Source organism: Triturus cristatus, chromosome 5_2, assembly GCF_964204655.1.
Source record: "Triturus cristatus chromosome 5_2, aTriCri1.1, whole genome shotgun sequence".
Taxonomy (NCBI): domain Eukaryota; kingdom Metazoa; phylum Chordata; class Amphibia; order Caudata; family Salamandridae; genus Triturus; species Triturus cristatus.
Genome location: NC_140588.1, coordinates 1,121,354,766 through 1,121,498,645, shown reverse-complemented (window position 1 = coordinate 1,121,498,645; position 143,880 = coordinate 1,121,354,766). Strand labels below are relative to the sequence as shown.

General features: G+C 51.2%; 1 protein-coding gene across 1 annotated transcript; it reads left to right on the top strand.

The window, feature by feature from the left end:
• Window positions 1–28,584: 28,584 nt before the first annotated feature.
• Window positions 28,585–119,215, top strand: LOC146829866 (uncharacterized). The gene is made up of 4 exons (XM_085608526.1): window positions 28,585–28,704; window positions 69,505–70,427; window positions 93,995–94,510; window positions 115,374–119,215. Exons 2-4 carry the CDS (start codon window positions 69,776–69,778, stop codon window positions 116,312–116,314), a joined length of 2,109 nt encoding a protein of 702 aa, XP_085464652.1. The 5' UTR covers window positions 28,585–28,704; window positions 69,505–69,775; the 3' UTR covers window positions 116,315–119,215.
• Window positions 119,216–143,880: the final 24,665 nt, after the last annotated feature.

Genomic DNA, 143,880 nt, shown 5'->3' with positions numbered 1-143,880 from the left:
CCTAAACTGTGAGTGGGGTCAGAGTCACTCTTCAAGCTCCTTTCAGGAGTGACCCCAGAGAAGGGACTAAACTGTGAGTGGGGTCAGAGTCACTTTGTAAGCTCCTATCAGGAGTGACCTCAGAGAAGGGACTAAACTGTGAGTGGGGTCAGAGTCACTCTTCAAGCTCCTATCAGGAGTGACCCCAGAGAAGGGCCAAAACTGTGAGTGGGATCAGAGTCACTCTGTAAGCTCCTATCAGGAGTGATCTCAGAGAAGGGACTAAACTGTGAGTGGGGTTGCTGGAGCAGAGTTTTGTGTTGAAAATTTATCGAGTTTTAAGCTTCAGTTTTGTCTATATGTTATGATTAAAATTACTAATTTAAAAACATTAATTAATAGTTTGTTTTGTCCGGATTAACCAACATTACTAATGAGAGAAACTACACGTGGGATGCATATATGTTGCTTAATAATAATGTGAAGTTTTATTAAATAAGTGTCGCAAAAGTGCTATTTGTTTTGTGTTTGTGCGTTTAAAATAACGTGTGCTAATGCTTTATTGTGTTGCAGAAGGCTAGATAATTACATACACATAAGGGTATTAGTGGGGTTTAACACTGTACAATCATTATGCTGTGGCAACGTTGTTTTGTGTTTCTTTTAATTAAGATGGTCCGTTTTGGCCTAAATAAAGATGGCTGCCATTTACAGCCTGCGCTCGAGTGATTGAATTTTGACGAGAGGCCTTGCTGAACATGGTTGAAAGTCACCTGACCACAGCCTCTGCCTGAGTAGAAAATTACCGTGTGGACAGCAGCTCTGGGAATGATTCCAATTGTCCTTGGAGAAGGATAAAGCCACAATGAACAATGACCAGTCTGCGGTGGCTCTGCTATGATACCAAGGAAGAGCATTCACAAAAGTAACATTTGCAAGCTCGAGTTTCCTTTTTCCGTGTTTTTTTATTTTTGTGATTTTTCCTGAGCGGAGGTTTCCTAAATGTAACCGAGTGACATCCTTTCCTGCTCGCTCTGCTCAGCGGCTCAACGGATATTCAACATTTGTTTGTAACTTTTTATTTGTCATTTTCCTTATAAATATGTTAGACTAGAGAGGGTCCGTGTTCCATTGCGCTCATTACATTCATTGCGTTCCTTGCGGTCATCGCGTTTTGGACTTCTTCCTGAACTTATGCTGAGGACGGCAGCTCGAGAGACTTTACCGAGAGACCTGTCCTGACCCTTTTAGCTAGAATAGGTAACTATGAGAATAACGATTTTGCTAATGATTGACTTTCATTTGAATTAATTTAGATAAACAAGCATCTGTTTGAATTCTAGTGTCTGGTGTTTATTCCTTGTCATTTATTGAGTTTTCAAATGTATTTCCTATGTTTTAAATCATGACTCAGGACAATGTCATTAAGTTCGCATTGACCTCATTGTAGATGCAGATTGGCTTAGGTTTTCTCTCCTATATACAGTGTGGATAGAGTAATAGTGTGAATTTAGTGTGATGGGCCCTAGTGTATGATGTGTGTATGTGCGTGTGACTGTAGGTTTACTCTGTCCGTGGAAGCAGGGAGAATTTATATGCGCCGATCTGCAGCAGTTTCCTGGTAGCAGTATGATGGTTTGATTATTGTCTTGATCAGATTAGATTGCTTGTATATAGGCTTTTTGATTTATTGATTTATTGATTGATGTTGGTATTTGTACTAATACTATATGTTGAAGTCGTGTTGAGTTCTATGTAGTGTGTACGGCTTCTGGAACTTGGGAGCTGGTGACGGTTCCGTAGTAGGGCAGAGGGAAGTGAGTGCTGCTCTCGGGAAAAACGGGATTGTTGGCCCTGTACGTATGCGGGGAAAAACGTGTGACAATTGAAGTTGCACGTCCCATTGTCTGGGTTCGGAATCAGTGACATCGTCGTGTGTTACTACTAGAGACATATTTTCGGTGTAAAAGGAGTGTGTATGGTAGCGAGGGTTATCTGTGAAACTCTGGTCTTAAGTCCCAGGGATCCGTAAGGTTCGCCGTTAAAGCTTATCGCGGGAGGAGTAATAGGTATTCTCTGAGCTTGTCTGAAGGACTGGGCAGAGGTAAGCGCTGCTTGGTTAACGTGTGTTATAATTCTGTAGTGGGACAGACTGTTCGCTGTTCTCGGGAAGGGCAGGATTCTGTGTGGTTGTGCTATATTTTTCTGGTGTGAAAGTGCGTGAATGTATGAGCATTTAATTGATTGTAAGACTCTTTGGAGCAGTCCTAGAGGAAACAGTTAAAGGATGCATGTTAGAAGGGCAGAGTAGAGGGATGTGCTACTGTGTCAACGAAAGTAATAGTTCCGTAGTGGAGCAGAGGTAAGCGCTGTTCTAGAGAGAAGCGGGATTCTTGTGAGTAAGACTTTCTTTACTATTCTGGGGTTAGCGAAGCAGACAATGGAGATGTTTATATGTTGTAACTAACAGATTTTGTAGAATCTGAAACGAAGTCTACTAAGAAGGCTTTGTAAAGGAGGGGTAGACGAGTGACAGGAGACAGAGCAGAAGCAACTGCAGCGACTGCTGACGTCATACAGACCGCGCTCTGATTGGGTAGTGGATCAGAACAGTGCTCGCGCTGGGATTGGTGCGTTGGTGTGAGCCGCGCAGGGATTGGAAGGAGTACAGGGTGACGTAGACGCTCCAGGATTGGTGCGTTGGTGTGAGTCGCGCTGTTATTGGACAAAAGATCGTACAGTTGCGGAAGGGACTAGAGAATATTGGTAAACGTTAAAATGTATTACCAACCGGAGGAAAAGAAGAATAAATCCTTGTTCGGTAAAATAAAAAGGTGGTTTGACAAGGATAAAAACATAATAACTAGAGAAGGTGAATTGCTACCTCCGACGAGAACTCCTGCATCCTTCATGGTTGCGAAATATGGGTATCATACCTGTATTTGGTTAGATAACTGGGCTAAGTATACTAAGGACGATGGTGTCTTAGCGTTCCCGGAACATGGTTCATTTAATCTGGCCGTGTTGAGAAATTTACGGGAGAAAATGATGTGTCTAGAGCCTAGACCAAGGCCGACACAGTTCGAGGCGTTGGTGGAATGGGAAGATGAGGTTCATGAGCGAGAAAAGCAGAGAAGTGGAGGCAACTATAGATACTTTTTTGGGAGGAAATATGATCGTGAAACTCATCATGATCGAATGAGGAGATGGCGAGATGCTAGTATGTCAGAGGGATTATATCCTATGAGAACAGTTGAGGAAGCGGAAGGGAGGAAGGGTACAGAAAAGGTGCCTGATACAGAAGTGAGAAGGTATGGAGCTAATGATTACGAGGATGAGGTCTTGGATGACATGATTTACAAGAGACCACCTCCATATAGACCAGAACCAGAAGAGAGCACGCCAGTTGCTACTCCTGTAAGAGATACTTTGCGAATTATTAAAACTGAGGTTGTGACACCTGATCTGAAAAGTGGTAGCTCTTTCACGGAAAGGGAGAGAGAGAGAGAGCGAGAGAGAGAGAATCGAGTCAGTGACGAGAAAACAAGAGAATTAGCCAGAACCACATCTGAGCTGACTGAGAAAATTAGAGAGCTGACGAAAAATCTTGAAGCTGTTACAGTGCCTGTAACAATAGGTCCGGTTGTGCCTATTTTTGATAAGCAAAGAATGGGTGAAAATAGTTTGACAGTTCCTTATGTTGGAAATGGTTTGGTTGGTTCTTGCACTTTGGAGGAATCAAGAATAAGAACGGGTGAAAATAATTTGAGGCAGTCGAGACATGACATGTGTAGTGGAGGATCAGATGTACAGCCTAATTCAGGATTGAATACTGGTTGTTTGGGAGGAACGATTTTGGAACCACAGAGGATGACAGAACAAGTGGGTGTAGTGAAAAAGTCTACTGAAATAACAGCTGAAGATTTGAATGTTTGGTTGAAAGTTCTTCAAAAAAAGGATAAAGATTCACAGGCAATTGATGTAGCCAGGTTGCGCATAGAATTGGAGGAGCTTATTGCAGGAACAATTCCTACGGATATACTCAAAAACCATCATGATGGGGAGTTGTTATTTATGTGTAAAAGTATTATCTGGAGGGCTAAGAGTACACATGACAGGTTAAGAGCAATAGCGAGTGAACAAGGAGTTGACATGGATAAGGTGAAAGCTTTGCAGAAGTCTTATAGGATGGATAAGGATATTGAAAATCTAAATGGTGCTGGCAGAACAGGGCAGATTAAGGAAATGATTGCCTTATTGCGAAAATGGGGTGATGTGGAAAAGTGGAAGGATAGATGGTACAAGAAAAGGGAAGATTGAGTGGATAGGACTTACTCAGCTTTTCCCATGAGAAAAAAAGAGAAAACAGTGGATGCTTATCCTATGAGAGAGATTTCTGGAGGAGGATATGTACATGTCCCATGGACTAGACAGGATATTTTGTCATTTACGAATGATTTCCCTCGACTGAGAGAAAAGCCCGTCGAGTGGTATAGGCAGGTAGACAGGTTTGTGAAATTGTCAAAAGTGCTGTGGATTGACCTGAATAGTCTGTTTGATATAATTGTTCCAGCAGACTTGTGGGCAGAGTGTAAAATAGTTGTATATTGGCCTGCTAAGGAGTATCCAAGGGATCAGAAAACAGGAGCACCAGATCCAGAGGTAATGAAGAAATATGAGCAGGTAATTGTGTTTCTGAAAAATAAAGTACCCCCAAAAGAGACAGACTGGGTTAAGATAGATCGAACACATCAGGAAGCGAAAGAATCAGTTCATGCTTTTTACGAAAGGCTGATACTGGCTTTTAAACAGTTCAGTGGAGATGAACACCTGGGTGATAAGGATTTGAGTCATTTTGTATACAGATTTGTATATGGCTTGAGACCTGAAATCAGTGAAAGAATACGTGAGCATACAGTTGATTGGCAGAGTAAAAAGATTGATGAAATCTTGAGACATGCAAAGTACTTCAGTGATGAGATTGAAGCAAAACAGAGAAAGCTGAAAGAAAAAGCAATGTGGGCACAGGTGAAAGTTGCTGAGAGACAAGAAGCACAGTTGATGGAACAGGCAAATAATCCAGGAAATAGACCCAGATATGCAGGAAAAGGAAAGGGGAATTTAGAGGAGGCCAAAAAGAAGTTCCCTTGTCACAACTGTGGACAATTGGGGCATTGGAGATCCGAGTGTACCAATCCACCATTAGTGAGTAATGAAAATAAACCCTTAAATCAACAGGTGCAGAACGAGGGGTGTAATCAACAGCAACAACAGCAGAAGGTTGTCAGACAGCAGAGCCAAGAGCCCAAACCGCCCTTGCCGCAGAATAGAGGGTCCCAAAAGTATAATCAGGACTCAGGATTCTACAATGATGAGCAGGTAAACAAACCGAGACGTTCAAACCCTGTACAGCAGTACTAGTTAAAGAATGAGGGGAGTGAGTCTGAAGGGGACTATTGACGGTGCCGAAGAGAGGAGGAAGAGTGCATACTTGGTGCAACTCTAGAAATAGACCAGGCAGGACCATTTGTAGATGGGAAAATAAATGGGGAGAGTGTTACTTTTTTGGTAGACACAGGAGCGATGAGATCAACTGTCAGGTCAGCAGATATTAGAAATCTTCCTCTCTCGGACGAAGCAATCCAAGTGGTTGGTGTAGCTAATACACAGATTAAGACTCGTCTTACCGAACCAGTAAGGGTAAGAATAGGGAAATTTTCAGACATGCACAGATTCGTAGTCTGTGACACTAGTTCAGTGAACTTGTTAGGTAGGGACCTATTGTGCAAGATGAATTGCACAATTTTCTGTACTCCGGATGGAATAGCTTTTGAGACACCAGATGAGGATGTTTTGTACAGGATGACTTTAGATAATAGAGAGAGTGAGATTATTGGTACATATGCTGTGTTTAATCCAGGTGATTTGCCTCAGGAGTTGAGACACACAGTGAAAACAGCAGTTTGGGATTTTACTGGAGAAGATGTGGGATTGATGAATAATGTTGATCCAGTGAAGATTTCAGTGAAAGAGGGGATTGTTTATCCTAATATTCCTCAGTACAGATTGACACCAGAAATAATTGAGGGAATAACTCCTATAATTGAAAAGATGATTCAACAGGGTGTTTTGAGAGAGATACTGAGTAGCCCGTGTAATTCACCGATAATGGGGCTAAAGAAACCTAATGGAAAGTTCAGGATTGTACAAGATTTGAGAAAAGTTAACAAAATTGTGGTGGCATGTTGTCCCATTGTGCCAAATCCGTCAGTGATTTTGTATCAGATTCCTCATGATGCTGAGTGGTACACGGTAATTGATTTGTGTCATGCTTTCTTCTCGATACCATTGCATCATGACAGCCAGCCGATTTTTGCATTCCGGTTTGGCCAGCGTATTTTAGCATGGTGTCGTATCCCACAGGGGTATACAGAGAGTCCTTCAATATTCAATCAGTTATTGAAGAAATCATTGGAGAGTTTGATCATGCCTGAAAGCTCAGTGCTAGTGCAGTATATTGATGACCTACTTGTGGCATCGAAGACACGTGAAGCTTGTGAAGTAGATACCGTAGCTTTACTGAATCATCTGGCAGATGGAGGGTTAAAGGTATCTCCAGCCAAATTGCAATTTTGCAAGAAAGAGGTGCATTATCTTGGACACAATATTGAAAAAGGTCTGAGAAAGGTGACTGATGACAGGATCAAAATTATCAGAGGAATGAGAGCCCCAATGACCCAGAGAGAAGTGAGGATGTTTCTGGGGATGGTGGGTTATTGTCGTCAGTGGATAAGTAATTTCTCCCTGATAGCAAAGCCACTGATTAAGTTGACTAATAGTGAGGTGAGAGACCCATTGGAACTGGATGGTGAGCAAATGGCAGCATTTGAAGAGCTGAAGAGCAGAATGTGTGAAGCCCCTGCTTTGGGAATGCCAGACTATGAGAAAGAGTTGTACTGCAGTTTGAGTTGTACTGCAGTGAGAGAAATGGGTGTGCACTTTCAGTGTTAATTCAGAAGCATGGACAACTGAGAAGGCCGATTGCGTACTTCTCATCGACACTTGACCCCGTAGCTGTGGGTTTGCCAGGTTGCCTGAAAGCAGTAGCTACTACATGCAGAAGCTTGGAACAGAGTGAGGGTATAATAATGGGATATCCTGTACGGGTATTCGTACCTCATGATGTGGCAATTCTTTTGACAAGAAGCAGGACTCAGTACATGTCACATAGTCGGCTGACTAAATATGAGAAAATCATTCTGGGAGCATCAAATGTGACTCTTGAGAGATGTGTAAATGTGAATCCAGCAACGTTGTTACCAGATGCTGACAATGTGAATGTTGGAGATGATGTTGATCATGATTGTTTGGATGTGCTTGATTACTGCACGAAACCAAGACCAGACATAAGAGATTTGCCGTTGCCTGAGAGTGATCATGTGCTGTTTGTGGATGGATCATGTTTGAGAATTGATGATGGTGTGCTAAGTGCAGCATATGCAGTGTGCAAAGTTTCAGAAGTTATGGAAGCTTCGCCTTTGAAAGGAGTAAGATCTGCTCAAGTGGCTGAATTGGTGGCATTGACGAAAGCTTGCAAGATTGGGAAGAATCTGAGAGTGACTGTGATGACTGATAGTCAGTACGGATTTGGAGTCGTTCATGACTTTGGCCAGCTTTGGCTACAGAGAGGTTTCTTGACGTCGAGTGGGACTCCAATAAAGAATGCTGAAGTGATTGGAAAGTTGCTTGAGGCGATACAGCTGCCTAAAGAGCTAGCAGTTGTGAAGTGTGCTGCTCATGGACAAGGAGATGATTTTGTTACTCTTGGTAATCGTTTTGCCAACGACATAGCACAGTATTGTGCAAAGAACAATCATTCGATTAATAGGGCACGAGAAAGGGAGATGTCTTTTTTTTTTTTTTTTTTTTTTTTTGAAACCGTTTATTGCAGGTTGTAAAAGTTACAGGTATGGGCCTACAACCACCCGGCCGGCCGCTAGAATGACAAAAGCATATTGCATACATACAGCAAAAGTCTCTCGGCAGTGCAGAGCAGTGAAACAGGAGTAATCAATGGTGCAGGCCACACAGCTCCAAGCCCACAGTACGGTTCCCTTTTCTTGAAACAAGACAACACCAAAAAACCACACCCGCAAGGCAACCCGCGATCCAAAGTAACAGCACGTGCTCCATAAGTGGGGGATCCAAACCAGCAGCAGAACTCTGAGGAGGGGAATGGGAGTAGGCCAGGGACTGGGGGACCACGCGCCCGCGGCCGAGGGAGGGGGGCCGTCTAGGGAGACGGAGCAGGCGAGGCAGCCGGTAGCAGTGGTGGCTCACAAATACCCCCGCGGTAGGCGTTCCAGGGGCCCCAGAGTTTCACCCACGCCCCAGGCTTACCCCTCGCCACATACACCACCTTTTCACGAAACATACACCAATCCATATGCTCTTTCCAGGCCGACACCGCAGGGGGCCTCTGGGATCCCCACAATTGAGCAATGTCACGCTTAGCTATCATGTATCCCAGAGTCACCCACCGCGTCTGCGGGACCGAATAGTCATTCGGTTCCCATACATTCAGCAAACATCTCCTCGCTTCAGGCAGCAGCGCGACACGCGTAACCACACGCAGGACCTCATGCACACCACGCCAGAATCGCTCCACCTTCGGGCACTCCCACAGTATATGCATGAAAGTCGCCAGCGCACCACAGCCACGCTTACACAGTCCGTCACCAGCAAAACCCATACGCAGAAGCCTTGGCCCCGTCACGTAAACCCGGTGAAGGATCTTAAGCTGGACGAAACGAAGGCGAGCCGGGATGGCCACCTCTTTCGGAGAGGCCACCGCGGAGATCCAATCCTCGTCGTCCAGCTCCAGCCCGTCGGCAACCCAGGCCTCGCGGAGACTAGTCAGCAGGCACGATCTATCGTTGATCAGTTTTTTGTATATGAGGGAGATCGTGCTGTCCGGTACATGGCCGTCCAGCACTCTGTCCTCCAGGGGGGAAGACTCCGGAATGGATGCGACGTCCGGGAAGACGGAGCCCAGCGCATGGCGGACTTGTAGGTACCGAAAGTACTCACTGCCCTGCAGCTGAAACTCCGCCTGCAGCGTCTCAAAAGTTTTGAATCCCCCCCTCGTCCAGAGATCTCCCACCGTGCTGATTCCGATCGTGTCCCACTTCTCGAAGCCCTTCGACGTCCATAGGGAGCCCAACCTCTCAGACGCATACAGCGGTGACGCCCGGGTCAAACGGTCCTTCCACCCCATAGCTGCATTAGCCGCGTGCCAGACACGCACCATAACACGCGTCGGTCCCGTCAAACGGGAGTCGGGCGCGCCAGAGTAGAGCGCGCGATTGTAATCGCCACCGGGTAGGAGCATTTTATCCATCTCAAATGCCGGGTTCAAGGCGGGCCCATAAAGGCCATGATTAATTGCAGCTAGTTGGGAGGCCCAGTAATACCGTTTAATGTCCGGGAGGGCGACCCCCCCATCGTACCACGGGAGCGTCAATTTAGCCAGAGCAATGCGCGGCCTCCCGTCCCAGAACAGGCGCCGCTGGAGGCCCTCCACCTCACGGAAATAGCGTGCCGGGACCAAGTCCATAGTATTCTGGAGGGCGTAGAGGAATCGCGGCAGGGACATCATTTTGAACAAAGCCGCTCGGCCGAGCGGCGAGAGCGGCAGACGCCGCCAGCGCACCACGTCCTCCCTCAAGCGCTGGAGGGGGGGCAGCAAATTCCGCTCATAGCGGGCCTCCGGGTCAAGTGTGATATAGATACCCAGGTACCGAAAACCTTGGGAGGCAATCTGGATCGGACAGTCCCGTGGTAGGGCCGGAGCCTCCCCGGAAAGCACATAGACACAGGATTTCGCCCAGTTGATGACCAGGCCTGAGTTGCGACCGAATGAGCGCAAAACATCAACCAGGACGATCAGTGAGTTACGCGGGGAGGCGAGATACAGAAGGATGTCGTCAGCGTAGAGGGACACACGGTCCTCATGCTCGGGGGTCCAGCGGAGACCACGGATAGAAGGGTGCCACCGCAGCCACTCCGCCAGGGGCTCCAGGGCCAGGGCAAACAGGAGAGGCGACAGGGGGCAACCCTGTCGCGTACCCCTCCCCAGCGCGAATGGGGCCGAGACTCGCCCATTCACTACCACCTGCGCCAATGGGCCCGAATATAGCAATTTGACCCAGCTAATGAAACCCGGGCCGAACCCGAATTTCGCCAGCATCGCCCAGATGTATGGCCATTCAAGCGTATCAAACGCCATGGTGGCGTCCAAGGACGCCAAGATGGCCGGCTCCCGCACAAACGGGACACGCGCGAGCACCCCGTGCAAGCGCCGCAGATTGAGCGCCGTGTTGCGGTGCGGTATAAAGCCAGATTGGTCTTGGTGGACCAGGTCGCCCACCACGCCAACCAACCGGTTGGCCAACACCTTGGCCAGGATTTTGGGCTCCGCGTTCAAAAGCGAAATCGGCCTATAGGATGTGACCCGTTCACGGGGCTTCCCCTCCTTGTGGATCACCACAATTGTGGCCAGGCGCTGGTCCGGCGGGAGGGAACCCTGCGAGTGGGCCGCCAGGAACATCACGCGCAGGTGGGGCGCCAACACATCCGGGCGTAGCTTGTAGAGCTCGATGGGAATACCATTGGGGCCCATGGCCTTGCCGGATGCAACCGAGCGAATAGCCAAGGCAATTTCGTCCGAGGTGGGAGGGGCGTCCAGCGAATCCCTGTCCTCCACCGTTAGGGAGGGCAGTGCGATGTCCCGAAGCAGGGCATGGGAATCTTCCTCCGAGCAGGGGGAAACCGGGGAGTAGACTTCGCGGAAATAATCCGCGAAGCAGGAGACAATGGCTTCCGGCTCGGTGACACACGCACCATCAACACTCTCAATCAAAGGCACCACGCGGCTCGCTCTCTCCCTCTTATCCAACCACGCAATCAATTTGCCAGCCTTATCACCCACATCATACAATCGCCCCTGCTGCTCTCTACTGAGGCCCCTGGCCGCCTCCGTGACGAGGGCCCGATAGGCCGCCTGCTTTAGGTGTAGAACATGCAACTTGGCGTCTGTTACCCCGCTCCCCAGGTCACCCTCCAGTTCTGCAATCTCGGCCTCTACCCGGGTCACCTCCTCCCGCTCGAGCCGCCGGGCATGGGAGATAAAGGAGAGGGCCTCCCCTCTAAGGACTACCTTGAAAGCCTCCCACAGGGAGATGGCGGAGGAGACCGACCCCACATTCTCGTCGAAATATCGCTGTAAGGATTTGATCAAGTCGGCACGAATGGTGGGGTTGCGCAAATACCATGCGTTGATTGGGGCCACCCTGCCATCCCCCCTCGGGAAGACATCGAAATGCAACAACAATGGGGAGTGGTCTGAGATACCCCGCGCTAGATGGCGCACCTCCCCCACCCTCCCTGCATGGGCCGCCGGGACAAGGATGTAATCAAGCCGCGAGAGGCTACCATGGGCACCCGAGTGGAAGGTGTACTGTCGCAATGCGGGATGCTTTAATCGCCAGCAATCCACCAGGCCCAGCGTGTCCAGAAGGCCGGGCAGCCACGCCTGTGCCCGGGGGAGGTCCCTAGGGGGATGGCGATCCATAGACCCAGAGGCTACCGCATTAAAGTCCCCTCCAACCACCAGCAGGCCACTCGGAAGGTCCAGAAGGAGGCGCCCCAGGTCCGCGAATGTGGTGGCTTGTAACCCAGGCGGGACGTACACTGATATAAAGATAAACACTCTACCCTCCATTCTTCCCACCAGAACCGTGTAGCGTCCCCTCTCATCATGGCGCACCTCATCAATCTCCAACGGGAGCGAGTTCTTGATCATAATACCCACCCCCCGCGAGCCCGAGGTGAAGCCGGAATGTGCCACCAAACGATATCCCCGCCGATTCATTGCATGAAAGGAGTTACCTATAAGGTGCGTCTCCTGCAGGAAGACAACATCTGGTGAAATACGTTTTAAGTACTGCAGGACCACACCACGCTTAATCCTATCCCCCAGGCCGTTAACATTCCATGACAACACAGTCAAGTCCCTACCCCCCATCATACGTCGAATCAATCGGTCGTCCCCCATCGAGCATCCTAATAACAACAACATAGTAGCGGGTTTGCCCTGCGGTGCTAACAAACAACACACCCCCCCCACCCCCCGGTCCCAACAGAACTCCCCCCTCCCTGCACCCCTGCATGAGCCCAGACAGCCCCCCCAAAGTGCAGTGTGCCTGTCGCCCCATAGCTAAAATACTAACTAGTCCCCCAGAGGAGGAGGGAAGCCCCCAACAGACCCCACGCAACCTCCATAGGAGGGGAACATACGCAAACAATAAATGGTGAAGGAACAACGTCCAGAGCAAGGCCTATTCAGTCACCCCTCAATTCTGATCCGGCGGGCCCTCCTCGCCAGCCGCGCCCCCCCCGCCCCCCCGGCCCCGATCTCCAGGCAGAGTGTCCAGCCAGTCCCCAGCCGCCTCGGGCCGGTCGAAGAAGTGCGTGCGACCATCCACCTCTACCCTCAGCTTAGCTGGAAAGAGCATTGAGTACTTGAGGTTCAGGTCCCTTAGGCGACGTTTAACCCCAAGAAAGCTCTGTCGCTGCTTCTGGACCGCCGGAGTAAAGTCTGGGTAGAAATGTATCTCCATGTTGTCAAGCTTGACCGGTCCCTGTTGCCTGGAGGTCTGGAGGATAGCATCTCTGTCCCGAAAATTAAAAATCCGGGCGATGAGCGGCCGCGGCGGGGCACCAGTCTTAGGTCTGCCCCCGGGGACCCGGTGAGCACGCTCCACCGCAAAAAGCTTACTCAGCCCCCGGGGCTGGAGATGGGTCAGGATCAAATCTTCCACGAAAAGATCCGCCGCCTCGGCCTCTCGTCCCTCCGGGACCCCCACAATACGGACATTATTCCTCCGGGCCCGACCCTCGGAGTCCTCCAATCGCCGGTCCATCAGGGCGCTCGCCTGGCCAAGCCGGCGCACCTCCTTCTGGAGGGCCACCACGTCTGTCGTGAGGCTCGTTGTGGTGTGGGCCAGGGAGTCGACTCGGTCGTTTGTTTTGGACAAGTCTGCCCTCACAAGGCTCACATCCACAAGGACCGAGTCTATTTTTTGCGCTAAGGTGTCGAAACGCTGGTCCACCGAGGCCTTCATCTCTGCGATGGCGCCCATGACGTCCCGGAGGGTCAGATCCACCGGATGAGCAGATGCCTCCGTCGGGCCCACCGGGGATGCACGCGATGTCTCCGGAGAACCCTTCTGAAGCGTGTAGCGGTCCATACTGTTGGCCTGGTGCGCCGTGCCACGGCGGGTCGTCTTCACCTTCGCCCGGTCGCCATCTTGTTTGGTGGACATGCTGGCTCTTCCACCGTCGTGCCAAGCTCCCCAAACGGGCCGCTATACCAAGTCACGGGTGCCAGGGGGGGGGCAGGGGCGACCACCGAACCGCGGGTCAACCCACCACCGGCGGGTCAGCCGGGCTCCTGGACAAGGCCACCGCACCCCGCTCCGCAGCCCGACCCGGCTTGAGAGCTAGGAGGGCGCAAAAGCGAAAGTGAAAGTGCGGGGTACGCCAGTCGCCCAGCCCCGCTCGCCGCTGTTATTCACTTTGTCCCCGGATCGCCCCACTACTCCAGTCCGGGGGGCCGGCGAGGAGAAGGCCGCAACCTTCGATCGATGCTCCCACCGGCGTTCGGGGTCCGATTCGAGCCCAAAAAACGGGTGGCGCCTCAGCTCCGGTTCCCCAACACAGTCCCCTCAACAAGGACAGGATATCGCCAGGATTAATTCAGGAGGTCGCGGAGGTCCTCGGGAGCCTCGCACCTACGCGGCCATCTTGGTTGCGCGCTAGGCTCCTCCTCCCGGGAGATGTCTTTTTGTTCTGTGATGTTTACTAATGTCCTAGAAACGTGGGATGAAGTGAAACAGTTGCAGGATGAGGCAGGAGATGAGGAAATGAGAGATTGGATCAAGGCAGGTTGTGCCCCAAGAGAGACAGATCATGTTTGGATCTATAGAGATGGTAGACCAGTCATGCCTAACTCCATGCTGTCGACAATGGCAAGAATGTATCATGGCCAGGGACATTTGGGAAGGGATGCAATGATTAGGTCTTTTAAACAGACCTGGTACAATGCAAAGTTCAGGTTAATTGCAGAGAGCATCTGTCAAAGATGTTTGATTTGTCAGCAGTTCAATACTGGAAAAAAGACAGTGGTGAGTCTAGGAACAATAGGCAGAGAAGGAGGTCCTTTTACCAGAATGCAAATAGATTTCATTGAAATGCCCCAAGTGAACAGATTGAGGTATGTTCTAGTGGTAGTCTGTTTGTTCTCAAGATGGGTGGAGGCCTATCCGACTAGGAGAAATGATGGAATAACAGTTGCAAAGTTACTGTTAAGAGAGTTGATTCCTAGGTACGGGTTCCCAGTGACAATTGAGTCTGACAGAGGTGGACACTTCTACAATGAGCTCATGGGTCTAATTTGTGAAGCATTGAGTATACAGCAGAAGCTACATTGTGCATACAGACCAGAGGCTTCTGGTGTGGTTGAACAGATGAATGGCACAATAAAAAACCGAATTGGTAAGATGTGTTTAGCCACTGGAATGAAATGGCCTGATGTCTTGCCTCTAGTGTTGATGACTATTAGGTCTACTCCAGATAGAACTACTGGTTTAAGTCCGCACGAAATCCTAATGGGACGCGCAATGCGACATGCATATGTGCCTGTCAATAAGTTGATGACAATAACTGATGACATGATTTTGGATTACTGTAAAGGCCTGGCTGACGCAGTTCATTCTGTGTTTCACCAGGTTGGAGAAGACGCTACCACACTTGAGAAGAAGCAAGCCCATGATCTGAGTCCAGGGGACTGGGTGAGGATTAAGGTGCACAGAAGAAGAAATTGCTTGGTTCCAAGGTGGGGAAGGCCAAGACAAGTTATTCTGACTACGACAACTGCAGTAAAGTGTGCTGGTGTGAAAAACTGGGTGCATGCGAGTCATACTCTGAGAGTTCCAAATCCAAAAGATGGGACTGGTAAGGAGTATTTTGAAGAGTCAGATTCCAGTGATGATGCAGAAACTGAACCAGTGAGAAGGGGAAAAAATCCTGAAAGGGGTGAAGGAGAAAGAGAGTCAGGTGATTCTTTTTTCTTTCCAAGAGAGGCTTCAAGAGAAACATTGAGAGTCTCAGAGGAGAGATCGGATTCTGTAAGAGTGCCTGAAGTTCCAACAAGCAGTAGAGAAGAAAGAAGAGAAAAGAGCAATTCCACAGAGACTACTCCTGAATCAGATGAGGAGGTTGAAAATCCACTTGAGATTACACCTGAAGAAGCAGGGTCAGTAGAAGATAGAGAGGGACAGATTGCGGAAGACCCCCGAGGAGGTGTAGGGAACATTCCTGATAAGCTAGGTGAAGGGACAAGTAGACAGCAAGGAGATTGCGTGTTGGAGACCCGAGGAGGGACAGAAATAGGGAAATCTCAATCAGTGGTGGGAAAGACTGTGGAGCGAAAGAAAATTGTTGAAGAACAAGAGGCAAATGAGACAGAATCAGATGAGAGTGAAAATGAGAAATCAGAGGGTCGAGTTCTGAGAAAGAGAACTTGGATTGGAGAAAGAAATAATAAAGAAGTGAGACCAAAAAGGGTTGTAAGAGGAGATCTTTGGCCTAACAGGATAAAGAGACTGAGGTACAGACTGACACGAGCAAATTCATCGAAAGCTGAACAGGTGAACGAGGTGTCGAGTCAGAATCAAGCAAAAGGTGAAAAACAAAAGGTTACAAAAGAACCAGAGGAGATCAAGAGAATCAGAAAACCTAACCAGAAGTATAGGTCACCGGAATGGACGTACATGGCACTGTCTGAAGGTGAAGAGGCAGAGAGTCAAGGAAATCCAGAGGGGACCATACGTGAAGTGGTTGAGGAGAAAACTGTTGGAATCCTGAAAGTAATCCTGACTGACATTGGAGAAGAGTCGGATGCACAGGATGTTGTTGATGATCTGATACAATTTGATGTTGCTGAAGAAGAAGTGAAAAGTGATGAAAATCCAAATTGAGTGAACTAGAGGAGTCACTTGGAGAAGTGAAAAGAGAAAATCTGAAATTAGCTGTGTGAAATAATCTAAAGTTCTAAAATTCAGTAGTGGAGTAGAAGAGGCTAAGTCAAAAGACACTGCCAAAGTAGTAAAATGGCTAACACAGAGAATAATCAAAGTAGATGTGCCTTCTTGAAAAGATGGTGTAGAATGTGCTGCTGCTGTACTGGATTATTAATGCTATTATGGGGTGTACTAGCTTTATTAGTTACTTTTAGAGTTACAATAGGTACTTTTGGAATACATACTGAGAATGTGACGAACGTAGAGAAGAGTTCACAAAAAGTAGTTCCAACTAGAATTAGTAACATTTACATACATAAAGATAGGTCAATTAATGATTTTTCTAGCAATGTTTTTTCAAAGTTGTTGTACGAATACGTAAAGACAATGGAAGTTAGGGATTGCTACGTTTGTATGCAATTACCTGCATCCGTTTCAGAAGGTGTTACTTATCACCATTTACCAGCTACGTATGGAATTTCATGTAGTGTGCTAAGTAGTGTTTTTTATTTGTTAGGGAAAATAGATTATGAGATGTCTAACAAAGATAATATTTTTGGGCAATTGCTTATGAACAAAAAGTTGAATCCAGCTAAAGAAGCTAACATTTTTGGTGAGATTTTTATTGAGAAAGAAGAATTAACCTTAGATTATATTTTTAGAAACAATTTAACTTGCAGTTTGAAAGAAGAGGAGAAAGCTTTCCTAAACATGGTAGAGGAAAGGAGAATGAGCATGCATGAAAAGGCAGGGAAATATAAAGTGAGTGAGACAATTTGGGATATTGAGATGGGAAAAGAATTGAGGAATGGGGCCAGTCCGACTTTGGCTTTAGATGCACCACAGAAGGGTAAACTATGCATTACCAGAAAGAGATCCCAATATGATACATATTTTGTTGGGACTAGTGAGTGTCATGATACATACTTCATTTCAACTGGATGGGGTTTTAAAGGTGGAGAAGATCCAGTTTTCCCAGGAGTGTATTATGTTTGTGGGAACAAGGCTTATTACAAGTTGCCTGACCATTGGTATGGCACGTGTTATGTGGGCCTGGTTTTTCCAAAGATTTTTCATATAGATAGAATAGAAGATGTAGAACACATTAGTTTACTAACACGTTTTAAGAGAGAAACTTGGTCAGAAATCGTAGGTGACATTTTTGGTGCTTTAATTCCAGCAGTGGGAATTTCTTTGAATGCATATGGGATTCGGAAACTGTCAACAGTGGTGGATCGCTTATCGACAAGTACCGCTGGAGGGTTTCTTTTGGTAAATACGGAGATGATTGCCGTACGTGCCATGTCTATGCAAAATCGACTTGCCCTTGATATTCTATTAGCCAAGGAGGGTGGAGTCTGCGGAATGCTGAAAGTTCAACATTGTTGCACTTACATTCCTTTTTTTTTTTTTTTTATTATTTTTTTTTTTTCACTGTCAACATTGCACATTTATATTCATTAATACATATTTCCCCCGATAGAGGTATCATACGGAACATCGAAACTTGTCCTACAAATTTAAATTTAGGTAATCATATCATTTGACTTAATCAAGAGAAAAGAAAATTAACAAACAAACTGAAAAAAAATAACACCCTCGGTCTTCTACTCTCTATCCTATCCCATCCCTCCACCGTGCTAATGGCTTCCATATTCTTAAGCCTAGGGCTCTCCCGTTTCTTCCCTTCCTGGCATATATAGGTTTTTCTAAATTAAATGTAGAAATTAAATTTGCCAACCATGTTTGCATGGTGGGGGGGTCTCGTCTAACCATGCCCTGGCTAGAGTTAATCTGTACACCGCCATAGACATAAATAAAAATTCTTTATCTAACTCGATATCTCCAATTCCCAATAAAATCAACAAGGGGTTTAACGATACCTGTAACCCTAATGCAGTGGCAAAAAAACTCTCAATATCCCTTATTAACGTGTATAATTGAGGACAGGAAGCAAACATGTGAATAATATCTGCGTCTAATGAGCTGCAGCGAGGGCAGGTAGTCCCACTAGCACCACCCCATTTAGCAATTCTATCTGGGGTGTAATATAACGAAAATAATGTTTTATAATGCTGCGTTTGCAGGGAGGCCGAACACAGTGTGGTACATCATAGTTCCAACGACTCCTGGAAATCATCTATTCCTCCTTGAAGTTTCTCCGCCCACTTATGTTTATATTTATCTAGATCATCCATTTTAGTCTTAACTAGAATAGCGTATGCTGATCTAATCGTATGTTCCCCGCCAGAGATTAAGATCTCCAAAAAATCATTGATTTGATACCCTGCTGAGCCGCCCTGCTTTTTACCCAGAAAACTCCTAATCTGTAAATACTTAAAGAAGTCCCTATTACTTAAATCAAAAGTGCTTACAAGTGTACTAAACTGAGCTATTCCCCTTGAGTCTATTAAATCCCCAAGTTTCTTAATTCCCTTTTGGTCCCATACAGCCATAACTGAGTCCGAAAATATTTCGGGGGGAAAGGTTCTGTTATTATACAATCTGACATATCTATGAAATCTCCCCATCCCCATTTTTTTCAAGAATGCATTCCATACTTTCATAGCCGCATCTAGAGTTTTGAATTGTTTTCTTCTGAGACAGGAAAAATATGTATGTTCTAGTAAACAATTTTCTGTCTCCTTACCCAATAAGATTGCATAGACCTCCGTCGACGAAGAGTTAACTTTCTGCAAAATCCCCCCTCCTCCGATTAGACCCTGCATATATTGCAGGGCAGATGCCAAATAATATAATCTAAAATCGGGAGCACCCCATCCTCCTCTTTCTCTAGGTAGAGACATAAATCTGTACGCTCTACGTGTTTTTCCGTGTGCCCATATAAACCTGTTCAGTATACCCTCCAACTTGTTGAACCATTTAGATTCAAAGAATAGGGGAATTGCTCTGAATAGATAGAGAAATTTTGGCAAGATTGTCATTTTCACCACATTAGTGACTCCTACTAGGGAAAGATGTAAATTATTCACTCTATCTAAGTCTTGTTTTACTTTGGCCATAACAGGGGTCATGTTTACCTCAACAATAGCGTCAATGTTAGCTGCGATTACAATACCCAAATAAGTAGCTGACATAACCACCCTAGAGTCCGTGCAGATGGTGTGCTTATTCTTGACTATCATGGTCTTTGATTTATTTAAGCTGTAACCCGACAAGTGCCCAAACTTGGTAGCTTCTCGTTCCACTTCCATTATAGCCATAGCAGGGTCGGGTGTTAATACAGCCACGTCGTCCGCGTATGCTAGAATTTTAACTCTTGTACCATTCAAGACCATTGGGGGGATTCCACCATTTCTCTCCAGGTGTCTTATTAATGGATCAAGAAATAAAGCAAAGAGCAGTGGGGATGAAGGACAACCCTGCCTTGTCCCCCTACAGATCTTAACTACATCTGAATACCCTCTATTGACTCTAACTCTGGCTGTGGGCCCTCTATATAAAGCTTGTATAGCTGTTATGTAGCCTTGCCCTATACCACACCATCTCAGGACTGCCCAAAGGTACTCCCAGGCGACCCTATCGAAGGCTTTTTCTGCATCTAAAAACAATGCTGCAATAGGGTCGCCCAGGATTCCTGCTGCATCAAACATTGTAATGACTGTCCTCACATGTTGGGTTGTTCCCTTGCCTGGAATAAATCCGTGCTGAGACTGGCTTACAAGCTGCTCTATATTCCGCGCAAGCCTTGTCGCTAAAATTTTAGAATACATTTTAACGTTGGAATTCATGAGGGTAATCGGTCTGTATGAGGCTGGGAGAATAGGGGATTTCCCTTTTTTTGGGATGACAACAATATCCGCCCCCCCCCCAAGACTCCGGGGGGATACCTCCTTGCTGTGTATAGAGCATTATATGAATCATCTCGACCAGCAGGATATCCTGGAAAGTTTTATAAAACTCCACTGGAATTTGATCCGGCCCAGCAGCTTTCCCCGAGGGGAGATTCTCCAATGCCCCTCTAATCTCCTCTAATTGTAAGGGGGCATCTAGCATCTCTCTATCCTCTGACAAAAGAACAGGGGCAGAGATGTCAGTGAGGTATCTTTCTATGTCGGTTGGGTCCCTTATTTCTTCTAAAGAATACAAGTCGGTATAAAACTTGTGAAATACTTCTCTAACACAGTCCGGGTCAGTACCCAGGTTTCCCTGGGAATCTTGTATCTCCTTAATGTCGGCCTTTGCTGCCCGTTGTCTAATTCTAACGGCCAAAATGTGCCCAACCCTCTCACTTAGCTCATAGGTATCCCGTTTATGTACCAGATATTTTTCAGTGGCTTTTGCAATAATGCCCTCAGTAGCGTCCCCCTTGAGGGTGACCAAGCTGAGTATATAAGGGTCGAGTGGTATTCCCTGCGTTATGGCTATTGCTAGATTTTCTTCTGCTGCATATAACTTAAGCCTTATACCTTCCAAATGCCTTTTTTCCCTCTTCCGCCTTGCCATTACAAAACTCATCGTTTCCCCCCGAACCCCAGCCTTAAAGCAATCCCAAACTGAGCCGGGGGATGCCGTACCTCTATTATCTTCCCAATAATTTATTATCCAGTTTCTCATATGATTCTGGTATGCCTCATCTTTTAATAGGCTACGCTCAAAGGTCCATTGTGTTTTTATAGTATTTATCTGAGTGGTGTTTAAGGTCAAAACGAGCGGATTATGGTCGGATATAATCCTAGGTTGTTTCTCTATTTTTGAATTACAAATTAAAGAATTAGATATCAAGAAATAGTCCAATCTGACTAATACTTTGTGTGGCGAGGAGTAAAATGTACTACCGTCTATATAGGGGTGGTGCTTCACCCATGGATCCCCTAAAGAATTATGTTGGGTCATGGCGGCAAGGGCTCTATGTGATTTTTTCTTTCTCCCTAGGTACCTCCCACTAGGTTCTAAGAAAGAGCTTCTCGGGTCATGGATATTGAAGTCCCCACAGCATACAATAGGTTCTGGCCACTGTGGCATTTCCATATCCATATACTGCCACACGTCCGGATCGTCTTCAGTGGAACCATATATAGTGACTAATGTGAACCGTGTCCCTTTAAAACATAAATCAACCATGACCCATCTTCCCCATTGGTCCTCCTTTTTCCTATGCACCACACAATCCCTAAATCTTCCTAATATTGCTACCCCCCTGGTTCTAGTATGTTGTCTACTTGCTGCAATTACATCAAATCCCAGTTGTGCCAGCAAATAAAGCTGTGAAGCTTCGATGTGCGTCTCCTGGAGACATACTAAATCTAACTGTAAAAATCTCAACAACCCTGCTACCTTCGCTCTTTTCCTATGATCGTTAAGCCCGCACACATTAATTGAAGCTATTTTACATGGCATTGGGAGGTATCAAAAGATTCTTACTCCAAGACGGCCATATAGCAAGAGTGTAACATCCTACATTCTTCTGGGATAGTCTACATCGTCTAACTTGCACATACGCTGTCCTCCATCCGTTGGATACTGAAATAATGTGCTTTATCATACTCTGAAAATACCAAAATTTTAGCCCTTGTGATGGGCCCCCACCCCCCGCCCCAACCCTCCCCTCCCCCCCTCCCCCCACTCCCCCCTGTACAGGCAAATAGGTCCGCAGGACCTATATGTGACCGGTCCTGGCTGTGACAGTCTCCCCCCTCTCCCATCCCATATTTCCTTACAGACCCTGTTTCTTCAGCTCATCTATATACTGCTGGGCTTTCATCTCTGAAAAAAAAATCATGATTCTTCCTCTAGTAACCACTTTTAACTTGGCGGGGAACAATAAATAAGCTTCTGACCCTAATCCCTGAAGTGTTGGGATCAACTGCCTTAACCTCCACCTCCGTTCAACAGTCACGTGGCAGAAATCAGGCCTGGCAAAGAAGGAAACACCGTCAAACGATCTTTTAGAATCTGGTCTAGCCTTCTCGATTATTTCCTGCCTTAACAGGTAATTGCCTAAATATACTAAGATCGCTCGAGGAAAGGCTGTTTTACCTCCACCGCCACCTTCAGATCCCTGATTTTTTCTGAGAGCAAAAGGAAATCTGTGTGCTCTCTGGACTTCTCTATCCCACTGCCACTGGGACTCCGGAAATGCACCCTTAAGTAGGTTGATCACATAGCGTCTTACGTCCATCCCTTCCACCCCCTCGGCCACACCCAAAATTCTGATGTTATTTCGCCTTTGGCGATTTTCAAAATCCTCCATTTTCCACTGGAAATCCTCTGCAGTCTTCTCATGCGCTGTTTTAAAGTTCTGCCAGTTAATATGGTCATCTTATAGCTTGCTGGTACGCTCTTCTACTTCGGTGACTCTACCCACCAAATCCTCATATAATTTGTTTGTCTTTCTTAACGAAATCTGTATTTTTTTGGCATCCTGCCCTGCTTTCCGACTCGCGGTTCTAGCCTCCGTTTGTATCTGTTTCAGTGTATTAAACAGAATGTCGAGAGAGGTGGGCTGTTTCAGCGGCCCAGTACTTTCCTCAGCCTGGTATACCTGAGAGGTGCCTGAATAATCCCAGAGCAGTCCCCTTTCAGTGTCTCCCATTCCGCTCATTTGTAAGTTATTTAATTTTGGCCTTTGCTGTCTCTTTCGCAGGGTCGAGTCTTTCCCTGTAGCTATATCCTCTTCAGAGGAATTGGTATCTGAAAGTGATGCCTCATCATCATCCTGATCCTCTGAGAACTCCTCACTTATTTGCACAGAGTCTGAGTCTTCGTTAAGAGAGAAAAAAAATTCTCCTTCAACTGAGGCCATCTCCGCTTTTTCCGTTGTCTCCTCTCTGAAATCTTGTGGTCTCTGTTTCAATATCTCTTTTTTTCCCCCCAAGCTAGCGGAACTTCCCCAAGTGGTGAGGGTCTTATCGGATGGGGTTTGGGAGCTTCCGGGATTTTTGGATGCCAATAATTCTGCTTCGAGTACCATAATGGCACCCAACATATCATTGTCCTCATCCTTACTCCCCCTGCCCCCCCTCTCACCAGGTATTGTCGGTCCAGGCTCAGTGCATGGAGGTTTTACAGGAGAGACCAGGTTAACCTGCAGTGCCTCTTTCTCGCGTTCTTCCCTGAACTGCTGCTCCTGCTGGAGTTGTTGCAGTTGCTTAGCAACCGAGGCGTCTGCAGCTGACGTTCCTGCCGCGTCTCCCGCGTCCTCGAGGACGCTTCCAGGAACGCTGAGTCTCACTCTGTTGCGGCCGATTTCGGTTGGCGCTCGACTGCTTGCGGGTCCGGAGAACGCTTCTCTCAGGGTAGGTTGCCTCAAAGGGGTCTCTCTATAGTTAGTTTTGATTTTCATTTTGTCCGTCTCATCTGTACTTGTGGTATGTTTCAAAGATGGCCTAGCATCGCCTGAGTGACAGCCCGCACCGGTAGATCCGATATTGTCAGTTTTTTCCCCTCTCCGTGTCTCCGTCTTTTTTTTGTTATTAGGCTGCAACGCCACCTTTCGTATAGCCCCTTGTTCCTTTACTCCAGCATCCAGGGTGGCCACTTCAGCTCTATCTTTTAAGGAGTAGGTACAAGCTTCTGTTTGCTCCTTCGTCTTCATTTTTTCTTTTGCTTCTTTTGTTTTGTCGATTTTCGAGGGTCGGGGCGGCATTTTGAATAGCTGTATATATCTTGCCTTTATACAGTCCACGGCCCTGATGAATCTCCCCCAGCTTTCTTTCAGCCAGCCTAGCTCTGCCGATATGTAGTATTCGACCCTCGTGATGGGTATCGGCATCAGTAGAGTTTTTCCTAGAATCCAGTTGGATTAATAATCATGTTGAGGCCGAAACAAGGATAATGAAGAAACCAGCAACTTCATCTGAGATGGGAGAGAGGTCCTGGCGACTGCTTAGCACAGCTCACTCGCGGCCATCTTGCCTCGTTGCACTTACATTCCTGACGAAAGCAAAGATCTAAAGGTCTATATCAAAAATATTACTGATTTGCATGAAGAATTAGTACCACTGGAAGCTGAAAGTATCTGGACTAAAATAGCTAATAAGATAGTTGCTGTTAAGAGTTTTATTGCTAAGATAGGTAGTACCATTATTGGTAAAGTTTTATTTCCCTTGACATGCGTAATTGTTGCTTTATTGATACTAAGATTGGGGTGTTTGTGTTGTAAAAACAGGGGAGGGAAAAAGAGAATAATTAGAGGAAATGTTGAAAAGAATCAAAAGAGGTCAAGGAGAGACCCACAAGAAATAGAATTAGAGGAATTAAGGGAGAGTGTTTACTTAGAGTCAAAGAGGGATGATGTGAGAGAGTCTGGTGTTTAATGTTGTGTCATAAAAGACATTTTCAATTTCTCCTAAAAATTGGGACTAACATTTTTTTTTGGGTTGGTTTTTTGTGGTGATAAGATATCACCAAAGGGGGGATTGCTGGAGCAGAGTTTTCTGTTGAAAATTTATCGAGTTTTAAGCTCCAGTTTTGTCTATATGTTATGATTAAAATTACTAATTGAAAAACATTAATTAATAGTTTGTTTTGTCCGGATTAACCAACATTACTAATGAGAGAAACTACACGTGGGATGCATATATGTTGCTTAATAATAATGTGCAGTTTTATTAAATAAGTGTCGCAAAAGTGCTATTTGTTTTGTGTTTGTGCGTTTAAAATAACGTGTGCTAATGCTTTATTGTGTTGCAGAAGGCTAGATAATTACATACACATAAGGGTATTAGTGGGGTTTAACACTGTACAATCATTATGCTGTGGTAACGTTGTTTTGTGTTTCTTTTAATTAAGATGGTCCGTTTTGGCCTAAATAAAGATGGCTGCCATTTACAGCCTGCGCTCGAGTGATTGAATTTTGACGAGAGGCCTTGCTGAACATGGTTGAAAGTCACCTGACCACAGCCTCTGCCTGAGTAGAAAATTACCGTGTGGACAGCAGCTCTGGGAATGATTCCAATTGTCCTTGGAGAAGGATTAAGCCACAATGAACAATGACCAGTCTGCGGTGGCTCTGCTATGATACCAAGGAAGAGCATTCACAAAAGTAACATTTGCAAGCTCGAGTTTCCTTTTTCCGTGTTTTTTTATTTTTGTGATTTTTCCTGAGCGGAGGTTTCCTAAATGTAACCGAGTGACATCCTTTCCTGCTCGCTCTGCTCAGCGGCTCAACGGGTATTCAACATTTGTTTGTAACTTTTTATTTGTCATTTTCCTTATAAATATGTTAGACTAGAGAGGGTCCGTGTTCCTTTGCGCTCATTACATTCATTGCGTTCCTTGCGGTCATTGCGTTTTGGACTTCTTCCTGAACTTATGCTGAGGACGGCAGCTCGAGAGACTTTACCGAGAGACCTGTCCTGACCCTTTTAGCTAGAATAGGTAACTATGAGAATAACGATTTTGCTAATGATTGACTTTCATTTGAATTAATTTAGATAAACAAGCATTTGTTTGAATTCTAGTGTCGGGTGTTTATTCCTTGTCATTTATTGAGTTTTCAAATGTATTTCCTATGTTTTAAATCATGACTCAGGACAATGTCATTAAGGTCGCATTGACCTCATTGTAGATGCAGATTGGCTTAGGTTTTCTCTCCTATATACAGTGTGGATAGAGTAATAGTGTGAATTTAGTATGATGGGCCCTAGTGTATGATGTGTGTATGTGCGTGTGACTGTAGGTTTACTCTGTCCGTGGAAGCAGGGAGAATTTATATGCGCCGATCTGCAGCAGGGTCAGAGTCACTCTTCCAGCTCCTATCAGGAGTGATCTCAGAGAAGAGACTAAACTGTGAGTGGGGTCAGAGTCACTCTTCAAGCTCCTATCAGGAGTGATCTCAGAGAAGGGACTAAACTGTGAGTGGGGTCAGAGTCACTCTTCAAGCTCCTATCAGGAGTGATCTCAGAGAAGGGACTAAACTGTGAGTGGGGTCAGAGTCACTCTTCAAGCTCCTATAAAGAGTGATCTCAGAGAAGGGACTAAACTGTGAGTGGGGTCAGAGTCACTCTTCAAGCTCCTATCAGGAGTGACCTCAGAGAAGAGACTAAACTGTGAGTGGGGTCAGAGTCACTCTTCAAGCTCCTATCAGGAGTGACCTCAGAGAGGGGACTAAACTGTGAGTGGGGTCAGAGTCACTCTTCAAGCCCCTATCAGGAGTGACCTCAGAGAAGAGACTAAACTGTGAGTGGGGTCAGAGTCACTCTTCAAGCCCCTATCAGGAGTGACCTCAGAGAAGAGACTAAACTGTGAGTGGGGTCAGAGTCACTCTTCAAGCTCCTATCAGGGGTGACCTCAGAGAAGGGACTAAACTGTGAGTGGGGTCAGAGTCACTCTTCAAGCTCCTATCAGGAGTGATCTCAGAGAAGGGACTAAACTGTGAGTGGGGTCAGAGTCACTCTTCAAGCTCCTATCAGGGGTGACCTCAGAGAAGAGACTAAACTGTGAGTGGGGTCAGAGTCACTCTTCAAGCTCCTATCAGGAGTGACCTCAGAGAGGGGACTAAACTGTGAGTGGGGTCAGAGTCACTCTTCAAGCTCCTATCAGGAGTGACCTCAGAGAAGAGACTAAACTGTGAGTGGGGTCAGAGTCACTCTTCAAGCTCCTATCAGGGGTGACCTCAGAGAAGAGACTAAACTGTGAGTGGGGTCAGAGTCACTCTTCAAGCTCCTCTCAGGAGTGACCTCAGAGAGGGGACTAAACTGTGACTGGGGTCAGAGTCACTCTTCAAGCTCCTATCAGGAGTGACCTCAGAGAGGGGACTAAACTGTGAGTGGGGTCAGAGTCACTCTTCAAGCTCCTATCAGGGGTGACCTCAGAGAAGAGACTAAACTGTGAGTGGGGTCAGAGTCACTCTTCAAGCTCCTATCAGGGGTGACTTTAGAGAGGGGACTAAACTGTGAGTGGGGTCAGAGTCACTCTTCAAGCTCCTATCAGGAGTGATCTCAGAGAAGGGACTAAACTGTGAGTGGGGTCAGAGTCACTCTGTAAGCTCCTATCAGGAGTGACCTCAGAGAGGGGACTAAACTGTGAGTGGGGTCAGAGTCACTCTTCAAGCTCCTATCAGGGGTGACTTTAGAGAGGGGACTAAACTGTGAGTGGGGTCAGAGTCACTCTTCAAGCTCCTATCAGGAGTGACCCCAGAGAAGGGCCTAAACTGTGAGTGGGGTCAGAGTCACTCTTCAAGCTCCTATCAGGGGTGACCTCAGAGAAGAGACTAAACTGGGAGTGGGGTCAGAGTCACTCTTCAAGCTCCTATCAGGGGTGACTTTAGAGAGGGGACTAAACTGTGAGTGGGGTCAGAGTCACTCTGTAAGCTCCTATCAGGAGTGACCCCCGAGAAGGGACTGGAGGACTCTTGAAGTCCAGTGACAGCCATCCTCAGAAAGGGGGCGGTAGTCCGAGCTCGAGAAAGGGGGTGACAAGGAGAGGTGCCAGAGCAGGCGGGGGGGGGGGGGGGGCAACACCGACTAACTGCAGACACTGCTGACCCCAGACAACAGGGCGCAGATGGAAGTATGAACAAGGCTATTACTAGAGAAATACACAGCATGTGAAACACGGCAGCAGCAGGGTGCACACCCCCACAGTCTGCCCAGCTCTGCCCGGTGCCCACCCCCACAGTCTGCCCAGCTCTGCCCGGTGCCCACCCCACAGTCTGCTCTGCTCTGCCCAGTGCCCACCCCACAGTCTGCTCAGCTCTGCCCAGTGCCCATCCCCACAGTCTGTTCAGCCCTGCCCGGTGCCCACCCCACAGTCTGCCCAGCTCTGTCCGGTGCACACCCCACAGTCTGCCCGGTGCCCATCCCACAGTCTGCCCAGCTCTGCCTGGTGCACACCCCACATTCTGCCCACCTCTGCCCGGTGCCCATCCCACAATCTGCCCAGCTCTGCCCGGTGCGCACCCCACAGTCTGCCCAGCTCTGCCCAGTGCCCATCCCCACAGTCTGCCCAGCTCTGCCCGGTGCCCATCCCCCAGTCTGTCCAGCTCTGCACGGTGCCCACCCCACAGCCTGCCCAGCTCTGCCCAGTGCCCATCCCCCAGTCTGTCCAGCTCTGCACGGTGCCCACCCCACAGTCTGCCCAGCTCTGTCCGGTGCACACCCTACAGTCTGCCAGGTGCACACCTCACAGGTCTGCCCAGCTCTGCCCAGTCCCCATCCTACAGTCTGCCCAGCTCTGCCCGGTGCCCATCCTACAGTCTGCCCAGCTCTGCCGTGCCAAGGCAGAGTGAGGGCGCCACCACCCTCTCCCACCGACCATCAGGGGTATTCACCGCTCACCACGTAAAGCTATATTTCAGCTTAAACATGATGGTGAGGGCATGTGGTCCGCCGGGTAGAGCTGCCGACTTTGGTGCTGGACACCAAGGTTCAAGCCTCGGGGTGCACCCACACCCTGTGATTCTGGGCAAATCTGTATAAAACTGCATAAAAAAAATGAAGGACGGTGATGAGTGTCTTCCTCTCGGGGGTATTCCTCATTCCGTGGCCACGCCCCTGCCCTCGTTATTCCCCATTCTTCACAGCGCCTGTGCTGTGGAAAGACACTGCCCCTCTGGGCTGCCGGTTATTCCTCATTCCTGGTCAGTGTCCGTCCGTCCCCTCCTCAGACTCCGGCCGCGGTAAGTGCTTGGTTTGCAGTTTTTCTCGGACTCGGTGCTGCAGCGCTTTACGCAGACCCAGTGACATTACACGGCGACACTCCTTTAGGAGGTGGGGGATTGCCCAGGATCACAGGATGTGGAGCTGGCGCCGAGACTCACCCCTGCCCACCTCCCCTTCCCCTCGCTCCGAACTCGGCCTCTCTCGTTAGTCCCCCTTGAGAGGCCAACGGGGCAAGCGCTGCGTGAGGGCAGCAGATAGCGCCTAGAGGCTGGGTTTGGACTGGGGGCCTGGGGCTGAACACAGAGTGGATAATAGAACGGCACAGAGGGAGGAGTGTGCACAGAGAGGGCAGCGGCATGATTGTGTACAGAGAAGAAGGGTGGATTGTGCACAGACGGAAGAGCGAGGAGTGTGCACAGAGGGGAGAGGCAGGAGTATGCACAGAGGGAAGAGGGAGTAGTGTGCACCGAGAGGGCAGAGAGAGGAGTGTGCACAGAGAGCAGAGGAAGGGGTGTGCACAGAGGGAAGAGGGCGAAGTGTGCACAGAGGGGAGAGGTGCAGAGAGAGCAGAGGGAGAAGTGTGCAAAGAGGGCATTGGGGTGTGCACAGAGGGCAGAGGGAGGAGTGTGCACGGAGGTCAGAGGGAGGAGTGTGCACAGACGGCAGAAGGAGGAGTGTGCACAGAGGGGAGAGGTGCACAGAGAGCAGAGAGAGTAGTATGCACTGAGGGGAGAGGGAGGAATGTGACAGAGCAAAGGGAGGAGTGTGCACAGAGAGCAGAGGGAGAAGTGTGCATAGAGAAGAGAGGTGCACAGAGAGCAGATGGAGGAGTGTTGTTGGAAGGGGCGATCCCAGGGCAGGGGGGTTTCGGAACACGCTCCTGACCACCCCGTGACCCACCTCTCCCAGAATCAGGCCGAGCACCGGCAGGGAGGCCCTTCCAGGAAGGGGACTCGTACTTTAGGATCGCACTCGCTGAGCTGGCACTACTTGACAAAGGGACACCACACAGTAGGGTTCAGTAAACGGAGATCTTTATCTAAGATTCGTCGGATCTTTATGATCCACCAGGTAGTCTTTGGTCAACACAACAAGCGTGGTAATTCTTTGACAAAAAGGGGGTTGGGGTAGCGGGACAGTTCTAGGTTCAGAGTCAATGCCGAGTATCCTTCGCACAGCTCTCAATCCTCGAGCCGGGGGACACGGTACAGGGTTGGGTCCAGCCGGACCAGGGTATTCTCGAGCCGCGACCTCGTCCGCATGGCTCCGGTAGGAAGGAATTGTCAATCGGGAGATCTTCGGGGAGCCGCGATTCACTCGGCAGGCTCAGTTGGTCTTAGAGTTTTGAGGGGGGAGCCGCGAGTCTCTCAGCAGGCCCCGATGGTCTTAAGGTCAGTGGGAGCCGCGAGTCTCTCAGCAGGCCCCGGGGTTCGTAGTGTCTCGGGAGCCGCGGCGACGTCAGCAGGGCTCATATGGTTTCCAAGGATCAGGTAGTGTCCTTCTTTGCAGGTTCGTCGAGCCGCGACCAGGTCCGCAGGGCTCTCTTAGTTCCAGGTCTTCTCTACCCCAGTCCCCTCAGCACCCCTATACGCCTTATTCTCTTTGAAGTCCGGCGTCCACACAGAGAGGGGTCTTGGCTTCTGGGGGCGGTGTTGGGATTTCCTGCCGCTCGGCTCTTTGATCCTTTCAGGTTGGCCTAGGAGGGACTCCAGACACCCAGCATGCGGGGAGCCAGCTCCCTGGGGTTCCGGAGGGCGATTGAAACCCTCTGTTGAGAGGAGGTCAGAGGTGTCACAGAGACTACTCCTCCCTGTCTTGCTTGCGGGGGGTTCCCTCTCCCTTGGCCGGGCATGGCGTGTTCAGGGTCTAGGTTTCGCTGGGGCCCCGGCCTGGCCATCGGGACATCGGGACATGGTGGCCAGGGGTCTTTGGTGGCTACGGGGTGGGAAGGACGGGCGGCTGTAACCCAGGACCAGGGGTGGTGTATGGGTTGGGTCTGGGGGCTAGTGGTCATGGAGGCCCATGCCACGAGGCCGGGCCCCACAAGTCTGCACAGAGGAAGAGAGAGGAGTCTGCACAGAGCAGAGGGAGGAGTGTGTACAGAGGGCAGAGGGAGGAGTGTTGTGGGACCCGGCCTCGTGGCATGGGCCTCCCTGACCGTTAGCATCCCAGCCCAACCCGTGCACCACCCTTGATCCCTGGTTGTCACCGCCCTGTCCGACCCACCCCATCCATGAACCCACAGGGAGATGAGACTTCCCCGCAACCACCACCGACCCTCCCGGTGCCGGATGCCTCCCCACCCCGTAGCACCCGAAGACCTCCGGCCACCATGTCCCGATGTCCCCGATGGCCGGCCCGGGCCCCCAGCGAAACCTAGACCCTAGACGCGCCATGCCCGGCCGAGGGAGAGAGAGCCCCCCCACCAAGCAAGATAGGGAGGAATAGTCTCTGTCACACCTCTGACCTCCTCTCAGAAGAGGGTTTCGATCGCCCTCCGGGCCCCCGGGGAGCTGGCTCCCCGCATGCTGGGTGTCTGAAACCCCTCCAGATCCAACTTGAAAGGATCAAAGAGCCGAGCGACAGGAAATCCCAACACGCCGCTCCCAGGCGCCAAGACCCCTCTCTGCGAGGACTCCGGATTTCAAAGAGAAGAGGGCGTATAACAAGGGGTGCTCGGGCACTGACGAGCAGAGAAGATCCTGGACTAAGGGAGCCTTGCTGACCTGGTCGCGGCTCGACGAATCTAAAAGGAAGAACGCTACCCGAACCTTGGAAACCTGACGAGCCCTGCTGACTTCGTCGCGGCTCCCGCTTGGCAGAGACCAACTCCTGCTGGAACCATCTGAGCCCCGCTGACGTAGTCGCGGCTCCCGGGAACAGTGAGAACACCTGAGCCCTGCTGAGAGACTCGCGGCTCCCCTAACCCTAAGAACGGCTGAGCCCTGCCGAGTAAATCGCGGCTCCCGAAGATCATTAGACCTACGGTTCCTTCCTGCTGACGTGGTCGCGGCTCGAGAGTACACTGGTCCGGCTGGACCCAAGACTGGACCGTATCCCCCGGTTCGAGGATTGAGAGCTGTGCGAAGGATACTCGGCATTGACCCTGAACCTAGAGACTGTCCCGCTACCCCAAACCCCTACCAAGACATTACGAACGCTTGTTTTGTTGACTAAAGGCTAAATCACAGATCATAAGGATCCAGAGAACCTATAGATAAAGAGATCCGTTCTACTGAAACCTACTGTGTGGTGTCCCTTTGTCAAGTGGTGCAAGCTCAGGGCGTGCGATCCTAGGTACGAGACCCTTCCCTGAAAGGGCCTCCCCGCCAGCGCTCGGCCTTGTTCTGGGAGAGGTGGGTCACGGGGTGGTCAGGAACGTGTTCTGCACCCCCCTGAGATCGCTCCTTCTAACAAGTGTGCACAGAGGACAGAGGGAGGATTGTGCACAGAGGGCAGGGGGAGGAGTGTGCACAGAGAGGGCAGAGGCATGAGTGTGCACAGAGGGAGGAGGCATGAGTGTGCACAGAGGGAAGAGAGAGGTGTGTGCACAGAAGGAAGAGGGAGGCATGTGCACAGAAGGAAGAGTGAGGCGTTTGCACAGAGAGTGCAGGCATGAGTGTGCACAGAGGGAGAAGGTATGAGTGTGCACAGAGGGGAGAGGGAGGAGTGTGCACAGACGGAATAGGGAGGATTGTGCACAGAAAGGCAGAGAGAGGAGTGCGCACAGAGAGCAGAGAGAGGAGTATGTGCAGAGGGAAGAGTGTGAACAGAGGGGAGAGGCAGGAGTGTGCACAGAGAGCAGAGGGAGGAGTATGCACAGAGAGCAGGGGGAGGAGTCTGCACAGAGCAGACGGAGGACTGTGCAGGGAAGAAAAAGGAGGAGTGTGCACGGAGGGAAGAGGGATGAGTCTTGTTGGAAGGGCTGATCCCAGGGGGGTTTCGGAACACGCTCCTGACCACCCCGTGACCCACCTCTCCCAGAATCAGGCCGAGCACCGGCGGGGAGGCCCTTCCAGGAAGGGGACTCGTACTTTAGGATCACACTCGCTGAGCTGGCACTACTTGACAAAGGGACACCACACAGTAGGGTTCAGTAAACGGAGATCTTTATCTAAGATTCGTTGGATCTTTATGATCCGCCAGGTAGTCTTTGGTCAATACAACAAGCTTGGCAATTATTTGACAAAAAGGGGGTTGGGGTAGCGGGACAGTTCTAGGTTCAGAGTCAATGCCGAGTATCCTTCGCACAGCTCTCAATCCTCGAGCCGGGGGACACGGAACAGGCTTGGGTCCAGCCGGACCAGGGTATTCTCGAACCGCGACCTCGTCCGCAGGGCTCCGACAGGAAGGAACTGTCAATCGGGAGATCTTCGGGGAGCCGCGATTCACTCGGCAGGCTCAGTTGGTCTTAGAGTTTGGGGGGAGCCGCGAGTCTCTCAGCGGGCTCCGATGGGCTTAGAGTCAGGAGGAGCCGCGAGTCTCTCAGCAGGCCCCGATGGTCTTAAGGTCAGGGGGAGCCGCGAGTCTCTCAGCAGGCCCCGGGGTTCGTGGTGTCTCGGGAGCCGCGACGATGTCAGCAGGGCTCAGATGGTTTCCAAGGATCAGGTAGTGTCCTTCTTTGCAGGTTCGTCGAGCCGCGACCAGGTCCGCAGGGCTCTCTTAGTTCCAGGTTGTGAGACCGGCCTCACGGCGTTGCCCTCCCAATCATCCAGCCAACCTGCAACCACCCTCAAGACACGACATCTCCGACTCCGGCCGCCCCAGCCACCCAGATCCGAGGGCCGGCCAGAGCCCTGACAGACTCGACACCCTACCACGCATGTCCGACCGAGGGAGCGGGAACCCTCGAGCCAGACCCAAAGGCGCCAGCCCAGTCACACCTCGGGTCGCCTTCCCCGTGAAGACTCAATCGGCCACCAGGCCCCTGGGGAGCAGGCGCCTCCCCTGCCGAGCGTCTGGGGTCCCTCCCAGACCCACCTGAAAAGACCAAAGAAGTGAGCGGCAGGAAATCCCGCCGAACCCCCTCCGTCACCCCAGCCCCCCTCTGCGAGGACCCCGGACTTCAAAGAGCAAGCGAAGTATAACAAGGGGTGCCGGAGAAACGAAGGTAGAGAAGACCTGGAACCATCCGAGCCTGCTGACGCTGTCGCGGCTCCTGAACGCTGAAATCACCTGGGCCTGCTGAGTGACTCTGGCCTCTTGCTATTGAACCATCTGAGCCCTGCTGACGAGGTCGCTGCTCCCGAGCACTGAACCACCTGGGCCTGCTGAGTGACTCGCGGCCTCTTGCTATTGAACCATCTGAGCCCTGCTGACGAGGTCGCGGCTCCCGAGCACTGAACCACCTGGGCCTGCTGAGTGACTCGCGGCCCCCAGCTATTGAACCATCTGAACCTTGCGGACGGAATCACGGCTCCCGAACTCCGACCACCTGTGCCTGCTGAGAGACTCGCGGCGCTCCCCTTGAGGACGACTCGGTAAGAGAACGCCCAGAGAATCGACACCCTCCAGCTCGAGGATTGTGAGCTATCCGCAGGGTATTTCGCAGAGACACTATCTGGAAAGACTGTCCCGCTACCCCCATTCCCCACGAACGATTTGTGGTACTTTGTGCCACTGCTGTACTACTTGCATCTTGGATCCTAAAGATCCCTTGTAAATCATCGATAAAAGAACCTATCGTCCTACAAAGAATACGTGTGGTGTCACTCTGTTCGTAGTGTATATCAGGGTGTGCGCGCCTAGTTCGGCCTACGTGGGAGAGGTGGGTCAAAGGGGTGGGCAAGACGGGCATCGAACCCCCCTCCGGCGAACGCCTTTCCAACATTTGGTGGCAGACGACGGGATCCGAGCCGACACCGAAAGAGAGCGTGCAGTAAACGACTGACACACTACCAAACAGAGATGGAAGGAGAAACCTCCCTGGGTGCCGCAGGTACCGAAATAAGCTCACCGTTCCGAGAGGATCAATTGGACTATTACACACATAGAGAATTAAAACAGTTTTGCAAAGACCTTGGCATCGCTACCACCGGATTAAGCACAAAGGAAGACTTCCAGAAAGTATTGAAAACCTGGGTCGAGACGGGGGCGCCCCCGACCCAAACGGAAGGAGACTCTGCCCATGAACCACAAAGCATCCCGGCGAGAAACAACGGGCCAGAGGGGAACCTGTCCCCCGAGGAGCTAGCGGACCGAGAGAGAAGCCGCAACCACGAACTTGAACTGGCCAAGCTGAAAATCGAGGGAGAACTAAAACTGGCCGAGAAAAAGCTAGCCGTCGAGCAGTTACGGCTACAAGGGGAACTCGAAGAGAAGAGACGCCAAAGAGAGCACGACGAAAAGAAGCTCCAGCTAGAACATGAACGCAGCCTGAAGGAGATCGAGTGGCGGGCTAAAAACGAAAAGTCACAGCCACCCGGGAATCCACCGCCCGCTCCCACCGGGGAAACCAAAGTCCACATCCCCAAGGATGTGGTAAAAGAGTATTACAAGAACGACGATATCCAGCAGTGGTTTAAGGCCTACGAAGTCGCCATGACCTCTCACCGAGTCCCGCAGAAGGATTGGGGGGCTGGCCTATGGGGCCGGTTCTTAAGCGAAGGAAGAGACACCCTGCTAGATCTGCCCTCCACGGTCATGAACTCCTACAGCCACATGAAGGAAGCCCTCGTGGGCCGGTATGGACTCACCCCCGAAATTTACCGACAACGGTTCCGAGATTGTAAGAAGATACCGGGCACCACGTGGGTAGAATACGTGAACTTTTACAGCCGAGCCTTGGACGGGTGGATCAAGGGCAGCAAGGTCTCCACCTTCGAAGAACTGTTTGATCTGATTGCCTGGGAACATTTAGCGGCCAATTGCTTTGTAGAACTGCGCCAGCATCTCCTGGACAGTAAACTCACCGACCCTCGGAAGCTGGCCGCTGAGGCTGATCGTTGGGTGAATACCCGAGCCACCCGAGGCCCCGTGGGGGACTACGGCCGCCACAGTCAAGGCCCCCCCCGCCAGAGGGGCGGAGGGAACCACGGCCGACCAAGAGACTTTCCCGGGGGGTCCTCAACCAGCCCCCCCAGCAGCCCACCAGCGGCGGGTTCAGCCCCGTCTCCAGCAAGCACCGGAGTCGCAGGACGGCTAGGTCCACGAGCTAGGATCACCTGCTTCCGCTGCCAACGGCCCGGACACTACGCCAATGACCCCCAGTGTCCCCAGTATCAGCGAACCACAACGACCAACCCCCCGGCCCGGCAGATGGCCTCCGTGGCTCTGGGGGAAGAGATGGAGGACTCCGAAGAATGGGAACCGGCGGCCATGGCCCTGGTCTCCCTTGGTGATCGAGAAATGGTCCCCGGGACACCCTTGCCCGCCAACACAAAGAAATACCGACAGCAGGTGACCATCAACGGCCACCGAGTCGAGGGCCTCCGCGACACCGGGGCGAGTGTCCCCGCGGTCCACCGCAGCCTAATTTCAGAAGACCAGATCCTAACCGGTGCCCTCTGTCCGGTCGTATCCTCCGACAATTCTGAGAGCCTCTGCCAGATGGCGCTGGTGCCCTTCGAGTGGGGAGGGGTCTCCGGAGAACTGAAGGTAGCGGTCCGGACATCACAGCCCGTAGACTGCCTCCTGGGCAACGACCTGGAGAGCTCCCCGTGGGGGCAAGTAGAACGAAGAGCCCATCTGGAGATGATGGGCCTACCAGAATGGGTCTGCGCCACCACGCGCTCCATGACCGCGCGATTGCCTCTCTCAGAGGGCAGTGAGGCCCTCCTACCGAACACTATCCCCGAGAGCCGGGACACTCTACCAGAAGCGGACAACCCTCCTTCGGAGGGAGAAGAAGACACTAACCCGGGAGAAGGGCCAGAACCTTCCGCCCCGGAGGCCCTGACTGAGCTCGGAGAACTGCCCGAGATGGGCCACTGGCGCTGTGAGGGGGGGCCCTCCCGGGAAGAATTCTGCCAGGAACAAGCCACTTGCCCCTCCCTCGTGGGACTCAGACAACAAGCCGAAGCCGAGGCCGCCGGTGACCGAACCGGAACCCATTGGATCTATTGGGACAATGGCCTCCTATACAGCGAGCAAAAGTCCGCCGAGCTAGGCGCAGCCCGGGTACTGGTGGTACCCCTGCGTTTCCGGAGCTTCCTCCTGGGCCTGGCCCACGATGTACCCTTGGCAGGACACTTAGGCCAAGACAAGACATATCAGCGATTGGTTACCCACTTCTATTGGCCCAAGATGCGAGCGAATGTAGAAGTACACTGCAAATCCTGCCTCACGTGCCAGGGCAGTGGGAAGAGTGGCGGAAAACGCAAAACTCCCTTACAACCGTTCCCCGTTGTGAGTACCCCGTTCGAGCGGGTCGGCATCGACATCGTGGGACCCCTGGATCCGAAGACCGCCCAGGGCCACAGATTCATCCTTGTCCTGGTGGACCATGCCACCCGCTACCCCGAGGCCATCCCCCTCCGCACCGTGACGGCTCCCGTGGTGGGCCGAGCTCTCATGGGGATCTTCTCCCGTGTCGGATTTCCCCGCGAGGTTGTGAGTGATCGCGGCACTAACTTTATATCCCGCTACATGAAGTCCCTGTGGCAGCAGTGCGGAGTCACGTATAAGTTCACGACCCCCTACCACCCCCAGGGCAACGGCCTAGTGGAACGCTTCAACCGTACCCTAAAGGGAATGATCCTGGGCCTCGAAGAGCCCCTGCGCCGGAAATGGGACGTCCTCCTCCCTTGCCTCCTGTTCGCATACCGAGAAGTTCCCTAAAAGTCTCTGGGGTTCATCCCCTTCGAACTGCTATACGGACATCCCGTCCGAGGGCCCCTGAGCCTGGTCAAAGAGGGCTGGGAGACAAGCCCCCGGGGGACACCCCCTGATGTGTTCCGCTACATCCTGGCGCTCCGCAACCAGACGAGGCAGTTCAGAGAACTCGCAGAGGCTAACCTCGAGGCCAGCCAAGAGGAAATGAAGCGCTGGTATGACCAGAACGCAACCCTGGTCGAGTTCCAGCCGGGCCAGCAGGTTTGGGTCATGGCCCCGGTGAAGCCCTGCGCCCTACAAGACAAATGGACTGGTCCCTTCAAGGTGATCGAGCGGAAGAGCCAGGTCGATGTACAGTCCCCCCGGAACCCCCTCCGGGTCCTCCACGTGAACCGTCTCAAGCCCCACTTTGTGAGAACGGAATTAAGTTTGCTACTGGCCACCGATGATGGGGCGGAAGAAGACACCGAACCCCTGCCTGACCCCCTGTGCGCTAAAGACCTGGATGGCTCCGTGGAGGGAGTAAGACTTTCAACCACCCTCACTCCCCAACAGTCCGACGACTGCCGCCAGCTGCTCAGACAATTCGCAGACCTCTTCTCCCTCATTCCAAGGGTCACCGACTGGTGTGTCCACGACGTGGACACCGGCGACAGCCCGCCTGTGAGACACCGAGCCTACCGGGTGCCTGACCGGGTCCGCACCTGCATCAAGACCGAGGTACAGAAGATGCTCACCCTTGGAGTAATCGAACCCTCCGACAGCCCCTGGGCCAGCCCGGTGGTCCTGGTCCCGAAGGCGGCTTCCCCGGGGGTCGCCCCCGAACTAAGATTCTGTGTGGACTACCGGGGGCTCAATGCGGTCACCCGAGCAGACGCTCACCCTATCCCCCGCGCCGACGAGCTCATCGACCGCCTGGGGCCGCCCGGTTCCTCAGCACTTTCGACCTGACCTGCGGATACTGGCAGATTGCTCTCACGGAGGGAGCGAAAGAACGCTCTGCCTTCTCCACACCAGATGGCCACTACCGCTTCAGGGTCATGCCGTTCGGGATGAAGAACGCCCCGGCCACGTTCCAGCGGTTGGTGAACAAGGTCCTGGCCAGACTCGAGGAGTTCAGCCCAGCATACCTTGACGACATCGCCGTATTCAGCTCTCAATGGCACGAGCATCTCCAGCACCTCCGACAAGTACTCATGGCCCTGCGCCAAGCCGGCCTAACAGTGAAAGCCAGCAAATGCCAGCTCGGGCAAGGCTCCGTGGTCTACCTGGGGCATCAGGTGGGCAGCGGCCAGGTCGCCCCCCTCCAACCGAAGATCGACGCCATCAAATCCTGGGAACCCCCCACCATGCAGACGGAGGTCCGGGCCTTCCTGGGCCTTACAGGGTACTACCGGAGGTTCATTAAAAACTATGGTAGTATCGCGGGGCCCCTCACGGAGTTGACCTCCAAAAAGCTTCCGAAGAAGGTGCAGTGGACCACCCCGTGCCAGCAGGCGTTCGACGCCTTGAAAACCGCCATGTGCACCGCCCCCGTACTCAAGGCCCCCGACTACTCCCAAGAGTTTGTGGTCCAGACCGACGCATCCGAACACGGCATCGGGGCCGTCCTCTCGCAGTTCGACGACAAGGGCATTGATCAGCCCATAGCCTTCATCAGCCGAAGGCTGCTGCCGCGAGAGCAGCGTTGGAGTACGATAGAACGAGAGACCTTTGCCGTAGTCTGGGCCCTCAAGAAACTACGGCCCTACTTGTTCGGGACACATTTCCGAGTACAGACGGACCACCGGCCCTTGCGGTGGCTAATGCAGATGAGGGGGGAGAACCCCAAGCTACTACGATGGTCCATCTCTCTCCAAGGGATGGATTTCACTGTCGAACATCGCCCCGGGGCGGATCATGCCAACGCCGACGGCCTGTCCCGGTTCTTCCGCTTCGGCGAGGAGAATCCCCCAGTGGATGGGTAGTTCTCCACGCCTTTCAGCTGGGGGGGACGCGTGTGAGACCGGCCTCACGGCGTTGCCCTCCCAATCATCCAGCCAACCTGCAACCACCCTCAAGACACGACATCTCCGACTCCGGCCGCCCCAGCCACCCAGATCCGAGGGCCGGCCAGAGCCCTGACAGACTCGACACCCTACCACGCATGTCCGACCGAGGGAGCGGGAACCCTCGAGCCAGACCCAAAGGCGCCAGCCCAGTCACACCTCGGGTCGCCTTCCCCGGGAAGACTCAATCGGCCACCAGGCCCCTGGGGAGCTGGCGCCTCCCCTGCCGAGCGTCTGGGGTCCCTCCCAGACCCACCTGAAAAGACCAAAGAAGTGAGCGGCAGGAAATCCCGCCGAACCCCCTCCGTCACCCCAGCCCCCCTCTGCGAGGACCCCGGACTTCAAAGAGCAAGCGGAGTATAACAAGGGGTGCCGGAGAAACGAAGGTAGAGAAGACCTGGAACCATCCGAGCCTGCTGACGCTGTCGCGGCTCCTGAACGCTGAAATCACCTGGGCCTGCTGAGTGACTCGCGGCCTCTTGCTATTGAACCATCTGAGCCCTGCTGACGAGGTTGCGGCTCCCGAGCACTGAACCACCTGGGCCTGCTGAGTGACTCGCGGCCTCTTGCTATTGAACCATCTGAGCCCTGCTGACGAGGTCGCGGCTCCCGAGCACTGAACCACCTGGGCCTGCTGAGTGACTCGCGGCCCCCAGCTATTGAACCATCTGAGCCTTGCGGACGGAATCGCGGCTCCCGAACTCCGACCACCTGTGCCTGCTGAGAGACTCGCGGCGCTCCCCTTGAGGACGACTCAGTAAGAGAACGCCCAGAGAATCTACACCCTCCAGCTCGAGGATTGTGAGCTATCCGCAGGGTATTTCGCAGAGACACTATCTGGAAAGACTGTCCCGCTACCCCCATTCCCCACGAACGATTTGTGGTACTTTGTGCCACTGCTGTACTACTTGCATCTTGGATCCTAAAGATCCCTTGTAAATCATCGATAAAAGAACCTATCGTCCTACAAAGAATACGTGTGGTGTCACTCTGTTCGTAGTGTATATCAGGGTGTGCGCGCCTAGTTCGGCCTACGTGGGAGAGGTGGGTCAAAGGGGTGGGCAAGACGGGCATCGAACCCCCCTCCGGCGAACGCCTTTCCAACACAGGTCTTCTCTACCCCAGTCCCCTCAGCACCCCCTGTTATACGCCTTATTCTCTTTGAAGTCCGGCGTCCACACAGAGAGGGGTCTTGGCTTCTGGGGGCGGTGTTGGGATTTCCTGCCGCTCGGCTCTTTGATCCTTTCAGGTTGGCCTGGGAGGGACTCCAGACACCCAGCATGCGGGAAGCCAGCTCCCTGGGGTTCCGGAGGGTGATCGAAACCCTCTGTTGAGAGGAAGTCAGAGCTGTGACAGAGACTACTCCACCCTGTCTTGCTTGGGGGGGTTCCCTCTCCCTTGTCCAGGCATGGCGCGTACAGGGTCTAGGTTTCGCTGAGGCCCCGGGCTGGCCATCGGGACATCGGGACATGGTGGCCAGGGGTCTTTGGTGGCTATGGGGTGGGAAGGACGGGCGGTTATAACCCGGGACCAGGGGTGGTGTATGGGTTGGGTCTGGGGGCTAGTGGTCAAGGAGGCCCATGCCACGAGGCCGAGCCCCACACGCGTCCCCCCCAGCTGAAAGTCGGGGAGAACTACCCATCCTCTTGGGGGTTCTCTTCGCTGAGGCGGAAGAATCGGGACAGGCCGTCAGCGTTGGCATGGTCAGTACCTGGGCGATGCTCTACGGTGAAGTCCATCCCCTGGAGGGAGATCGACCATCGCAGCAGTTTGGGGTTTTCTCCTCTCATTTGCATCAGCCACCGTAAGTGTCAGTGATCTGTTTGTACTCGGAAGTGGGTTTCGAAAAAGTAAGGTCGTAGTTTCTTTAGTGCCCAGACTACTGCGAAGGCCTCTCTCTCAATGGTGCTCCACCGTTGTTCCCCGGGGTAGTAGCCTTCGGCTGATGAAGGCTACAGGCTGGTCTAGGCCCTTCTCGTTGAACTGTGAGAGAACGGCCCCGATCCCTTGCTCCGAAGCTTCCGTCTGGACTACAAACTCCTTGGAGTAATCGGGGGCTTGGAGCACGGGGGCCGTACACATCGCGGTTTTTAGGGCGTTGTGAGACCGGCCTCGTGGCGTGGGCCCTCCCGACCAGCAAGTTACACTACAACCACGCCAAACCTCGTGGGCACGGCCTCCCGGCTTCCGTGGACCAACATCCCGAGAGCCGACCAGATCCCCAACACGCATGCCCGGCCGAGGGAGAACGAAACCCCCCCCCCCCCAAACCAGACCGAGAGGCGCCGACCCTGTCACACCTCTGGTCTCTCCCCTGAGGGAGGTTTCGATCGACCACCAGGCCCCCGGTGAGTGGGCGCCTCGCCTGCTGAGTGTCTGGAGTCCCTCCCAGACCCACCTGAACAGATCAAGGGGCCGAGCGACAGGAAACCCCGACACACCGCCCCCCAGGCACCACACCCCTCTCCGCGAGGACTCCGGACTTCAAAGAGGAGGGGGAGTATAACAAGGGGTGCTGAAGGGACGAGAGGCAGAGAAGACCTGGACTGACGAGAGCCTGCGGACTTGGTCGCGGCTCGATCGCTCCCCGAACAGAAGAACGCTACCCGAACTCTGAACCATCTGAGCCCTGCTGACGCTGTCGCGGCTCCCCGAACTCTGAACCATCTGAGCCCTGCTGACGCTGTCGCGGCTCCCCGAACTCTGAACCATCTGAGCCCTGCTGACGCTGTCGCGGCTCCCCGAACTCTGAACCATCTGAGCCCTGCTGACGCCGTCGCGGCTCCCTGAACTAAGGCCCTCCGGTGCCTGCTGAGTGACTCGCGGCCCGCTCCTCCAAGAAAATCGGCAGAGATCGCCGAAAAGAAGCAACATCCCCTCAGCTCGAGGATTGAGAGCTGGGCGCCGGATACCTCGCAGAGACACTGATTGAAAGACTGTCCCGCTACCCCTTTTCCCTCCATCATAAGATCGCTGCCGCTTGTGGCATTAATCCTGCACCTGCCTGCCGGATCATAAAGATCCCTGATAACCACCGATAAAAGCTTATTATCTTGCAACGATTTACTGTGTGGTGTCCCTCTATCCGCAGAAGAGAGAAGCGTAGCGCGTGCGATCCTAGGTGCGAGACCCTTCCAGGAAGGGCCTCCCTGCTCTTGCTCGGCCTAACTGGGAAAGGTGGGCCTCAGGGTGGTCAGGAACACATTCCGCAGCCTCCCCGGGGAACGCCTTCCAACAGGCGTCGAACGCCTCTTGGCAAGGGGAGGTCCATTGTACTCTCTTAGGCTGTTTCTTGGAGGTTAGTTCTGTGAGGGGGCCTACTATTCTGCCATAGTTTTTAATGAATCTTCGGTAGTAACCGGTGAGGCCTAAGAAGGCCCGGACTTCGGTCTGTGTCACTGGGGGCTCCCAGGCCAAGATGGCGTCGATCTTGGGCTGGAGGGGGGCGACCTGCCCGCTCCTGACCTGGTGTCCCAGGTAAACCACGGAACCTTGTCCAATTTGACATTTGCTGGCTTTGACGGTTAGGCCCGCGTGGCGCAGGGCCATCAGCACCTGTCGGAGGTGCTGGAGGTGTTCGGCCCATTGGGAGCTGAACACCGCAATGTCGTCTAGGTACGCGGCGCTGAACTCTTCCAGCCCGGCCAGGACCCTGTTGACCAGCCGCTGGAAGGTGGCCGGGGCATTTTTCATTCCAAAGGGCATGACTCGGAAGCGATAGTGCCCATCTGGGGTGGAGAAGGCGGACTGCTCCTTGGCTCCCTCGGTGAGCGCAATTTGCCAGTATCCGCAGGTCAAGTCGAAGGTGCTGAGGTAGTGAGCAGCCCCCCGGCGGTCAATGAGCTCGTCTGCGTGGGGGATAGGGTGAGCGTCGGCTCGGGTGACCGCGTTGAGCCCCCGGTAGTCCACACAGAACCTTAGTTCGGGGGCGACCCCCCCGGGGCCGCTGTTTTCGGAACCAGTACCACGGGGCTAGCCCATGGACTGTCGGAGGGTTCGACCACCTCTAGGGCTAGCATCTTGGCTACCTCGGCCTGGATGCAGGTCCGGACCCTGTCAGGGACGCGGTAGGCTCTGTGCCGTACGGGCGGGCTGTCTCCGGTATCCACGTCGTGGACACACCAGTCGGTGACCCTGGGGGTGAGGGAGAAGAGGTCTGCGAATTGCCCCAATAGCTGGCGGCAATCGTCGTATTGTTGGGGGGTGAGAGAGGAGGAAAGTCTCACTCCTTCTATAGAGCCATCCTTCTCTCTCGCGCACAGGAGGTCCGGGAGGGGCTCGGTGTCCTCCTCTGCCCCATCGTCGGTGGCCAGGAGCAAACTCAGCTCCGTCCTCACGAAGTGAGGTTTGAGGCGGTTCACGTGGAGGACCCAGAGGGGGTTCCAAGGGGACTGGACGTCAACTAAATAGGTGACTTGACTCTTTCGCTCTACGACCTTGAAGGGTCCAGTCCATTTGTCTTGGAGAGCGCATGGTTTCACCGGGGCCATCACACAGACCTGTTGGCCCGGCTGGAACTCGACCAGAGTGGCATTCTGGTCATACCAGCGCTTCATCTCCTCCTGGCTAGTCTCGAGGTTTGCCTCGGCGAGCTCTCGGAATTTCCGAGTCTGGTTGCGGAGCGCCAAGATGTATCGGAATACATCTTGGGGGAGCCCTCGGGGGGCGGTCTCCCAGCCCTCCTTGACCAGGCTCAGGGGTCCCCGGACAGGGTGCCCGTAGAGCAATTCGAATGGGCTGAACCCCAGGGATTTTTGGGGAACTTCCCGGTATGCGAACAGGAGGCAGGGGAGGAGAACGTCCCACCTGCGACGGAGGGGCTCTTCGAGGCCCATGATCATCCCCTTTAGGGTTCGGTTAAACTGTTCCACTAGACCATTGCCTTGGGGATGGTACGGGGTGGTGAACTTGTACGATACCCCGCATTGCTGCCATAAGGACTTCATGTACTTTGAGATAAAGTTAGTTCCGCGATCACTCACGACCTCGCGGGGGAACCCCACGCGGGAGAATATCCCCATCAAGGCCCGTCCCACCACGGGGGCTGTCACGGTTCGGAGAGGAATGGCCTCGGGGTAGCGGGTGGCATGGTCCACCAGTACGAGGAGGAACCGGTGGCCCTGGGCGGTCCTTGGGTCCAGAGGTCCCACGATGTCTATCCCCACCCGCTCGAAGGGGGTACTAACGACGCGGAAGGGTTGTAGTGGCGCTTCACGCTCCCCGCCACTTTTTCCGCTGGCCTGGCACGTGGGACAGGACTTACAGTGGGCTTCGACATTAGCTCGCATCTTGGGCCAATAGAAGTGGGTGACTAAGCGATGATAGGTTTTGTCTTGGCCCAAGTGTCCCGCCAGGGGTACATCGTGGGCTAGGCCCAGGAGGAAGTCTCGGAAGCGCAGGGGTACCACCAGTACCCGGGCCGATCCTAGCTCGGCAGACTTCTGCTCACTGTACAGGAGGTCGTTTTCCCAATACACCCAATGGGTTCCGGACTTGTCGCCCGCCGCCTGGGCTTCGGCCTGCTGCCGGAGTCCGATGAGGGAAGGGCAGGCGTCTTGTTCTCTGCAGAACTCTTCCCGGGAGGGGCCCCCCTCGGAGCGCCACTGCGCCCACTCGGGCAGGTCACCTAGCTCCGTCATTTGCTCGGGGTTCTGATATACTGGCCCGTTGTCTGGGATGGGCTCAACTTCCGGGGGGAGGTCATCGGGCTCGGGTAGCCTGTCCCGTCCCTCGGGGATGGTGGCTGGGTTCAGGGTTTGGGCCTCACCTCCCTCGAGGGAAGGCGATCGTGCTGACATGGAGCGCGTGGTGGCACACACCCATTCGGGTAGGCCCATCATTCCTAGGTGGGCCCTTCGTTCCACCTGTCCCCACAGGGAGCTCTCGAGGTCGTTGCCCAGGAGGCAGTCTACGGGCTGGGAGGTTCGGACGGCCACTCTCAATTTACCGGTTACCCCCCCCCCCCCATTCGAAGGGTACCAGGGCCATCCGGCAGAGGCTCTCGGAATTGTCCAAGGATATAACTGGACAGGAGATGTCGGGAAGGATCTGGTCTTCGGCTGCCAGGTGGCAGTGGACCGCGGTGACACTCGCCCCAGTGTCGCGGAGGGCCTCAACGCGGTGCCCGTTGACCATCACCTGCTGTCGGTATTTCTTGGTGTTGGCGGGTAAGGCAGTTCCGGGAACCATTTCTCGGTCTCCTAGGGAGACCAGGGCCATGGCTGCCGGCTCCCACTCCTCGGTGTCCTCTATCTCCTCCCCTAGGGCCACGGTGGCCATCTGTCGGGCTGGGGGAGCGGTTGCTGCGGCCCGTTGGTACCTGGGACATTGGGGGTCACTGGCGTAGTGACCAGTCTGTTGGCAACGGTAACATGTGATCTTGTCTCGGGGTCCCTGCCTCCCCGGGGGCCCCGTGCTGGCTGGAGGTGGTGCTGGAAAGTGCGGGGGTTGGTTTCTGGGGGGACTATGCTGGGGGCCTGCCTGGAATTCCCTCTGTCTTCCCTGGTTTCCCCCACCCCTCTGGCGGGGAGGTCCCTGACTGTGGCGGCCGTAGTCTCCCACGGGGCCCTGGGGGGCCCGGGTGTTCACCCAGTGGTCAGCTTCAACAGCCAGTTTCCGCGGATCTGTGAGCTTGCTGTCGAGGAGGTGCTGGCGTAACTCTACAAAGCAATTTGCGGACAAGTGTTCCCATGCGATCAGGTCGAACAGCTCCTCAAAGGTGGAGACCTTGCTGCCCTTGATCCACCCGTCTAAGGCTCGGCTGTAAAAGTTCACGTACTCCACCCACGTAGTACCGGGTATCTTTTTGCAGTCTCGAAACCTTTGCCGGTACATCTCGGGGGTGAGTCCATATCTCGCTAACAGGACCTCCTTCATGTGGCTGTACGAATTTAGCACAGTGGAGGGCAGGTCCAGCAGGGTGTCTCTCCCCTCGCTCAGGAACCGGCCCCACAAGCCAGCCCCCCAATCCTTCTGTGGGACTCGGTGGGAGGTCATGGCGACCTCGTAGGCCTTGAACCATTGCTGGATGTCGTCGTTCTTGTAATACTCTTTCACCACATCCTTGGGAATGTGGACCTTTGGTTCCACCGGGGGAGAGGTCCCTTGATTTCCCGGGGGTCTGGATTCTTCCTTCTTGGCCTTGAGCTCAATCTCTTTTAGGCTGCGCTCATGTTCCAGTTGCAGCTTTTTTTCTTCGTGCTCTCGCTGGCGTTTCTTCTCTTCAAGTTCCCCTTGTAGGCGTCATTGTTCTACAGCTAACTTCTTCTCGGCTAATTTTAGCTCTCCCTCTATCTTTAGCTTGGCCAGTTCTAGTTCGTGGCTGCGGCTCCTTTCCTGGTCTGCCAGTTCTTCTGGGGATAGGCCACCCTCTGGGGCGTTGTTCCTTACCGGGGTGCTTCGAAGCTCATTCGGCGGCTCCATCCGTCGATCGCCTCCTTCAGTTTGGGGAAGGGAATCTCCGGACTCTACTCCGGCCTTCAATGCTTTCTGGAAATCTTCTTTGGTGCTTAATCCTGTGGTAGCGATTCCAAGGTCTTTTCAAAACTGTTTTAATTCTCGGTGCGTATACTCTACCAACCGGTCCTCTCGGAACGTAGAACTCGTGTTGGTTCCTGTGGTACTCATGGCGGTTCCTTCTTTCATCTTTGTTCGGTAGTGCGTCAGCCGTTTACTGTGCGATCTCTAGGTGTCGGCTCGGATCCCGTCGCCTGCCACCAAATGTTGGAAGGGGCGATCCCAGGGGGGTTTCGGAACACGCTCCTGACCAACCCGTGATCCACCTCTCCCAGAATCAGGCCGAGCACCGGCAGGGAGGCCCTTCCAGGAAGGGGACTCGTACTTTAGGATCACACTCGCTGAGCTGGCACTACTTGACAAAGGCACACCACACAGTAGGGTTCAGTAAACGGAGATCTTTATCTAAGATTCATTGGATCTTTATGATCCACCAGGTAGTCTTTGGTCAATACAACAAGCGTGGTAATTCTTTGACAAAAAGGGGGTTGGGGTCGCGGGACAGTTCTAGGTTCAGAGTCAATGCCGAGTATCCTTCGCACAGCTCTCAATCCTCGAGCCGGGGGACACGGTACAGGCTTGGGTCCAGCCGGACCAGGGTATTCTCGAGCCGCGACCTTGTCCGCAGGGCTCCGGCAGGAAGGAACTGTCAATCGGGAGATCTTCGGGGAGCCGCGATTCACTCGGCAGGCTCAGTTGGTCTTAGAGTTTGGGGGGAGCCGCGAGTCTCTCAGCGGGCTCCGATGGTCTTAGAGTCAGGAGGAGCCGCAAGTCTCTCAGCAGGCCCCGATGGTCTTAAGTTCAGGGGGAGCCGTGAGTCTCTCAGCAAGCCCCGGGGTTCGTGGTGTCTCGGGAGCCGCGACGACGTCAGCAGGGCTCAGATGTTTCCAAGGATCAGGTAGTGTCCTTCTTTGCAGGTTCGTCGAGCCGCGACCAGGTCCGCAGGGCTCTCTTAGTTCCAGGTCTTCTCTACCCCAGTCCCCTCAGCACCCCCTGTTATACGCCTTATTCTCTTTGAAGTCCGGCGTCCACACAGAGAGGGGTCTTGGCTTCTGGGGGCGGTGTTGGGATTTCCTGCCGCTCGGCTCTTTGATACTTTCAGGTTGGCCTGGGAGGGACTCCAGACACCCAGCTTGCGGGGAGCCAGCTCCCTGGGGTTCCGGAGGGCGATCGAATCCCTCTGTTGAGAGGAGGTCAGAGGTGTGACAGAGACTACTCCTCCCTGTTTTGCTTGGGGGGGGGGGTACCCTCTCCCTTGGCCGGGCATGGCGCGTTCAGGGTCTAGGTTTCGCTGGGGCCCCGGGCTGGCCATCGGGACAATGGTGGCCAGGGGTCTTTGGTGGCTACGGGGTGGGAAAGACGGGCGGCTATAACCCGGGACCAGGGGTGGTGTATGGGTTGGGTCTGGGGGCTAGTGGTCAAGGAGGCCCACGCCAAGAGGCCGGGCCCCACAAGTCTGCGCAGAGCAGAGGGAGGAGTGTGCACAGATAGCAGAGGGAGAGGTGCACAGAGAGCAGAGGGAGGAGTGTGCACAGAGAGGAGAGAGAGGAGTGTGCACAGACAGCAGAGGGAGGAGTATGCACAGAGAGCAGAGGAAGGTGTGTGCAAAGAGGGATGAGTCGGCACAGAGCAGAGGGAGTAGTGTGCACAATGGAAGAGGTGCACAGAGGGCAGATGGAGGAGTGTGCACAGAGGAAGATGGAGGAGTGTGCACAAATGAAGATGGAGGAGTGTGCACAGAGGAAGAGGGTGGAGTCTGCACAGAGGAAGAGGGAGAAGTGTGCAAAGAGGGCAGAGGGAGGAGTGTGCACAGAGGAAGAGGTGCACAGTGAGCAGAGGGAGGAGTGTGCACAGAGGAAGTGTGAGGAGTGTTGTTAGAAAAGGTAGACGGACCGGGAGGGTCGGCCGGGGTCAGGAGGAGAGGTCTCCGGGGAGAGCCGTCTCCAGCGATCGTACAGACAAGTAACTTCCCCCCCCCCCCCACAGACAGATATCACACACGGATAAGGTTCAGCGTTCTTTATAAGCACTTATTTAAGGTACGGTTGAATGGTACAAGGAGGTCTGGACTCAGGGGTCCCCTCGATTAGAGTCTCGCAAGGTAGGGAAGGGGGTAGCGGGGCAGTCTATTTACCAATCAGGTAGTTCTGATGAGATGATGATGAGCTCACAATCCTCGAGCTTGGTGGTTAGGTGGTACAGGCCGCGGCAGCGCCAGCAGGTCCCGGTGTGGATGGTCGATACAACGGGCCGCGGCAGCGCCAGCAGGTCCCCGGAAGATATACGGTCCGCGGCAGCGCCAGCAGGTCCCGGTGAGGATGGTCGTTACAACGGGCCGCGGCAGCGCCAGCAGGTCCCCGGGAGATATACGGTCCGCGGCAGCGCCAGCAGGTCCCGGTGAGGATGGTCGTTACAACGGGCCGCGGCAGCGCCAGCAGGTCCCAGGGAGATGACTGTTGCAGAAGGCCGCGGCAGCGCCAGCAGGCAGGACGATGGTTCACAAGAGCGGGCTACGGCAGCGCCAGTAGACCGTCAAGGTTGAGTTCACTCGGTGTCTCTCGACTCCAGGATACAACTGCCTTCCTGCTCCGGAGCTGCCTCAGTTATAGGGCTGGTGTCCTTTGATGTCCGGACCCTCGCACTTGGAGGTCGGAGGGTCCGGGATGAAGGTGTCCAGACACCCAGCAGGGGGTGGAGCCAGTGCCTGGGGGAGCTGGGGGCGATCGGCACCTGGCGGGGGAGAGCCCTTGACAGTTCGTTCTCCCATTGACTTGCCAAGTGGTCCGCTCACCTCCTGGGTGGATGGTGGTGCCGGGATGTCGGGGCCGGCCAGGCCCGGGGTTAGGGTCGAGGGGAGGCCATGCGGCCGCGTGGTGCAGGGCCCCCGATGGCGGCTTGACCCGGCCGGGGAAGCCGGTGGGGCTGGACCCCGTGATGAGTAGGGGTCCGAGGGCAGAGGGTCCGTCGGGAGACGGAGTACAGGTGCTTGTCGTGGGGATATGCCAGGTGGGCCGGAGTTCGGGCCCTGTCGAGCGGGGAGGGAGCAAGCCGTCTGTGAGGCCTGTCCAACATGCGTCCCCCCCAGCTGAAGGCGGGGAGAGTCACCCATCTCCTTGGGGACTCTCTTCGTCGAGGCGGAAAAAGCGGGACAGGCCATCCGCGTTGGCGTGGTCTTGGCCTGGTCGGTGCTCCACGGTGAAGTCCATTCCCTGCAGGGAAATGGACCAGCGCAAGAGTTTTGGGTTTTCCCCCCGCATCTGCATCAGCCATTGCAGGGGTCGATGGTCGGTTTGTACCCGGAAGTGGGTACCGAAGAGATAGGGTCGGAGCTTTTTGAGGGCCCACACTACTGCAAATGCCTCCCTCTCGATGGTGCTCCAACGCTGTTCTCGGGCCAGGAGACGTCGACTGATGAAGGCCACCGGCTGGTCATGACCTTCGGGGTTCAACTGAGAGAGGACGGCTCCGATGCCGTGGTCGGAGGCGTCGGTCTGCACCACAAATTCCCGACTGTAATCGGGGGCCTGGAGCACCGGGGCGGTGCACAGGGCGGCCTTCAGCTCCTCGAAGGCCGCTTGACAATCAGGAGTCCAGTTGACCCGCTTCGGTTGGTTCTTGGATGTGAGACCCGTGAGGGGCCCCACGATGCTGCCGTAGTCCTTCACGAACCGCCGGTAGTAGCCGGTGAGCCCCAGGAAGGCTCGGACTTCGGTCTGGGTAACGGGGGGCTGCCAGGACTGGATGGCAGCAATCTTAAGTTGTAGTGGGGCCACCAGCCCGCTCCCCACTTGGTGCCCAAGGTAGGTCACAGACCCTTGGCCAATCTGGCACTTGCCGGCCTTAATGGTGAGGCCGGCCCGCTGGAGGGCGTGTAGGACCTCCTGGAGGTGACGGAGGTGGTCGGACCAGTGGCGGCTGTATACAGCGATATCGTCCAGGTAGGCAGCGCTGAATTCTTCAAGTCCCGCCAAGACCTGGTTCACAAGGCGTTGGAACGTGGCGGGGGCATTCTTCATGCCAAAGGGCATGACCTTAAATTGATAGTGGCCATCGGGGGTAGAGAAGGCTGACCGTTCCTGGGCCCTGGGTGTGAGGCCGATCTGCCAGTAGCCCGCCGTTAGGTCGAAGATACTAAGGTAGCGGGCGGCACCCAGCCGGTCGATCAGCTCGTCTGCTCGGGGGATGGGATGAGCGTCGGTCCGGGTGACAGCGTTCAAGCCCCGGTAGTCGACGCAGAATCTCAGTTCAGGGACGGAGCAGGGGGCAGCGGCCTTGGGAACTAATACGACCGGACTGGCCCAGGGACTGTCCGAGGGCTTGATGACCCCGATCGTGAGCATCTTGGCCACTTCCTCCTGTATGCAGGCCCGTACCCGATCTGGTACGCGGTAGGCCCGGTGCCGGACAGGGGGACTGTCCCCGGTGTCTACGTCGTGCAGACACCAGGGGGTGACCCCGGGGGTGAGGGAGAACAGGGCAGCGAACTGCAGCAGGAGGTCCCGGCAGTCCTGTTGTTGCTCCGAAGTGAGGGCGTCAGAGAGCCGGACCCCGTCCACGGAGCCGTCCTTCTCCTGAGTCTTCAGGAGATCCGGGAGGGGCTCGGAGTCTTCTTCCGTGCCACTGTCTGTAGCCATCAAGAGGCTTAGTTCGGATCGCACAAAGTGTGGTTTGAGCCGGTTGGTGTGGAGGACCCGAAGGGGGTTCCGGGAAGACCCCATGTCGATGAGGTAAGTGACGGGGCTTTTGCGCTCGACCACTTTGAAGGGCCCCGTCCACTTATCCTGCAAGGCACATGGTTCGGTGGGGGACATCACCCATACTTGCTGCCCAGGCTCGAATTCAACGGAGGAGGCATTGTGATCATACCACCTCTTCATGTCCTCCTGGCTGGCCTCGAGGTTCGCCTTGGCCATCTCCCTGAAGCGCCGGGTCTGGTTTCGTAAGGCCAGGATGTATTTGAAGACGTCTGGAGGGGTCGTGAGGGGGGCCATCTCCCAACCTTCCTTGACTAGGCTGAGGGGCCCTCGCACAGGGTGCCCGTAGAGGAGTTCAAAGGGGCTAAAACCGAGGGACTTCTGGGGAACTTCTCGGTAGGCGAAGAGGAGGCACGGGAGCAGTACATCCCACTGGCGACGGAGAGGCTCTTCCAATCCCCCAATCATCCCTTTGAGAGTGCGGTTAAAACGCTCCACTAGTCCGTTCCCTTGGGGGTGATAGGGGGTCGTGAATCTGTAGGTGACCCCGCATTGTTGCCAGAGGGACTTCATGTATTTGGATATGAAATTCGTACCTCGGTCGCTGACGACTTCTCGGGGGAAGCCTACCCGGGAGAAGATCCCCATCAGGGCCCGGCCAACCACCGGAGCGGTCACTGTCCGTAGGGGCACCGCCTCGGGGTAGCGGGTGGCATGGTCCACTAGTACCAAGATGAACCTGTGTCCTTGCGCCGTGCGGGGGTCCAGAGGTCCCACAATGTCTATCCCCACCCTCTCGAACGGGGTGGTGACCACAGGGAAGGGTTGCAGAGGGGCTTTCAGCTTCCGACCACTCTTCCCGCTGGCTTGGCACGTGGGGCAAGATCGGCAGTGGTTCAGGACGTCATTCCTCATTTTCGGCCAGAAAAAGTGGGTCACCAGGCGACTGTACGTTTTGTCCTGGCCCAGGTGTCCAGCCAGGGGGACGTCGTGGGCCAGGTTGAGCAGAAAGTCTCGGAAGCGGAGCGGTACCACCAGAACTCGACCGGCCCCCAGCTCGGCGATTCTTTGCTCGCTGTAGAGCAGGTCGTTATCCCAGTAGACCCAGTGGGTTCCGGTGGTGTCCCCGGCGTTTTGGGTGCTGGCTTGTTGGCGGAGTCCCTCGAGGGAGGGACAGGTCTTTTGTTCCTGGCGGAACTGTTCTTGGGTGGGCCCCCCTTCTTGCCGCCACTGAGCCAGATCCGGGAGGTCCGGGTGTTGCGCGTCTTCTTCGGTAGTCGGGTCCGGGAGGTCGGACTCGCCGTTGTCCTCTACGGGGGCAACCGGGGGCGGAGGTGCTGGCCATTCGGTTTCTTCTGATCGGGGGGCGGCACGGGCGGCCATGGATCGGGTGGTTACGCAGGCCCAGTCCGGGAGGCCCAGCATCCCCAAGTGCTCTCTTTTCTCGACGGTGGCCCACGGGGAACTCTCGAGGTCATTCCCCAGGAGGCAGTCCACGGGGGCATCGTCCCGGACCGTCACCTTCAGTAGGCCGGAGACCCCTCCCCATTCAAACGGGACGCAGGCCATCTTACACATGCTCTCAGAGTTATCCGCCGAGCGGACGGGGCAGAGAATGTTCGGCAGGATCTGCTCGGGCTTTACCAGGTGACAGCGGACGGCCGTCACGCTGGCGCCGGTGTCACGCAAGGCCTCGGCTCTCTGTCCATTAATGGTCACCCACTGACCGTATTTTCTGGTGTTGGCGGGTAGGGGAGCCCGCGGAACCATGTCTCTTCCCCCCTAAGCATGCCAGGACCATGGCGGCCGGTTCCCACCCTTGCTGGGCCGGCTCATACTCTTCGGGTCCCTCCGATGATTGCTCTTCCCCGAGGGCAGCGGCAGCTACCTGGCGGGGCTTGGGTGTTTGGTTCTGCGGGCAGCTCGGGTCATTGGCGTAGTGGCCGACTCGCTGGCATCGGTGGCACGTGACGTTGGCCCGGAACCCAGGACGCAACGGGGGGTTGCTCCGGCCGGCCGGAGGCGGGGTGCTGGCCACGGGGGTTGCCGGCAAGGCGTCTCTCCCTCGCCCCTGGCCTCCTCCTCCACCCCGAGGACGGTGCTGGCTTTGGTTGCTTCGATTCTGCTCGTGTGGCCCTCTCCGGCCCACTCGGGTGCTTTCCCATCGGTCAGCTTCGGCGGCGAGCTGCCGGGGGTCAGTCAGCTTACTGTCGAGTAGGTGCTGCCTGAGCTCGACGAAACAGTTGTTTGACAGGTGCTCCCATACCATAAGGTTGAAGAGTTGTTCGTAGGTGGTGACCTGACTTCCCTTGATCCAACCCTCGAAGGCCCGGCTGAAATAGTTCACGTATTCTACCCAAGTTGTACCTGGGATCCGGGTGCAGTCTCGGAACCTCTGGCGGTACATCTCGGGCGTGAGGCCGTAGCGGGCGAGGAGGGCAGCCTTCATGTGGTCGTAGGACGACATTTGGTGATCGGGGAGCTGTAGTAGGGCATCGCGACCCTCGTTGATAAATCTCCCCCAAAGTCCGGCTCCCCAATCACTCCGGTCGATCCGGTGGGAGGTCATTGCGATCTCATAGGCTTTAAACCACTGTTGTATGTCGTCTTCTCGGACATACTCGCGGACTACATCCTTGGGGATGTGAACTTTTTTCTCAATTGGCCCCGGGGTGTGTGGTCGCTCAGGCACCCCCAGTTCCTTATTCTGTTTGCGCAGTTCTATTTCCGCCAGTCGGCGCTCGTGCTCGAGCGTTATTTTTTTCTCTTCCAGCTCTCTCTGTCTCTGCTTTTCTTCTCGTTCCTCTCGAAGCCGCATATGCTCGAGGTTGAGTTTCTGTTCAGCTAACTTGAGTTCCCCATCCATCTTGAGTCGTGCCATCTCTAATTCGTGTAATCTGACTCTGTCTCTTTCTCGTATCTCCTCCTGCGAGAGGCCCGTTCCCCGTTCCTCGGGAGCCGTGGCGTTCCCCTCTGGTGTGATGCTGTTTTGGTCTGGTGTGACGCTGCTTTGGTCGGAGGGTCCTGCGACCCCAGTTTCTGTCCATGACTCAAGAGCGCGCTTTAGATCATCCTTGGTACTCAGGCCGGTGGTAGCAATGCCAAGTTCTATGCAAAATTGTCTCAGTTCGCGGTGGTTGTATTCTTCTAATTTCTCCATTTGGAACTTCTCGGTGGAGCTGCTATCTTTGGTCGACATCGTGTTTTGTCGTGGGGTGAGCTACTCTCTGTACGATTACGCGTTGATTCGGATCGCGCCGCTGGCCACCAATGTTAGAAAAGGTAGACGGACCGGGAGGGTCGGCCGGGGTCAGGAGGAGAGGTCTCCGGGGAGAGCCGTCTCCAGCGATCGTACAGACAAGTAACTTCCCCCCCCCCCCCCACAGACAGATATCACACACGGATAAGGTTCAGCGTTCTTTATAAGCACTTATTTAAGATACGGTTGAATGGTACAAGGAGGTCTGGACTCAGGGGTCCCCTCGATTAGAGTCTCGCAAGGTAGGGAAGGGGGTAGCGGGGCAGTCTATTTACCAATCAGGTAGTTCTGATGAGATGATGATGAGCTCACAATCCTCGAGCTTGGTGGTTAGGTGGTACAGGCCGCGGCAGCGCCAGCAGGTCCCGGTGTGGATGGTCGATACAACGGGCCGCGGCAGCGCCAGCAGGTCCCCGGAAGATATACGGTCCGCGGCAGCGCCAGCAGGTCCCGGTGAGGATGGTCGTTACAACGGGCCGCGGCAGCGCCAGCAGGTCCCCGGGAGATATACGGTCCGCGGCAGCGCCAGCAGGTCCCGGTGAGGATGGTCGTTACAACGGGCCGCGGCAGCGCCAGCAGGTCCCAGGGAGATGACTGTTGCAGAAGGCCGCGGCAGCGCCAGCAGGCAGGACGATGGTTCACAAGAGCGGGCTACGGCAGCGCCAGTAGACCGTCAAGGTTGAGTTCACTCGGTGTCTCTCGACTCCAGGATACAACTGCCTTCCTGCTCCGGAGCTGCCTCAGTTATAGGGCTGGTGCCCTTTGATGTCCGGACCCTCGCACTTGGAGGTCGGAGGGTCCGGGATGAAGGTGTCCAGACACCCAGCAGGGGGTGGAGCCAGTGCCTGGGGGAGCTGGGGGCGATCGGCACCTGGCGGGGGAGAGCCCTTGACAGTTCGTTCTCCCATTGACTTGCCAAGTGGTCCGCTCACCTCCTGGGTGGATGGTGGTGCCGGGATGTCGGGGCCGGCCAGGCCCGGGGTTAGGGTCGAGGGGAGGCCATGCGGCCGCGTGGTGCAGGGCCCCCGATGGCGGCTTGACCCGGCCGGGGAAGCCGGTGGGGCTGGACCCCGTGATGAGTAGGGGTCCGAGGGCAGAGGGTCCGTCGGGAGACGGAGTACAGGTGCTTGTCGTGGGGATATGCCAGGTGGGCCGGAGTTCGGGCCCTGTCGAGTGGGGAGGGAGCAAGCCGTCTGTGAGGCCTGTCCAACAAGTGTGCACAGAGGAAGAGGGAGGAGTCTGCACAGAGTAGAGGGAGGAGTGTGCACAGAGGGTAGAGGGAGGAGTGCTCACAGAGGGAAAGAGGGAGAAGTGTGCACAGAGGAGAGAGGTGCACAGGGAGCAGAAGGAGGAGTGTGCACAGAGGGGAGAGGGAGGAGTGTGCACAGAGCAGAGGTAGGAGTGTGTACAGAGGAAGGAGTGTGCACAGAGGGAAGAGGGAGGAGTGTGCACAGAGAGGGCAGAGGCATGAGTGTGCACAGAGGGAGGAGGCATGAGTGTGCACATTGAGGAAGAGAGAGGCGTGTGTACAGAGGGAAGAGGGATGATTGTGCACAGAGGAAGAGGAAGGAGTGTACACAGCGGGAAGAGGGAGGAGTGTGCACAGAGGGAAGAGGGAGGAGTGTGCACAGAGGGAAGAGGGAGGAGAAGTGTGCACAGAGGGAAGAGGGAGGAGTGTGCACAGAGGAAGAGGGAGGAGTGTGCACAGAGGAAGAGGGAGGAGTCTGTGGAGTGTGCACAGAGGGAAGAGGGAGGAGTGTGCACAGAGGAAGAGGGAGGAGTGTGCACAGAGGGCAGAGGGAGAAGTGTGCCTGGAGAAGGAGGAGTGTGCACAGAGGGAAGAAGGAGGACTGTGCATGGTGGGAAGAAGGAGGAGTGTGCACAGAGGGCAGAGGGAGGAGTCTGCACAGAGAGCAGTGGTAGGAGTGTGCAGAGGGGGAAGAGGGAGGAATGCGCATAGAGGGAAGAGGGAGGAGTGTGCACAGAGGCAAGAGGGAGGAGTGTGCACAGATGGAAGTGGGAGGAGTCTGCATAGAGGGCAGAGGGAGGAGTCTGCACAGAGGGCAGAGGGAGGAGTGTACACAGAGGGCATAGGGAGGAGTGTGCACAGAGGGCAAAGGGAGGAGTGTGCACAGAGGAAAGAGGTGTACAGTGCGCAGAGGGAGGAGTGTGCACAGAGCAGAGGGAGGAGTGTGCACAGAGGGCAGAGGGAGGACTATGCACAGAGGGAAGTGGTGTACAGAGGCCAGAGGGAGGAGTGTGCACAGATTGGAGAGGTGCACAAAGAGCAGAGGCAGGAGTGGGCACAGAGGGCAGAGGAAGGAGTGTGCACAAAGGGCAGAGGCAGGAGTATGCACAGAGGGAAGAGGCAGGAGTGTGCACAGAGGGCAGACGGAGGAGTGTGCACAGAGGCCAGAGGGAGGAGTGTACACAGAGGAAAGAGGTGCACAGTGTGCAGAGGTAGGAGTGTGCACAGAGGGCAGAGGGAGAAGTGTGAACAGATGGGAGAGGTGCACAGAGAGCAGAGTGAGGAGTGTGCACAGAGGAAGACGGAGGAGTCTGCACAGAACAGAGGGGACGCGCTAATCTTCCTGACCGAACATTACTTTTGCACGGTTGCAGACCTGCCGTGAAGGGAACGGCGATTTCGGACGCTTTACCTGGCTGGAGGGCTGCTTGTCACCGCGTGGGGTGTGGAACGCGAAACCACATCCCCCAGGATCCTCTGCTGTGGGCGCCGCCGCCTGCATCATCAGGCTGCGCCCGGAGGGGTCAAAAGGCAGCCACAGAACCCGCAGCGCGGGACGCGCTAATCTTCCTGACCGAACATTACTTTTGCACAGTTGCAGACCTGCCGTGAAGGGAACGGCGATTTCGGACGCTTTACCTGGCTGGAGGGCTGCTTGTCACCGCGTGGGGTGTGGAACGCGAAACCACATCCCCCAGGATCCTCTGCTGTGGGCGCCGCCGCCTGCATCATCAGGCTGCGCCCGGAGGGGTCAAAAGGCAGCCACAGAACCCGCAGCGCGGGACGCGCTAATCTTCCTGACCGAACATTACTTTTGCACAGTTGCAGACCTGCCGTGAAGGGAACGGCGATTTCGGACGCTTTACCTGGCTGGAGGGCTGCTTGTCACCGCGTGGGGTGTGGAACGCGAAACCACATCCCCCAGGATCCTCTGCTGTGGGCGCCGCCGCCTGCATCATCAGGCTGCGCCCGGAGGGGTCAAAAGGCAGCCACAGAACCCGCAGCGCGGGACGCGCTAATCTTCCTGACCGAACATTACTTTTGCACAGTTGCAGACCTGCCGTGAAGGGAACGGCGATTTCGGACGCTTTACCTGGCTGGAGGGCTGCTTGTCACCGCGTGGGGTGTGGAACGCGAAACCACATCCCCCAGGATCCTCTGCTGTGGGCGCCGCCGCCTGCATCATCAGGCTGCGCCCGGAGGGGTCAAAAGGCAGCCACAGAACCCGCAGCGCGGGACGCGCTAATCTTCCTGACCGAACATTACTTTTGCACAGTTGCAGACCTGCCGTGAAGGGAACGGCGATTTCGGACGCTTTACCTGGCTGGAGGGCTGCTTGTCACCGCGTGGGGTGTGGAACGCGAAACCACATCCCCCAGGATCCTCTGCTGTGGGCGCCGCCGCCTGCATCATCAGGCTGCGCCCGGAGGGGTCAAAAGGCAGCCACAGAACCCGCAGCGCGGGACGCGCGCGGGCCGCGCGCGGGCCGTGCCCGGGCGAAGCCCGGGCCAAGGGCGGGCCCGTCCTTGCCCGTCAAGGACCGTCCAAGGCCGGGCTGGGCAATCTCCCTGACATCTGCTACTGAACTGTAAGTGTCTCAGCTCTTGCCTGCGCTTTATTCACCCAGCTAGCGATATCAGATGTATCTAGCCTGACTGTGTGCTCGGTATAATCTGACAGCTCATTTCCTTTGACCCTTTGCCGTTTGCCCCCCTCGGAATTTGGGCCTACTGTGGTGACTGGTTGTCTAAACACTACAATATGGCTGGGAGCCAAGAACATATATTTATCGGGAAGACTGGGGGTCTGGCTAAGGGCACTCTGGACCACTACTTCAGCAAGTCTAGTATGGACCGAGAAAGGGAGGATAAATTAGCGGAGCGCAGGGCTGAGCGCCGCCAGTCGATTGAGTACCTGAAAAATAGGCCACCTTTCGATTTATTACAACAAGATGCCCCGCCAGTCGGAAATCCCTCTGGTGATGAACTGATCTCTCTAGATGGTGTCCCTGCACTTCTTCGGGAGCTATCCCCTGTACCTTTTGTATCTAACCCGCTGGACTCTATACATTCAATTACTATTTCTAGTTCGTGTGATTCCTTGTCTGACCCAAAAGTGATACCAATTCCTCCTCTGATAAACAAAGAAATTTCCAAAAGAAGGACTAGAAAACTACTGTTGCATAAGATTCCTGGTCCACCGCCTAAAAAAAGGAGAAAGAAGGGGGGAGAGGTACGCAGACCTAGGATAAATCACACTGTCTCTGGGAAAAGTAATAGGACTACTTACCAAAATGCCCCAATTTATAAATCGCCAGTGTTAACTCCCAAGGCTCTCTCTAATATTGTATTAAATCCACTGGAAGCTGGTATTCCCCATCCTAGTTCACTCAAGAAAACACACTTAGCTGATCCTCTGGAAAGTATTGAACACCTTATAAAGTCTTTCATACTACCAATAATTGAGAGGCTAAAGAGGGTCGAAGAAAGGTTGGAGAATATGGAATTGGATGTCAGTAATAAACTTGGCCAAATTAGAGATAAAGTGCTGATGGACTGTCCTCCTGCTATAACACAACAACCTTCTTGTTGTGTCGTTAAGGATGGTCCAGTTAGAATGAGTAAGACGACTCATGGCCTTAAAGAGATGATTACTGGCCCCAAAAAATCGGATATACCAACCCCTAGATCTGTAAGACAGGTATCAATTGGAACCCGGAGGAGTGGGGACAAACAAGATATAATAAACGCTGCCAATAATGTGTGTAAGAGCCCTAATATCATCAGGGGTTCTAGTTGTAGGGAGCCACGGGTTGCATTGCCTCCTGAAGCAGTTCCCTACGTGGTAGTGTTGGCGAGAGTACCTAGATTGCAAGACGGTAAGAGGGAGGGATTTTTCCAGCTTAAAAATAAGGTCGTTCATTGGCTGAGTCAAAACCGTCCACTTCCCCATTACATCAATGGCGAAATACTCCATGTTTGCCGACTAGATTGGCTGGGTAGTAGAGAGAAGGATATTATTGGGGACCTAGTTGTTGTTAACTTCAGGGATCCCGCAGCAGTAAGGTATATCCTCAACTACCCCGCGGAGACTTTAGGTACTGCTATTACTCCCCTGGAGCTAACCTTTTTCTACCCTAGAAATCATGTGAGTAGAGACCGACATCTCGGGGCTTCCCTCTTTCCCTTGTCCTTGACTAATTTCCGTGCATCTCGCACATATGTGCAAAATATGCCCGAAACTAACCCCCAACAAATGATTACTGACAAATTCCAAAGGCAGGATACAGTTTACCCACAGAAATATGGAAACTATAGCAGGAGGCCGGAAGAATTTGTTCCTTTTACACCTTTGGATGTTTCAAACAGATACCAGGCTCTCTCTAACCTTGATGGCTGTGATTGACAGATGAGGCAAAAGACCTCATTGCCCTCTGAAAAAGTACAGCCTGGCCCATTAGCGATCCTTGGCCTACCTCATAATGACTCATCCAACCAAATGAAAAGTCTAAGTGTAACGAAGGGGACTCTGAGCCTAGAACCAATAGCCCCGGCCTCTACTCTACGCACCCTCTTTAATTGTGCATCTAATCAAGAGGTGGCAGCTGGATCCTCCGAACCGAGCAGCTGTGCTGGCCTACCAGACTACCGAATCCTTAACCAATCGCTTAATGTTAGAGGCACAAAAATTATCTCATGGAATGTGGCCGGCCTTAAAAATAAATCCCCCAACCCGGAGTGGAGCTCATTTATTACTTCATTTGATATTTGCATGCTGCAAGAGACCTGGATGCTTAAAAAGATTGTGGCTCCGGGCTTTGCAATATTTGATATTTTGGCATCCAAGAGTAGTAGGGGTAGGCCCTCGGGAGGGTTGTCCATATGGGTTGGTTCCCATTTGGGTGTAAAGGCAAAGGCTATTTCAACTCACTCACAGGATGTTCAACTTGTTCTCCTGGAAGTAGAAAATGGCCTGGACATTGCCCTGATAAATGTATATTCAAGACCCACTAAGAGGGGCCTTGAGTCAGAGGCCATTACTGTATTGTCTAACTTATTACAGTCACTCGGCTCTTCTACTGTGATAATTTTGGGTGGGGATTTTAATTGCCACTTCGAGCCTCTACTGGATCCAAGTATGGGAGATCGTGATGAAGTGGATCTATTATGGAATATCCCTGATCCACTTATTCCACCAGTAAAAGCATGGACCCCCCTTGTCTTGCAAATGCAGTCATTCTCTTTAGCTGCATCATTGCGAGCATGTAATGGTAGGGTAATGCCAGATAGACCCGGGAAAACAACTTTTAATAAAGCAAGTTGTGCTTCAATAATCGATTATATCTTTATTGAAGCTAAACATTGGGACAGGCTTAACGGTTTTGTGGTCATAGAGAGGTTGGATAGTGACCACAACGCTTTAGCCTTGACCCTTAAACCAGGAAGCTTTGGGCTTAAAAACTCGATCCCGGGTGACTATCCTGTGCCCGACCCATTAATAATTACAAACTGTAGAAGAAGAGTAAAGTGGCCAGCATTCCAAATCTCTAACAGTAAGTTAGCGGAACTGTATGGAATAATAATTCCATTTATTGAAAAGATGGGGGACGTTGGACTCTCGGTCAGCCCTACCGACATCCATGGGAAATTGGTTACCGCACTACGGGATATTTTGTATCCAGTAAAAAGGGCTACTTATCCAAGGACCGAAACAGCTCGTTGGTTTAACAAAACGTGCCGCTTAGCTAAAAAGGCCCTGCTGTCTGTAATAAAAACACAAGACAGAGAAGCAATTAGAATTAACCGTTCTCTATATAAAAAAGCAATTGGTGATGCTAAGAAAGCAGGGGAGGTTGAACTGTGGGAGCAGTTGGGCCATGCGCTCTGTTGTAAGGACACTAAATCATTTTGGTCTATTGTTGCAACTGGAGTAAATGGGTATTCTTCTGCACCTGCCCCAAATATAGCTGCCTCAACTTGGGAAAAACACTTCTGTGATTTGTATGGCACACATGACCTTGAAAGATCTTCTGTAGATATCCCTGATCTTTCTTTTGTCCCAGTGGATCTTGCCCCTACCGAATCCTTTACTTTGATTGAGGTGGAATCCGCAATTGGGAAAATGCTTTTAAATAAGGCACCAGGTCTTGACAAACTGCCCGGAGATCTATTTAGGGCCCAGCCAAAGATCTGGGCACCCTACCTGGCTGTCCTTTTTAACAGCATTCTACAGGGGGGAGAAGTGCCCTACACTTGGCTCGGGGCTGAAATAGTACCTGTTTTTAAAAAGGGTTGCCCATTGACTCCATCCAACTATAGACCTATTAGTTTAATAGACACATCACAAAAACTAATGGGGAGAGTCCTTTTGGACAGGGTCCTTGGCTGGATTGAGGAGAATGGAATCTTGACCACTTTCCAGGGAGGCTTTAGGGCTGGTACTTCCACTCTAGACCAGATCTTTCGCCTGCAGGTCCTGTACTGGAAACCAGCTTTGGTAGAGGGTGGCAGCCTCTACCTGGTGTTTGTGGACCTGCGGGCTGCTTTTGATCTGGTCCCCCGTGCCAAACTATGGCAAGTTTTGGCAGACCTGGGCCTTCCATCCTACCTATTGGCTGTCTTACACAGGCTTCATGCCAATAATTATGCACAAGTAAGATGTGGCAAATACGGAGAACTAACAGATCGTTTTCCCGTTTTAAAAGGAGTTCGCCAAGGGTGTGTCCTGGCCCCCACACTGTTCAGCCTCTATATAAATGGCCTTATTGACCATCTGAACTGTACAAAAAATACTGACACCCCCAGATTAGTATCAGGACGTGTGCCCGCATTGATGTTCGCGGATGATACTCTGTTATTATCTAAAACGTCGACGGGCATACAAAATACGCTGAACGGTTTCGCAAAGTTCTGTGAACTAAGAGGACTTGAAATAAATCTGGAAAAAACCAAATATATGATTTTTAACCCCCCTGTGCGGGTACGTCCTAATCCAGTTTTATTTGGTATTCCCCTCGAGAGAGTCAAAACCTTTGTATATTTGGGTGTGACCTTAACAGAGAATTTCTCTTGGAACTCCCAAATTGCAAAGTCAACACTCAAGCTTGCTCAATTGACAGGGGGCTTGAATAAAGTTTTTAAAAGATCGAGTTTTAAGCCAGTCTCTCCCGCCCTTGAAATTTACTGTAGACAGGCTAGAGTGGCCGCAATATACGGGGCCGAACTCTGGGGACATAAGCAGTCAGTGTCGCTTTCAAGGGCTGAACAATCCTTTATAAGATCTCTTTTAGGGCTTCCTTCCAGCACACCGTTGGTCCCCCTTAGGCTAGATCTTGGGTTGGTCCCCATAGAGGAGATTATTAATGCGAGACCCATTTTATACTGGAAAAGGCTTTGGTCTGTGCCCGAACTGACCTCATTTAAATTAGAGTTTGCTGAGATCTGGCCTGCACTTAAGTCAAAAAAGATCCCTTGGCTTCTGCATATCAATAAAGCTTGTACTTCGTTAGGACTTTTGGAAATGTGGGCAAATCCGGAGGAAACCTGCCCTGCGACATCAAGGAAGGAAATCCTTTCTTTGGTGTCCCTGGAAAACTCCTCTTTGTACCAGAGTTCTTCAACTATGGGTAGGCTGACCTCGGAATTCCTTATGGTTAAACAAGCCTCCAAACTTGAGGAATTCATGGACCAAATAGAACCTCCACTTGCCCGTAAACTGTACATTCAGCTAAGGTATGGTACTTTACCAGTTAGGTCTTTCACTTTTAAGTGGCAGGCACAAAATTTGGAAAGTTGTCCTGCTTGTAATTATAAATCAGAGTCTGTTTCACATGCGCTGTTTTTCTGCCCCGCTTACTATTTAATTAGGAAAAGTTGGCTGATCCCTATCTGTAGGAATTTGGGTTTTCGTCACTACAAGCAGGCCTACAGGATTCTAGTTTATGATACCGATCCAAAAATTGTCTTTGCTGTATCCCGCTATCTCTACAGCATGTGGCGAAGGAGACACACGTTCTTAACCTAATTATTTTCATATTGATGGCTTCAAGTTTAATCTCTTTTTAAAAAAAAAAATAGTTTTTAACTTTGAAATGCTATTTATTGTCTTATTGTGTATAGGTAATTGAGGATGTATGTTTGTATGCTTTTATGGTCTTTTGACCGAAATAAAGTTATCAAATGAGAACAGAGGGAGGAGTGTGCACAGAGGGAAGAGGTGTACAGAGGGTGGAGTATGCACAGAGGAAGAGGGAGGATTGTGCACAGAGGGAAGAGGTGTACAGAGGCCAGAGGGAGGAGTGTGCACAGAGGAAGAGGGAGGAGTGTGCATAGAGGGAAGAGGTGTACAGAGGGCAGAGGGAGGAGTGTGCACAGAGGAAGCGGGAGATGTGTGCACAGAAGGAAGATGTGTACAGAGGGAGCAGTGTGCACAAAGGGGAGAGGTGCACAGAGAGCAGATGCAGGAGTGTGCACAGAGGGCAGAGGGAGGAGTGTGCACAGAGGGCAGAGGTGTACAGAGGGCAGTTGGGGGAGTGTGCACAGACGGAGGAGTGTGGGGAGAGGGAGGAGTGTGCACAGAGGAAAGAGGTGCACAGTGTGCAGAGGCAGGAGTGTGCATTGACGGCAGAGGGAGAAGTGTGTACAGAGGTGTGAGAAGGTGGCCTGATATATGCTGTCCACTAGTTCTAGTGGGCACCTTGTATAAGTCCAAACAACCCCTTATGGTGATAGGTTAAAGACAACCTTTATTGAAAACTATCCTAGTGGTAGCTATGGAGAGCAGCCTTCAGGCTAAGTCCTGAAGGAATGTAAAGCAGCTTGTTTTACCAGTCTATAATTTCCTGAATTATCAAATGAAAGGACAACCGCACGAGGTATATATTTGAAATATATGTATTTAAGATAAAACACACCCCACTAGTCTCTTTATGAGACTGGAGTTCGAAGTACTTAAGTTACAAGATAGCAATTATCAGTAATAGCACAAATACACATTTGGGCCCTAGGGGCGTACCAAACCATATACCAAAAAAGTGGTGCCATTTTGGAGTGCTTCCCAGGGGTGGCATAATACATGCTTCAGCCCCTGGTAGGCGTCTGAGTTGCCTATGCCCTAGGTACACAGTATACCATATAATGTTAATGTTAATGTTAATGTTAAGGAGAATTTATTGAGCGCACTGACACCATAGGTTTCCTGGCGCTGATAGACTACCAAGGCAGAGCAGGGAAGACTTAGCGGGGATGTGAAAAGAGCAGAGTTTTCAAAGATTTCCTGAAAGGCAGAAGGCGAGACTCAGTCTTAAGGGAAAGTGGGAGAGAATTCCACAGCTTAGGTGCCAGGTGGGAGAAACTGCGTCCACCTAACCTAGAAAATTTGACACGGGGGATAGCCAGAAGCTGGAGATGAGTGGACCTCAGGGTACGCGGGGGACAGTAAGAAGTGACCAAGGACTTTACGAAAGCCGGAGAGGAACCAGTCTGGGCTTTGAAAACCAGGCAGCAGATCTTGAAGGCTACTCTTTCACTGATAGGCAGCCAGTGTAATTGATGGAACAGAGGTCTGGCCGACTGCCATCTTGGAATCTTGAAGGCAAGTCTAGCGGCCTGGTTTTGAATAAGCTGTAGCCTGGACAGTAAGGATTTTGGGAGGCCAAGGTAAAGGGAATTGGAAAAATCCAGACGGGACATCACCAGTGCTATTATGACCTGTAGTAAGGCTTCCGAGGTCAAAAGGTGGGCAACTTTCCGTATTCTGTAGAGCTGGAACATACAAGTGGAAGTTACGGCGCTCACCTGGGCCTTGAGACTGAGCTCAGAGTCGATAATGACCCCCAGACTCTTTACACGGTCAGCTGGAAGGGGCGAAGGGCCGAGCTCAGGGGGCCAGAACTGAGGGCCCCAGAGGGAGGCGCTCCTCCCAGGAAGGAGGAGCTCAGTTTTCCCAGGATTAAGTTTTAGATGGTTTTGATTCATCCACTGCTGGATGTGTATCATGACTGCCTGGAAATTAATAATAGCATCAGGGGTAGTAAGGGGAAAGACAATTTGTAAGTCATCCGCGTAGTTAAACACGGTGACCTCCCACTTACCCAGAGAATGGATGAGGGGTTGAAGATACAAATTGAAAAGGAGAGGTGACAGAGAAGAACCTTGGGGGACACCACCGGGTGACGGGACGCTGGTGGCTCTGAAAGGGCCCAATTTAACAGCTTGAGATCTTCCCGCAAGGAAAGACCTGACCCAGGTCAGAGCGACCCCACGGATTCCAGCTGACTCGACACGGTGGAGTAAGATGGCATGATCCACCGTGTCGAATGCTGCTGACAAATCCAGAAGGACCAATGCCTGGGGAAAGCCTCTGTCAGCATTGCTTCTGAGGTTGTCCATCACGGCAAGGATGACCGTCTCGGTGGAGTGGAGAGGTCTAAAGCCGGCTTGATTAGATTCTAGGAAGTTGGATTCCTCAATGAATTGTGATAGGCAGATGGTGACATGTGCCTCCAGGATCTTAGACAGGTAGGGCAGGAGGGAGATAGGTCGATACTAGGGGCTTATAAGGCACTCCAGAATCCAATTAGATATGTACCTAATGTACCATTTTAGAGAGGAAGCAGCTAGGCTGGGGTCCTGATTAGCAGGGCCACAGCCAGACTAAGGTCGAAAAACAGTGAAACACCAGCAAAAAGTGGGGGTACCCATGTGAAGCAGATCCTACTCTCCTACAGGGGCCAGATGACAACATTGCCACCTTAGCCAGCATAGCGTATGAGGCACTCCTTTCCAAAGACCATTGATTGATAACCGTGGTTAACTCCCTCTCCTTCGGGGTAGGCCTGTGGTTGTTCTTTAGTTCGGCTTGATTGATTTTCTTATCAATGTTGTCAAAGGGAAGGGAGGCGTTGAATTTAGATTTGGGCTTGAATGGTGATTTGAGGGGAGTGGAGCTTGCAGCAATTTGAGTTTCATAATATGAATCGATGCTTCCCTCTTCTTCCAATCCTGTGAGTACCTGTGGGAGGTTGGTATCTGCAAAGGACATATTGATGTCTTGTTCGTCCACGTATATACACACACATATAGATATATATATATTACACGGGGCATCAATGTCGGCCACAAAGAATTTGCAAATATTGCACGTGGAAAAAACCTGTTTCTCAACATATGATACGCATCAGGGGTCCTTTAAACACCCCTATATTTCAGCCATGAGGTCCGGTCTCTTTCAAACTGACCCTTTATGCCACTTTCTGTCATCTCGTTTGAGCCCCAGGGACTGTTCTGATGATCTAAAATGGTGGCCACAACTCTCTGCTCAGTTTGCGGCCAGCCAATCACAGCATTCCTGTTAGCGCCCACATTTGCGATTAATTGTGAAATCGTCACAAATTAGCCACGATCATAGATATACAAGTGTGAATTTCCTTAAATTTCTCAACAATTCCTAAACGGATTTGCACAAAGTAACTGAAAGCTTTATCTGTGAGCCAAAATCTATCTTTCTGCCAAATTAAGTGTTATTTCATCCAGCGGTTCGGGCTGCAAGCATCTCTAGTGACTCTATGGGGCTTAATATTGGGAATGCACTTTTTTTTAGCCCCCCCCCCCCCTCTCCTCTTGACCGATCACTCCAAAACTTTCCATGTGCAACAAGAATTACTGGGCACTTTTTAAAAAATGTTGTGAAGATTTATCAAACGGCGCCGAAAATTATAGGCAAGTAAAAAAAATGTTTTTCCTATGGAAACATGCTCCTAACTATAACTACCTAATGGTGATGGCCAAAAATATAACTTTTTGGTGTTTGCAATCGGTCAGTCATTCATTCTTTATTCGGTGATTAAAAAACACCATAAAAGCACATATATACAAACAGTTAAAATACAATTAAATCTTTGTCAAGACCCTGACTGCTATTACATACAAAGTTAAAAGAGGAATTAGAAAAAATGATTCATTATGATGATGACAATCCCGCTTACTCTCTTGTTACCCTCAATCGCACCGCAACTTTAATAAAATTCATAATACAGCATAATGTCAAGGGGTCAACCGCTTTTTGCCTCTTTGGCATGTTTAAATTTAGCTTGTTTTAAAATTCCTACCAAAAATCTGCGCCTAGGCGTTGAGTAAAAGGAACATAGGAGTACAAAATGAAGGGTGTCCTGCGGAGATCTATTGTCGCAGGCACCCTTCTGCTCAATTGGGAATATAAAACCTGGTGGATCAGCCAGTAAATAAGGTAAAAGATTGAGCCTAAAATGAGACATTAAATATCTATCCTGGGCATTATGCATGAGATAAAGATACGGCTCCATTCCCTCGGTATTTTTTACAAAGCTATAGGCACTCACAGTACATTTGATGCCTTCAGCCTCTGCTCTGTTTGTGGTTCTCTGGGCCAAAAAGGATCTATTGATGGATACAATCGTTATAGGATTTGAAAAAAGATCCTTGCGGCCAAGGCTTTCCAAACTGGTCAACACATATTTCAGCCATGGTGTTTGCAATCAATATACTGCATTAGTTTGTTTAAACGTAAGACACACGTTCGTGAAGGTTAAATTAAATATAAATGTTGTATACGAGTATATAAATGTACATTTATGACATATAGAAGGTGGAGCCTAAATTGTGATGCTGCAAACACTAAAATGTTCTTAGAAATATCCAGTTTGCTTTATAGTGCACCACAAGGGTGTTTGTTATCCGCCCAGAAATGCCATTTGGTCAGGTGGGGAAGTCTTTATTAGAACTCTTCCTCAGCAATGCCTTGGCCACTGGAGCACATCAACTTATTGCAAAGGGATGTCGAGCCAAAATGATTCCTTTTGACTGTCATCTGTAGTTCTGAGCGAGTCTACATCAAACATCTTTACGACCCACTTTACAGTTTTTCGGGAAACGATCCACCTATTTAAAGAAAGTGTCTGAACATTAACACAATGGGCCTGATTAAGAAACTGCACTTTGTAGTATGTCCTGCGGTACTACAGTCGTACTACAAAACGTACTGCAAAGTGCTGTTTTCACGCTGCACTTTTGAATTAATTTACACTCTCCTACTAAGTCCCTCCTTCCAATATTTTCTATGGGTCAGTGTTTCACTGCCAGTGTTTGACCATGTGTGTCAACAGGGTAAGTTGTTACAAAAGTGCAGTTTGTGATTACTGAAAAGTAGTAAACTGACTAAACCTACTTAAAAGTGTAAGTTACCTATGTAAATCAGGCACACTCTTTCTGAAAGCTATAAGGGTAACACGGTGTTTGTTGTTTCAGGAACCTCATGTCATCTGAAGCCGCCTCAGGGGAATGTGATGGACCTGTGAAGCCACAGAGGCGCTAGAGACTGCTCAGGGGACATCCTCAGACACTGGACAGAGTCCGCACCAGGGGAGGTGTCATTGGCAGCGAGGCCCTACCCAACACCGGAGAAATATTGATGTATCTGTTTCCATCAGTGGTCGGTCACCCATCTGTGCCTTTTAATATTTAAGTAATAACCTGTCCAAGTGAAGGCAAAGTGAATCCATAAACCTGGCCTGATACCATGGTACAAACCTTGGAAAATATTAATGTGCCGGCGCCCACCGGCCAGCAGGAGTTCCAGCTGAAACTCTTACAGAGACCACAGACTCAGATCCAAGGAGGGAAGATGGTGAAGCTTGGCCCGAGCCGGGATGGTGAGGCCTTCCTGCTCGTGTTTGAGTGTGCCTCCGAGGGCGTCCAGTGGCCTTCGGAGCAGCATGTGATGCCGCCGGCTCCTGGGCTTGCTAGAGATGCGCTGGATTCTTACCAAGATCTTCCACATCGAAGTGCCAAAGACTACGAAAGGTTAAAGCATGCCATCCTTGACCACCTCGGAGTTGGTGAGGATACTTGCAGGAAGAGATTTCGCAGTCTACCTTTTACCGTCGAAGCGGGCGCATGGACAGTCACCCATCAGCTGCAGGACTTGTGCCAGAGGTGGCTAAAGCCCGGAGTCCGCAGCGCAGCAGAGATTGTGGATCTGGTTGTGATGGAGCAGCTGGTTCAGATCCTCCCAGATGGTGCCCAGGGGTGGCTGGAGCATCAGCGGGTGGGCTCCCTCGATAGCTTAGTGGAGCTCATTGAGAGATACTTAGTTGAGTGCAAAGAAGCCCTTCAAGATGGCAGCCGCAGTGTCCACTCATCATCGTGGGAGGAGGGTGTCCAGACTGAAGGTGAGGTGGTTTGATTCCAGCTGGTACTCTGAAGGACTTCCTAGATCTAGTTGAACAGAGTCTATAGATGCCAAGAGGAGAGGGTCAGGCTATACCTCTGGGTTCAAAAGTTGCATTTTCATTTGTATTTGTAAGGCAAGTATTTCACCTTGAAACAGAGCTTGCTACACTTCCTGGGCACCCGGTAGAACAAGCATTTGCAATGCAATAGGTCTCACATTACTGAAAGTTTGAGCGATTGGCATTGCAAATAATAATGCAAAGCCAATAGCTCAACTTTCAGTAATGAGAGACCTATGGCATTGCAAATGCTTGTTTTTTTTACTGTTGTTTTTCCACCACCGACGTGACCCAGTGCCCAACCCCTTCTCTGTGCGCAGCCAATGTTAAAAGCACACAGTGTGATAAAAAAAGATAGGCACACAGCTGGCAACATGAAACTAATAAAAACAAGATTTACAGACCAGTTTTTAAACGCACCGGGGAGCAGCTGTGCACAGAGAGACTTCCTATGCCGCTTGCAGAAACAAAAGAAACAAGACCATATGTAGATTGATGGAACGGGGAGCAAATAGCCACTCTGCCCTGCCATCATTCATGAAGAGAAACACAAGAGCTTGCTTTTGAAGCTAGCGATGTGGCTTAGCTTACAGAGCTACTGCCTTGTGTATCTGGGGAGCCAGGTTTGAGTCTCAGCGTCAGGTGTACTAAAAACATGTCAATCCTAATAAATTAAATTAAACTCCTAAGAAATCAATCTAAATACTGCTAAATCGTAAACAAACATTGCCAGACTCATGACTCGGCGCCCTCCAAAGAGTTATATTCAATGGTCGAAGGGCTAAAATAAAGAAAGAATGAAACGTGGCCGCTATAGTTAAGGTGGACCGCCATTAGTATGTAAAATGAAAGCGGGCAGCGTGCTGGGACCTGGTGGCTGGAATAGGGGCAAATCATTAAACAAAATAGTGATCACAGCCAAGATAAGCCGACCATGTAACAAGACCAGTAAAAGGTCCAGTCGTTATAGGAGGTAACAAGTGCAGACAAGGCGGTACCAAGGAGGGACTAACTAGCCTAATAAAGGCTCAGAAACCAGCGTTTGCGAAGGACACTGACACAAACCAATTAAAAATATGGGTGGAGAGTGGGCGGGGCTTCAAAGCTATACTCCATTACTGCGTGCCTCGCAGCAGCGCATGAGATGCCCAGGCTTGACCTAAAAATGACCCCAACTCCTTCTACATGCGTGTCTTCTTCTAGGGAACTCCTGGAGCCCGTTGTTCTTGGATCTAAGGTCCTGGTTGAATTGTATCTGAGCACCTTACTGGATCGCGCCTCCCACCCTGGCAGGGCCACCAAGTGCTCCACAGCCTCAGGTTCTTGATGCCCTTTTGGAGGGCACGGGGGGGGATGTTGTTTGGCCTGTTTTGGAGGTTGTGGTGCAAGAGGTCTAAAGACGCACTTCCAGTCTAATGCAATGAACCGCGCTGACAGTAACATTAGTGTTTCAGAGAGTGCGAGAATGGAGGCAGCCACCCAGACCGACCCGTGAAGAGTGGTCAGCATCCTAAGGTCGGAAGTGTCATAGGACGCATCATGTGTTGTGGGCCAGGTATATGGAGGTCTCCTTGACACAACGGAGACCCAATCCCTGAGGGCTATGAAGCAACCGTGGCATAGACCTTCTGCGATTGCCACCCAGAAGTGAACAGAGACACAACCCTAGAAGTACTGCCAACCACAGGTTGTCAGATTACAGTAAATGAGACCGGGTGCTGCTCTGCAGCCACTCTTTATAAGCAAAGTGAGACATGGGTAACCCATCAAGAAGTAATCCGAGCCGACACTACACACTCTTTTCAAAGCTCATACTTCACCTGCTTCCGTAGTGCACAGGTTACATCTTTCAAGCAGGGCTTCGTGTGCCGGAGGCTTATAGACATGGCCAAGCAGCAGTCTAATGTGTCCTGGTCCAGCCATGGCAGCGACCACAGCCGGGCAGCACCATGCGCATGCTAGGGCGAGACAGGTGTGCTTGGAAGGTTGTGGCACTAATAGATTAAGAGTGAATTTGCTTTCTCCGTATTACCCTCCACTCCTCACCCCTCCATGGAGCTCAGAACTTCCCTTTGGATCCCAGAGGAGCTTGGTCTTTCTGCTTCACATAAGGAGACAGTCTTCTCAGATTCTAAATGTTTATCCTCAAACAACTCCTCCCTTCGTTAGAAGCAGGCAGTGTTATCTCAGGCAGAAGAGAAACCGTTTGGCGAAAGAAGTCTTTCCCGGATCCATTGGGTGGCCTTGGAGAGGAGCATGGCATAGACCCGAGGAGGCACCGTCTTCAATCTTAGCCCAGCTCTGCCCCAATGATTGCAGATGAAACAGACCTACTCTCTTGATTCCTGGATTTTAGGACGAGAGCGCAGTGCTTTAAAAGATGCGCTCTTGTAAAACTAGCATTCCAAGCCATTTCAGTAAATGGACAGAAATCTGATCGCTGCACTTGAGACCAACCCTCAAAGGTGCCCTTAGTTCAAGGCGGCGACCTAGATATTCGGTAAAAACCCATGATTAGGTAGTTCCTATAATCAAGGTGAGGATATCCCTGTGTTGACCTTTCTTTTCAGAGTAGTCTGACCAGTTCTCCAGGATCAGGGGGACACTGGGGACAAGGGAATCCCTGAGACAAGCATAGCCTGTTACCCCCAGAACCCCAGGCCTGGGGCTACTGCACAGCCAAAGAAAGTGAGTTTCTTCACAGATAAAATATTTACAATTAGGGAGCAGATAGGCAGATCAGTTATTACTAAGCCACCAGTCATTGACGCTCTAGGCTTGACTGAGCAAGTTGAAGCGTCGTTAGCAATTCTCTCTGTTATAATAATATTCAGACTATTGACTTAGTCCCAAACTGCCTTCTCGCTGGACCCCGATTAGACCCTATCATTGCACAATATGTGCAGAGACTGGCAGGCAGTGTGGAAGAAGATTTCAGTCCATTACTTAGTAGTTCTCTCTTCACGGGAAGAGTGGACGACGCAGTGTCAAACCCCTTGTCAAAGAAAGCTACGCTCATCCCTACAGAACCAAGTTCCTTTAGACCCGTGTTCCTTTCTAGACATCTATCCCAACTGATGGAGGGATGGATCTCTCGGCAGTAGACTCAGGTTGTGGAATCCTATGGTATACTGGACCGGTCTCAGACTGGATTTCAGCAAGGTGTGAGCACTGAGTTATGGCGGTGTCTCCCTACAGGACCCTGAAAGAATGATGACCTCGGTGGGGCCGGAAGCCTCAGTACCCTTCGACCTCTCCTTAGCATTTGTTCCCATCGGCCAGAACATTCTTCTCACCAGACTGTTGGTGCACATTTGGCAGAAGGGTTTCTGACCAGTAGACGCAAATGGTAATGGTCTGACGTGGTCCCTCACAATGTAGACTGATAGATTGTGGGGTACCTCAAGGGTCTGCATGACCCCTAAAGCCCTTTAGCCTTTGTATGATGCCGCTGTCGTTCCCTTTACTCCAGATGAGGATCTGATTTTATAGGGATGCTCCCGATACTGAGCCAATCTGTGCTCTTGCGTCCAGTCAGGATCCTGTTCGCTGCTTCCTGATGATGTGCTGGTGGTGACCATTGAAGTCACCGCCGCTTTGAAGATAAACACCTGAAAACCAGAGATCTTGTGAAGCTCTCTTACAAGTCAGATACAAGGTCTCACCTGGACCTGTGCGTTGGGTTCTCCTCTGGCAGCCGCTGCACAAGTGTGGACTCTGGGGATCCAAACTGATGCTGGTCTTAGACATCAGTCCCACCTTAGGAAAGATCAAAGATCCTTCGACCTTTTATTTTCATTTGAAATCTTTGAAAATAGTGGTCTAATTTTTAGGACACAGGCTAATGACTTCAATTGTTGCAGCTCTAGATACCTACATCTGGACAATATTGTTTTTTTTTAAAAATTCTCCTATAGTTCAGATCACCGGCCTTCAACTTGCTAAAAGTGCAGCAGCCCGTTCCTTGTGGAGTATTAAGAAATGTGATAATATCTCTCCCTTCATCTAAGCCTTACATTGACTACTGATGCACAAAAAATTATTTCGAAGCTCTAACAATTGTGCACAAATCTCTTATCACTAAAAAGCCAACTTTTAGAAAAAATAAATCACTTTGTATGTTTGAAACAGAGAACTGCGATCTAAGGATAGACATGTACTTCCAATGCCGCGAGTCAGAACAATCACTTTCGGTGACAAATCTGTAACATTCTGTCTTTTTATTTAAGAAATCTGCATTCAATATCACTCTTTAGGAAATATTTTAAAACTTTTCTATTTTCTATTTTTCTATTTAATGTCTAACTATTGTAATATTTCTGTTTTTTGAGGCATTTAGGTGTCAAATGTAAAAGCTCAAGGGAGTTCATTGATCCTCATGACTCTCCCTTCACGCTCCACGGGCCCCCGCCTTACAAAGAACAGCACAGCATGCTTTCTAACTTTTTTATTACCAAGATAAAAGCAATGTTGACTCTCCTGCCACAAACCATCATACCTAACGTTAAAACTCAGGTAAGGCTTTCCCCGCTCTCAGCTGTACAGCTATGGAAGCCGCCCTTCAGGCCATGCAACCAGGACCTCCTTAGGACCCGCCCCTCCTGATATTTTAGGTCAACCTGGCAGTTCCTTATTATCCATCATTACGAATATTCTCGAACACTCACCCAAAACTGACCGCCTCCCCCAAACATGGAAACACGGGAACGTGAAGCCTCTGCTAATACAAGCTACAGCTCCTCCCCATCTGGCAGACCACTACCGACCCATCGCCCTGCTTGTGGCAGTGAGTAAACTACTGGAAAAGCATCTTAATAAACACCTGCTCAGCTGTGTGGTGACTCATGATGTCCTCCATGTGAGAAGTTGGCCTGATATATGCTGTCCACTAGTTCTAGTGGGCACCTTGCACCAGTCCAAACAACCCCTTATGGTGATAGGTTAAAGACAACCTTTATTGAAAGCTATCCTAGTGACAGCTATGGAGAGCAGCCTTCAGGCTAAGTCTTGAAGGAATGTAAAGCAGCTTGTTTTACCAGTCTATAATCTCTTGAATGGCCTAATGAAAGGAAACCACACCAGGTATATATATAAAATATATGTATTTATTACTAAACACACCCCTCTAGTCTCTTTCAGTCTAGAGGCAAAAGCACATAAGTTACACTTTAAATATTACAGTAAAGTAGCACAAATACACGTTAGGCCCTAGTGGCGGACCAAACCATATAGTAAAGAAAAGTGGTATAAAAACCACGACTTAACTAGACACAAGGCCTAGAGCCTGTAGAATCGCTGCGACCCCAAGAAACCTCCCAAGGTAGTGACACGGGGGACGTGTGCAGTGTGAGAACACAGCCGCGAGCTCCGCTAGCGTCTATGGGGAAAGTCGCGGTTAGATTTTTAAAGTTTAAGGACACTTAGAGGAGGATTAGGAACAAACTCTTTTGGACTTAGTTACTTCTAGGGCCATCACCCACAAGAGCACCAGAGTACTCGTGTTACCTAACCCAGGGAAGCAGGGTGCATAGATGTCAAATGGTGTTGAGTCGCGTCGTTGTTTTCAATGGCAGGATACTGAAAAGTGTTGCTGCCGGGAAGAAGAGAAGTGTCCGAAGAGATCCAAGCCTTTATCGAAGATGTGAAGAACCTGAAAGCAGAGGGGACAGAGTCTGGGTCACTAGCCAGTGACCAGGAGCACGATAGTCGAATGCCCACGGATGTCAGGTGCTTCAGGTGCAAGGAGGGGAAGCTTGACTATTCAGCCACGAGGATCAGGAGGTGTCGACGATGACCAGGAGCTGGATTCAAGCTGTCCCATGAAGGATATCGAGTGCTGCAGTGTTGGTGCCTGGATTGGACACAACAAGCCTTGGCAACAGCAACCCACGCAGGAAGAGCAAATATGCATCAGTGCGGACCAGCAAGGTCCAGGGGACTCCCCAAGCGATGGAGAGTCAGAGCACATCTGGAGCAATCAGGGAAGCCCAATGGAAGTTAAAGTTGCCTTCTCAAGGACCCACCAGTCGACGGACCAGGGATCGTGAAGGTACCTCAAGCGAGAAAACAAAGGGCGGGCTCACGGAACACTCGTGGAGTGTAGGCCAGCAGTCTTCGGTGTAAAAGGTGCTCGGGGTCTGGGCTACAAGTAGCCCAATGCACAGCCTCAGGGGACGTCGAGAAGCTGATGCACTTGCAAATGTGCACGGTGTCCAGGGGTTCCGGTTCCACGGTACCCACGAGGGCTACAGGTCTCAGCTTTGCTGGAGACTCTGGGTCAGCCTCTGGAAAGTCCTGTGTTGCAAATACTTCGGAGTCCGGCGGGAGCTTCAGAAATGCAAACCAGTCAGATGCGTCTTTGGTGCCTGCCTTGCAGGGGAGTAACTCCTTTACTCCAAGGGAGATTCTTCAGTCATCTAGTCGTGTAGATCATCAAAGTTCCGGGATTTCTGTATCAGAGTTTCGTCCAGGTGTAATCTAAAGTCCTGTAGTCAGGGGTTCCTTCTTTATACCCAAGGAAGGGGTTGGACTAACTCTGGGGACCCACCTATGGGAGGGTTTGGTAAGAGGGGTGGCTACACCCATTTCCTTTATCCAGTTTCGTGCCAGAACAGGGGCTGGTAGCCCCTGCAACCGGTTGCAGTGCAGGACTTCAAAGCATTCTTGGAGTGCACCCACCCAGCCCCATTCCACTAAGGCCTGTCTGGGAGGTGGTAACACCTCCCTGTGACAGGAAGCCTTTTGTCCAGGCCTCCCCTGCCGGAGTTTCGGTCAGCAGCAGGAGGCCAGACTTGTGTCTGTGGCTGGCAGCATCCATTTTGAGATGCCAGGGATCTGTTAGCTGGTACGGGGTATACCGGTGCTGTCATATCTCTCCCTCTAGAAGGGTGGGTTCATACTCCCACACTGGTTACTGGTGTGGGTGTATGATTCCAAGGTGTTTGACACCAAACACAACATGTTTCCATGCAGCCATCCCAAAGTTAGCATTTACCGCAAGGTTATAATGCACTTAAGAGTATATGGTCAGGCTGCATCACAGACAACCCCGGGCAATAGATTCTGAAGGCTGCAAAGGGGCTCTGCTCATGCATGGGCACCCTCTCACATAAAATCAAGCATATTGCCTTCAGGATTGATAAGGCCTGCCATAGGGGTGACTGATAGGTTTATATGTGCAGTGATAGGGTGAAATATAGTGAACCTATATCTCAGTAAGGGATGCATGCACCACCTTACTCAGGCTGCATTAGCAGACCTGTGGTGTCATTTTGGAAGGCTTCCCAGGGGTGGCATTATACATGCTGCAGCCCCCGGTAGGTCTCTGGGGTACCTATGTCCTGGGTACATTGTATACCATATACTAGGTACTTATAAGGGTACCCCAGAATCCAATCCGTAGTCTACCTAAAGTACTTGTAATCAATTTAAAGGGGAAAGCAGATAGGTTGGGGTCCTGAATAGCAGGATCCCAGCCAAACTAAGTCGAAATCCAGCAAAACACCAGGAAACAGTGGGGCAACCATGCAGTCAGATTCCACCTTCCTACACTCCAACCCACCTAGACAGGTTCTTGATTCGGCTATAGTACAGAGACTCCACTGCTAGTAGCCACTAAGGAGCTCCGCGTTATAGTACACCAAGGAGGTTTAGCGTCAATGATAATGTTGGACCTAATTGCAGCTTTCGATAAGGGTATCGCACTCCAGGCTCGACCGTAGGATGATGGAAGTTGGCATCAAGTGGCTGGTAGCGTCCTGGAGAATAGGAGCCTCCAAGTGTGTAAAGGTCCCTTCTTTTCATCTATCCCTCCTCTGTAGTCTGGAGTCCCACAGGGCTCCTCACTGAGCTCCACACGTTTTAATATGTATGTACTCCCCCCTTGCAGAAATTGTTCGGTCTCGCATTAGTGTTGTATTAAGATGATACTCAGATCATTGTGGCCGTCACACCTAATGTCAGCCCGAACCTCCACCCAACTCAATTCATGTCTTAGGGAGGTCACAGACTGGATGTCTGCCAGCAGTCTGAAGCTTAACGGCAACAAAACCGAGGTACTGGTGGTAAGTAACAGTAGCCCTAGGCGGCGTAAATTGTCCTGGCCAAAACAACTAGGCGAGCTACCAGAGCCAGCCAAAGCAGTAAAAAGTCTAGGTGTCTGGATAGATGACAAGGTCATGATGGAGACTCAGGCCAAGAAATTGGCCGGTTCTTGTTTTGGAATCCTGAGATCTCTCAAGACAGTCTTACAGATGTTACCGGTATCCACCAGGGCTATGGTAACTCCCTCTATCTAGAGTCCTAAATATGTGATAAAAAGTCTCCAAGTGGTGCAGAACACCGCTCCAAGAATTTTTCTCAAACTACCGAAGCATCAATCAGCAAGACCAGCCCTATCAGTGCTACACTGGCTGCCAGTACATAGGAGAATTGACTTTAAGGCTCTGTGCATCGCTCATCGGGCCATCCATGAAAAGGCCATCTCATAATCTGGAACGTACTCACCCCATATGTTCCAGGGAGGTCTCTGCGATCTAGCAATCAGGGACTCCTGTCAGGGCCCAAAATCAAAAGAGCAGGAAGAAGAGGCCACCTCCTTGTGTATCTTGTATCCCTGCTCTAGAAAACCTTTCCAGCCTCCCTCAGAAATCAGCATTCGGAAGCATGCTTCTGAAAATCTTTGAAAATACCTTTCCTGAAGAGTGGATTTTTGGTCGATTGGTTCATCGTGGTAGCTCAGTGAGGTTGTTGCAACAAGAGCTGGGAGGCCCGGTCAGGTAGCCATGCACTAGGTAAAAACAACTGAATTGATTGTACATTAAATGAATAATATATACATTCACAAATTTCAGGTACCTATTTTGACTTTGGCTCTCAGTGGTAGCCAAGGTGGACAATGAAGGCTTTTTCTCATAGGGCGCTGCAGCAGAAATGTTTTCCTGTTGGGACTTAGACTCTGAAAGCTGCCTCTACAGCAGCGTTAAATTAAGGGGTACGGCTGAGATCTTGAGGAATTTGGGATCCCGTATTTTGGACCTTGATGACGTATAGAGGAGGAGAATCCATAATATGGCCTCAGGGTATTTTTCCATGTAATGCCCCGTCCTGCCACCAGCACCATCTCTGGCTCCTAGCGTTGAGCTGTGAAGACCTGCCCACCGCGCATCTACGTATTTCACTCAAGCACTTCTTGAAATGTTGCCTGGCTCCTTCCAGGCTCACTACAATCTGTGGATCGTCTGTTTAGGATTAGAGGCGTGCTGGCCACACGGCACTGATGTCCAATGGGACTGGACTCTGAGATGGTTTAGGAGTGTCTACAAGACAGTCAACCGCTAGATGTAAGGAGGTTCACTCACAGTTTGGTGCCTTCACTCACAGCTGGTGCCTTCAGTCACAGCTTATTGCCTTCACTCACAGCTGGTGCCTTCACTCACAGCTGGTGCCTTCACTCACAGATTGGTGCCTTCACTCACAGCTTGGTGCCTTCACTCACAGCTGGTTCCTTCTCACACAGCTGGTGCCTTCACACACAGCTTAGTGCCTTCACTCACAGCTGGTGCCTTCACTCACAGCTAATGCCTTCACTCACAGCTTGGTACCTTCACTCACAGCTTGGTGCCTTCACTCTTAGCTTGGTGCCTTCACTCACAGCTTGGTGCCTTCACCCACAGCTTGGTGCCTTCACTCACAGCTGGTGACTTCACACACAGCTGGTGCCTTCACCTCACAGCTTAGTGCCTTCACTCACAGCTGGTGCCTACACTCACAGCTTGGTGCCTTCACTCACAGCTTAGTGCCTTCACTCACAGCTGGTGCCTTCACACACAGCTTAGTGCCTTCACTCCCAGCTGGTGCCATCACTCCCAGCTGGTGCTATCACTTCCAGCTGGTGCCTTCACTCAGCTTGGTGCCTTCACACACAGCTGGTGCCTTCACTCACAGGTTGGTGCCTTCACTCATAGCTGGAGCCTTCACACACAGCTAGTGCCTTCACACACAGCTTAGTGCCTTCACTCACAGCTGGTGCCTTCACTCACAGCTTGGTGCCTTCACACACAGCTTAGTGCCTTCACTCACAGCTGCTGCCTTCACACACAGCTGGTGCCTTCACTCACAGCTTATTGCCTTCACTCACAGCTGGTGCCTTCACTCACAGCTGGTGCCTTCACTCACAGATTGGTGCCTTCACTCACAGCTGGTGCCTTCACACACAGCTGGTGCCTTCACACACAGCTGGTGCCTTCACACGCAGCTAGTGCCTTCACTCACAGATTGGTGCCTTCACTCACAGATTGGTGCCTTCACTCACAGATTGGTGCCTTCACTCACAGTTCGGTGCCTTCACTCACAGCTTGGTGCCTTCACTCACAGCTGGTGCCTTTGCACACAGATTGGTGTCTTCACTCACATCTTGGTGCCTTCACTCACAGCTGGTGCTTTCACTCACAGCTTGGTGCCTTCACTTACAGCCTGGTGCCTTCACTCACAGCCTGGTGCCTTCACTCACAGCTGGTGCCTTCACTCACAGCTTTGTGCCTTCACTCACAGCTGGTGCCTTCACTCAGCTGGTGCCTTCACTCGCATCTTGGTGTCTTCACTCACAGCTTAGTGCCTTCACTTACAGCTGGTGCCATCACACACAGCTGGTGCATTCACTCACAGCTTGGTGCCTTCACTCACAGCTTGGTGCATTCACTCACAGCTTAGTGCCTTCACTCACAGCTAGTGCCTTCATTCACAGCTTGGTGCCTTCAGTCACAGCTTGGTGCCTTCACTCACAGCTTGGTCCCTTTACTCACAGCTTAGTGCCTTCACTCACAGCTGGTGCCTTCACATACAGCTGGTGCCTTCACTCACAGGTTGGTGTCTTCACTCACAGGTTGGTGCCTTCACTCACAGCTGGTGCCAACACTCACAGCTGGTGCCTTCACTCACAGCTTGGAGCCTTCACTCACAGCTGGTGCCTTCACTCACAGCTTAGTTCCTTCACTCACAGCTTAGTGCCTGTCTGTAAGAAAGGATGTTCTCCACATAAAACGTGTCAGTTACTGAGATTTCTGAGTCTTGACAGGAGGATATTCTGATTAATGTTTGAAGTTGTCCATTTTTGCAGATTTTTACATAAAAGCACAGATTAGAATTCATCTTTTTCCCTGCCTGTATGTTTTACAAAAGAGAAAATGACAGTCTGTGCTCCTTTTCAGTGTCTCTCCTGGTGATTCTTGACCAGCCTTCCAATGGCTGTGCGTGTGGAGAACATAAGTACAGGCAGGATAACCCGTTGAATGAACCTGTAATGAAGGGACTGTGGGTGCTGGACCGTATAGGCAGGATAACCCCTTGAATTAACCTGTAATGAAGTTAAGCAGTGGCTCTGTACCGTACAGGCAGGATAACCCCTTGAAAGAACCTGTAATGATGATACTAGGGGGCGTTGGACCGTACAGGCAGGAACCCCTTGAAAGAACCTGTAATGCAGGTAAGCAGTGGGTTAGTACCTTACAGGCAGGATAACCCCTTGAATGAACCTGTAATAAAGGTACGCAGTTGCTTCGTACTGTACAGGCAGGATAACCTCTTGAAAGAACCTGTAATGAAGGGACTGCAGGCGTTGGACCTTACAGGCAGTATAACCCCTTGAATGAACCTGTAATGAAGGTAAGCGGTGGCTTTGTCCCATACAGGCAGGATAACCCCTTGAATGAAGGTGAGAAGTGACTCTGGCCCTAAGGGCAGGATAACCCCTTAAAAGAGCCTGTAATTCATGTGAGAAGGGGCGTGGTTAAGACATGTGCCAATGCACTATGGCCAAATCCCATGACACACCCTCAGGGCCAATTACATGGTCCAGATGTTCAAGTGCATTATTTTGCCTTGAGCTTTGCAGCAGTAAAGACTATTTTTTTTTTTTTAAAGATTTTGTTTTTTTCTACTGAGCTTGTACATGGCTGTTGGCGGTTGCAAGTGTGCCCGATACTGTTGCTGAGCCTTCGTTCTCTGAATACCAAGACTGGGAACTCATGGAAGGGGCTGTCTTCAAAGGCAATGAGAGGAGACTGCTGGGGTAGCCTTAGCATGTGTAGATTTATTGGAGCCCTTTACATAGAACAGCTGTAAGTGAGGCTGCCCCCTCACTGATGACAGAAGTGCATTCAACAGATCTTGGAATATTTTTAGAAAGGAGTGTGCAAGATGGAGGTGAGTTTTAAGAATTACAGGAGAGTCAAGGAGTTCAGACGCGGTAATTAAGGCGGATTTGGAGACTGCTAATAATCCACATTAGATGAGGAAGGTTTCGGGGCCCTGTGTGCAGCAGTCCGGTAGGTTGTGGTCGTACCTTGGGCTTGTTTTAGGGCCCTGTGTACAGCAGTCCGGTAGGTTGTGGTCGTACCTTGGGCTTGGGCTTGTTTCAGGGCCCTGTGTACAGCAGTCCGGTAGGTTGTTGTCGTATCTTGGGCTTGTTTCAGTGCCCTGTGTACAGCAGACCGGTAGGTTGTTGTCGTATCTTGGGCTTGTTTCAGGGTCCTGTGTACAGCAGTCTGGTAGGTTGTAGTCGTATCTTGGGCTTGTTTCAGGGCCCTGTGTACAGCAGTCCGGTAGGTTGTTGTTGTATCTTGGGCTTGTTTTAGGGCCCTGTGTACAGCAGTCCGGTAGGTTCTTGTCGTATCTTGGGCTTGTTTCAGGGCCCTGTGTACAGCAGTCCGGTAGGTTGTGGTCGTACCTTGGACCTGTTTCAGGGCCCTGTGTACAGCAGTCCGGTAGGTTGTGGTCGTATCTTGAGCTTGTTTCAGTTTCCTGTGTACAGTCGTCCGGTAGGTTGTGGTCGTACCTTGGGCTTGTTTTAGGGCCCTGTGTACAGCAGTCTGGTAGGTTGTTGTCGTATCTTGGGCTTGTTTCAGGGCCCAGTGTACAGCAGTCTAGTAGGTTGTGGTCGTATCTTGGACTTGTTTCAGGGCCCAGTGTACAGCAGTCCGGTAGGTTGTGGTCGTACCTTGGGCTTGTTTTAGGGCCCTGTGTACAGCAGTCCGGTAGGTTGCAGTCATATCTTGGGCTTGTTTTAGGGCCCTGTGTACAGCTGTCCGGTAGGTTGTGGTCGTATTTTGGGCTTGTTTCAGGGCCCTGTGTACAGCAGTCCGGTAGGTTGTTGTTGTATCTTGGGCTTGTTTCAGGGCCCTGTGTACAGCGGTCTGGTAGGTTGTGGTCGTACCTTGGGCTTGTTTCAGGGCCCTGTGTACAGCGGTCCGGTAGGTTGTTGTCGTTTCTTGGGCTTGTTTCAGGGCCCTGTGTACAGCAGTCCGGTAGGTTGTTGTTGTTTCTTGGGCTTGTTTCAGGGCCCTTTGTACAGCAGTCCGGTAGGTTGCAGTCGTATCTTGGGCTTGTTTCAGGGCCCTGTGTACAGCAGTCCGGTAGGTTGTGGTCGTTTCTTGGGCTGGTTTCATGGCCCTGTGTACAGCAGTCCGGTAGGTTGTGGTCGTACCTTGGGCTTGTTTCAGGGCCCTGTGTACAGCAGTCTGGTACCTTGGGCTTTATAGAGATCCAAGTGGAGCTGCTGAGATAGGCTGGACTGCTTTTGAACTTTGGGGTTTTTGCCAGAAGGCGCTTTTGATCCTGAGGCCTCTGGCGCCTCTAGGGCTGTGGTGTGTATGGAGGCATTCAAATGCTTCTTGAGGTTCAGAGTCTTGCAGGTGACACAGGGCAGTTTGCAGTTAGCTCTGGCTGTCCAAGGGTGGACTAGATTGGTGACGCTGAGGAGTGTTGTTCTACTCCGAACCTGTAGCAGAATGGAATGAAAGTAGCATTATATCTTTTCTAGGGCGGTTGTGGTGGCCTCCTGGTGCTGCACTGTCAAAATTAATATTAACATTTCCATTGCAGGCCTGTCCTGTCCTGGTTCCCTCTCTTCCATGCAGGCGTACACAGTGTCACTGTCTTCTTACTTGTCAGCAGCTTTCACCCTTTGATGTGTTTCCCCCTAGCACTGAGACCTTTCCTCCATCTCTTTATCATCCACTCTTTCAGATGTATCTTGTTTCCTGCTCACTGAAGACCCCAGTTCCTCCTCCATGTGAGCAGCAGAGTGTCCTTATCTGAATATTTCCTACTTTTGATTAGGTACCTCTGGAGCAGTACTTCTTGGTCCTCTGCGATTGAATACCAGCCCCAGCAGAAGTCATTAAAAAACTAGGGGTCGCTCCCCACCCATGTCAACATTTGGAATCAAGGAAAATTCGGATTTTGAAAAATAAATCCCACAGAATTGGGGGCAACTCTAGGCGGGAGAAAGCTAAAATAAAGGAATTCTGCCTTTTAAAAAAAACAGGAGGCTTCCGCCTGAAGCGGGTGTGTTGGTGTCTGTGGCTCTCTCTGACCAGTGATCTCTTGTCTACCATCTTATCCGGCTTTATTCATCTGCATTCCCATTGCAGCAGTGCCAAGACTGATTTGCATATGGCTGGGTCAAAACTGAGGTGGCATGTTGTGTAAACATGGTTGTTTTCCGCTAATGAGTTTTTTTAGGGCCTCCTTTTCCCAGATCAGCTAGCTCCAAAACACCAGAGGGCATCTATGTGAGAGGCTGGCTTAGAATATGGTGCTCACCTAATCCAGACAACCCTTATGGTGATTTTAGTGGTCTTAGACAACCTTAGAAAGCTCTCTAAGTGGTAGCTGTGGAGAACAGCCTTCAGGCTTACTCCAGAAGGAGTGTAAAGCAGCTTGGTTTACCAAAATGCAATCTTATAGTATAGATTAAGTGAAAAAGAACCACACAGTGTATTTATAAAAATATGTATTTTATTACTAACACTCACTAGCACAATCTCCTACCCGGAGTATATTCACAATACACATATTACTTTGAGAAACAAACGTAAGTAGCATAAATACACCGTGGTTTCCAGGGGGAGACCAAACCATATACTAAAATAGTGGAATGCGAACCACTAAGTTGAGACTGGACCCAGAAGACGTAAAAGAGCTGGGGACCCCAGGAAACACCCAATGTAAGTACCCAGGAACCCCATGGAGGACGTGTGCAGAGTGGGAACACAACTGCGTGTTCAATGTTAGTCAACAGGTAAAATGCGGTTGCAGTTTTAAAGTAAAAAAGGACCCTTCCCTGTGGACCCTGATAAAACCCCGTGGAAGATGGAAGGTTGGAGAGTCACCCCACCAGTGGATACCCCATGAACCAGGACATCTACACCAGGGAAGCTGGGTGCATAGGTGTGAAAGGATGCGGAAACCGCTGCCGACCACAATGGAGGACTTCAGGAAAGGTGCCGCTGGAGAAGAAGACAAAGGAGTCCGGTGGAACCCAAAGGTGGATTTAAGATGTGAAGAACCTGCAAGCAGAGGGGACAGAGTCTATGCCACTCAGGACTGACCAGGAGGCACGGAAGATGAATGCCCACCGATGTCGGTGATGTAGGAAGGGATGACAGTGGCCTTGTAGTTGCAGCTGTGCGGACCAGGCTACGCTGTGGAAGACTTGGAGCCGTTCATAATCTGCTTCACGGCAGATGTCGAGAGCCAGGGGGTCAGTGTCCGGCAGGGGCACCAACAAGCCTTGGCAGCGGCAACCAATGTAGTTGTCAAAAAAGGTGCAGTGTCGGGACCAACAAGGTCCAAGTGACTCACCACGAGTAGGTAAGTGAGTGTAGGCCCGAGCAAGCAGGGAAGCCCACTGGAGTCAAAGAAGACCCGCGAGAGGACCCATGGGCGGAAGGCACAGGAGTCGCAAGAGGACCTCGAGCAGCTCACCAATGGCGGCCCACGGTGCAGAGGGAGTGGTGAGGGCGAATATCTTCGCTGCAGGAGTTGTTTGAGGTTGGAGCTTCTTGGAGCCCAAAGATCTCTGGAGGGGAGAGTAAACAAGCCTTTGCAATGGCATGTCGACGCGGTGCACAGGGGTTCTGTTCCAGCAGTTCCGACAAGGGAAACTGGTCTCAAACTCGATATGAAGACAGTGCAGCCTTGAGGGAGTTGCAGAACCACCACCTGTGTTGCTGAGCCTTTCGCAGTCCATTGGAGCCCAGGATCAGCAGACCAGTCGGCTGTGTTGCGGTGCCTGCAGATGCAGGAGAGTGACTCTTTCACTCCAAGGGAGATTCCTTCGGGTGTCTTGGATGTCCACATGCCCTGTGAAGAACCTGTATGGAGCACAGGCACAGACGTTGCAGAAGACTGGCAGGACGGCGAGACCAGGAGCAGCAGGAATCTTCCCCATTGCAGTCTCGGTTCTCAAAGCGAAGTCCAGCGAGGTCCAGAGTGTCTAGATGGTCGAAGTTGATGTGGTGTTCAATCTGATTCTTGTCCGACAACAAATCTAGGGACCCACCCACAGGTAAGCCCTTAAGTACCCTCAGGAAAGGGTTCGAATGATTCAGGGGTCCCTCACAGAGGAGGGGCTGGACAGTGGGGAGGATACTCCCAAGTCCTTTGTCCAGTTTCGCACCAGAGCGGGAGACAATGGCTCCCTGAGCTGGTTTCCACTGGAGTATGCAAGGAGGGCAGCAAATGTCTCCTTCAAAGCAGTCTAGTGGCGCTGGCAAGTGCCCCCATCCTGTCCCAGTACACTAAGTCCTGTCTGGGAGGTGGTCACACCTCCTTGTGACAGGAAACCTATTGTCCTGCCTTCCTCTGCTCGAGCTTGGCTGAGCAGCAGGAGGGCAGAATTGTGTCTCTTCTCAGCAGCCCTAGCTTGCTGTCTGGGTCTGGGAGACTGGTACCAGGAGCACTGAGGGCCTCCCAGAGGAGATTTACACTGCATGGAATCATATCTCCCACATGTTTGATACCAAACATGACAGGGTTCGTTACAGCCAGTTTAGAGACGGTCATCGTGTAATGACGCATGCCCACTCTATAGGTCGTAATGGCTGATGCACTTACAACCCAGGACTCCAAAGCTTGTAGGGGTGTCCTGCTGATGCAGGGGCACCCTCACACTTAGAACCAAGCACCCTCCCTTCAGGACTGAAGAGCCTGCCGTAGGGGTGACTTATAGGTTTTTAGTGCAGTGACCTCAGATATATGAAACGTATACCTGTTGTAAGTGGTGCTAGCGCCAGCTTACACAGGCCGCAATGGCAGGCCTGTAGTCACAATTTGAGTGGCCTCTCCTAGGTGGCATAATGCATGTTTCAGTCCATGGGAGACCTCTGGTGTACCTATGCCCTGGGTACCTCAGTACCATATACTATGTACTCACCATGTCCAATTTAGGGAAGAAGCACAAAGACTGGGGTCCTTGTTAGCAGGTTCCCAGTCAGGCTAGTCAGAAAAACACAATGACACCATCAAAAAGTGGGGGTGACCAGGAAAGCAGATACTATTTTCCTACAGACTATATAACGTAACATAAATAACAATGGACTGGGATGCAGCCCGAATAATCACCAGTGGTTGAGATTAATTCAAGCATTCCAGCCATCACTTTTTTGTCTACTTTAGTGTGTCACCCTCAGTGGGACAGGTATGCCCAGACGCGGGTTCTGTGCGCCCTCTGTCACTGGAACTAAGATATACCCAGCTGATGAGCCCTAACTAGTGCGAAAAAGGTCCTGCGATACTTGTCTTCTGGTTCAGGGAGAAGCTGGCCTGTCAGTTCAGACTTGTCTGTTCCCGTCTGAGCAAGGTCAAGATTATTTGAATATGGATGGGTGCAAACTGGAGAGCCATGGTGTGCAAAACAGTTATGGACTGGGATATGAGCTCTTTCTGACTATAACATCATGCTCTAAGGCTGAAGCCTTTTCAACTGAGAGAGCATAATAATAAAACCATTAAATAAACAATATAAAGCGTGAACCTGTGCATATTGTTAAGTACCTGGGATTTATCCCACAGGCCGACTCACTGCCTGCCCTATTCCTTCCCCCTCAAAGCTTTCTGTCACTGTGGGTATAGGGTTATTGCCCACTTTCTGGGACTTAACAGTAGGTTTAAAACACCTGGCCAATATTGGGCAACACAGTCCCCAAGATACAACCCCTTACTTCCTTTAGAACCATGAAACCTGGACAAAAAGACACTTGTACGGAGATCTGTAGACCACCTGGAGAAGGACTAGCTGATTGCTCCAGAGAGGGGACCTGCTTTGCGGAGTCTTCAGCACACCTGGCTGATGATGAAGGAGTTGTGCAAAGGACGTGGCCATGAGGTACTAAAGGATTTTTGCAATCTCAAACTCTGCAGTTCACAAAGTCACTTGGCTTGTGACCACTAAATCCCTCTTTGCTATGTACAGAACCTATTTTACGAGTCAGAAAATTTTCTCCGACTCGTGAACTGGATTTTTCAAGCCTTACCGAATCACAAATTGGAAGGGACAAGATCGGGTTGTCAGTGATTAATAATTTACAACTGCAATTCAGGTTGCAAATCATGGACCAGTTAACTCCTCAAAGCTGGAGGTAATTGAGTCACAAAGGGAGAACCCTTTTGCAGTCGGATTGGCAACCTGAGGGAAAGCAGGCAGTTCTAAGATCTTGAAAGGATTTAAAAGTCTCTGAAGCAGAGTCTGGCTTATTTGGGAGATGCAACACAGCTCTAATTGTGACTCACATCTCCTGCTATTCAGATATCACCATTGTGCCACAGAGAGGCCTGTAAAAGTCTTTGCTGTGACAGTTTTTGACTAGATCTCAATTTCAAGAGGGCCCCACTCCGGAGAGGATTACTTTCTCCTCCTGTTGAAGCAGGTTTACTGTAGATGATTGCGTGCTTCTCGAGCCCACCCTGGGTATGAATCTCCAATGTGACCCACTCTGGGGTTCTGGTTCCAGATGGAAACAATGGGTGAGTTGAACCATATGGTAAAGATCCAGATTGCTGCGTGTAGGTCCACACCAGACAGCCAGAGTGTTGCTCCTTGCCACATATAGTCCTTACTTTAGCAGCCGGTTTTACATAGTTGGGATCAGCAGCATACTGAAAATGAAGTTGACGGTCTGTAAACAGCTCCACGATTATTCCAGGTTGTGAAGTATTTCTTCATTTGCTCAATCATATTTTCCATGTTATCCTTTTAGCATCTTCTGACCATTGCTGATCAGGATACCCAAATACTTCATTTTCTTTTGTATCCACTGTAGGTCAGGTCATGTAACAAGCAGGCAGGGGAGGCTGTCATCATAGACATCACTTCGCTCTTAGTAATTTTGTAACCTGAGAAAGGTGAGAAGTGGGAGATGATATCCATAAGTTACAGTACTTATGTCATGGGGGAGTACAGTTTTAAGTTTTCTTCTGGAGTTGTAATGCCCCGTACCTTATGTGACTTGTGGATTGTTTTGGCAAGGGGTTGTATTGCCAGGAGAATTAATAAAGGCGAATGTTAGACCTGGCATCTTTTGGCGTTTCCCCTGTCTTTTTGCTTTCTGACCTCCCGGTTGTGACTCTGTTTTTGCTGGTTTTGTGTCTCTGCTCACTTTCTCACTGCTGTTCAGTGTTAAAGTGCAAGTGCTTCTGTTGTAAACTGTTATTATGGATTGGTGTTTCCATGATTGGCATATTTGATTTACTGGTAAGCCCCAATTAGAGTGCACTGAGTATGTCAGTACATGCAAATCAAGCGCTATTAGTGAGCCTGCAGCACTGGTTGTGCCACCCACCTGAGTAGCCCTGAAAAGGTATCTCGGACCTGCCACTGCAGAGTCTGCGCGCGGTTTCTACTGCCTTGTCGACCTGACAAGTGCACCCACATTCCAGGCCCTAATCTTCCCCTTTCTTACTCATAAGTCACCCCTAAGGTAGGCCCAAAGTACCCTTGTGGGCAGGGTGCTGTGTATGTTAAAGGTAGGACATGTACTCATGTGTGTAGCGAATTACAGTGCATTTTGTTTTTCACTGTGGAAAGGCTATCTGTCCCATAGGGTAGAATGGGTGTTTTACTTTTAACATCTTATAAGCATAACTTCACATTGGGACTAGGTAGGGAAATGGAGTTTAGTATGCCTGAACTCAAAATGTAAAAATGCATCTTTTAGTAAAGATGATTTTTATGTTCTGTGTTTGAAAATACCACTTTTAGAAAGTAGGTATTTTCTTGCTTAGCCATCCAGTATGCCTCTGCTGGGTTTGTAGATTGACTGTCTGGCTTTGGAGTGACAGGGGCTGGGGATGTGCATTCTCTTCGGACAGCTACTGGGGGGGTCGGGGTGTGTCCTGCCTTTCCTGGATGAGTCAGGGCTGAGCTGAATAGACCTGAGTTGCATTCAGAGTAGTGGGAGGAGTTTTCTTTAGCACCTGAATAGGCTTGGTCTGCATTTAGTGGTGGTAGGAGGTTTCCTTGCACCTGAATGGGCCTGGTCTGCCTTGAACAATGCTGCCTCCACCTCCTGCCAGGAAGCTGGGACAGAGAAGACAGAACTGGTTTGGACCAAGCACAGACACACTTTGCCTGAGAGAACAAAGGGATTTTGATATGAATATTGGGGCCCAGACCCCAAAACTTTAGAACTCGCTGGAATCAAGGAACCTGCCAAGAAGAAGAGCTGGAAGAGCTGCCAGGAGGAGTACTGCCCATTTTCTGTGTTGTTGATTTGTTGGGTTGGCCTGCAGTTGCTGTTTCTGCCTTGGGCAGTGAAAGGACTGGACTGAACTTTCTTTACTTGTGCTGAGTATCTCCAAGGGCTTGAAGTAGAGCTTGCCTCCTGTTCTGAAGTCTCAGGGACTGCAAAGACTTTACCAACCTCTGGGTACTGCTTCTGGAACCATTGTTTCAGTTGCCACAGAGAAGGGACAGCAACCGGCTCCGTTGCTGGTTCTGTGTCTTTGCGGCATCACAGAGGGCACCGTCCACATCTTGCACCGTAACCCTGGTCTCAGCGACGACAACGACCGCTGCCACCGAGCCGCTGCTTGCCCCCTGACCTCTGGGCACCGTACTACGCCCCACCTTGCTTCACTTCACCATCCTGGTCTCACTGACGCCATCGCTGCTGCTGACTTTGACACCCATGACCGCATCGTGGCTGGGGGCACCTCTCGTAAGTTTCACGATGCACTGACTCGTCCTACACAGCTGTCTGGGCCTTCTGATGCTAGCTCCCGCTAACCGACTCTGTCGCTTGCACCGCAACCTGCCAGCACCGCATCAAGCACCACCTCGCCCTGCATCATAAGCCTTGGTCTCACTGACGCCGTCTGGAAGATCGTCAATGAGCTGCTGCCGGCACCACATCGTGAAGGCACCGCACCCTGTGTCTCTCTGTAGGGGTGTTTATGCTCCGTGGTGTTCTGGTGGAGAAGTCCCCGCCAGGTGGTGTCTCTCTGTAGGGGTGTTTATGCTCCGTGGTGTTCTGGTGGGGAAGTCCCCGCCAGGTGGTGTCTCTCTGTAGGGGTGTTTATGCTCCGTGGTGTTCTGGTGGAGAAGTCCCCGCCAGGTGGTGTCTCTCTGTAGGGGTGTTTATGCTCCGTGGTGTTCTGGTGGGGAAGTCCCCGTCAGGTGGTGTCTCTCTGTAGGGGTGTTTATGCTCCGTGGTGTTCTGGTGGGGAAGTCCCCGCCAGGTGGTGTCTCTCTGTAGGGGTGTTTATGCTCCGTGGTGTTCTGGTGGGGAAGTCCCCGTCAGGTGGTGTCTCTCTGTAGGGGTGTTTATGCTCCGTGGTGTTCTGGTGGGGAAGTCCCCGCCAGGTGGTGTCTCTCTGTAGGGGTGTTTATGCTCCGTGGTGTTCTGGTGGAGAAGTCCCCGTCAGGTGGTGTCTTTCTGTAGGGGTGTTTATGCTCCGTGGTGTTCTGGTGGGGAAGTCCCCGTCAGGTGGTGTCTCTCTGTAGGGATGTTTATGCCCTGTGGTGTTCTGGTGGAGAAGTCCCCGTCAGGTGGTGTCTCTCTGTAGGGGTGTTTATGCTCCGTGGTGTTCTGGTGGGGAAGTCCCCGTCAGGTGGTGTCTCTCTGTAGGGGTGTTTATGCTCCGTGGTGTTCTGGTGGGGAAGTCCCCGTCAGGTGGTGTCTCTCTGTAGGGGTGTTTATGCCCTGTGGTGTTCTGGTGGAGAAGTCCCCGTCAGGTGGTGTCTCTCTGTAGGGGTGTTTATGCTCCGTGGTGTTCTGGTGGGGAAGTCCCCGTCAGGTGGTGTCTTTCTGTAGGGGTGTTTATGCTCCGTGGTGTTCTGGTGGGGAAGTCCCCGCCAGGTGGTGTCTCTCTGTAGGGGTGTTTATGCTCCGTGGTGTTCTGGTGGGGAAGTCCCCGTCAGGTGGTGTCTCTCTGTAGGGGTGTTTATGCTCCGTGGTGTTCTGGTGGGGAAGTCCCCGCCAGGTGGTGTCTCTCTGTAGGGGTGTTTATGCTCCGTGGTGTTCTGGTGGGGAAGTCCCCGCCAGGTGTTGTCTCTCTGTAGGGGTGTTTATGCTCCGTGGTGTTCTGGTGGGGAAGTCCCCGCCAGGTGGTGTCTCTCTGTAGGGGTGTTTATGCTCCGTGGTGTTCTGGTGGGGAAGTCCCCGTCAGGTGGTGTCTCTCTGTAGGGGTGTTTATGCTCCGTGGTGTTCTGGTGGGGAAGTCCCCGCCAGGTGGTGTCTCTCTGTAGGGGTGTTTATGCTCCGTGGTGTTCTGGTGGGGAAGTCCCCGTCAGGTGGTGTCTCTCTGTAGGGGTGTTTATGCTCCGTGGTGTTCTGGTGGGGAAGTCCCCGTCAGGTGGTGTCTCTCTGTAGGGGTGTTTATGCTCCGTGGTGTTCTGGTGGGGAAGTCCCCGCCAGGTGGTGTCTCTCTGTAGGGGTGTTTATGCTCCGTGGTGTTCTGGTGGGGAAGTCCCCGCCAGGTGGTGTCTCTCTGTAGGGGTGTTTATGCTCCGTGGTGTTCTGGTGGGGAAGTCCCCGTCAGGTGGTGTCTCTCTGTAGGGGTGTTTATGCTCCGTGGTGTTCTGGTGGGGAAGTCCCCGCCAGGTGGTGTCTCTCTGTAGGGGTGTTTATGCTCCGTGGTGTTCTGGTGGGGAAGTCCCCGCCAGGTGGTGTCTCTCTGTAGGGGTGTTTATGCTCCGTGGTGTTCTGGTGGGGAAGTCCCCGTCAGGTGTTGTCTCTCTGTAGGGGTGTTTATGCTCCGTGGTGTTCTGGTGGAGAAGTCCCCGTCAGGTGGTGTCTCTCTGTAGGGGTGTAAAGGTTGAAACTAGTACCCAAAATATAACATGGAATATTTGTACCCAATAAAGTAAATGAGTGTCTGAACATGTGCCCATGCTGAGAATCGGTAGCCTTACAGACTTTATATGAAAGTATTCATTACAAGTGAAGGTAAATGTCTGCTGAAGCATTCAGTAAACCTTATACAAATACAAGAAACTTGCAACATACACCTTTGAATGTGGCTTCATTATCTGTGCTCTGATTCTTGTGATCTCAGTACACCTCAACAGAATCAGTCCCTGGCTCTTGTCCAGAGTACACTTCACCTTGGTATATTGAATTAAATCCAGTGTTTGCAGCCCCAGCTCAAAGCTCTTAACTGTTCTAGACTTTACCTAAACCCATAACTCAAATGACTCATGACTTTGTTTCTTTTCTGACTGATATCAGTGGCTGAGAACCATGGAGAAATCAATGAAGACAGGAATGGTCCATCTTTGAGAGTTTGCCAAAACTTTGAGGGAAGCGCGAGGATTGATTGTTCCTCCACGGAGCCTGTGGGCGTGAAATCTGAGGCGCAGACACAGGTTGAGGAGAAACAGGGTGCGAGGAACCACGGGAACCATGCCGACCAAGCAGAGATCGATGGAGCCCTCTTGGAGTCTGCATCTGTTAAATCTGAGATTATAGCAGTGGATGAGGAGGAGAACCACAGAGAGTGTGAAGAGAAACGCAAGAAGGGAAGACCGGTCCCTTCACATTACCTTCAGTACAACCCGGGCTCCAAGTACAGAACTGGTGATGGATATACACCACCCGCTGACCAGAACTGTCCGTGGGCAGAGGGGAGTAATGGCTTCTCTGCAGATCTTCTGGCTGTGAAGAGTGAGGTTAGACCGAGGTTTATAGAAGACGATCTGCCTGGGAACAGTGGCCAGATGTGGCAACGGGAAGGCCCCTCTTCAGGTGAGCAAGTAGTCATCACATCTGATTGTCCAGTGTGTCTGTGAAGGGGCCTCTTCTCTAGAACTGTATATTTGGGTCTTTGGGGGGCGTGGGCCAAATGTTGTCTTAAGACTGGACCAGACATAATCCGTGTTCCTCCCGAGGTAAGGCTCTGCTCGGCTAGTAATCGGGCTCTTAGTATGTCAGAGTTGAGAGGCGTAGAGCTGACGGTGATCTTTCTTGAGATATGAATGTTTTCACAGACCAGTTGCCTTATGACATGCAGTCCTCTATGCATATTGAGCGACTTGAACCTTTCGCTGGCTGGCTCCAGTCGAGTTTGTCTGCCCTCACAGATGTTAGTCATGTGTACAGAGTTTGCAGCTTCCGCAGGTCCTTGCGTGCCTGCGCCCTCTGCGACAGTTCTCTTTTGCAGCTTGCCCACAGTCTGCTACCCTCTGTTGCCAGTCTACCTGCTGCCCTCCGTTGTGTCTCCTCTGCTTATTGCTTGTTTTGCCTTTTCTGCTAATTTTTCTGTCCTTGGTTTTGTCCTCTTCTGCTCTATTTTGCCTTTCCTGCTCGATTTACTGTCCGCTGTTTTGCCGTTTTCTGCTTGTTTTTCTGCCCTCTGTCATGCCCTCTTCTGCTGTTTTTCCTTTTTCTGCTTGTGTTTGTGCCCTCGGTTTTCCCTTTTATTGATCTTTTTCTGCCCTGTTTTCCCCTTCTCTGCTCGTTTATTTGCCCTTTGTTTTGACCTCTTCTACTCTGTTTTGCTTTCTCTGCTGGTTCTTCTGCCATCAGTTTGGCCTTAACTGCTTGTTTTTCTGCCCACCTGCCCTTCCTGCTCGTTTTTCTGCCCTCTATTTTGACATCTCCTGCTCTATTATGCCCGTCTGCTTTTTTCTGGCCTCTGTTTTGCCCTCTACTTCTCTGTTTTGCTTTTCTGCTTGTTTTTCAGTCCCCTGACTTTTTCTGTGCTCAGTTTTGTCTTTCCTGCTTGTTTTTCTGCCCTCTTGCCCATGCTCGTTTTTCTGCCTTCTGTTTTGACATCTTCTGCTCTGTATGCCTGTCTGCTTTTTTTTTGGCCTCTGTTTTGCCCTCTTCTTCGCTGTTTTGCCTTTCTGCTCTTTTTCTGCCTTCCGCTTTACTTTCCTGCTCATTTTCCTGTCCTTGGTTTTTCCCTCTTCTTCTCTGCTTTAGCTTTTTTGCTAGTTTTTCAGACCTCCATTTTGCCTTTTTCTTCTTGTTATTCGGCCATCTGTTTTGCCTTTCGTGCTTGATATTCTGCCCTCTGTTTTGCCTTCTTCTGCTTGTTTTTCTGCCCTCTGTTTTGCCCTGTTCTGCTGTTTTGCCTTTCCTGCTTGTTTTTCAGCCCTCTGTCTTGTCTTTTTCTGCTGTTTTGCTCTTCTCTGCTCATTTTTTCCCTTTGTTGTGCCCTCCTCTGCTCTGTTTTGCTTTTTCTGCATGTTTTTCTGCCCTTAGTTTTGCTTTTACGGTTTGTTTTTCTGCCCTTTTGCCCTTTATGCTAATTTTTCTGCCTTCTGTTTTGACATCTTCTGGTCTGTTATGCCTCTGTTTTTTTCTGGCCTCTGTTTTGCCCTCTGCTTCTCTCCTTTGCTTGTTTTTCAGCCCTATGGTTTGCACTCTCTGCTTTTTCAGCTCTCTATTTATGCTTCTTCTGCTTGTTTCTTGCTCTGATTGTTTTTCTTCCATCTGTTTTGCACTTTTTCTGCTGTTTTTGCTTTTTCTGTTTGTTTTTCTGCCCTTGGTTTAGCCATCTTCTGCTCCGTTTTGCCTTTTTTGCTAATTTTTCTGCCCTCTGTTTTGCCCTCTTCAGCTCAGTTTTTACCATTTCTGCTTGTTTTCCTACCCTCTCTTTTGCCTTTTCTCTGCCCTCTGGTTTGCATTTCCTACTTGTTTTTCTGCCCTCTGTTTAGCCTTTACTTCTTGTTTTTTCTGCCCTATGTCTTGCCCTTCTCTGCTCCACATTTTCTGCTCATTTTTCTACCCTCTGATTTGACTTTTCTGCTCTTTTTCTGCCCTCTGTTTTCCCTTTGCTGCTCTTTTTTTCTGCCCTCTGTTTTCCCTTTTCTGCTCTTTTTTTCTGCCCTCTGTTTACCTTTCTTGCACTTTTTTCTGACCTCTGTTTTGCCTTTCCTGCTTGTTTTTCTGCCCTCTGTTTTGCCCTTTTCTGCTTGTTTTTATGCCCTCTGTTTTGCCTTTCCTGCTTGTTTTTCTGCCCTCTGTTTTGCCCTTTTCTGCTTGTTTTTATGCCATGTGTTTTGCCTTTCCTGCTTTTTTTTCTGCCCTCTGTTTTGCCCTCCTCTGCTCTGTTTTGCTTTTTCTGCTTATTTTTCTGCCCTCAGTTTTGCCTTTCTAGCTTGTTTTTCTGCCCTCTTGCCCTTTCTGCTTGTTGGTTTTCTGCCTTCTGTTTTGACATCTTCTGCTCTGTTATGCCTGTCTGCTTTTTTTCTGGACTCTGTTGTGCCCTCTCCTTCTCTATTTTGCTTTCTGCTTGTTTTTCAGCCCTATGGTTTGGCTTTTCTGCTTTTTTTCTACCTTCTGTTTATGCTTCCTCTGCTTGTTTCTTGCTCTGTTTTGTCTTTTCTGATTGTTTTTCTGCCCTCTGTTTAGCCCCTATACTGCTCATTTTCTGCTTCCTGTTTTTCCTTTTTCTGCTTGTTTTTCTGCCCTTGGTTTTGCAATCTTCTGCTCTGTTTTGTCATTTCTGCTTGTTTTTCTGCCGTCTGTTTTGCCTTTTTCTGCTTGTCTTCCTGCCATCTGTTTTGCCTTTCCTGCTCGTTTTTCTGCCCTCCGCTTTGCCTTTTCTGCTTGTTTTTCTGCTCTTGGTTTTGCCCTCTTCTGCTCTGTTTTTGCCTTTTCTACCCATTTTCTACTCTCCATTTAGTCTTTTCTGCTAGTTGTTCTGCCCTCTGTTTTGCCTTTGGTTTGGCCTCCTCTGCTGATTTTCCGCTCTGTTTTACCCTCTTCTACTTTGTTTTGCTCTTTCTGCTCATTTTTCTGCCCTCTATTTTGCCATTTTCTGCTTGTTTTTCTTCCCTGTTTTCCCTTTTCTGCTCGTTCTTCTTCCCTGTTTTGCCTTTTTGCTAGTTTCCTGCCCTCTGTTTTGCCCTCTTGTGGTCTTTGTTACCTTTCCTGCTTGTTTTCTGCCCTCTAGTGTGCCTTTTTTCTGCTTATTTTCCCACCCTCTTCCTGCCGTTTCCATCTTTGCACCGTTTCCCTCCTCCCGCCACCCACTGGCCCGCCCTCCCCAGGACCTACTCAATGGAGGCCCCAGTGCGAACCCATTTAGCAGGTCCTCGTGCCTTGTCCCCCTGCAACATTTCTCCTGTCCACTTGCCCGCAGTCTGCTACCCTCTGCTGCCTCTCTACCTGCTTCCCTTTATTTTGCCCTCCTCTGCTATGCCTTTTCTGCTAGTTTTTCTGCCCTGTTTTGCCTTTTCTGATTGCTTATTTTTCTGTCCTCTGTTTGTGTTTTTCTGCCTGTTTCTTTCCTGTTCCCGCCGTTTGTTCAAGGCCTGTCTCAGGGGTAGCTGACATAATGGAGACCTCGCACCCCAGTGCCCAGATACCCCCATGGGTGACAGTGGCGCTCTGTACTAATGCTGATTGATCAGAAGTGATGAGGGATTATTTTGGGTGCGTCATCCAACAGATTTGATCTCCTGAAACGATTCACGTTCGTTCCGCTTCAGTCCTGGTACCACTTGTTTCCACGTATCCCTCAAGGGCTTACAACTCTACTTCCTGTCACTGCTCGGCTGAGGCGCACTCCGAGCGACCCAAATGCAGGTCTGGAGCTGGATTCTGTGGCTCAGGGAGACGAACCACTGAGCGCCTCCTCCTTCACAGATCCTTTCCTCTCCACATTAGTTGATTTAAAAGAGCGTTCCTCCCCTCCCCTCCCCTCCCCTCATGAAGAGTCCTTTTTTGGCCCAAACAGCCCTTATATGAAAGAACTTGAGCTGCCTCAAAGCCAGGCATGATTATGATGGTGGCAGAGGACGGGATGTAAATTCTTTATTGTATGATTACTTAAAATCATTTACAAATGCGATACATATTACGTTCATAATTTTAAAAGAAGCAAAAAAAATGTTTGGTTGGGTTAGAAAGAGGAAATCTAAAAGGATTGTAAAACAGCTGATGACTTTTACATTGCAAAGTGATACAGTAATCAAAAGGATTATGAAAGACAGCTGATGGCTTTTACGTCGTAAATCAGTGCAATGTTATAAGTGCATCTAAAAGGTTACCCATAATGCAAAGTGATACAATAATGATAGTAGAGTTGTGATGCACACCGGCAGGAGATGTCTGGCTAGTGTGTTATTTTACTATTGTCTTTTGTTCTTGCGTTTGGCATAGAGTCTTTCCTGCTACCGCAAAGAACTTCCCAACTCGTGCAAGCTCCACTGGCACTGTGGTGGTATAGATAAATGATGGAAGGGGCGATCCCAGGGGGGTTACAGAACACGTTCCTGACCACCCCGTGACCCAGCTCTCCCAGAAGTAGGCCGAGCACCGGCGGGGAGGTCCTTTCAGGAAGGGGTCTCGTACTTCAGGATCGCACGCGCTGAGCTTGCACTACTTGACAAAGGGACACCACACAGTAGGTTTCAGTAGACGGAGATCTTTATCTAAGATTCTTTGGATCTTTATGATCCGCAAGGTAGTCTTCGGTCGATACAACAAGCTTGGTAATTCCTTCACAGGGGGGTTGGGGTAGCGGGACAGTTCTAGGTTCAGAGTCAATGCCGAGTATCCTTCGCACAGCTCTCAATCCTCGAGCTGGGGGACACGGTACAGTCTCGGGTCCAGCCGGACCAGTATATTCTTGAGCCGCGACCACGTCCGCAGGGCTCTGGCGGGAAGGAACTCTCGATCGGGTGATCTTCGGGGAGCCGCGATTTACTCGGCAGGCCCAGCCGGTCTTGAGTTGGTGGGAGCCGCGAGTCTCTCAGCAGGCTCCGATGGTTTTAGGGCCTGGGGGGAGCCGCGAGTCTCTCAGCAGGGCTCCGGTGTTGTTAGTGTTCTCGGGAGCCGTGACGACATCAGCAGGGCTCAGATGGTTTCCAAGGATCAGGTAGCGTCCTTCTTTCTGGTTTCGTCGAGCCGCGACCAGGTCCGCAGGGCTCTCGTTGTTCCAGGTCTCTCTGCCCCAGTTCCCTCAGCACCCCCTGTTATACGCCTTCTTCTCTTTGAAGTCCGGCGTCCTCACAGAGAGGGGTCTTGGCGTCTGGGGGTGGTGTGTTGGGATTTCCCGCCGCTCGGCTCTTTGATCCTTTCAAGTTGGGCCGGGAGGGACTCCAGACACCCAGCATGCGGGGAGCCAGCTCCCTGGGGGCCCGGAGGGCGATCAAAACCCTCTATTGAGAGGAGGTCAGAGGTGTGACAGAGACTACTCCTCCCTGTCTTGCTTGGGGGGGTTCCCTCTCCCTCGGCCGGCATGGCGCGTTTAAGGTCTAGGTTTCGCTGGGGCCCCGGGCCGGTCATCGGAACATCGGGACATGGTGGCCGGGGGTCTTCGGTGGCTACGGGGTGGGGAGGTCGGGCGGCTATAACCAGGGATCAGGGGTGGTGCATGAGTTGGGTTGGGGTGCTAATGGTCATGGAGGTCCACGCCACGAGGCCGGGCCCCACAATAAACATTAGAGCCTCCCTGCATGTTCTTATATTTTTTGGGATGAACATAGTTCTTGGATATAGGCGCATCGAGCTTAACAAAACTGGGCAACAGCATATGACGTGCTCTGCGGATTCTGTGTGATATTGGCACAAACGCCATCCACTGTTTCCTGTTGGTGGTGTATTCCAGTGTGCCCTGTAGGCCTGTATTTGTAAAGTTAGAAGCCTGGTCTTCAAAACATTCTCAAGAGCTTGTCTGCCTAGACCTGCTTTCAGGTATGGTTGGCATGGAGTAGCTTTGTATGAGTGGACTAGGCCCTCTGCGCCATGAATGGCTCTGATGGCTATCTTTCTCTGCTTTTTTAGCAGGTTTTTTTAAGCTGGCTGTTGTCAGTTGAGTGTCCGTTGGAAAATCAGCTGGCAGGCACAGTGTTCTATGGGCTGACACGAGGTACCTTGCCCAACGACTAGTATTGTCAGTGAAGACTGTTTGGAGTGCTTCCCTGAAAGTACCAGGACTTGCCTTAGTCACATGAAAAGCCAAATTAATAGACATTGCTGAGAGAATTACACGGTCACCACAGGCCTTGGGGGGAATCTACAGCATAGTGAACTCTTTCCTGAAAGCTAAAGTCGCAGGGACAGGTCCCCTCCCTCTAAAGAGCGCTGTGAGGAGCTTGCTTGTTAATGATTCTTTGGGGAACGTCTTGAAGCCGGAGACGATCCAAACTACTAAAGAAGGCCACAACTCAGCTCGCCCAGACTCTCCCACCGTGGGTATGTTCTCTCAACTAAAAAATAATCTTAGGTAGTTATGCTGTGACGGGGCGAGGGTAGGAGGGGAATGTTTGGACCGAGACAGAATTGTCAGAGATTTGTCACAGATTCACTCTTCTGCAGGCGGCGTATACAGAGCCCCGTCTTATATCCTGAAGTCAGAATGCACACTCGATACTTAGGGTCTAATTATGATGCTGGTGGGTCAGAAACCGACGGTACGTCGGCGTCGGACCCACTGACATACCCCCCTGCGATCCGCCTGCCGTGTTACAATGCGGCATGCGAAGGCATCGATTGGAGGGACCATCCGCAGTACTTCTGATGGGCTCAAGGAGCACGTCTGTGCATTGGAATGACAGCATAATACCTTAATGATGGCGGTTCAAACATCAGGATTATGATGTCAGTTTCCGACAGCCATTCTATTTCGGCCTTTCTGACATGGAAAGGCTGTCGGAAAGTGACATTGGGGGTCCCTAGCAGGGCCCCCTTCCCCCTGGCCCTCTTCCATGCCCCCTCAACATTCCTACACACTGTGCAGGGATGTTTGCAAACCTCCATTCTACAATGGAAGCTTGCGCTGCAGGTCTATTCCGCCCACCACACAAGCTTCTATTATAGAATGGATGTTTCCAACCGCCCTATGGGCAGTCGCATCCAAATTGGAATGTCAGAACTGCCGACCTAGGGTCAAGCGGTTCCTTTCCTGCAAGAGTGTCGTGATGAACCCCTTAGTCTTTCACATTATAAGATTGTTTATGATATTCATGTGTATTCAAATTATTGTAAGAATTATAAGAAGTGCAGCAGTATTTATACATATTAGGTCAAAGTTCAAATAAGGCCATTCTATTTTCGGCACACATTTCCCTCCTTTTGTCTACCTGAATTCTAGCTACTGTCCAACAGCATGGTTGTATGCCAAGTCTGAACAAGAAAGGGAAGCAGCCAGGGATTACAAAGCCGCACTACCTGATAATGTCACAGACAGTAAGTTACAACAGTGTGTTGCCCACCTCGGCGCATCATATTATGTAGAAGTGGAGAGGCAGCTATAGCCGGTAGTCAATTTAGACATACAAGTACAACAGATACTCAGAGGCCTCGGATAATGAGGTGTTCAGCCTGCTTTATTATACTTTTGCAAAGGAGACGCAGCCATGAATCTCTTGTACTACTTGTATGTCTAAATTGACTACCGGCTATAGTCGCCTCTCCACTTCTATATAATATGATGTGCCAAGCCTCCCTGCATACATTGTTATGCCTTCTGGCCTGAGGTTAATAATTTAGCATTCCCTTCAGCAATTGGTCTGTGTCTTGCCCCACCCCTTTCTTGGTACAGACCTCTCCTGAGCATGGTGTTCTTTGGAGCAAGGAGGGGTCAGCTCGTACTCCGCTCCTGTATCGTTACAGCGGATATTTGAGCAATGTTTCTTGTTGAAAACACAGTTCTCCACAGAAGCTCAGGCACTGGTTAGGGTGACCAACCGTCTGTAAATTGCATGGACAGTCCGTAATTTCGGCCGTCTGTCCGTTGTCCGTGAAGGATTCTTTAACGGACGGCATTTGTCCGTAATTTTAACCCCGCACTGGTCCCACCACCCTAAAGCGGATGTTCCGTCGTTTCCACCCACCTCCTTCTTGACTCCGATGCTGCTGAGGTCGGGTGTCACAGACTCCGATGCTGCTGAGGTCGGTGTCACAGACTCCGATGCTGCTGAGGTCGGGTGTCACAGACTCCGATGCTGCTGAGGTCGGGTGTCACAGACTCCGATGCTGCTGAGGTCGGTGTCACAGACTCCGATGCTGCTGAGGTCGGTGTAACAGACTCCGATGCTGCTGAGGTCGGTGTCACAGACTCCGATGCTGCTGAGGTCGGTGTAACAGACTCCGATGCTGCTGAGGTCGGGTGTCACAGACTCCGATGCTGCTGAGGTCGGGTGTCACAGACTCCGATGCTGCTGAGGTCGGGTGTCACAGACTCCGATGCTGCTGAGGTCGGTGTCACAGACTCCGATGCTGCTGAGGTCGGTGTCACAGACTCCGATGCTGCTGAGGTCGGTGTCACAGACTCCGATGCTGCTGAGGTCGGTGTCACAGACTCCGATGCTGCTGAGGTCGGGTGTCACAGACTCCGATGCTGCTGAGGTCGGGTGTCACAGACTCCGATGCTGCTGAGGTCGGGTGTCACAGACTCCGATGCTGCTGAGGTCGGGTGTCACAGACTCCGATGCTGCTGAGGTCGGGTGTCACAGACTCCGATGCTGCTGAGGTCGGTGTCACAGACTCCGATGCAGCACCAAAGCTCAGATCCCAGCAGCATTGCAGAGGCACAGCGGGGTGGCAACACTCACACCTTCAGCCCTTGATGAGCTGCTAAGAGGTGCTCGAAGGGGACAGAGGGAGGGGCTGCAGCTTCAGGAGCAGGGGCATCTATTCAGATGCAAACAGCCCTGAATGCGTCATGTCTCTGCAATTTAGAGGGGCCTCACATATTCCCTTTCAGCCCAGGGCCCCAAACACCCTAGAACCGGCCCTGATTACCCCGAGGCAGCACGTGGTTCTCTTCAGAGCTTAATTACTGCCACTAAATTGTAAGCAAACCTCGGTTCTGCAAAAATGCAGTCTATAATGTAATAAAATAAAGAAATGGCACAATCGCACCCACACTGATTAACAAAGTATGGAGGACAATCAGTTGCATCAGTCTCTTGGAGTATCTCCTTTAAGTACTGTACATCACAGTGGGGGATGGCAAAACAAACATTTTAGAAAGAGAGCCTGTCGTCTCGTTGTCTTGCCCAGGAGGGGGTGAGGAGCCCTACCCCACCCTGGAAGAGACCAAGATGATACTACAATACTGCTTGCCCACCCTCTGGTGGATCCTGTTCCCCCTCCTGTGATGGCTCCTGCCCCCCCCTCCTGTGATGGCTCCTGCCCCCCCAGGGATGCCTCCTGTCCCCCCATTTGGTGGCTCCTGTCGTCCCCCCTCGCCCCCGCGTCCCCCGCCTGTGATGGCTTCTGTCCCCCCTGTGGTGGATCCCGTCTCCGCCCTGGGTGGCTCCTGTCCCAGTCCTGGAGTGGCTACTGCAGCGAGGGTGAAGTTCTTGATCGGCCTCTTCTCAAAAAGGCTCAGCTCAAAATTAATATGAAAAGGTGGGCGAGTGAGTAAGTGAAGCGATGACTGGATGGCTGGATGAATTAGTGAAAGGGTGAATGGATGAATGAAAGATTGAATAGATGGATAATGAGAGGATGGATGGATTGATGAGTGAGTGGAAGGATGGATGAGAGAAAAGGTAAATAGCTGGATGTATGGGTGGAGGGGTAGCTGGATAGGGAAAAGGGTAGCTGGATGGGTAAAAGGGTGGATGGATGAGTGAAAGGATGGATGAGTGAAAAGGTGGATGAGTGAGTGGGTGGGTGGATGGAGGAGTGAAATGATGGATGGATTGATGAATTGATAAGTGCAAGGGTGAATGGATGGACGGATGAGTGAAAGGGTGGATGTAAGTATGGATAAGTGAGTGAAAGGGAGGGTAGATGGACAAAAGAATGAATAGATGAGTGAAGGAGTGAAAGGATAAATGGATGAGAGAAAGGATGGATGACTGATCGGGTCAACGGATGGATTCATGAATGGATGAGTAGATGGATGGGTGGGTGGGTGGATGGAAGGAAGGAAGGATGGCTAAGTGAAAGGGTCGATGGAGAGAGAAAGGGAGGATGGATGGATGACTGAAAGGGTGGATGGGTGGAAGGATGAGTGACTGGGTGGATGGATGGATGAGTAAGTGAAAGGATGGCTGGATGGGTGAAAGGGTAAATGGCTGGATGGATGAGTGAATGGATGGATGGGTAGAAGAGTGGATGGATGAGTAGAGATGGATAGATTGAAAGGATGGATGGATAATGGATAGATGGGTGAAAGGATGGATGAAGGGATGGATGAGTGAAATGATAGATGGAAGGATACATGATGGATAGGTTTGCAAATGGTTGAATATGTTTGGATATGGCTGGGCTTACTTATATACTATTGCACAACCTCCTCTGATGTGTCTGTAAAACTTACCTATTGTCCTGAAGTTTTGTCCTGAATTTTGACCTCTTGTCCTGAATTTGTGTCCTGAATTTTGACCCTTTGTCCTCAATTTTTACACTCCCCGTCCTGAATTTGCACCAATGCCAGTTGGTCACCCTAATACTGGTGTGGCTCACGTCCCACATCCCGCCCCAGCTTTCATCCTGATCTAAAAGACAAGGTCCATTCCAATCGCTAGGTCTTTCTCGGTCTCCTCAGGGGTCTAGCCACTGATCGGGGCATCTTCTTGATCCCTTCGTCACTAACCTCGCTGATGTCATGGCCCCAGATCCCGCTGGTTTTTGGGACTGGCCAGTTTGTTATCCACTTCAACTGCTTCGTCAATTACAGTCCTCATTATAAGTCCACCTGCACTCCTCGTACAAAGACTGTCCCTGGTGGATGGCTAACCACTGGTAGATTTACCAGCTCTCTCAGTGCCAGTCTCCCAGATGTCCCCACTGACACAGCAGATGCATCCCCAGTGCGCTGGACGGGGTTATTCCCTACATTTTAATTCCAACCACAGGACCCCATCGGCCTCTGCTGGTCGAACAAACTGTGTAAAACACTGCACGGTCAAGCACCGGAACGCACCTAGAGGAGATCCTACGCCCTGTCGGATTAAATAACCTGTAAGGCTGCGAATAACAACGCTCACGGCGCTTACTTCAAGTAGAGCATAAGTAGCTCACCTAACACTTTCTGCGACACCTTTTTATTACCAAGGACTTTCAGATGCCCAAATCCTATACAAATTCCATTCAACTTTCAAAGGTTTTATGCAATGTGCTCTCCTCACATTTTAAAAATAAAACGGCATCTCTCTATCCAAATTAATGCCATTCCCTTGGAAATAATGCCCAAGTGTCTCCCCAACATCAAATTGGGCTCATGAAAACTAGGGAAAAAGAGTCAGGGGGCCTCCTTTGCCCCAGTTGTCATGTGGGGTGCCCCAGGAAAATCTCTTGAACCCCACACTTTTCAGTGATTACTTATGCCCCCCCTTGCCAACACCATCAGTTCCTTTGGTTTTGAAATTATATCACAAGCTCATCATCCTTCGGGACCTCTCAGCGGCTTTCAACACAGTCTCCCACCACACCATAATCAAGAGGCTCCACCAGATCAGCCTCCAAAATGGCGCTCTCAAATGGATCGCCTACTTCCTCTCCGTTAAAACTCAGAGTTCTCCTCCCGCTTTTCTCACCTAAGCCCAAGAACATCATCTGTGACGTCCCTCAAGGTCCATCACTCAGCCCCACCCTGTACAACACCTACATGACCCCCCTGACCAGCATTTTCTTAAGCCGTAGACTCAACATCATCTCCTACGCTCATCTTCTCACTATCTAAAGACTCCTCAACCGCGAAGGGCAACTTCCACCTCTGCATGACCAGCATTGCCAACTGGATGCAAGACAACTGCCTCATACTCAACACGGACAAAACAGAAGTCATGATTTTCAGAAACACCGCCTTACCTTGAGATGACTCCTGGTAGCCCCTGGACCAGGGTCCCAAGCCCACCTACCCTACCCCACCCACAAGGATCGAGCCCGAAACCTCAACATCATCCTCAACAACATACTCACCATGAGAAACCAGATCCACGCAGTCTCCTCTGCTTGCTTCCTCACCCTCCGTACTATCTTAAAGTGGCTCCCAATCTCCACCAGACGTACTGTCACAGAAGCCCTCATCACCAGCCGTCTGTACTAAGGCAACACAATGCACTTTACTTGGAATTACATCACATCTCAGGAAGAGACTTCAAATCATACAAAACTCAGCAGCCAGAATCATTCTGAACCTTCCCAGATGGACCCACATCACTCTCCACCTAAGAAAACTCCTCTAGCTCCCTGTACACTTAAGATGCCAATTCAAGATGCTGACACATGCCCACAAAGCCTGTCACAGTCATGGTCCAGCCTGAACCACCGCCTGAAAGTTCAACCACCACCTGAAAGACCGCCTTCCCTCGCGACGCGTGCCAGACAGCGAAAAATAAAATGATAACAAGGAAATCACGGATACATCTCGCCGTTGCGACCGCGATCAAGGTACTTTTGCTCAGTGGGTCCTGCGTGGGTCTTGTGTTCGGCCTGCGCTCCATCACAGGCTGCCTGGATTCTTGACTTTGTTCTGGTCCAGCGCGACCAATTAACTCTTTAGGCGCTACTGGCTTCTATTTTTGCATTTAGTCTTTAAATATTTACATCTCGGCTTCTACTTGATAGATTATTGTCGTTTTAATCTTGTTGTATTTATAAAATCATCATCATCATCATCATCCAGAGGGTGAGCACGGGACAAGGTGTTTTTGTGACTTACCCTGACTGGGATTGGGGTTCCTGCTCGGACCGGGTGCACATCTCTGCCAACCACAAACATCATTTCTAATAATCACTCATGACAGTGGTCTATGACGCCATTGATGACGACACTGTGCATACCAGGGCGCAGCTTATGCTTACGTTAGGCCACAAGTTAGAGTTACCTCAGATTATTATAACTAGTGGATTTCAGTAGTTTTGTTAGTTTGAAACTCTATGTTCAAACTGTCATTTGTGAGAAGTTGGCCTGGTATATGCTCTCCACTAGTTCTAGTGGGCACCTTGTATAAGTCCAAACAACCCTTATTGATGATAGGTTTAAAGGCAACCTTTATTGAAAGCTATCCTAGTGGTAGCTATGGAGAGCAGCCTTCAGGCTAAGTCTTGGAGGAATGTAAAGCAGCTTGTTTTACCAGTCTATAATCTCTTGAGTGCCTAAATGAAAGGAGACCACACCAGGTATATATATATATAAAATGTATGTATTTATTACTAAACACACCCCTCTAGTTTCTTTATGAGGCTAGAGGCAAAAGCACGTAAGTTACACTTCAAATATTACAGTAAAGTAGCACAAATACACGTCAGGCCCTAGGGGCAAGCCAAACCACATACTAAGAATGTGGTATAAGAACCACGACTTGACTAGACACAAGGCCTAGAGCCTGTAGAATCTCTGAGACCCCAAGGAACCACCCAAGATAGTGACACAGGGGACCCACGGGGGCTGTGTGCAGTGTGAGAACACAGCCGCGAGCTCCCTTTAGCTTCTATAGGGGAAAGTTGCGGTTAGAATTTTAAAGGTTAAGGACACTTAGGAGTGGACTAGGAACAAACCCTTTTGGACTTAGATGGTTCTAGGCCCAACACCCACGGGAGCACCGGAGTACTCGTGTTACCTCACCCAGGGAAGCCGGGTACATAGGTGTCAAATGGGGTCGGGTCGCGTCGTCGATTCCAATGGCAGGAGACTGAAAAGTGCTGATGCTGGGAAGAGGAGAAGTGTCCGAAGAGATCCAAGCCTGGATCGAAGATGTGAAGAACCTGAAAGCAGAGGGGACAGAGTCTGGGTCACTTGCCAGTGACCAGGGGCACGATAGACGAATGCCCACCGATGTCAGGTGTTTTAGGTGAAGAAGAGGGGAAGCTTGACTCTTCAGCCACGAGGACCAGGAGGCGTCGAGGATGACTAGGAGCTGAATTCGAGCTGTCCAAGGAAGGATGTCAAGTGCTGCAGCGTCGGTGCCTGGGTTGGACACAACAAGCCTTGGCAACAGCAACCCACGTAGAAAGAGAAGAAATGCTTCGGTGCAGACCAGCAGGGTCCTGGGGACTCCCCAAGCAATGGAGAGTCAGGGCACATCTGGAGCAACCAGGGAAGCCCAATTGAAGTCACAGTTGCCTTCACAGGGACCCACCAGTCGACGGACCAGGGATCGTGAAGGTACCTCGAGCGAGAAAACAAAGCGCGGGCTCACGGAACACTCGTGGAGTATAGGCCAGCAATCTTCAGTGGAAAAGGTGCTCGGGTCTGGGCTACAAGTAACCCAATGCACAGTCTCAAAGGACGTCGAGAAGCTGATGCACTTGCAAATGTGCACGGTGTCCAGGGGTTCTGGTTCCATGGTACCCACGAGGGCTACAGGTCTCAGCTTTGCTGGGGACTCTGGGTCAGCCTCTGGAAAGTCCTGTGTTGCAAATACTTCGGAGTCCGGCGGGAGCTTCAGAAATGCAAACCAGTCAGATGCGTCTTTGGTGCCTGCCAAGCAGGGGAGTAACTCCTTTACTCCATGGGAGATTCTTCAGTCATCTAGTCGTGTGGATCATCGAAGTTCTCGGATTTCTGTAGCAGAGTTTCGTCCAGGTGTAATCTAAAATCCTGTAGTCAGAGGTTCCTTCTTTATACCCAAGGAAGGGGTTGGACTAACTCTGGGGTCTACCTATGGGAGGGTTTGGAAAGAGGGGTGGCTACACCCATTTCCTTTGTTCAGTTCACGCCAGAGCAGGGGCTGGTAGCCCCTGCAACCGGTTTGAGCTGGACTATGCACAGGGACATCAAATGTGCCCCCAGTGCAGACTTCAAATCACTCTTGGAGTGCTCCCACCCAGCCCTAATCCACTAAGGCCTGTCTGGGAGGTGGTAACACCTCCCTGTGGCAGGAAACCTATTGTCCAGGCCTCCACAGCCGGAGTTTCGGTCAGCAGCAGGAGGCCAAACCCGTATCTGTGGCTGGCAGCATCCATGTTGTGATGCCAGGGCTCTGTTAGCTGGTACCGGGTATACCGGTGCTGTCATGCTTCTCCCTCTAGTAGGGTGGGATCATACTCCCACACCAGTTACTGGTGTGGGGGTTTGATTCCAAGGTGTTTGACACCAAACACGACATGTTTCCGTGCAGCCAGTCTAAAGTTAGCCTTTACCATTGGGTTATAATGCACTTAAGAGTATATGGTCAGGCTGCACCACAGACAACCCCAGAGAAGAGATTCCGAAGGCTGCAGAGGGGCTCTGCTCATGCATGGACACCCTCTCACACACAACCAAGCACCCTGCCTTCAGGATTGATAAGGCCTGCCATAGGGGTGACTGATAGGTGTATATGTGCAGTGATAGGGTGAGATATAGTGAACCTATATCTCAGTAAGGGGTGCATGCACCACCTTACCCAGGCTGCAGTAGCAGACCTGTGGTGTCATTTTGGAGGGCTTCCCAGGGGTGGCATAATACATGCTGCAGCCCCTGGTAGGCCTCTGGGGTACCTATGCCCTGGGTACATAGTATACCATATACTAGGAACTTATAAGGGCACCCCAGAATCCAATCTGTGGGGTGCCTAAGGTACATGGAATCAATTTATAAGAGAAACCAGATAGGCTGGGGACCTGAATAGCAGGTTCCCAGCCAAACTAAGTCCAAAACCATCAAAACACCAGGAAAAAAGTGGGGGCAACCATGTAGTCAGATTCCACCTTCCTACATCATTGACACCCAACTATAACATCACTTTATTATGTACTAATATTTACTTTGCCAGCTAGTAGGATAAAACCAGATACATGCACATGCACGCATATTTTGCAATGCTTGAATATGCAAGCAGTGTTTTTCTTTATAAATATCTAAATATACAGTTCTACCTTTATAAAAAACATAAAAACATATGCATAGGTACAGGTATCTACCAATAATCATTTTTACATGCTCTGACATCTATGTATTATCATTCAAGGAAGAATTAAGTCATATACATACTCGTACGTATAATATCTTCATAGTATGCCATACAGATATACATAATGCATGAACATACTTTCATATACATAACATGTTTCTCCTATATATATATATATAATTCTTATATCCTTATGCAACATATAGTCTCGTCTACATAGACACATGTACATGCATATGGTCATATGTACATACCTAGACATGTTTATATTAATATAAACATATACACATGTTCATAACCTTACATATACCTATGTGCAGGTACATTCCTATACAAAGCCTAAACTCATATTGATGCCCGCATACATATGCACACAGCGACAGTTTCATATTCAGATACACAGTCACGTTTTTATTGTTTTTTGACATAGACATAGATACTCCTACATATGGACGTATATAAGCATATGAATTCACATATATTTACACATAATGATGCCAATCCTATACAAAGTTTAGACCCTTATACATACACAAATGTACATACGTATTACAATTTCTCTTAACTTACGCATATACAAATATGTAAGGCATTCTATAGGTCTGTAATTTTCGGGTCTCGGGGGCCCAGGTTTGTGTTTCTTTCCTAATGGGTGGAGGTTTGGCCTTTTTAAGGCTTCTAGAGAAACTCCTGCTGTAAAGGAGCTGTCGATCAGTGTTCTTTCTGGGATGGCTGCTGAGGGTGTTCAAAAACTTTTTTCTAAGATTTGTGGGGGACAAAAGTAGGAAGGTTAACAAGTGGGCCTGCTAACTTTGACAATATCGTGAAATTCACTTGGCGATAGTCCATTGAAGGAGTGCAGTGGCTGTGTCAACCTTCCCTTGGGGGGAGGTGTGGGAAGTGGGTTAGTACTGTTATTTTTTGTGTGTTAACTATGAATCTAACATGCCTGCTTTGGTTGTGTGATGAGTTGTCCGTTTGTTACACAATTGCTAGTGTGGGAAGGCCTCCTCTGGTGCAGTTTGGATTATGAAAATCTGGAAGTACTTACAAAATATCTATTAGGACATTTTTAGGTCTCGACCTTGCTATCGGGTAAGCGATCGCAAAGCGAGACTATAGAAAGCGGGTTTGAAAAGTGCTCCCAAAAAGCGGATTGCATGGCTAGCACGCGCACAATCACGCGCATCGTGCTGCCATGCAATCCGCTTTTTGGGAGCACTTCAAAGGGTCCGCTCCCCCGCCCGCTCCCCCGCCCCCAAACGTGCGCGCGCCACGCTCCGCCGGGCATGTCTTTTTTTGTTTGTTTAACTTTAAGCGCGAGGCGCGCGTGCGGCCAATGCTTGTCCTCTTTTGTCATTATTTAGCGCGAGGCGCGCGTGCGGCCAATGCTTGTCCTCTTTTGTCATTATTTTGTAGTTTGTGCAATTTTAGATTTTTACTCTCCCATCGCGCGCCTGATTTAGCTTTCGGTTTCTCTTCTGCCACGTAAACTCCTCTTTGCCGTGCCTTCACGCGCCCGGACAAGAGATGTGCACGCGTTTGCTGTGCGGGCACGGCGCTTCTGTGGCTTTCACTTTCTTTACGGCGTTTTCTAGGTCAGCGCTTGTTTTATTACTTTTGGAACAAGGATGACAACATCACCCCGGCACCTTGCCTGTCCCAGCTCTCGATACTGTACTCTGTGTGCGCTGGCTGCTGACCCTGGGATATGAGTGCGTGTCCTACCTCAGGCTCTTACTGTGTAACGTGCGAGCGGTGTTGACAGCCATACCCACGGGCGCGCACCCTGAGTGCTTCAGGGGGGAGTGGCGAGCCCTGTTCAACTGGGAGTGTTCACTATGTTTCATTGTGCAGCGCAGGTCCGGACCCTAGGCCAGCGACTGAGCTAGACAGTCTCACAAGTGAGTGGCCTCTGTGGGCTGATAACATGTCCCACGGAAAGAATATACGAGCGATAACCCTGATAGGAGGCAACTCTTATTCTGCACGTAAGAGGTGCGGTTATTTGTGTCAACAAAAATAAAGAATATCGGCATATCGCGTTCCGACTTGGGTGGTGCTGACAGAATTGTCACTAGGGGAGCAAAGCAGTTTCCCTCTAATGGTAGAATAGAAACCCCGTCTGTGCGAACAAGCTTCTCATTACCTCTTGCAGTCTGGTATCTGTAGTTGCACAGTCCGAGCAAAGGCATCCACACTGCGTGCTTTGTATATTGAATTCCATACAGCCTTTGCCCGTCTTATAAGTCGGACTGAGAGTGGCCTTTCACCCCCTGCTGCCATTGAAGAGCTGTGCTTGCTCCTGGTGGTGGTCAGGAGACGAGCAGCGTGTTCTGATCTTTGTGCACGGGATAAGGGCGGATGCTGTGATCTCTCCGCGAGAGCCTTCAATTTCCAGTGCAGAGAATAAAATGGAACAAGTGTCAGACTTATTCCGATACTGTAGGTTCCACTGTGCGATACAAATGGAGTTTGGTTAACGGGATGTTATCCATTCCTCCCCCCCGCCCCTCCCCCTCTGTATTGTCCCGGTGAATGCTGCCCACGCACATAGCATGCCGCTGTGAGGTGGGGGTCTCTTTCCCACCAGGTGGATGGGATATCGCAGACTCTGTTAGCCCCTGCTTCACATAGCTGGAACTATAGAGGTCTAAATGTGCCTCATGTTTGTCTGTTATAACATATGTGCAAAGTGCATAGTTATACTCGTAGAGAAAGTGTATGACAATCTTCCTTATCAGGTGTGAAGGTAGAGTCCAGCCAGTCTCGTTTTCCACTGCATCCTGGTATTTGTAGTGCTGAATTTAAAACAGGATAAGTAAAAGTCCTTGTATGCGAAGAAAAACAGTGAGAGAATCCAGACACCTTGTGCTCCATGCTTGTAATCAGTAACGTATGCCAGCCCATCCCCCACCCCCAACAGATATGGTGTTGGCAGCTCTTTCACAGCATTAAAAACATTCCATTATTATGGTCCGGTGTTTGTGGTGGCTTTTGGAAAGGAGAGACCCGCAGCTTCTACCGTGACTCTGGCTGCCCGCCCGGGGCAATGGAGTGAGACGGAGCTAATTGCGTGCGATTCCTGGGCTGCTGGTATTTGGTGTGCCTGCACTTTCACCACGTGTGGTGTGTGTTAGTGAGCGAGTGAGTGGAGAGATTGCTCCAGGCTGGACGCATAAAGTGCTCTTACCCATGCGTGTTGCTTGACAGAGGCTTGCTGCAGTCGTGACAGGGGCCAGGTGAGTGCTCACATCCTCTGCGCGGAGCTTGGAGCAGATGGGGGCCCCTCGACTACCCTGTTGTGGTTTAGGCTCCTCCTCCAGACAGGTAGATCAGTGGGTGTATGAGGGGGACTGCATCCCGCTATGTAGGTGACATCAGACGTGCCCAGAGTTTTCCAGTTGCCTCCTGTCTGGCGTGAGTAGTTCATCCCGTTTATGCAATGTACATTAAGGATGCTCTTTTCAGAATGCAAGGGAAATCGAACACTGAAAGCACTGTTCTCGTGTTCCCCTTTTTGATTTGTGTCCTCCTTTTTGATTTGTGCCCTGCTTAAAAAATCTCGAGGTTCTTTCTCTGTGACAGATGTGGGCTGCCCCTGCCAAGCGCGCAACACCCATTGGACTCAAAGTGCTTCAGCCCCCCCCGTCGTGTGTGGCAGCCCGGGATGAGCCTGCTTCCCGGGCAGACACAAAGCCGCGCCGAGCACTTCACAGGTCTTTAAAAGACCATTTGCATGTTAATGAGGCCTCGCTGTTGTTTCACCCCTTCTAAGAGCCCCTGCAGCTCCACTCTGCCTAGATTCAGCCCCCCCCACCCCCGAACTCAGCGCCACTCTGCCTAATGTTTAAAGATTCAGCCCCCCCGACATTTTTGCTTAGCCCCCCCTCCCCCCCCAAAAAAAAATTTGGCTCTAGTTGCGCCTCTGGCCCCTGCCATCCTTCCTCAACGTTGTGTCTGGATAGTTCTAAAGAGATCCCGTTACACATAAGGGAATACATGGAGAGGAGCCATGATGGTGCCTGACGCTAGACACTCGACATCTCTGCAGATGCGCCAGGTTGCTCACAGTTTACATTTCAGGCGTGTAACAGGATGTAGGCCACAATGTATCGCACGTGTATAAATTCTCACATTTGCAAGAGTTTGAGTTATTGGCATTGTAAATGACAATGCCTCTTATTTATTTGTTTTGAAAACCTGCAAGCGGTGCGTGAACACGCACTTTATACTTATAGTCGTTCCTTACGAGAAGCAAGGCTGACAGTAACTGTGCCTCTTTTACTGCCAGCCTTGTTGCTCGTAAGAAAGCCCTATAAGTACAAAGTGCGTGTTTACGCACCGCTTGCAGGTTTACAAAACAAATAAATAAAACGCATTGTCATTTACAATGCCAATAACTCAAACTCTTGCAAATGCGAGACCTATTGCATTGTAAATGCTTGTTTGTTGTGGATTGGGCTCAAGTAGTAGCTTTGTTCAGCTGATGATTTGTGCATTCGGTTATGTCGAGGCGTATTTTGTCTTGAGGTTGTTTTTTTTTTTTAGCCAAGTCTGTGAAACCTTTGTGATTTGTTTTTTTATCTTTATCTTTTAATCTACATTCATCCAAGGGGCTGTTTTCTTTGTTATGTTTTGATGATTTTGGTGGGATCAGTAAATCAAAAGCTACTCAAGCCAATCCAGAAGATCGGGGAACTAGTCATTTCTTCTCCTGTTGTTGCAAGAGGATATTCAGAGTTTTTAACCGGCGGGTGATTTACGATGGACATTTCTTTATAAATAAATGTAAGCTGGAGTGTTTCCATGTTAAGGTCATGGATTAATCATTTGCATTTCTTTAACTCCTATAGAGACTTCATTCAGCAATAAGAACACTGAGAGGAATTCTCAAAGACATGTGGAAAAAAATAAACCAGTGGAATCTTCAAGAAGAGTTGAAGAGAGGTTTCTAGAGCAGGATGAAACTGGCAAAACAAAGAACTGCGAAAATCATTCCACCAAGGAAAGAAATCTGCCCACTGAGACTGAACAGTATGTCCTAGGAGTGCCCAGTGTTGATAACCAAGGAACACAGAGCAGAGAGCAAGCATTCACATGTACCGAATTTGGAGAATACTTCAATCAGAATTCAACACCACAAACTAACCAGAGAACCTCTGCAGCTGATCAACCATTTGCCTTTCTTGAATATGAAAAGAGCTTCAGAGATACGTCATCCCTGCTCATGCATCAACGTACGCACACTGAAGAAAATTCCTACATTTGTAATCAGTGTGGAAAGAGTTTCAGGGAATTGTCCAACTTGGTCAAACACAAGAGGATTCACACAGGCGAAAAGCCTTACACATGTAGAGAATGTGGAAAGAACTTTAGTGACTTGTCTATACTGCTCAAACACCAGCTGATGCACACAGGAGAAAAACCGTATTCCTGCAGCATCTGCGGAAAGTGCTTCAGACGCCCCTCACACATGATCATACACAAAAGGATCCATACCGGCGAGAAACCATATGTCTGCAGGGAATGCGGCAAGGGCTTCAGTCGGTCTGAGCACTTAGTCACACACCAGAGAATACACACTGGCGAGCAGCCCTTTACATGCAGTGAATGTGGGAAGAGATTCACACAGATAGCCAACTTAATAACTCATCAGCGAACTCATACAGAAGAAAAGCCTTATAGCTGTAGAGAATGTGGAAAAACTTTCAGCCATTCATCTAATCTTACCAGACACCAACAAATACATTCCAGAAATAGACTGCATGTGACCCAGTATGAGTTCAGAGAGTAGAACTTCAATACCCTTTTTTCATTTAAAGCGGAGCAACATCTTGACGTGAGTGACTCGAGAATCAGGTTGTACCACGATGCAGGGTAAATGTAAATAGAAACTCACTCAAGGGAAAATCCAGGCCTTTTTATATGGACCCTACTATGCAGTACGTTTATGGTGTAATAATGAGCTTTCTAGTCTGAAAAATGTGTAATTAATGAAGAGATTCAACAGATCAGTTATTCCTTAGATCACCCTAAAATGAGAGCAAAGAAGATAAAGCAAATGTGAACAGAAATATTAACAGAATCAGCACCAAGCGTAGCTCCAGCAGCTGCTGTTAAGCCGTCCTCTGAAGAGGAGGCATTCCAGGGCAAGTTCTCAGGAGATGAAAAGCAGTTCTGCTGGGAATCCAGAAAATAAAAAACATAATCCATTAAATTTTGTTTGACCTTCTAAGGGCGCTTACTCACACCTTTTGAAACAAAGATGAATGTAACCACAAACAGATGTGATGTCGGAACAAAACAGGCTCCTAACCAAACTAAAGACTGAGCGGGAGGTTGTGTTTGTCGGCTCAAAAAACAACTCTCCCAATACTTATTGATCCACAACCTAAATCCAGACATCCTTACGACTTTCTGTACAAACACCTGAGGTCAGAGGAAGCCAGTGTCAGTTTTCAATATGAATTCTTACAACACTGATCCATATATTTCAGTATTTTTATGATGAACCAACATACACAGACAAACATTAAAAAAGCATTAACATATTTTTCCTACAAAATAGAAAAATAATACTGGAGAAATAGGAAGGATTGTGCAACAGGTTAGACCTGCGCATTGAACAAGTATGAATTATTGGAATATGATAAAACTTCCAACATACGCACCTTAGTTTCATGCATTGTGTGCATTTTTATTGTATTCTCTTTCTAGTTCTCATTTACTGTTCGGACTTGGTGGAGCCTGTTATGGCCAGCTGCACCTCACTCAAACAATGAAGTCTAAATGTTCTTCTTTGCCACTCGCCTGCATTCGACAAGCCTGCTATTTCTACTTTTGTAAAGTCTGTGCCTCTGCCATCACTTGTGGCTGGTGGTTTTGCTACTTGCACTGGTCTTGGGAAGAGACCCTTTTCTTCTTGTTCGCTATACGGCAGAGAACTCAGTATTGATTAGGACTGCTCTCATTTTTTAATTATTTTTGGAATTCCTTCACATTTGTATAGAATATAATGAAATTCCCCAAAGTAGGAGGCACCTTGAGATGATGCAATAGAAGTTATTCATTCATCCGCCGGTGAGTTACCCATATGTTATTTTGTTATTTTGCTAAGATGGAACCATAATCTAAGCAGTGATATGTGATCACATCCACAACTTACTTGACTGTCTTGGAGGGAGATCAGTTATTATTTTCCTTAAACTGATATTTCAAGCCCCACGTTCTCCTTTGGTTAGGGCCTCTGAGTGAACACTCCCTCCTCCCACTCCTCTGTTCATTACATACCCTTGTCTGCTCTGTTCTAGACTACGCTTCCTTCTGAGCCTTTCACCCCTTCAGTCTGAATCTCAGGTTTCGCCTCGACCATTTTTGGATGAAAGTAAATCTTTCCATGTTTTACTGCGCTCCAGATGTGACTAAGAGAAACAACTTTTCTAATGGAATTATTTACTCACTTTCTAACCCCTTTGAGTATGTAGAGCCCTTCCAAATGGCGCTTTGCTTAAACCACAGGAGATAACCCGATCTCATGCCCTCACCGTACATATCCTCAGTACGTCTCACCCACTATTGTGTACATTTTATGTTGAATAACTGCACTTGGTCGGCATTTGCCAAAACCTACAGTAGTACTGCTCTCGGTATGTTATACCTCCATACTGCTTTTAGCCTACTTTTTTCACTTCTGTTTCATAATTCTGTCTTTATGTCACTTTCATCTGTACATCTATACATTTCACAGGATTTGTTGCAGTCTGAGGTGTTCTGCGCCATTTGAGATTTCTCTGAAATTGGTTTCATGTGATGCAAGTATCCTGTAATTTTGGTTCCCAGCTTCTATAGTCCTAAAAAGTAGGATGGCAGCAGCATTGAAACAAGCATTGAAACACCCCCTCCTCCACTATTATAATAATGTGCTTGCTCCCGCCTCTCTGCGCTGTCGGGCTCGATGGCAGACCCTTCCTCTGTGCCATTCTTAAGAGACTGCCTATGGTTATTACACTTATAACACAGTGTTTCTTCTAATCAACTGTAAATTCCACGAATGATTCACCTATTTCTGCTCATAATCTCTGGGTTTTTATCTTTGTGCAACTCACTTCTAACATGGCATTTGGATATTGATTCCAACATAATAATCAGTAAAAGTTCCATTATTTTTGCTTCTTCGCTGACACAGACTTTAATGTTTCGGTCCATCCCTTATAGGGGCTGCGCACACCTTGCGCTGCTCACTCTTCCCGCTTTCCTGGATCTTCTATACAAGTTGCCCTTCTCGTCTCAATTTTATCTTTGAGCCTCTACAGTCTTGGTCCTCATTCTTCTGGTGTCCACTCTCCTCCATCTTGTTGTCTGTGACCATCACCCCTTTCATACAAAATCTGCACCATGTGCAGCTTCACAGTTCTGCTCTCCCACTTTTCTTGCATCTCTACGTATAATACTTCTGCTTTCGCCTGTCTTCCTTTCTATTTCTGTAACTGAAGTCAGATCTAACTTGAAAAACTACCATCTTCACCTGACGATTCCACGCACCCATTTATTCTAAGTTTACTTTTTTATGCTGTTTGAATTGATATTGTTCCATAAATTTGAATACGCTGTTTTTATGTACCATTCACACTACAGTGCTTTATAGAGAATGATACAAAAAAGTATTATATAAATAAAAAAAGTATGCTTTACTGTTCATATTATGCTCTCGTTTATGGCCTCAGGTATAAGCGTGTTTGAGAAACTGATCTGCTCGACAGAAATAGCCAACACAGATGGCCCTCTTGGCTACTAACGAAGGAGGCAGTCGCGGTGCCAGAACCAAGAACACAAATCCTGACGGGAAAGACAACGTCCTCAGACAATGTAACAACGCGGATAGTGAAGTCTGGGAAACACCTGCTGAAGTCCCCTGTCAGACTGTCCAGATTCAGAAAAGGTCAACGTTACAAAGTCACCAAACCTGAAGATAAACCCAGCCAATCCTGAAGAGATGTCAGTCCCCGTGATAACGAAAGCACTGGAAAACGTGTCACTGGGATTATTACGTTGAATAGTTGATTGGTCCTGGGGACTCAGCCCTCAGTCGCCCGACTGATGGCTTCAGGCTTGTTGACTGCTCTGGCCCCAGCTCCTTGGATTAAAGGTCCGGGGGTGTTGGGATGGAAAACTCCTCTTCATAGTAGTGGACGTGCACCCCTGCCCTCACTGCCCAACTGTACTCATGTTTGAATCCCTAATGCTGATTTTTGTTGTCCTAGGCATACACGGATGATGTGTGTGTGCCATGACATAGGCCTGTCCCACAGATTGTGGTCTCGTTGGACCGGGAGGGGCGACCAAACCTCTCCCTTCATTGTGGTGGAAGGCGACTGCCTTGCCACGAGTCAAGCAGCACGAGTGTGGTGGTGGCATTATAGAGTGTAATAATCGGTAGGAGTAATCGGGTTCTTTCTTAACCTGTGACACTGAAGTGAGGACGACAGGCTCACTCACTTTCTAAAGTTCGGCTTCTGTGCGCTTTACTCGTCCTTTGGCCTGCATGATTGGAAGTGGAGTGCTGCCCAGCGCAGGAGTGGTGACTCTGCGCTTTGCTGGATGAATGAGTGCCTGGGAAGGCTACAGTACAAGGATAGGGCAGTGTTGTGCAGTGCGTGGATGGCGAGTGCATGTACTGGGTGTATCTGTGCCTGTGAGGAGGACAGTACATGAAGGGTGTAGTGTTGTGCTGCGTGTGCATGGTGAATGTGTGCGCTAGGCATATGTGTGCCTGCAAGTGGCAGAATATAGAAAGGCTACAGTGCTATGCAGTGGAGGCCGAGGGAAAGTGTATGCTGAGTGTATGTGCACCTTTGGTGACACAATACATGGAGGTAACAGTGCTGGACAATGTGTGTGCTGTGTACACTCACTGAGTACAAGTGTGACTGTAATGGCACATTACATGGAGGACTCTAGGTTCCATTGTTGGAGACCCAGGCCTGCTTGTGAAGACATCTGGAAGTAGAGGAATCCCCCAGACAGATTTGAGTATTTCGGCATTCCTGCAGGCTGGGTGGAGCACACTGGGGAGGGGAGAGCTAGGCTTCACCAGTACATTTTAAAGGGGCTCTTAGATTCAGTGAGATGTCACAAGGAAGGGGCCAGGGCACGTCTCAGGAAGGAGCTAGGCTGATAAGGGAATAATAAAGAGTAGGGCTGAGAGCCCGAGAACAACCTTTTGATGCACATGCCACTGCCGCTACCATCCAGATGGGAACTCTAGTCACTCGCATGGCCTGTGTGTGGGACTATCTGCTTTGGAGTCTCTCCTGCTGTGACAGATGGTATTTCAAGAGGGAGAGGAGAAGCATGTACTTCAAAAGAAACAGAGCCCCAATATAAAACTTCAAAGACCCATTTGGCATCTGGAAATGGACAATAAAAAGGGGACTTTGAGACCCCAAAAACATTCATCCGACAAGCAGCCAGACGGGCTGTGTCAGAAGGGGAAGCTCTGCAAGAGGTCTGCCTGTGACCAGGACTGGGGGCGAAGGCCTGCTAGTCTCCTTGCTGAGTGAGGGGACATCACCCAGGGAAACCAAGACCACCTGCACTGGAGCACCAGTGCCTGCCTGCTTGAAGACTAGTGTGCCCATGAGGAAGAGGAGAGCATTGGAGGGAGAAAGTTCCAGCAGGGAGTTCTGTGGAGTGGATTGCCGGTGCGAGGTGTGAGGGAACGGCTGCTGCACTGATTAGGTCATTGCCCGTGTGCAGATCCACCTTTGCCAGGAGAGAGCCGCTGTGAAGATACCTGTGGGAAAGATTGCCACACTGCAAAGCTGGAAGGCTGCACAGTACCGTTGCGGTGACCCCGTATGCCAGTAAAGGCCCCTGTTGAAATGACCACCTTCAGGAGAAGGGCTGAAGCCTGCATGAAACCGTTGTGGCGACCTCTGTGTGCCAGAAGGGGTCGCCATGGGAAAGACCGCCGTGCCGTAAGGGCTGATGCCTTGCATGGCAGCTGTGCAGCAACCCTGTATGCCAGTAAGGTCTGTCATGTGCATCAGGCAGGAGCCTAAAAACTGTGTGCAGTGGTGACCCATAGCGCACTGGCAGCAACAAGGACTATGACTGACCCAACCCTATAGAACAAGAGAGAACGCAGAGGGAGCCTCACCTCCCCAGCTTGGGATCGAGGACAGAAGTATAGAAATCACCCCCACACTTTTTGGGAGCACTGAAACTTACCCTGCAGGGAGAGTGCAAGTACACCTCTGATCGCTGCCGTAAGGCAACCATAACAGAGGGAAAGATCCTGCATCTACCCAGTGCAGCCACTGGGTCTTTCTGCAGCCGACTCACCTGATGGGACCGGTGCTGCTGTGAGTGCACTCTAAGATGCTGCACACTTCTCTCCTGCTGGGGTGGGTAAGACTTGTACCAGGCCTACCGGGTCACGGGGGTCTCGCTGCTGAAAGAGCTGTGGCGCTAACGCACTTTTCACTTGAATTTAAGATGTTCGATTCCCAAAGGGCTTGTTTCCTGTTCCGATGGTGTCGGGGCGCACGTCCTGCTTCAGTGATGGGGGCGGGTGTAGTAGCAGCAGCAGCTGGGGGCTGCAGAAGTGAATGGGGAGCAGCAGCAGTGAAGAGTGGGCAGGAACAGCGGAGAGGGGGCAGCAGCAGCAGAGAGGGGGCAGCAGCAGAGGGGGTCAGTAGCAGCAGAGGGGGCAGCAGCAGCGGAGAGGGGGCAGCAGCGGCAGAGTGGGGGGCAGTAGCAACAGAGGGGGCAGCGGAGAGGGGGAAGCAGTAGCAGAGGGGGGCAGGAGCAGCAGAGGGGGCAGCAGCAGCAGAGGGGGCAGCAGCAGCGGAGTGGGGTAGCAGCAGCGGAGGAGGGCAGCAGAGGGGGCAGCAGCAGCAGAGGGGGCAACAGCAGCGAAGAGGGGGCAGCAGCAGCGGAGGAGGGCAGCAGAGTTGGCAGCAGCAGCAGAGGGGTCAGCAGCAGCGGATAGGGGCAGCAGCAGCGGAGGAGGGCAGCAGAGGGGCAGCAGCAGAGGGCGCAGCAGCAGCGAAGGGGGGACAGCAGCAGCGGAGGGGGGGGGCAGCAGCAGCGGAGGGGGGCAGCAGCAGTGGAGTGCTTCCTCTGGATATCATGAGATCAGGAAGCTGACCTTTGGCCCTTGTGGCACCCACATTGGCTGCCCTCATATTCCCTCTCCGCTTCCCACGGCCACGGGGTGTTGGCTTATTTGACACCGTTGATGGCCTCCGACACTGCACTTCGCCGGGCACTGACGGCTTGCTGCATGTTGGCTCTGCAGCCCCGTTTTTGGGGACCAGTTTACCTGCCTGCCTGTTTGCCCAGTGGCCCCACTTCAGGTTTCCTTTGGACTGCCTGCTGTCTTCCTGCCCCTTTTGTTGCTTCGCCAGGGGACTGTGGCTTTCCTCAACCCATTGCTTCTGCCCTTGCTCCATTTACCCTGGCATTCTCATGTTTGCTGGGAGGTGGGAGCTGGCGGGGGGAGTGGACAGTGGTGATGCTGTGCCGTGGGAGCAGCGTTAACGCTGCGGCTGGAGCGGAGCGGAAGCAGCCAGACAAGGTTTCGGGGCGGTTTTCCCCCAACCTCCACCATTTCTTGCATCGGCAGGTAAAGCACCTGAGCACTCTCACACCTGAGCACTCTCACACAGCAGGGAAAGCACCTGAGTACTCTCACATGGCAGGGAAAGCACCTGAGCACTCTTGCACGGCAGGGAAAGCACCTGAGCACTCTCACACAGCAGGGAAAGCACCTGAGCACTCTTGCACGGCAGGGAAAGCACCTGCGCACTCTTGCACGGCAGGGAAAGCACCTGAGCACTCTTGCACGGCAGGGAAAGCACCTGCGCACTCTTGCACGGCAGGGAAAGCACCTGAGCACTCTCACACCTGAGCACTCTTGCATGGCAGGGAAAGCACATGTGCACTCTCACACAGCAGGGAAAGCATCTGAGCAGTATCACACCTGAGCACTCTTGCATGGCAGGGAAAGCACCTGAGCACTCTCACACGGCAGGGAATGCACCTGAGCACTCTTGCACAGCAGGGAAAGCACCCGAGCACTCTTGCACGGCAGGAAAAGCACCTGAGTACTCACACCTGATCACTCTTGCACGGCAGGGAAAGCACCTGAGCACTCTCACACAGCGGGGAAAGCACCTGAGCACTCTTACATGGCAGGGACAGCACCTGAGGACTCTCACACCTGAGCACTCTTGCATGGCAGGGAAAGCACCTGAGCACTCTTGGACAGCAGGGGAAGCACCTGAATAGTACTCACAATAAGAAAAAAGGGGGAGAAGGTAAAACCCCTACCTCATCCTCCTCAAGAATTCAATAACCCACAAACTAGGAGGTAGGGAAATGGCCAACTTAATATTCAGCAATTGCTAAGTTGATCGAAGGGAGCACACAAACTCTGTAAAAACTGCCCTCACCCACAACAAGTTGTGGCATGCTTCATCATTGGGCTGCTACTGACGCCTCTGCGCAGACCAACGCTAGAGGCGGAGCAATAGGGAGGGGTAAACAATACAACAGTGATACAGACAAACAAAAAAAAGCACCTGAATACTCTTGCATGGCAGGGAATGCACCTGAGCACTCTCACACAGCAAGGAAAGCACCTGAGCACTCTCACATGGCAGGGAAAGCATCTGAGCACTCTCACACGGCAGGGAAAGCACCTGAGCACTCTCGCACAGCAAGGAAAGCACCTGAGCACTCTCACATGGCAGGGAAAGCATCTGAGCACTCTCACACGGCAGGGAAAGCACCTGAGCACTCTTAGACAGCAGGGAAAACACCTGAGCACTCTTGCACGGCAGGGAAAGCACCTGAGCACTCTCACACAGCAAGGAAAGCACCTGAGCACTCTCACATGGCAGGGAAAGCATCTGAGCACTCTCACACGGCAGGGAAAGCACCTGAGCACTCTTAGACAGCAGGGAAAGCACCTGAGCACTCTTACATGGCAGGGACAGCACCTGAGGACTCTCACACCTGAGCACTCTTGCATGGCAGGGAAAGCACCTGAGCACTCTTGGACAGCAGGGGAAGCACCTGAATAGTACTCACAATAAGAAAAAAGGGGGAGAAGGTAAAACCCCTACCTCATCCTCCTCAAGAATTCAATAACCCACAAACTAGGAGGTAGGGAAATGGCCAACTTAATATTCAGCAATTGCTAAGTTGATCGAAGGGAGCACACAAACTCTGTAAAAACTGCCCTCACCCACAACAAGTTGTGGCATGCTTCATCATTGGGCTGCTACTGACGCCTCTGCGCAGACCAACGCTAGAGGCGGAGCAATAGGGAGGGGTAAACAATACAACAGTGATACAGACAAACAAAAAAAAGCTCCTGAATACTCTTGCATGGCAGGGAATGCACCTGAGCACTCTCACACAGCAAGGAAAGCACCTGAGCACTCTCACATGGCAGGGAAAGCATCTGAGCACTCTCACACGGCAGGGAAAGCACCTGAGCACTCTCGCACAGCAAGGAAAGCACCTGAGCACTCTCACATGGCAGGGAAAGCATCTGAGCACTCTCACACGGCAGGGAAAGCACCTGAGCACTCTTAGACAGCAGGGAAAACACCTGAGCACTCTTGCACGGCAGGGAAAGCACCTGAGCACTCTCACACAGCAAGGAAAGCACCTGAGCACTCTCACATGGCAGGGAAAGCATCTGAGCACTCTCACACGGCAGGGAAAGCACCTGAGCACTCTTAGACAGCAGGGAAAGCACCTGAGCACTCTCGCACAGCAGGGAAAGCACCTGAGCACTCTTAGACAGCAGGGAAAGCACCTGAGCACTCTTGCACGGCAGGGAAAGCACCTGAGCACTCTCACACAGCAAGGAAAGCACCTGAGCACTCTCACATGGCAGGGAAAGCATCTGAGCACTCTCACACGGCAGGGAAAGCACCTGAGCACTCTTAGACAGCAGGGAAAGCACCTGAGCACTCTCGCACAGCAGGGAAAGCACCTGAGCACTCTCACACAGCAGGGAAAGCACCTGAGCACTCTCACATGGCAGGGAAAGCACCTGAGCACTCTTAGACAGCAGGGAAAGCACCTGAGCACTCTCGCACAGCAGGGAAAGCACCTGAGCACTCTCACACAGCAGGGAAAGCACCTGAGCACTCTCACACCTGAGCACTCTTGCATGGCAGGGAAAGCACATGTGCACTCTCACACAGCAGGGAAAGCATCTGAGCACTCTCACACCTGAGCACTCTTGCATGGCAGAGAAAGCACCTGAGCACTCTCACACGGCAGGGAATGCACCTGAGCACTCTCGCACAGCAAGGAAAGCACCTGAGCACTCTCACATGGCAGGGAAAGCACCTGAGCACTCTCACACGGCAGGGAATGCACCTGAGCACTCTTGCACAGCAGGGAAAGCACCCGAGCACTCTTGCACGGCAGGGAAAGCACTTGAGCACTCTTACACGGCAGGAAAAGCACCTGAGTACTCACACCTGATCACTCTTGCACGGCAGGGAAAGCACCTGAGCACTCTCACACAGCGGGGAAAGCACCTGAGCACTCTTGCATGGCAGGGAAAGCACCTGAGCACTCTTGGACAGCAGGGGAAGCACCTGAATAGTACTCACAATAAGAAAAAAGGGGGAGAAGGTAAAACCCCTACCTCATCCTCCTCAAGAATTCAATAACCCACAAACTAGGAGGTAGGGAAATGGCCAACTTAATATTCAGCAATTGCTAAGTTGATCGAAGGGAGCACACAAACTCTGTAAAAACTGCCCTCACCCACAACAAGTTGTGGCATGCTTCATCATTGGGCTGCTACTGACGCCTCTGCGCAGACCAACGCTAGAGGCGGAGCAATAGGGAGGGGTAAACAATACAACAGTGATACAGACAAACAAAAAAAAGCACCTGAATACTCTTGCATGGCAGGGAATGCACCCGAGCACTCTCACACAGCAAGGAAAGCACCTGAGCACTCTCACATGGCAGGGAAAGCATCTGAGCACTCTCACACGGCAGGGAAAGCACCTGAGCACTCTTAGACAGCAGGGAAAGCACCTGAGCACTCTCGCACAGCAGGGAAAGCACCTGAGCACTCTCACACAGCAGGGAAAGCACCTGAGCACTCTCACACGGCAGGGAAAGCACCTGAGCACTCTTAGACAGCAGGGAAAGCACCTGAGCACTCTCGCACAGCAGGGAAAGCACCTGAGCACTCTCGCACAGCAGGGAAAGCACCTGAGCACTCTCACACATCAGGGAAAGCACCTGAGCACTCTCACACAGCAGGGAAAGCACCTGAGCACTCTCACACCTGAACACTCTTGCATGGCAGGGAAAGCACCTGATCACTCTCACACGGCAGGGAAAGCACCTGAGCACTCTTAGACAGCAGGGAAAGCACCTGAGCACTCTCGCACGGCAAGGAAAGCACCTGAGCACTCTTGCACAGCAGGGAAAGCACCTGAGCACTCTCACATGGCAGGGAAAGCACCTGAGCACTCTTAGACAGCAGGGAAAGCACCTGAGCACTCTCGCACGGCAAGGAAAGCACCTGAATACTCTTGCATGACAGGGAAAGCACCTGAGCACTCTCACATGGCAGGGAAAGCACCTGAGCACTCTTAGACAGCAGGGAAAGCACCTGAGCACTCTCGCACGGCAAGGAAAGCACCTGAATACTCTTGCATGACAGGGAAAGCACCTGAGCACTCTCACATGGCAGGGAAAGCACCTGAGCACTCTCACACGGCATGGAAAGCACCTGAGCACTCAGACAGCAGGGAAAGCACCTGAGCACTCTCACATGGCAGGGAAAGCACTTGAGCACTCTTAGACAGCAGGGAAAGCACCTGAGCACTCTCACGTGACATGGAAAGCACCTGAGCACTCTCACATGGCAGGGAAAGCACCTGAGCACTCTCATACGACAGGGAAAGCACCTGAACACTCTCACACTGCAGGGAAAGCACCTGAGCACTCTCACACAGCAGGGAAAGCACCTGAGCACTCTCACATGGCAGGGAAAGCATCTGAGCATTCTTAGACAGCAGGGAAAGCACCTGAGTGCTCTCACACAGCAGGGAAAGCACCTGAGCACTCTTGCATGGCAGGGAAAGCACCTGAGCACTCCTGCATGGCAGGGAAAGCACCTGAACACTCTCACACCTTAAGCACTCTGACACAGCAGGGAAAACACCTGCCTGAGCACTCTTTCATGGCAGGAAAAGCACCTGAGCACACTCACACATCAGGGAAAGCACCTGAGCACTCTTGCATGGCAGGGAAAGCACCTTAGCACTCTCACACGGCAGGGAAATCACCTGAGCACTCTTAGACAGCAGGGAAAGCACCTGAGCATTCTTAGACAGCAGGGAAAGCACCTGAGCACTCTCACATGGCAGGGAAAGCACTTGAGCACTCTCACACGGCAGGGAAAGCACCTGAGCATTCTTAGACAGCAGGGAAAGCACCTGAGCACTCTCACATGGCAGGGAAAGCACCTGGGCACTCTCACACCTTAGCACTCTGACACAGCAGGGAAAACACCTGACTAAGCACTCTTTCACGGCAGGGAAAGCACTTGAGCACTCTCACGCGGCAGGGAAAGCCCCTGAGCGTTCTCGCACGACAGTGAAAGCACCTGAGCACTCTTAGATGGCAGGGAAAGCACCTGAGCACTCTTGCATGGGAGAGAAAGCACCTGAGTACTCTCCCACCTGAGCACTCTCACACAGCAGGGAAAGCACCTGAGCACTCTCACACGGCAGGGAAATCACCTGAGCACTCTCCATCCGCCAGGCCACCACTCCAGAGGTTCCCCCGCCACTCCCTGCCCAGGGTTCCCCCACCCACAGATACACCATCCCTAAAATGCTGAGGCCCTCCCCCCTACCACTTGCTCCTCCACACCTGGTCAGATGGTTAGTGCCACTGATGTGGGGACCGTGTCCCCCCCTGCCCTGCTGACCTCACCTGCACCCCTTTCCACTCACATGGATTTAGGTACTGCATTGGAGTCCACGACCACCCCGTCTGACTTGGGCACTGCATTGGGGACCCAATCCACTCCATCTGACCTGTCTACTGGAGTTGTGCCGGCACCCAGCCCATCTGACTTGTGCCCCACAGTTGTGACAGCAACCATCACTTCAGTCAGCTCCACTGCAGTTGCAAGTGTCTCGCCTGCATCAACCACCTCTTCACTGCCTCCTTCTGCTGCGCCCTGATCCTGTCCCTGCGGTGCCTGGCCTGCCCCCATGTATGCCCCTCCAAGGGGATGTCCCCTGTCCTTAGCAGTGCAGGCAAGCAAGGTGTGACACTTGTCACTCTAGTTCACTCCTTGGCCTTTTGTTTGAATGTTTAACTTTAAATATGCTGAATAAAGCTTTTTTCTTTATCCCTGTGAACTTGATTTACTGTACATTAGGTTGATGATGTTTTACATGCCCCTTCACCTGTAATGCTTGGATTCCAATGTTGAATACTGAGGTGTTGATGTGAGGTACTCCATGTGGTCCATGAAATATGTATCCTATTCTGGTCGGTATCCATGTCATCCTTTGCAGCTACCTGGGTGTGTCAGGATCAACTATTTGTGGACATCTCTCTGTGAGCATTTCATTTGCATGGTCACATATCTGGCTTGCACCCCTGCACATATGATGAGCTTCCCATTGTCCAATTTGTCTATTTCACAGACTATGTGCGCATCACCACTGGACCTACAGGTGTGGGCATCATTGGTATCTGTGCAACTTGCTAAACATAAGTTTTGAGTATGTGCAGATGACTTAGGGGAGACTCCCTTACCCGGGCTGTTGTGACCAGAGCCTTTACTGTGTGGAAACTGATGGCTGACTGACCAAGTGTTCTGCTGACATGAGTAAGACGTGCTGTGAATATGTTTGGCACAGCTGGGCTTCCACAGGAGTTGGGTCCCCTCAAGTAAGTGTGTTGTTCCGTGACATAGCCTGGGCCCATGGTGTGTGTTGTATGAGCATGTGTGTGTGTCCACATCCCTTTTCATACACAGGCAGTGTTCCCTTGATATGTTCCTGTTGTTGATGCTTGCTGAGTGATACTGTGTTCATCCCACATCTTTGCCATGGGCTAGCAGATGTGTGGGTGCATGACACATTAGTATTAAGTGGTGTTTCATCATTGGGATTTGTCCGTTCTGAGTGGTGATGATGTTGTCAGACGCAGATGGGACACAGTCAGGGGTCCCCAGGGCACTTGTTTGTTCGCAATATCATGTAGTTGTCCCTAGGTGGTACCTTTTTAAGTGATTGAGACATGTGTATGTGTGTGTGACTGCTCCCACTTGTCGGATTCAGGGCTGCAATGTTTGCAGGTGTCAGCATGTGTGCCTTGTGGTTCTCCTTGGCTTCTGTATTATCCTGGGACTGTGGCAGGTATTCAGAAGGTTAAGTGAGCTTTGACGTCATGGCCAGGTACCGCATACTGTGCAGTATGTCTGTCATTCCCCAGGGTTGTAAACTGTCCTTGTGTGATGAGTCTGTGCACCTTAGTTCCTCCCAACATTCCTGTGGGGCTCGGCCTCGTGGCGTGGGCCTCTTTGACCACTAGCCCCCAGACCCAACCCATACACCACCCCTGGTCCCGGGTATTAGCCGCCCGTCCTTCCCACCCCGTAGCCACCGAAGACCCCTGGCCACCATGTCCCGATGTCCCGATGGCCGGCCCGGGGCCCCGGCGAAACCTAGACCCTGCACGCGCCATGCCCGGCCAAGGAAGAGGGAACCACCCCCAAGCAAGACAGGGAGGAGTAGTCTCTGTCACACCTCTGACCTCCTCTCAACAGAGGGTTTCGATCGCCCTCCGGACCCCCAGGGAGCTGGCTCCCCGCATGCTGGGTGTCTGGAGTCCCTCCCGGCCCTACTTCAAAGGATCAAAGAGCCGAGCGGCAGGAAATCCCAACACTGCCCCCAGAAGCCAAGACCCCTCTCTGTGTGGACGCCGGACTTCAAAGAGAGTGAGGCGTATAACAGGGGGTGCTGAGGGGACTGGGGTAGAGAAGACCTGGAACTAAGAGAGCCCTGCGGACCTGGTCGCGGCTCGACGAACCTGCAAAGAAGGACACTACCATCTGAGCCCTGCTGACGTCGTCGCGGCTCCCGAGAACACTACAAACCCCGGGGCCTTCTGAGAGACTCGCGGCTCCCCCTGACCCTAAGACCATCGAGGCCTGCTGAGAGACTCGCGGCTCCTCCTGACTCCAAGACCCTCGGAGCCCGCTAAGAGACTCGCGGCTCCCCCCAACTCTAAGACCAGCTGAGCCTGCCGAGTGAATCGCGGCTCCCCGAAGATCTCCCGATTGACAGTTCCTTCCTACCGGAGCCCTGCGGATGTGGTCGCGGCTCGAGAATACCCTGGTCCGGCTGGACCCAAGCCTGTATCGTGTCCCCCGGCTCGAGGATTGAGAGCTGTGCGAAGGATACTCGGCATTGACTCTGAATCTAGAACTGTCCCGCTACCCCAATCCCCTTTGTCCAGGAATTACCAAGCTTGTTGTATTGACCAAAGACTACCTTGCGGATCATAAAGATCCAAAGAATCTTAGATAAAGACCTCCGTCTACTGAAACCTACTGTGTGGTGTCCCTTTGTCAAGTAGTGCCAGCTCAGCGAGTGCGATCCTAAAGTACGAGTCCCCTTCCTGGAAGGGCCTCCCCGCCGGTGCTCGGCCTGATTCTGGGAGAGGTGGGTCACGGGGTGGTCAGGAACGTGTTCTGTAACCCCCCTGAGATCGCCCCTTCCAACAATTCCTGTGTTTGTCATGGGTGCATGTGCAATGTCACCTGTTCGTGTGGGCTTCACAGATGCACATTCTTGTAGTTCAGGATGTGTGGTATTGAGGTTGGACTGATGTAAATGTTGGCATGGATGGTCCTCTAGCTCCCGTTTGTCCATGGATGATGGGCCACGCTGAGTGATTTGTGTTTGTGTAGGTGTGATGTACGTTTGTGGCACAGGACACATGTCTGGGTTTCCCAGTTTGTACGACATCTGCCTTTGTCATCACAGTGGAGGTGTCATGCATGCTTGTGTCACCCCACTGTCTGGTCCCTGGGGGTAGTGGTGTTGTGTGTCAGTCTCTTGCTGTGTTAGTTGGTGTTTATTCCAGCTTGTGTCACATGTGTCTGTTGTGCTTCCTCTCATCTTCCAACGCCTGATTGCCCACTGAGGATGTCCCAATGATGGTTTACTTTTGTATGGCACTGTGTACACATCTGTGTCACTGTGGTTCAGCCCCCTTCATGTGTTGTGTAGTTGCTTGGGGATACTGTGACACACACACACACACACACATGTTGTGTCCGATGTGCAGTGTGAGGTTACCTGTTTGTGTTTGTGCATCTGCATCAGTGCATTGGTATTGCTGTTGTGGGCCTTTGTCTGGATGCTGTTTCTGTGATTTTCTCTGCTGTCCCTGTGAGAGTCATATCACATCATTGTGCACAATTATCCTGGTTGTTAGGTGCCATTGCTGGCATGGAATGGGAGTTTGTGAGCTGACACCTACAGTCTACAGGTTGTTTTGATTAGTGTGTCTATTTTCGAGATGTGTATATGCTTTGTGATGGTCACTTATGCTCTTGTGTCATTGTACACTGTATGCATTGTCGGCCCCCATGGGTGGTGCTTGTCTGCACATGGCTGAGAGTGTGTTAGGTTTTCACAGCAATGTTAGCCTCACCACATCTCTGTGTGTACGGGACACAACCACTACTTTGCCCCAGAAGTGTTTGATGTGTTGTGACCGGGAATCATACATGCTGTTTGTTGTTTGCAGCTTTGACCATGATGACACTTACCTTTTGGTCACTGTGATGAGGGGGGGTTTAAACCCCATCACCACAATGCTCGACATTTGCTGCAGTTTGGAAGCCCACACTTAACTTTTGTACTACACAGTGAGAGGGTGTTCTTTTTACATTGACACAGTGCTGTAGTGATGCTTGCCTTGTGTAGGCCACACTCACTTTTTGGTCACATTGTATGTTTGAAGTCATAATCACTGTTGTGGGCATTTGTCACAGACTACACACTGTTGTCATGATGTTAGGGGGGATGTATTTTGCTGACATACCTAATGTTGGAGTATGATGTATGTGTGGCGCATCACCCATCCTATGAGTGGGGGTGGCAGGGGTGATGGGCAACAGGTCCCCTATGAGTGGGGGTGGCAGGGGTGATGGGCAACAAGTCCCCTATGAGTGGGGGTGGCAGGGGTGATGGGCAACATAAGCCCTACGAGTGGGGGTGGCAGGAGTGATGGGCAACAGGTCCCCTATGGGTGAGGGTGGCAGTAGTGCTGGGCAACAGTTCCCCTATGGGTGGGGTTGGCAGGGGTGATGGGCAACATAAGCCCTATGAGTGGGGGTGCCAGGGGTGATGGGCAACATTTGCCCTATGGGTGGGGGTGGCAGGGGTGATGGGCAACATAAGCCCTATGGGTGGGGGAGGTAGTGGTGCTGGCCATGCAACCCCTATGGTGGGCTGTTGTTATTGGCCAAGATGTGGTTCCACTGTGTGTGCGTACCATTTAGCGGGTACGTGTCGTTTGTTTGTGTGGTAGGTGTCTGACTTACCGTCTGCGCCATCGGCATCGGTTCCTGATCCGGTCATAGATGTAGAGTACTGGTATGACCTGCGCGATGGAATTCATGATGTGTTCGTGTCGTACACGCTGCTTGTTGCTCCGTCTCATACCCGCTCCAAGCTGGTCCGTCTCGTAGCCGTGGATTGAGTTGTGGCGCGAATCGTTGCTGATATGCTTGTTTTCCGGATGCTGTGACGTGCCGTATGTGGCGACCCGTCCGGCGCGTACGAAGTACGCATCGCATAGGAAACTGCTATGGATACTGCTTCCGGGCAACTCGGTTTGGCAATCGGAGTTACGGCTCGGACGGAGAATGAAGCTTGAATCACAGCCTACGTGTCGGTCCCCTATGGGTGGGGATGGCAGGGGTGATGGGCAACAGGTCCCCTATGAGTGGGGATGGCAGGGGTGATGGGCAACATAAGCTCTATGAGTGGGGGTGGCAGGAGTGATGGGCAACACGTCCCCTATGGGTGGGGGTGGCAGTAGTGCTGGGCAACAGGTCCCCTATGGGTGGGGGTGGCAGAGGTGATGGGCAACAGGTCTCCTATGGGTGGGGGTGGCAGGGGTGATGGGCAACATAAGCCCTATGAGTGGGGGTGCCAGGGGTGATGTGCAACATAAGCCCTATGACTGGGGGTGCCAGGAGTGATGGGTAACATATGCCCTATGAGTGGGGGTGGCAGGGGTGATGGGCAACATAAGCCCTATGAGTGGGGGTGCCAGGGGTGATGGGCAACATATGCCCTATGAGTGGGGGTGGCAGGGGTGCTGGGCAACAGGTCCCCCTGAGTGGGGGTGGCAGGGGTGATGGGCAACAAGTCCTCTATGAGTGGGGGTGGCAGGGGTGATGGGCAACATAAGCCCTACGAGTGGGGGAGGCAGGAGTGATGGGCAACAGGTCCCCTATGGGTGGGGGTGGCAGTAGTGCTGGGCAACAGTTCCCCTATGGGTGGGGTTGGCAGGGGTGATGGGCAACATAAGCCCTATGAGTGGGGGTGCCAGCGGTGATGGGCAACATATGCCCTATGGGTGGGGGTGGCAGGGGTGATGGGCGACATAAGCCCTATGGGTGGGGGAGGTAGTGGTGCTGGCCATGCAACCCCTATGGTGGGCTGTTGTTAGTGGCCAAGATGTGGATCCCCTGTGTGTGCGTACCATTTAGCGGGTACGTGTCGTTTGATTGTGTGGTAGGTGTCTGACTTACCGTCTGCGCCGTCGGCGTCGGTTCCTGATCCGGTCATAGATGTAGAGTACTGGTATGACCTGCGCGATGGGATTCATGATGTGTTCGTGTCGTACACGCTCCTTGAGGCTCAGTCTCGTACCCGCTCCAAGCTGGTCCGTCTCGTAGCCGTGGATTGAGTTGTGCCGCGAATCGTTGCTGATATGCTTGTTTTCCGGAATCTGTGACATGCCGTATGTAGCGACCCGTCCGGCGGGTACGAAGTACGCATCGCGTAGGAAACTACTATGGATACTGCTTCCGGGCAACTCGGTTCGGCGATCGGAGTTACGGCTCGGACGGAGAATGAAGCTTGAATCACAGCCTATGTGTCGGTCATGTTTTTTGCAGTTATGCGCATCGTACTTCATCTACAGGACGGACCGGCTACGAGTACGTGTCAGTCGCACGGTAAGGCTATGAACAGCTCTCGGAGAGTTGTGCGACCTGGATCGGAATCGATCCCAGAGTAGAGCTTCGCATGTCACCATTTATTAGGTTCCTCCTGCACATTCATTTCGGGTGGTAGCACGCACACACATTTTTTTCTCTGGACACTTAAGTTGACTTGTTTTTAGCATTTTTACCTTTTTTCACTAGAGTGGTGATTTTCAATAATAGTGTTTGATTGGGCTATGATCTCTGGCACATTAGGAGTTCTGATATATTTGGTGTTCTGGAAATTAGCAGAGCTGATTTACTAATACGAGCAGGAAGGTGATTTTCTCTAATAGTGTTTTAATGTTTCATGGCTTCTGGTATATTTGGTTGTGATGATATATTTGGATATTTTATGGTTAAGTTCTACAGAGTTGAGGCATTTGTGTGAATAGCACTAAATATTTTTTACAAATTCTGGCTTGAACTTGTTACATGCACATCGTTTCTCAGAGTACCATTAGAAGGCTCAATAACCGTCCTAAGATGGCCGACACAGGTTATCTCATTAGGCATGTGATTTAAGAACTAGCGGGTATGAGTGTTTCATGTAGCCAGGTTCACCTGGCATCGTCGGGTTTAAAATTGGAGAATTAGCAGGTAGTATTTTTGTGTCATCGGGCTGCTGGCATGTAGCACGCGGTAAATGGCAGCGCGCTCTTTGAATGTTTCCCCTTCACGGCGGGGCATTCAAAGATGATGCCGTTAGTGTGGTATTGTTATAATCCCATCATGTGATGGCATCACGTGACGGGGGCTACAGCTTTTTCAACGTCATGGCGGCGCCTCTTCTCTGAGCACGTACCATCGTACAAGTATTCTGGTAAGTGTCTTGGCGGGAAGGTGGTTGCCGTTAGATTCTGTTTGTTTAGTTTAATCCAGGGGTTGTTGATACTGTCGGTTCTTTCTTTACAGAGGAGGCTTCATGCTGACGGTGAAATTGATACAGGGTAAGACTTGCATAAATATTACACCGAGGTAGTTTGTTTTCATTTCATTGTAGAGAAAGTCTTACAAGATGGTTCCTTTTGTAGGTTTGTGTTTGGTATTGACAGTCCCGTATTAGCTGTTTAACAACATTTGAAGGTATAAGCTTTCCTTTTAGGTCTCGCACCTAACGATGCAGTGCGCAGCGACAGTCCTTTTGTCCGGGGTTCAGAAACGGAGCCTGGAATCGCACACGCTTTTGTGTGTGCTTTTCCTTCTGTGCTACCCCATTGGCCTTTGCGTGCGCCTTTTTATAAAAGACGGCACGCAATTGGCCAAAGGCGGGCGCATTGCTCCGCCCATGGCCTATTGGTGTCAATTACGTGCTTGGTGCGCGTGATAGACACCCATAGGCCATGTGGTTTCAATTATCGTGCCCAGACACGGGCGCGATAATTGAAAGCACATGGCTCGCAGTGGCGTGCGCGCGTGCACCTCTCGCAGGCTTCTTTGTTTTTTAAGCGGAAGTGAAAGCAAACGCTTTCCCTGCCGCTTGTTTTTAGCGTGCCCAGGGCGACTTCTAATCCCAGTCCAACCTTGCTTTTCATCTGGACATCGATGGCCAAGTGCCTAGAAGAGACGCAGCTCACACAGTGCGCTCAATGAGTAGGCTCTCTCAGTTTCACGCTGTATCCACTCTGGACTGACTGTCTGCTGTGGTGACGGCAGCACTTGGTTATAGAATCATGCAGAATTTCAACACACTCATTCAAAGAACAAATCACCGCCTCCAAGTTTCAATTAACCATTCACGTCCTTTCAAAAGGCAGACCTTAAGAGCTCTGCTTTGATTAAGTGAAGTAATCTGCATTATTCGCACTCAGCTCACAGGATGGCCTTTAATCAAACACTTGGCAAATCTCCAATGAGGGCGGATCGGACGCCGGAGACAGCGCCTCTGACGCTGAGGGCATCTGTCTGCAGGTGAGGGGCTCCTGGGGATTGACCCATAGATTTGAATGAACAGCAAGCAGCGTGTCATGTGAGTATGCTACATTTACATTTAAGTGGCCTGACTGATTAGGTGGACTGTTCCTCTTTTTTTCATATATATGCACACCTTGGACACGTTAACATGGGGTTGTTTTCAACATTCAGTAGTCCACATCACATGGCTGTGAAGAGGGAATGTGTTTGGGTAGGCTGGTTGGCTATCATTCTCTGTTTGTACATATTTATGTGATTCATTGCTGTTCTTTGTTTTTACAAATGTTCCCCTGACGAAGGGACAGTAGTCCCGAAATGCACTGGGCTATGGTTACACTTGTTTGATAACATTATTATATATTAATGACACTGAAACTGCATTGTTTGTTTTTATCACAATAGAATTAGTGGCACAGTGACTTATGTGCACTTGTAATGAAATAATTGAAGATTTTCATGATCACAATGAAATGAGATTAAAACTTCTGAGAGAAATGAATGTAATGTACTGCTTCCATGTTCTATATGTTGTATATCACTTAAGTTCAGCGCACCTTTGTCCAGGAGGCCGGTCGGCTGCTGGCCGCCTTTCAATCTTGACTTGTGAGGGAGGTTACACACAGTTCGGTGCTGCACACACTTCACTATAAACAGTATCGTTTGAGGTTTAAAGCGCCCTCATTGAGGTGTGCAGGGTCTACAAATGTTGCCGTCTTGTCAAACTCCCCATCTTTTCTGTCTGACAGAGTCAAGTGCTTGGGATCGGACAGTCAATCCCTTCTGGTCACCCCTCCTCAGCAGATGCCCAGTAATCTCTGTGGCCACCTCCAAACCTCAGCACACCCTCCCACTTCAGTAACATAAGGAGTCCCATCTACTGCATATTTGGAAAACTGAAGACGTAGCTCTTTAGGTTGTATGTCTGTCCGTCCACCTGTCCACCTGTCTGAGCACCTCTCATTAATGATTATTTAGTGCCGAGAAGCTTGGAGAAAGCCCTTTTATTCTTGTCATGTCACACAAAATATTTACTTTTTTTTAAACAGACAGTAGGTTTGAGTGGTATCTTGTCCTACTGCACTCTACGTTCTAAAGCCTTCCACCCCCAGGAGTATGAGGTGATGCCCCCATACCCTTGGAGAGACAAGTCCCTAAAGGGAGTGACCCGGTGTAATGGTCGTCGGACATCGGTGATAAAAAACAGTATTCACACTGGACACTTCTCTGTAACGACTTACTGCCCCAGGACTCACACAGGATACTGCCCTGTAACCACTGACTGCCCCAGGACTCACACGGGATACTGCCCTGTAACCACTGACTGCACTGGGAGCCACTAAGGAACCAGCACTGTAACCAATGACTGCCCCAGAATGCACTGACTGCCCTGGCAGCCCAAAGAGATAACTGCCGAGAAACCACTGACTGTCCCAGGGCCCACACAGGATACTGCACTGTACCCACCGACTGCCGTAGGAGCCCAAACAGGAAACAGCCCTGTAACTAATGACTGCCCTAAGACCCCACCGGAGACTGCCCAGTAACCCTGACTGCCCCAGGACCTCACATGATACTGCCCTGTAATCACAAACTGCCCCAAGACTCACACACAGTACTGCCCTGTAAACATTGACTGCTCCAGCACCAAACAGAAAGCTGCCCTATAACCACTGATTGTCCCTGAACCCAGGAAACAGCCCAATAAACCCTGACAGCCCCAGGATCCTCACAGGAAACAACTGACTGCCCAGCACTATACAGGATACTGCCGTGTAACCACTGACTGTTCCAGAGTCACAAAGGATACTGTCTTGAAACTACGGACTGCCCCAGGAACACACAGAATACTGCTCTATAACCATTGACTGCCCAAAGAACTCACAGGATACTGCCCTGTAACCACTGACTGCCTCAAGACCCAGACACAGGAAACTGCCCAGTAATCACTGAGCTCTCCAGGATCCACACAGGATACTGCTCTCTAACCACTGACTGCCTAAGGACCTCACAGGATACTGCCCTGTAATCACAAACTGCTCCAGGACTCACACATGCTATGCCCTGTAAACACTTGCTGCCCCAGGACCACACAGGATACTGCTCAATAACCACTGACTACCCAAGGACCTCACAGGATACTGCCCTTTAACTACTGACTGCCCCAGGCCCCAGACACAGGAAATTGCCCAGTAATCAATCACTGACTTCTCAATAATCCACACTGGATACTGCCCTATAATCACTGACTATCCCAGGACCACACAGGATTCTACCCTATAACTACTGACTGCCCTGGGAACTCACACATGCTACTGTCCTATAAACACTGATTTCCCTAGGACGACAAACAAAACTGCCCTGTAAACACTGAGTGCCCAAGGACCACACATGAAACTGCCCTGTAACCACTGACTGCCCCAGGACCCAGACACAGGAAACTGCCATGTAACCACTGACTGCCCCAGGACTTTACAGGAGGCTGCCATGTAACCACTGACTGCCCAAGGACCCTCATAGGAAACTGTTCTGTAATCACTGACTGCCCCAGTACATGCAGGATACTGCCCTATAACCACTGCCTGCCCCAGTACCGTACAGGATGCTGTCCTATAACTACTGACTATCCCAGGACTACACAGGGCACCACCCTGTAAATACTGACTGCCCCAGGATCCACACAGGAAACAGCCCTGTAACCACGGACTGACCCAGGACCACACAGGATACTGCTCTCTAACCACTGACTGCCTAAGGACCTCACATGATACTGCCCTGTAATCACAAACTGCTCCAGGACTCACACATGCTATGCCCTGTAAACACTGGCTGCCCCAGGACCACACAGGAAACTATTCTGTAACCTCTAACTGCCTCAGGACCCAGACTCAGGAAACTGCCCAGTAACCACTGACTTCTCCAGGATCCTCACAGGACACTGCCCTGGGACCACTGACTGTCCCAGGACCACACAGGATACCGCCCTATAACCACTGACTGCCCTGGAACCTAACACATGCTACTGCCCTGCAACCACTGTCTGCCCCAGGACCGCACAGGAAACTACCCTGTAAACACTGACTGCCCTAGGACCACACAGGAAACTGTCCGGTAAGCACTGACTGTCCCAGGACCCAGAAATGGGAAACTGTCCAGTAACCACTGACAGACCCTGAACACAGACACAGGAAACAACCCAGTAACGCCTGACTGCCCCAGGACCCTCACAGGAAACTGCCATGTAACAACTAACTGCCCCAGCACTATACAGGATACTGTCTTGGAACCACAGACTGCCCCAGGATCACACAGGATACTGCTCTATAACCACTGACTACCCAAGGACCTCACAGGATACTGCCCTTTAACTACTGACTGCCCCAGGCCCCAGACACATGAAACTGCCCAGTAATCAATCACTGACTTCTCAATAATCCACACTGGATACTGCCCTATAATCACTGACTATCCCAGGACCACACAGGATACTGCCCTATAACCACTGACTGCCCTGGGAACTCACACATGCTACTGCCCTATAAACACTGATTGCCCTAGGACGACAAAGAAAACTGCCCTGTAAACACTGAGTGCCCAAGGACCACACATGAAACTGCCCTGTAACCAGTGACTGCCCCAGGACCCAGACACAGGAAACTGTCCGGTAACCACTGACTGACCCAGCACCCAGACACAGGAAACTGCCATGTAACCACTGACGGCCCCAGGACCTTACAGGATACTGCCATGTAACCACTGACTGCCCCATGACCCTCATAGGACACTGTTCTGGAATCACTGACTGCCCCAGTTCCATGCAGGATACTGCCCTATAACCACTGACTGCCCCAGTACCATACAGGATACTGTCCGATAAACGCTGACTGTCCCAGGACCTACACAGGAAACAGCCCAGTAAGCCCTGACTGCTCCAGGACCCTCACAGGAAACTGCCATGTAACAACTGACTGCCCAGCACTATACAGGATACTGCCGTGTAACCACTGACTGTTCCAGAGTCACAAAGGATACTGTCTTGAAACTACGGACTGCCCCAGGAACACACAGAATACTGCTCTATAACCATTGACTGCCCAAAGAACTCACGGGATACTGCCCTGTAACCACTGACTGCCTCAAGACCTAGACACAGGAAACTGCCCAGTAATCACTGAGTTCTCCAGGATCCACACAGAATACTGTTCTCTAACCACTGATTGCCCAAGGACTTCACAGGATACTCCCCTGTAATCACAAACTGCTCCAGGACTCGCACATGTTATTGCCCTGTAAACACTGGCTGCCCCAGGACCCAGACACTGGAAAATGTCCGGTAACCACTGACTGCCCCAGAACCCAGACACAGGAAACTGCCATGTAACCACTGACTGCCCCAGGACTTTACAGGAGGCTGCCATGTAACCACTGACTGCCCAAGGACCCTCATAGGAAACTGTTCTGTAATCACTGACTGCCCCAGTACATGCAGGATACTGCTCTATAACCACTGCCTGCCCCAGTACCGTACAGGATGCTGTCCTATAACTACTGACTGTCCCAGGACCACACAGGGCACCACCCTGTAAATACTGACTGCCCCAGGATCCACACAGGAAACAGCCCTGTAACCACGGACTGACCCAGGACCACACAGGATACTGCTCTCTAACCACTGACTGCCTAAGGACCTCACAGGATACTGCCCTGTAATCACAAACTGCTCCAGGACTCACACATGCTATGCCCTGTAAACACTGGCTGCCCCAGGACCACACAGGAAACTATTCTGTAACCACTAACTGCCTCAGGACCCAGACACAGGAAACTGCCCAGTAACCACTGACTTTTCCAGGATCCTCACAGGACACTGCCCTGGAACCACTGACTGTCCCAGGACCACACAGGATACTGCCCTATAACCACTGACTGCCCTGGAACCTAACACATGCTACTGCCCTGCAACCACTGACTGCCCCAGGACCACACAGGAAACTACCCTGTAAACACTGACTGCCCTAGGACCACACAGGAAACTGTCCGGTAAGCATTGACTGTCCCAGGACCCAGAAATGGGAAACTGTCCAGTAACCACTGACAGACCCTGAACACAGACACAGGAAACAACCCAGTAACGCCTGACTGCCCCAGGACCCTCACAGGAAACTGCCATGTAACAACTAACTACCCCAGCACTATACAGGATACTGCCATGTAACCACTGACTGTCCCAGAGCCAAACAGGATACTGTCTTGGAACCACAGACTGCGCCAGGACCACACAGGATACTGCTCTATAACCACTGACTACCCAAGGACCTCACAGGATACTGCCCTTTAACTACTGACTGCCCCAGGCCCCAGACACAGGAAACTGCCCAGTAATCAATCACTGACTTCTCAATAATACACACTGGATACTGCCCTATAATCACTGACTATCCCAGGACCACACAGGATACTGCCCTATAAGCACTGACTGCCCTGGGAACTCACACATGCTACTGCCCTATAAACACTGATTGCCCTAGGACGACAAAGAAAACTGCCCTGTAAACACTGAGTGCCCAAGGACTACACATAAAACTGCCCTGTAACCACTGACTGCCCCAGGACCCAGACACAGGAAACTGTCCGGTAACCACTGACTGACCCAGTACCCAGACACAGGAAACTGCCATGTAACCACTGACTGCCCCAGGACCTTACAGGATGCTGCCATGTAACCACTGACTGCCCAAGGACACTCATAGGAAACTGTTCTGTGCTCACTGACTGCCCCAGCACCATACAGGATACTGTCCTATAACCACTGACTGTCCCAGGACCACACAGGGCACCTCCATTTAACCACGGACTGTCCCAGGACCCAAACACAAAACAGCCCACTAACTCCTGACTGCCCCAGGACCCTCACAGGAAACTGCCATGTAACAACTGACTTGCCCAGCACTATACAGGATACTGCAGTGTAACCACTGAGGTGCCACTTCCGATCCGGTAAAAAAAATTCCCGTACGACTCGTATCCGGTCTTTTTACCGTACGAATCGTACAAGTGCCGTACAAACTGGCAATCACGATTCGCATGGTAAAAAGCCCATACGAGTCGCATTGGGAATAATTCCCCACACGTCCTCGGGTCGGAAAAAGTGTCCGACACGTCCTCGGACGATTTACCGTACAAACCTGAAAAGCGAAGTCCGACCGGGGAATCACGATCCGTCCCGGGCGTCTGAATGTACAACCGTATGGTTAAAAGACCGTCTGCACCGAACTCCTATAGCAACCATGGAGACGTCCAAACAGGTGCCCGGTACACGCCGTACCGCCCCCCAGCCCCCGCATGTACGCGCCGTACCCCCCCCAGCCCCCGCATGTATGCGCCGTACCCCCCCCCAGCCACCGCATGTACGCGCCGTACCCCCCCAGCACCCGCATGTACGCGCCGTACCCCCCCAGCCCCCGCATGTACGTGCCGTACCCCCCGTGTATGTACACCCGAGTACGTGCCGAACCCCCGTGTATGTACACCCGAGTACGTGTCGAACCCCCCGTGTATGTACACCCGAGTACGTGTCGAAGCCTCCCGTGTATGTACACCCGAGTACGCGTCGAACTGTACGTGTCGAACCCCCCCGTGTATGTACACCCGAGTACGTGTCGAACTGTACGTGTCGAACCCCCCGTGTATGTACACCCGAGTACGTTCGAGTCGTACCGTACAGTTCGACACGTACTCGGGTGTACATACACGGGGGGGTTCGACACGTACAGTTCGACACGTACTCGGGTGTACATACACGGGGGGGTTCGACACGTACTCGGGTGTACATACACGGGGGGTTCGACACGTACTCGGGTGTACATACACAGGGGGTACGGCACGTACATGCGGTGGCTGGGGGGGTACGGCGCGTACATGCGGGGGCTGGGGGGGTACGGCGTGTACATGCGGGGGCTGGGGGGGTACGGCGCGTACATGCGGGGGCTGGGGGGGTACGGCACGTACATGCGGGGGCTGGGGGGGTACTTCGCATTTCCGGCACTTTTTGGGTGCCGTAAAAATATTGCCGTCCGGACTGCTGTCGGTTCGAATCGTACTTCCTGGGTCGTGAATTGCTGCCTGGAAGCGTCCCG

What these genes read in the sequence shown, in the direction of transcription:
- LOC146829866 (XM_085608526.1), top strand. Translation starts at nt 69,776, where the DNA reads ATGGTACAAACCTTGGAAAATATTAATGTGCCGGCGCCCACCGGCCAG. An exon ending in GGAGGGTGTCCAGACTGAAG is followed by an intron (nt 70,428 to 93,994) that starts GTGAGGTGGTTT and finishes GACTGATATCAG; the next exon opens with TGGCTGAGAACCATGGAGAA. An exon ending in ACGGGAAGGCCCCTCTTCAG is followed by an intron (nt 94,511 to 115,373) that starts GTGAGCAAGTAG and finishes TAACTCCTATAG; the next exon opens with AGACTTCATTCAGCAATAAG.